Below are 121896 nucleotides of genomic sequence, written 5' to 3' on the forward strand. Positions count from 1 at the left end.
TGAGCAACTTGGAATGTTTTATTTACTCTGTTGTCGCTCTGTTCTACTGTCACAGAACAAACATGGTATTTCAATCAGTAAACACTAATTCAGTGCATCAGCTGGGTACTGAAATGACAGGTGACAGCAGCAGAGAAAGGAATATGTATAAAAGTTTCATAGCAACAAGATGATTGGCTCACAGAGGTCGTGGCAAAATATGATTGGTTAGCATAGAAAGTGTGAATGCCCTCAGGCATCTACTTGATATGGAGCGAAAGGAAAATATATAAAATAAATACCATGAACATGGTCCTGATTGAAGATAAAGGGTAGGTACACAGGGAGAAATTCCATGGGAATATTTTTATTTATAGAGTAACAAGGAAGTACATACAAGAAACAGAGTCCAGGAAATCTTGCAATGCCAAGTGATGCAGAAAACCATGAAAAAATACTAAGGCACTAAATTTTTATAAGAAATAATATAATTCAACCATATAGGTAAGAACACATTGTTTTATAAAAAAATTGATACCATCCATGCATAATAAATCATCAGCCAGTGCTAAAATATGTTAAAACGTTACTTTACATTCCCTTACTGCCTTAAGCACCTGATGTCCCAGGTTTTTTCCAGAAAATCCCCTGCTGCTCAAGAAGCAATGTGTTTCATGTTTGAAGCAACATCAGTATAGCAACAAAGAAGTAAAAGTTTAGTTTGGCTGCATTTGTTGCTTCACTTGAGAAATAAAGCTGCCAGAACAGTTAAACAGCCATTAAATGAATACCAATGAACCAGTTAAGTTTCCCACAACAGTGTTGCAAAGTCATCACTGAAAAGTGAAGCAAAAGTCAAAACACTGACCAACGATTACATGTGGCAAAAATAAAGAAACAAACAAAAAAAAGAATATATAGAAATAGGACAAAAATAAGAACATATGAATTACAATAATTATTATTGCCAGAGTAATTAGGGGCAATTTTCACAGTCTCAATGTGTATTAATCACTGGTGCGACATAGCCACCACGACAGAAATTATACCATTAAAGTCAGACTATTACCATCCTAATACTATAAATAACGTCCAACAGGGAGGAGACCCCAAGCCCCAGAGTGCCTCGAGATCACGCAGGAGGAACTGGAGGAAGTGCCCGTGTACAACAATGTCTGGACTAGTCTGCCACCATTACCTGAACCCGGATAAGGGGTGAAAGATGGATGGATGAGTGAATTATTTAGTGTAGTCCCCATGTACTTATCTGTACCTAATAACAGGTACTTCAGGTGACTGCGGAAGCTTCAACACCTTGTACCTTCAAGGAAAGGCCTGTATTTAGGACCTGATCAGTGGTAAACAAAGAAGTAGAGAAATCAATGCAACAATAAAACCTGCTTCACTCTTTGACCAAATCAATGTTTGTCTGAGATGGTTTTTCATTCCACAATTTATTGAAGCAATTCACCCCCTTATGGGTGAGGAAATGCCCCTGCAGGCCCTCTTCATTGCTCCACACCTCTCCACCTGTATGGCAACTCCTCATTTACTGTACATATTTTTTAGCCTTTATATATCAAGATTATGATGAGCTCACCCCAGTGGACCAACTGTAGCAGTATTACCTGCACAGTAATCTTGAAGCATGGGAGAATAATGTTCATTGTTTTTCATGATTTTCCAGCTGGTTTGACAATTTGAACTGGCAATCGCTTCGTCAAAAGTCATTTTTTTTATGTGTAGACCAAATTGTACCCAAGGGTGGATATTTCATTTCACTGTTGTGGGGGGAAATCAAATTTCTCGAGATAATTCCTGAAGGGGACACCAAAGGCGGGTTATGTAATGCATAATTGCAAGTTTGCACACTGGTTAATATTACAATAGTTAGCAACATTAGCTACCTGCCAGCTGGCTAGCTAACACAAAACAGATTTAACCATAAGATGATGTAGCAAACAAAATGGCGGTAAAATTCGTAAATGTGTTTTATGCTATTGACCAATAGAGGTAAAGAAAAATGTTAGGCAATTCCTTAGCTTTAAGTTAACCTTTGCAAGGAAGCTACTTACTGGAGGTCACTGGCACACCTGTGTGTAGACATTTGACACACCTGGGGCTAAGCCATAAAGAAAGGAAATGATCTGAATGCAGTTTTTATATATATTAAGAGGGACAACTAGTGTTTTTCCTAAGAAGGGGGGGATTGGATGCCCCTGTTCCATTCGTAATTTTCATCCATGACTATACCACATACTGGGAGCATTCTTGTGTTCTTTGTGTCGCATCCTGTTCACTGCTGTCTTTTCATTTTTCCTGCCTCTGTCACTAAGCTCTTGTGTATTATATCCCATTGTAGACACAAAAATGCTGCAAACATCTGTGTAGTATGAATAAATATAAAGTTTGGCACAGCTGCGTGTTGATTTGTTATCCTGGACAGTGCTGACTTGGCACTACTGAGGTTTCAAATATACGCTCACACAAACACACACACACACACACACACACACACACACACACACACACACACACACACACACACAAGCATATTATGCTTTATGCTTTTCTGCCTAAAATAATTACTTTGTGTGTTACAGACCCTATACCAGTAGTTCTCATCCTTTTTGGTGTCAAGGACCCAAATTCATACACATCAGGCCGCAGACCCCTGTTTGATAAGATGTAGTCTCAGGGATCACTGTCTGATAAGATTTAGTTATTCCATAACAGCCTGTGAACTAACAGGCAGATTAACAGTGAAGGATGTGAAACCGACGAATAGTCACATTCTCTCATTCGGATAGCTTCTAGTCAGTGAAATGATAGTGAAATTAAAACATTCCTTAATATTCTGGGGACAACCTCAAGGCCCCAAAAGACCCCTGGGCGTCCCCAGACCCCAGGTTGAGAAACACTGCCCTACACTATTATTTCTAAATTCAATAAAATGACACAGTGTGATGACATTTTTCACAGTAACATTCAGTGGAGGAAGAAGTACTCAGATCTTTCACTTACCAAAACATCAATGTAAACATCCTAAATTAAAAGAAGCCCTGCATTTAAAACCTACTTACTCAAGTAAAAGTACAGGAGTATTATTGTCAACAAAATGTATCAAAAGTGAACTCATTCTGCTGTAATATGCCCCCTGTGACTGAAACACTATTAGATTGTTCATACTGATTCAACAGTGTGTAAGTAGCATTTTGCTGCTGGAGCTGATCAAGGCAGAACTAGGTTATCTTTATATGCAGTTATGTAGTTCAGTGGGTCCTAGGGGTCGGGCGTCTCCTTGGGATCACAGGATTGAATTAATGGTGGTTCAAGGGGAAGAAAAAACAAAGCTCTGATACAAAAATATATTTTTTATTTTACTTTTCTCTTATCTTTGCTTTTTTCTGAAATATTTTGATCTCTTTGGGCCTTGAACAGTTATTAAAATGAAATAATGTGAAAGTATTGGAAGGCATTTTTTTTTAAACGGTCCATTGTCAGGCCAACAACGATAATAATATAACTGATAATATAATATAAGTGTAATGCTAAATTGGTGGAGTATTCTTTCGAGTAAAGTACAAGTGCCTCAAAATTGTAGTTATGTATGTGTATTTAGTTACTTTACACCACAGTAAATATTTGATTGCACTTACAATCCAAAAGCCATAACCATAAAAATATTGTGCTCTGCTTCCTTTAACAACAAAAATGTCTTAGTGGGAGGATGGTAGCATGTTTCCAAACATAAGACATTGTGTAAACTGTTGTACTGCACGGTATAAACTGGCAACATTACTAATATCCAGTTTGCATGTACCAACTGCTACTAATAGCATTAATACCACAGACACATACTGTCCTTACCAACCAATAAGCAGCTTGTAGTTGAACACTGTATTAATGAAAGAAGAAGCTTTGTGTACATTTTGGCCTCTCGGGGATGCTGTAGCTTAACTGTTAATACCCCATTGACATCAGAGTGCAAGAGTGAATGTACCATTGATTGGTGCCATAAGACATCATCTAAAAGCAGAGAGAGTCGGGCATTGCATTATACTTAGAGGTCGTACTGCAAAACTGGGCTTGTTATCACAGTGTAACAGATTTGAATTCCTGGACCACCTGAGAGAGAGTTTTAAAAAAAAAAATGAATACAGCCTCCCCTGCCTGTACATCTGAGGTGCCCTTGATCAAGACGCGAAACATCCCTCTGCTCCAGTGGAGCCGCTGAGTGGCCGACAGTGGAGGACTTCAGGCAACCCCCTTGACATGTTGTTGCTTGAATACATGCAACGTCGTAAATGTGAAGCAGGGAACAGCAGAAAAAGAATATGCATGATCACATGACTTGGATAAAGGTCAAACAGGAGAAGGTGAATAAAGAATTTATTTATTCATGACTGTGTTGTGTGTTATGAAATGATGGCATGAGGTTTTTTAAATGCTCCTTGATGTGGAATTTCTTTCAACATGCTCTATATTGTATACGGCGTTTTAAACTCTGGCTCTTGTCTAAAGACATTTAAAGGTCCACAGAGTAGACTACTTTATGTGAAACTTGGCTTGATGTCAATGATGTATCGTATTTAATGTACAGACAGATGCATGATTTATTTAAGTGCTGAAACATGAATATCTCCCTCTGAACAATTGATCCTCATGTCAATAAAGTGGATTGCATTACCTATTTAACCTTGCCAGCTTGCCATAAGTAAACCTATCGATAAAGGAGCTCAGCAACACACTGATACACATTTGCAGTTAACTCACATTCACTTATTTACATCTGGGAGCTGCATTCATTCAACCACAATCTTACAATGCTGCCACTCAGGAAAAGTTAAGGGGGTTAAAAGCCTTGCCTCAGTGCTCAACGATACATGCTGAGGAAGTGTACCTCACAGTTATAGTCCAGGCATATAAAAAGCAACCTAATAGTCAGTAAAAACAGTAGGGCTGCTCCTGTTCATGTTGAAAATTCTACAAACACAGTTTCCGTTATTTTGAAAATAGGTCTGACTTCTGAGCTCATTATGCAATATTACTGCATAAATCCCAAACTATTCATGGCCAGTGGGGGATTAGTGTTGATATTTTGGATAGTAATATATAACATATGTCAGATAAAGTGCTTTAATCAGACACTGGCGATGCACATAACTCCTCATCTGTCCACGGGGCATTTCTGTCAACAGCATTTATTAGGGATCTGAAGTGAGATAAGATTTGTTCTCCTGATGAAACAAAAATGTAAATTTTGTTTGGGCTTGTGTTTGTGTGTTCATATGAAAGGCTGGTGGAAAGACAGAGGGCTAAAAAGAGAATTGTGCCTTTGTTTGTTGGAAGCCAGTGCTTCATTGATTACCTGACCGGTTTCAAGGTGGCTGAGAATTTTCCTTTTTCCTACATTTTCTCACAGCACTTTCTTCAGGTCTCTGAGTGCACTCCAGTAACCTCATCCATAAATTTGAAACAAACCTGCCTTGCAAGCAAATCGCGGGCTTGCAAGGCAAAACTGCAAACTCCATTCAAATGCAGAGGCGGAGTGTTGTTTTTATGCTGCTGTTGCTCTTAGCAGTAATGAAAATAATAAACATTCATATATACTAATACATAGTGTTCTCTACATAGAATGTGCTTGTTGGAGACTAAAACATTTAATGAAGATCCATCAGTTACACAAAGAGGCTATGCAACTAAATCATGTCTTAGATAAAGATTTAAATTAGGCACAAAATTGATGACAATCACATTACAACTGCATGTGATTAAAAAGCAGCTACAACTGCATGTGATTAAAAAGCAGCTACAAAAAAAAACTTTTTGTTTGCATGAACCAACAATGAAGTAATGATAATAGCTGCCTTAAATAGGCACTGATCCCACAAGGCATAGTGTATACTGCGCTGTATAAATGTATAATGGCACAACAAGAAAATCTTGATATATTTTAAAGGTAAATCCCTTTACTTATGATCTGAGTCAGTTCCTAAAACATTCTGCCAAGGGGCCCTCCTACCTGAGTCATGAGGCATAAACCATTTCCCATTGCCACACAGTCACACCTTACATCCCAGTGCTCCCACTACAATCCTCCCTCCTCAAAACAGTTCGCTCTATCTGTTGGATAGAATAAGTAGAGCTACACAGAACAGAGTAAGGGATAAACAAACAATAATTATTAAATATGACATGTTCTATAGATTCTTAAGATACGTGACATATGTAACATTAACATAAATAAAACACTGTTGAAAACATATGTGTTGCTTAATTTATTTATTTAAATTTTTTAGTTAGTTTAGAAGAAAACTTATTGGGCAAACCAACTATGAATATGATTAACGTAGTCTGAATCAGCCTAAAATTATTTTTGAAATACAATCAGCTGTCAGATGCACTAACATAAGGACGCAACTGTTCATACGCTGTAACTTTCATCATTTGTTTGGATGTGTGGCGAGGATTCATTCTGCCCCATCTGTTTTCTCCAAACCTACAAAAAACCTAAAGCTCTTAAACAGAGATGGGTAAAAAGAATCAAAGCATGCTGACAAACTCAGATGGAGAAGTGCTGTCTTTCCATTTCATCTATTAGGGAGGGAGGTTGTTATGCTGTGAAAAATCGACACTAAAGAGATATTGCTTTCTCAAAACAGATTGATGTGTGTTGGATTTTTCAGATATGGAAAGCAGGCCTGGGGTCACCGAATAGATCATCTAATATATGCAGCAAATGGGTTGCTGAGTTCAGTTCGGAGTCATTTTGCCTGTTTACAGCCCCACTTCCAAACTGCCAGCCGTAGATGATGATATTTTTTTCTTGGACTCTAACCATTTGCCAATGCATACTGATGAACTACATCTACAATTCAGTGGGTAGAAACAACATGATCATGTCCTATATCCCCACCTGAAATCACACCTTTCACTGCTTCTGAACTCTCACAAATAAACCAGTATTTTCTTAGAGAAATGAACATAGACTGCACCATCAAAACACAGCGCGAGGCGAGTATAGTTGCAAGTAAGCACCTATTTGTGTAGTGATGCATAATTCCAGGAAGTGTAGTGTGTGAATCTGAGATGAGACATATATGTGTTTCTGTCCTCATTAAGGATGCAGTGCAAAAAACACGCAAGTCACGTTACCAGAGTTGTGAATGATATGTGAAGAAACATTTTCATAATCAGTGCAGTTAAGAAAACATTTGTCATTCTGAATCATATCCATATACAGATATGTAAAATGAAATGTACATTTTTAATGATTTCATGATAATGTACACCACTGTCATGCACACAAAACAAACAAGAACATACTGTTTTATAAATACTGTATATATTAGTCCGTAGAGCAGTCTGTGCTGAAGCAATATTGACGCAGCTTTTCCAGCCAGACCTCCCTTAGATAGACTTGGACTATAGCAAAGAGGCCTGATTGATCATTTTTTGCTGAATTGTATTTCGCCTTATGTTTGACATCTGTGACTAATAGGTAAGTAAGCATTTTGATCAAACAGTGGCAGTTCACTGTTTCACCAAAAGCAGTCGGTAGCAGTGAGTTAACATGACCATTTAAAAAGGTGTCCTACTCAGAACACTGCGCTATAGCTGTCTGCTACACCAAATACATTCTTGTGGAAGTGCATGGGGATCAACACACAGAGAGAGTGATTCATATTTTATATATCAAAGGTGATATAAGTAGTGTGAGCACCTTCACAGAAACCTCTCAGAGAGAGGGGAAGGGTTAAGTAAATTGTCAATGTAAGATGTCAGTAGGGTTAGAAATGTGAAACTTCCTGTCACATTTTTTCATGGTTTGTTGTGATTTTAGCTTCCTGGACATCCAGTTACAAGAGGAATCTAATTATAGTCCTATCTGCTAATGGACTCAGCAGAGGAACATGGAAACCTGGCACAATTCTCACATACTCAGTTTTTTCGGGTCAAATACCTGCAGGAGTTTTAGCATGTGTGCACTGTATGTTCTCCTACTTAAGACTGTTGTATGTGCCCAAATGTGCACCGTCAAAACATATTGAGTAACAACAACAATAACTTACAGTTCACCTGTGATGCGAAACATTTTTAGAATAAGTGTGAATGTAGTGGAGAAAATGAAAACTATGCAGGCAGTTCGATAAGTAGCTTAATCAGTGATAGGTGCAGGAGATAGCCCAAATGTTACAACTAAACCTCCATAAACAATGCTTGCATGACTTAAACCCCTAAAGCAACACACAAAGTGGCAACATGTGACACATTTTCCTTTCCTGCCACTGTATGCATTAATAACCTCTGGCCAGCATGTGGTTTTCACATTTCTAAAAATTCAAAATAAGAATAAATACAATTTTATAAGTTACTGTCCAAAATTATTATTGTTAAAATTCCACTTGTCTCTAGGAAGAGTGAACTAAAAATGTCCATTACCTTTTCTATTTACAGTTATTAACATTACAAGTCACTTCAATAAGACACTGCTCCTACTATTACACCAGTCATTGGAAGTCTATTTTATATTCACAAATTTGTTGGTCAAGAGTAGAACTTACTGAACTTGTCATCACCTATCAAGCTGAGATGTACTTTCTTTTTCTCTTCTAAGGCTTTTGTCCAAATGTTTACGAAGACAAAACTTCATAAACCCATAATTAGCTCAGATGGATAAAAGCTTTTGCATTCAGAACAAAAGTAACATCCTCATTACTGAGTTAGACTTGTTAGCAACATCATCTCCACCTTCTTTTAGAAGAGTGCTACATACACTATAAATGACTGATTGGGTCTGATTTATCAAAGTTAATATCAAACCAATGAGAACACCTGCTGTGAAGCTTGTCAGATAAAGAGGAAAGGGTAAGAGACTGGTAGTAAGTAGGTAGCCTAAATGTTCTTTGGGTTGCATTGTCCAATGTTTTTTTAAGTTGTTTTTTTTTGGCCTTTATGCCTTTATTTGACAGAGACAGCTGAACACAGACAGGAAAGGTGGGTAGAGAGAGAGGGGATGACTTTCTGCTTCTGTTGCAAGGCTCGAGAGACACGAGTTACAACAGTTATTTGCTGTGATATGCAGCTGCAGCTGCAACTACAACACCATACCATAACCAGAACTTGGTAGCAGGTAAGGGCATATCTGCTGTGTACTGTAGGAGTAGGAGTAACAGACACATACAGTGGTTTTATCTAGACCATGTGTCAGGAGCTCAGCCCTCTTACAGATGCAGGAGTGTCAATCTGTGATTTGTAGCTGTCTAAGGATTTGCCCTTGAATCACACGCGTCAGACAGCTGTTTGTTGATCTGTCTGAGTCGCTTGTATGCCAAGGACCCTGTCCAACTGATGGTCTAATTCAATGTAAATACAGTCCCTCCTCAGCCTCCCTGCTGTTGCCAAAGACAGCTGTTCTTCGGGCAGACTTGGCCTCCCGCCACTCCCCTCTGAGCTTTTGAAAACACTGTAAACTGCATTTCTCCCATGAATGAAACCATTAAAGGATGATTCAGGTTATTTTGAACATCAGTCTTATTTTCTAATTTTTTCTCCAATTGAATCAAATTGACTGTGGTCAAAAAGTTATGACTGGAGCTACATGGAGCTCCAGTTTGGCACATGGGCCAACAACCTCCATTGCAAGAGCATTTCATATGTAATATGAACTGCTAGGTTTGTAAAAACAAATAGAATAAATAATTTTTGCTTAATGACGTGATACAGTCTCTTTGGGGTTCAGTTGTTCTTGTTTTTCCTCTGTTTGACACAATTAATAATATTGGAAAAAACTAGTACAGGTCGAGGTAGACACAAGCTGCTTTATTTCTAGGCACCATACATTGTGTTAGCTGAAATTACATCTGCCAATAGCAGGTGTTATCAGCTAGCTAGCTAATTAAGCTAATATTAGTTCCATGGTTGGTCTCAGATAATGAGTTTGGCCAAAGTTGCTGGAGGGTTCATTTTCCCCAAACCCACAGAGAGCAACATTAGCCTAAACTATGATATAGAAGTACACAGGATCACCTCCCACACAGTATGAGAAGATGTGCTAGTCCTGAATGGGGATTAATCTTTAGCCCCATAAAATATTGTAGTATGAAAGGCTCTTGGTCTTGGAAGTAACGCTGGGTTAGGAAATAGTTAAGGTGACCATATTTTCAAACACCCAAACCAGGACCCTAAAGTGCACTGCATGTTCATGCATACGCACATGCGCTTGTGCATGCACCATAGACATCTATGTCTACCATGCAGAAGTTTCATTTCAATTATTTCAGTGCTTAGCTTTTTAGAAAAGAACGACTTTCTCTTCCTGTTTTTATATTGGGTGAGGTACGAATGAGTGGGACAGAACATGATAAATGTGGTAAATTATGATAAAGCGCTGAATACAAGTATTATATTATAATTATTATTTTAATTGTGGTTAAAACGGGGACATTTCAGTGTTTCACAGATATTTGTCGGGACTCATCCATTTCGATGCTCTACCTGCTGTGCCATTTGCTCTGCTGTGACTGGACAATCACTGTTTGAAGGAGAGGTTTAACAAATGATCAATTGGACTGTAGGATTGCAGAATTAATGTCTGCTTTTAAATGGATGATAAAATTAAAATGAATATCAAAAGCATGCCTGACTTTTACCTGTCTTATTTATTTCCTTGCCTTGCAGTCGGACTCTTTTTTTTAATCTTCCTTATGTTTGTATTTACATGCTCCCTATGTAGGTATGTTTGATTGGGTATAGTTATGCATGTACATATTTATATTTAATACCCATATCTATGTTTGTTGTTTGTAAAGCACTTTGGACCTCTGTGTTAAAAAGGTGCTATATAAATAAAGCTTTACTTTACTTACTTACTTACTTACATAGTTACCACTAATGCTATATTTGTTGCTTTTCAACAATGCAGGTAATTATCATATTGTCTTGAGCTTATTGTAAGTCACTCATCTGGATAGGAGCATGCGACAAAAGCCTGACATATAAATGTATGTAAAAATGTTATTATATAATATGTTTTTAACATCTCAGTGACATACTTGGGGGATTTATGTCAGCACAATTATGTGTGCACCCAAAGCTAATGCTGCCAAAGTGACATTTTCATAATCACACACCCATTTGACATAATTTCCTACATAATAGTGAAGTAAATATGACGACAGCCATCCGACTGCCAACAGATGCACTACACCCGTCTGGACACATACTGTCCCCACCCAAGACATTTGTTATATTTTTAATAATCTGCTACTAATGAAACTCAAAACAAAATAGAAGTCAGAGCAGCTATTTCATTTTCAAACGACAATATTTTAGTCAAATGATAAGGTTTACTCTCATTTCCACAGCTGTTCTCCAATGTTGGCTCCGGGAAGACCACTCACTTGTTATCAGGAAACGGGGCCAGTGCACCTTCACTATCCATCAGTCTTGGGGACTACCTGTGGGGGTCACCTGGCAACATACTCACCTCCAAGTAATGATACAGCCCAAGGCCATAGACACAGGGAAGCTATAACACAGGCTGTTATTGGGCCAGCCACCTGCCCATGTATCAGTTTAATGTTCTTTATAACCATCACATACAAGCTAGTGTCATTCATCCACACCAGGGAGAGTTTATTGTAGAGGTGTCTAGTTCAAAGACACATATGAGTCAGACATTTTGGAAAACAGTGACAAGCTGCCACAGTCTGTGTTAACTCGCAGTTTTATTGGTCACAAACATGCCTATTTGCACTCTTTTGTATGCAGCTCGGAGAAATAGCATAATTGTGTCTGACACAGCCCTGACACTACCTTTTTCCATTCTCACTCTGTCGTTCCTCTTCCCTGGTAAGTGTGTGTGCCTCCAGGCCATCCTGCAAGACATGAAAAACACAATTGTGCGAAAGTGTCAAGCACCGTGGACTGAATTTAGAAAGCTTTTGACAACTAAATTTTTACCAAAAAGGAACTCTTAGATGATGATCACTGTTCAGGCACAGCAGGGAGCATTTATCTTCCTCACGCTGAGACATTGGACACTTGAAAGATGTTTCTTTCCAAATTGACATGTATGTTGGCAGTTTTCTTTGGATGTAGTTTGCTTTGCAAGTTAAGTAAAAAGGCAGATAATTGTGGTAAAGTCTCTGATTGCATGTTGAAATATAATGACACATTTAGTTTCAATTCAATGGGTTGTACTGTGCAATATAGGAAAAAACCTACACACTTTAAAGGGGGATTGGTTTGGTCATGTTTGGTATGTAGAGATAATAACACAGTAGCAGAAAAGTGACAAATAAATTGCTGTAGCTGAAATAGTAGGTAACATAAGTCTGTGTGTGGCACTTTGATAACACTCCTTAAATGAAGCGTACTCTATTTCAGCGATGATTATTTATATTTTGAAATTGATTTTTTGTGGATTGGAATAGATGATAACTCCACTTATTATGCACCAAATAAATGCATTTGTGTAACAATTCCCAAAGAGAGTCTAGTTTGCCCAGCAAAGTAGAATTATATTCTCTGGATGCAACTCTGCACTTCAAAGTCTGTCAGACCATTAGCTATCAATGGACCCCCAGTGAAGCCAGTGGGGCCTGCCCACCAGGCCTGGCTCCAGCCCCGGCAGCATATCGGGGCCCCTTCCATCTGTTGCCCTTGTCCTGGATGTGTGTGTGTGTGTGTGTGTGTGTGTGTGTGTGTGTGTGTGTGTGTGCTGGTCTACTCAGCTCCCATCTCTATCATCTGCTGAACTCCAAGTCCTCTCTGTTTCCCTCTTATTAGGCCTGAAAAGACGCACCAGATGGCTTGTGGGAAAAAAATCATACTCGTCCAAAAGGGAAAGAGGCACCGCCCACAGCCAGGGTTGAGCTCTGAAAGATTTAAGACATACATGGCATACTTTAAACACACACACACACACACACACACACACACACACACATTCACACACACACATTCACACACACACACACACACACACACACACACACACACACACACACACACTACATAAAGACTTCATTGGTTCATGCTTGAATTATATAAACAACTTCATGTCCCTAGAATGGATTCACAGCAGCAGATAAATCAGACGATCAAGTCTCAAGATGGATTCTTGATATACTGACCAAACACACACGACCTTGACTCTGTATGTCAGAACAGGCACTGTGTGTGTAATCATGTCCTGTTTGCAAACTGAATAGTCAAGTCAAGTTTATTTATAGTCCTTCACACAAGCATGTTTCAGAGGATTCATATATCAAACACTTGAGCTCAAATTCACACTGATGCATCATTTGGAGTCTCCAGTACACCTAACCTGCAGGAGAGCATGAAAACTTTGCTCAGGACTGCAGCTGAGATTTAATTCCCAGACCTTTTTTGTTATGTGGCGACAGTCTTAAAAGAAACAATTTTTTGGAACATGCTTATTCACTTTATGGCTGAGAGTTAGATGAGATGGTCAACACCACTCTCATGTGTGTCGGTGCAGTAAATATGAGGGTACAGCCAGCAGCTGGTTAGCTTAGCTTAGCACAAAGACTGGAAACAGGGGAAAAAGCTAGCCTGTTCTCTGCCCGAAGGCTAAAAGTCCATCTAACAGCACCTTAAAGCTGTTTGGTTGGTTGGTGCTCAAAAAATATATGTCAACATTTCAAATGCAACTCTCTGATGAACGCTCCCTGGAACCTCAAACAACCCCTTTTTTTCTGTTTTTCTACACATGATGAAGCCACCCTGAAACACTCATCCTTTCCAGTAAATTGTTCTGTCAAGTGTTTTTTGATTCAGCAACTCAAGTCATGAGAGTTCAAGGACTGAAGCTCAAAATACCACATAACACTTTGCAGCGAAATATAGCACGCAGTCACTAGATCATCTGACGGCTTTTCTTCAGGTTATTCAGGCTTAGGGGCACGCACACACCATCACATTAGCGGCTGCGCTCTTCACAACAATTTAGTGATTTCAATTCCCTCTTGGCTGCTACCCGCTCTTCTTCATCATACTGTAAGGGCAAAATGAAAAATAGTCGGGGAGGTTTCATATATCAGATGTAATTAAAACCCAAACGTGCAGAGATGCCTGTTTATGAATTTGTTTATTTTCATGCATGTGATACTGAAATGATGTCCTTTTCTTTGCCTCTCTCCAGCTTGTTTTACACAGTGTAATGTCCAGCACTGTGGTTCCCTTGAGCAGGGCCACCTCTGTGTTCCAGCTCTCCTCTTCCCGTTTTTCTGGCCTGGCTGAGCTCCTTAAGAGAGCCAGGTTTTGGTCTCCAGGCTCAGGGGAGGTGAGCTGGCTGGGGTGATGGTTTTTGATCCTCACACCAGACGCTGTCTCACCTCCACAGCAGACAGGCTTTTTATTCAGTGACGCCTGAAATTAGATGGTGCACTTTTTTTTAGAGGGATGGAAATGTTGTGGTGGAATTGGCATCGGGGTTGTCCCTGCCAATCACTGAAGCTACGGTAGCATCTGGACATAAACACCGTGAACTCCTGACCAAAAATGACTTTTGTCTGTGCATGCAAAATTTTGTTCATTCCACCCAATTTCCGCAATATGTTTCTGCACATGTGCTATTGTGCAGCCAATCATGCATGAGGGAATGCTTTATCTGTGACACAATTGCAGCTCTTCCAGAATTAATTCACCCCTGCCAAAACTAACATATGCTCTTGTCTTGTACAGTGATTCTGCATATGTCCAAGCTGTTGTCTTTAAACGTCTTTATCAGGGATGAAGGATCTGTATAGTGAGGTCATGTGTGCATCTGCAAACTGCAAAGAAAAGACAAAAGGGCAGAGATGTGCAGTTTGTCACTTATTTATGCATACTTAACTGACTGTACAGTTATACACAATGGAACTGGACTCTTTCTTTCTCTCTTTCATTCTTTCTTTCATCACATACTCTCCATCTCCCTCCTCTCTCTATCGCTCTCTTTCTATCCCTCTCTCCTTCTCCCTGAGCGACTCCCCCATCCCTTTTCTCTCTCACCCCTCTCTCCTTTCAGTGCTGCAGCCCACCCTGCTCCGAGCTTTAATGGTACATGCCATTAGAAAGCCCATCTCTGAAAGGGAGGAGGGGAGGGTGGTCTCAATCTCAGCTAAGAGGCTACTTTAGTCCCCCCCCCAACCCCAACATAAGCACATTCACAGATGTCTCTGCGCGCGTAGAGCCGTCTCACCCGCCACGACAGAGCAGCCTGCTCCTGTGTGAAACAACGAGCCGCGCGTAGACAGAGAGAGAGGAGCAGAGAGAGAACCGGGAGAGATACAAAGAGAGGCAGAGTGGAGAAGAGGAGGCAGAGCAAGAGAAAGAAGAGGCGAAGAGCGCATACATCGCTGCCACCCCGACGTTTCCCCTCATGCGCCTGTTTCGGCTGGTGTGAGGAGAGAAAGCAAGGGAGGGATATAAATCCTGGGAGCCCGTGTCCTCTCTTTGCTTTATATTCCCTTCTCTCTCTTTTTTTTTATCTCCATCATCCGAGGGATGAAGGCGGGTGTCAGCTGGCACGGCAGAATAAAAGAAAGGGATGCTTTGAATGCTGCCTCTCTTTCGACAAGGGGCAAGGAAGAGGAAGTGGGGGACAACACACAACAGGGACAAACACGGGATTTCTAGAATCAATGGGAGTCCTTCTGCCGCATGCGTTTGGGAATAGCAGTCTCACACTGAAGTCTCTGAATGAGGTAAAAAATAATGATAGTTTATCTTGCTTTTTATCCTGAGCCTGATTGGCTCACAGGGTCAGATATATATCCCAGAGTAACTTGAAAGCATGCACATGAGCTTGACAGAGATGAGCCAATTTCCATGCAGATCAGGTCTGGAACAGCAGTAGGGGAGATTGCCATCTTTGTCCCCGGGTCGCTGTGTACAGCAGCGGAGTGAGGGGAAATCTATGCATGTTGCATGCTGCAGAGAGGCAGTGTGAGCTGGGGGTAGAAAGAAGAGTCACTGTCGGCCTGATGAAAAGAATTGCTGATAATCCTGATGATCAGCACTTGGGGGCTGAGATAGCAGAGAGGGCATGGAGAGATTTTCTCTCAACTGACCAGCAAAGCTGCTGCTGCACAAGGTCCAATAGAGTCAGTGATTTCATTCATCTGATAGATGCAAATTAAATTCTCTCTTTCATGAAATATGAATTTGGTCTCCTATGGTGCACATAAAAAATCCAGGGAAAGAAATAAAATGTATGAAGACCAAAGAAGACGGCAGTGGTTGAATGATAGACATAAATGCAGTGTGTGTTTTTCTAAAGCAAAGTCTGACAGAACACTTTCAGTCGTGACCCTGGGGAGCCGTACACTACCTTCCAGACAGAAAATAACAACTTGTCCACGGAAGCGAACAGAAAGGGGGCATTGGCTTGAGAAAAGGAAAGCTTGAGTCGAAGTTAAGTGGGATGTACGTTCTCATTTCTGACACCTACCTACTGTAGGAAACCCTGGCTCTCGGTGAAAAGATGCAGTGGTAGTGCTTGTTCTCTGGACCAACACAGGTGTGCACTAGCAACTCTGTAAAGAAGAAACAACAGTGCTTTGTCTCAATCCATGTTGCACTACTGTCCACAAATCATCATTTAATTTCATTTGCATGGCATAATTAGTAATGTGCATGTGAAACATGCTTTGGTAATATCAGTATTGCAGGGTTCGGTGCTTAATTATATGCATTTTGTAGTTAGCAGGGACTCTCAGTAGTCTCAGTGGAAAATCTTGCACAGTGCAGTTACAGTGCCAAAGGTCTGGGCTTGAGTCTGAAGTCCTTACTCATTGAGTCAAGACACATCAACTTGACTCTCCCTGGAAGTTCTGACAGGTCCAGCCACAGCATGCTGACACCCATCATGACATCATGCATATTGGGCAAATATGCTGTCTCTCATGCTCATATTTTTACAGTCAAGCTGCTGTGTCTGAGAAAAAGGGCAGAGCCGATATTGATGCTATCATTTTTTGTGGAATTACTAATATGAAAATACCATTTAATTGATTTATATTCAGTGTGCCATAGAGCTGTGAGCGTGTGTATTTGAGACATTATGTGGGTAAATGAACCCAAATCTCTGATCACTGCAGGGCTGTGTACCTATTAATCCAGACTGGGGAATAAAACACAGAAGGGCATAGAGTCCTCCATAGACAACTGAATTAACTGTTTGTGAGCCTCAATTTCTAAACTCCTGACCTTTTCCACAGTCTGCATACATTATAGCAGCAACACCTGGTGCCCCTTTCTCAGCCTATACAGTATGCTCACAGTGAAGCCGTGCATGTCCCCAGCTGTTTCTTACACGGGTGTAAGCATGCTTCTATAGTGCTGCACTCTCTGACCATGTGTATATTTAGTTTGTGCTCAGTCTGGCAATGTCAGCAAATAGCATCCAGATCTCATTTATGGATGCTTGTCATTTCACTCTGTGTTCATGGTTGCCCCCTCGCCTTGATTGTACAATACACAGAGTGCTGAGGGGACAGAAATACACATACATGATGTGGCTGCAATTCTGCCACGTCCCGTCATGAGTTACAGTATGGAGTAGAATAGATTACAGTGTAATAGAAATAATCTTGGCACTATGTACAAGGCATACTTACAGCATAAAACATAAATTGTAATTGATTTCCTTATCAAATATTTTATTAATGCTTCACCAGGTTATAACAATTATTATTCATAAATAACACATTTTTTTGGTTGAGCAGGTTTCGAGTCCACAGCTGTGATTCGTTTATATGCTTTATTAGAATATCTCACTTTCTAATAGAGCATTCAGTCAATTAGGAAAAGTCATATCTAAATCTTTACTTTCTGGAAGAAGGTCAAAAAACATTGTAACTGCAGTGTGAAGTGGAGCAACCCTTTATTACTGTAATGAAGCTTTTCACTTTTACAAAAAAGCATTGAAATGTGAAGCAATACATGTTAGGAACTCAGAAACACAAGGACAAAGCAAAACACATCGCCACACTCTGCCACTACCTCACAAAAAATATTTTAAAAATGCACTCGAACAGCATATTATTAAGTCTTCATAAATTATGAATTCTCAGAAACACTATGAGTGAAACTATTCATGCTTTACAAAAAATTTGTACTAAATATTAATTTTTTACTCTTCTAGAATATAAAATAGGGGACATACAATATAATACATGTCATCACAATACACATACAGTACAGGTATGGATCATCTTGTAGAAATGCAGGTGTCGCATGTCCACATGTGGAATTCATATGTTCGTCACCGATAACTCAGCAGCATTTCACACATCATTGCACAGTGTAATAAATATGTATGAAGCCCAACAAGACAGAGGGATTAGACTTTGCACAAACGTTTTGCAAGCTATTGACAAGGCTGCGGAGGTTTAGAAACAGAGGGCAGTGTGTGGGTGCATGTAAAGTATGTCTACCTACACTTAGAGCTCACAGATGCAGGTTTCTGAACCCCACTCGACGGGGCAAAATTCATTTATGTTTGATGTCTGTTCAGTGTGTGCTGTAGGTTTCCCTTTGAAGGTAACTGAGCTTCTCTGCAGATTCAGTCATGGAGCTGTCCAGCCTTAGGCAACAGAGGGGCGAAGCAGCAGAATAAAACATTGCCTTTATCACATACAATAGATATCTATATATCTGAACAACCCACAGTATGAAGTGTAGGTACATATAACTAGAATAATTCATACGCACAGGTTTCTCACATCTTGCTACTAAAAAATATAGGCATTAGAAAAACACATTCAAACCCTAAGTGCCACTTTGTGCTTTCATTATAATTATTATATGTAACAGAACACCAATCTACTACAGGCATGGGAATTCAGTAGCAACCCAGGTTGGGAAAACAAGTCGGTGTTAACTTGGGGGAATATTTTCTTCATGATCATGAATACTAACCACTGTGACTGTTTCCCCGAGTGATGCCACAGCAGCCTAATCTTTCTGAGGTTACATCAATAATTTCCCTCCAGTTTGAATCTAAGAGTTTCATGTTGTTAAGTGTTATATATTATAGTTTAGTTCAGTGTGTTACACACTACCTGCTGCAAACATACGCAAAATAGTGGTTTGACATTTTTGTATCTAGAAAAATATGATTATTACTCATGCACAATCAAGTGTAGTTAGGCTGACTCATATCACATTAAAAGTGTGTAATGCAAGTTGAAAAACTGACAATAAAAATAAAGCTCCTGGTTTCAGTTTTACCCATTTTAACTGAGAAATACCACCAAAAGGTCTTCTTGTAAGAAGGGCAACTCACTGTAGAGAATTCCTTTGGTAATAGAAAGTAAAGAGAAACTGTGGTTTAAAAAAAGCATAACTAATCAGCCATTAAAGTCCTATAAATTTGTGAAGTTGATAGATATTATCCACTTCTGCCTGCAAAATGAAAAACCATTATTCCTTTTCAAGATCTACATAAACAACTAATGATTCTAACGGTGGTGTTTTCTTTTTAACAATAACATAAGCAGCTCGGGTTAACAGTGACAAAAACTGAAACAAAATGTATGAAAATCTGTGATGGCATTGACTTTGGCCCCAGGCGGTCCCAAAGGCAGGGGCTTAAAATGCACTGGGCACATGCCCTTTTTTAATGAACAGCTTAGAAGCAAAGTTAGAGCAAAATGAAAACTAAGAACAATCTGTTGGGCCTTGCAGCAATGCTGTTGTACCTCTGTGGATTACACTCCACGGGGCACTTAAAATCTGTCTGGCTGCCCATTAAGACAGCCACTATCCTGGCTCATTAATGTCCTGCAGAGGAATTAGAATAAACTGTGCTCCACAGACTCGCGCTGGCAGAGGCTCTCTGCCTTCTCTCCAGCAGCTTTTCTCCCTCCAGGGACAGCAGTTGTTTGCCCGAGGTACATCAGAGCAGCTTGGAGTGACCAGCAACACAGAATAATTATATGTTCAATTCTTCCAAACTGCCATAACTGTTGAATTCATCTTGACTTGTTACAGCAATTTCAGCAAAGGTTGCCATATATAGTCCCTGTGTGGGACATCACCACTCACCTAAAAGGGAAATTAGGTTAGAAAACTGAGGATCATAAGAAGAAGATGGGACGTAGTACAAGTTGCAATCAAGCGCGTTAAAATCAAATAAAAGTGTGATTAAAGTTGGATTTTCATACAATTTCTGTTTGACATTTTTCCCCATATTGTGCTCTATTCCAGGACATTTTAAGTAAATTTATTCTTCTGTTTCTTCTGCGAGATATGTTTGAATTTGACACTGACCAGTGTACCTTTTATAGTCCTAGTCGAACTGTGGGAGGTACTGTTTTGTGAAAACCTTTACGTTGGAAATGACAGTTCATCACAGTTCACCGCACCAATCACAGTTCATTCAATGGAAAACCAGGTTAAAAACCAGGGCATGCTCTCAAATTTTTTCGTTATATCCAAAGAGTGGAGATCTTTGGGTTTCATTGTTTTTTGTTGCTTTTGTTGATGCTTTAATGCTCCTGTTGTTGGATGTAAATAAATCTGACATTGTCAATTGAAAGTTAAATATTGATTTATATATTTATCATTGTACTGGTTAGACTAAGTGATCCGAATTTAGTTTTTGGACAGAAATCTGCAACACTGATAGTAAATGCCTCTTTCTAACAACTTTCGCTGAACAAGTTGGTGTGAGTGTCAATAAAATGAACAGCATCATGGATTTGCCGGAAAGGCTTGTAATGCTGTTTACTGATTCACTCAGTAACGCTCAAATAAGTTTCCCCGTTTTCTTAATGAATTTTTTTTTGTATAATCTCATTATGTGTATTTGTGGTTGCCCATGGTCTCTCGGGGCAGTACCGCTGTGTTAGAAAAAAGAAGGTATTAAGGACAGCTGGCAGTGTGCTATCAGTTGTGTTCACATTCATCAGGCCTGCTGGAGATTAGAAGACTTAGCAGAGATACGACTGGAGGCGTAGAGTATGTGCAGTCACATAGCGTACTGTACATACAGACACACAGCCCCCCCACAAAGACACATATACACACACACACACAGTCTACAATATCTACAGGCACAGGAACTAAGCAAAGCTCCTGACCCAGCCCTCAAGCTTTACCTCCCCCACTGTCAAACCATATTCTGCCACACACAGTGAAGAATAGAGGAAGAATGGAGTGGAAAACACTTATTTTCTTTCTCTCCTCTCCTATCTTCAGATAGGAGTGTTACAATTACATAACATAAGAGAGTGAACAGGAAGAGCTTCACTCTGTCCTTTATGGCAAAATGATCTTAACCTATAATCAGTGTGTTGGAGAAGGGACAGCTTTTGTCTACGGTGGAGCATGAGGCCCGGTGGGAGGAGGAGTTGCATGGAGTGAAGTGAGGCTATAGTATATGCTCCTGTATGTTATACAGGGTGTCTGAGGTCATGAGGCTGAGATGATCATTTCACATAATAACAGAGGTTGTCCCTTTCCATCACTCTGTCCACACAGCAATGATGTGACCTGACAGTGGGGGTGAACACTGGGTGAGGTGTTTGTTAGTTAACGCAGTTTGCTAAATACATACACAATGTCATGAATCTACATTGACATAAACTATTCTTAACATTCTATGCACCAAGGCTGAACATTAAATGTAGTCATCAGTAATCAGAGGAATGTACACAAAAGTTGCCAAAACTGTCATCCTCAACCTGAAGTTCATTATTTATGCATTCTAGTAGAATCCATTAACAGCTAAGCCCACCAAATTTGAATGATTTTTAGCAGTGATTCTCCCTTATGAGCTTGTATGCTTTTTTTGTTCATGTGATTAACATCCATTTCCTTCTAGGGATCGCTGCTGTAATTACTCACAGATTAGGCAACGATGGCAAACACACAGCACAACAAAATGTCCTGGTTTTGAGACACAAACAAGCTCTCTCAATTACCCTCTTGAGAAAATCCTAGAGGCTTTGCTGTAAGTCCCTCAGCTTTAACGAGAACTATAAGTTTCCGTCCATCTCTGTAGGGGGGGAAGGATAACTTCTGAACATGCTGGGAGATTATTTCAGTAACCTCCCAGAGACAAAAGAGATCACCATTGCCAAGCCTTGCTTAATATGCAGATATGTAAACACCACTCAGTGAAATCTGATAAATGAATCAATGAGTGGACAAACTTCTGCCTGCAATAGCTAGAAAATCACCGAAATTACAGCAGAAACCTCTAAATAAAGAGACCGCATTTTTAAAGAGGTTGTCCTGTAATTCCCCCAAGCAGTAAACAATACAGGAGGTAACATACACAAACAATAAACACAAAGTGGCTGGCATTTATGGGCATCTTAAGACATAACAAACCATATAATTGACAGAATGTATTAGTAGACTCAGTAATGGGAGTAAAGTGTACGGCAGAGGGATGGAACATGGGACATGTTAATATTTTTTCTTGCTTTAGTCTGTAGTCAGCCTTGTTCAGTTACTCCCCACAACATGTGGTTACACTGTAAAAATCACTGCCTCTTCACTCTGTAATGCTGCAGTGTGTTGGTTTGGTCATTTCATCTACTGAGGACTCAGTGCTGTGTTCAACCAGTGTTGGTGGATCATGGTATATGGCCAAAAAGATGGAGAGCTTGTGCAGACATGCTCTATAATGAAGGTGTCAACTTTTGATATTTCACTTTTGTTTAACCTTCAGAGCCACACAGCAGCCCAGACTTGCCATTGCTGTATCGAGCTGCATCTTTGTTTTCATGGTTTATTATGTAAATGTAGATGCAATCTGCAAAAGACACCTTGCTCATTATTAAGCAGAGTCTTGACGCGTATTGAGAATCCATTGTCGGTGATAATGATGCTACCAAGGTAAAAGAATTCATCAACAGACTCAATCTCATTTCTGTTGATCTTGATAGAGGACAGAGGAACTGTTCAGTTGTTATTAACAAATAGGACCTTTGTCAGTCAGATATAAATTATGTCTCTAGGGAGTGCTTAGATGACTACTTGTTATTTTTATGTTCAGTGAAATGTTGAAATGGGGCACATCATATTTCTCTTGAAAGGTCGGATGTTGATTGCTCCAAACAGGTACAAGTAAGGTAATATATATATATATATAATATGCAGATAATAGCACATCCTTGACACCCCATTTCACAGTGATAGGAAGTGGGAGATAGTGTTTCTGTCACTGCACTTTGTATAAAGGCCTTTAATCAACACAAAATGGGCGTTAGCACAATATCCAGTGCAAACTCTAGGCACAAGCTCACATTGGTGTGACCGACTAAGTTGAAATGATCTTCTCCATTGGCAGTCTTTTCTACGGCCTGTCATGATTTTAGGATCTAAACTGATTGAGTGCTTTGATAAAGAGAGATGTAAAGTTGTTTACTGTAGAGTGACAGATCCAAATACAACTGCACACCTTCCAGCCCTGCATCTCAGTCCAGCAGTGTTGGGTAAGCTGCTGCTGTGGACCTCTGCAAACAGCTGATGAGTGCAAAATAAAGAAGAAATACCAGGGTTAGTGCATTATGGCTTCCATTTTCTAAATGATTTTCTAGATCTGAGACCAATCTGATTTACTAATCTACCCCACGGCAACACTATTAAAACCATGACGGGTTTTTTTGTCATCCCTCGATGCTGAATGTGCTGAACTCATTTCTGCCATGGTGCAATCATCCCTGTTACTCAGTATGAAATAGGATTGGCACAGAGAGGGCTGTCTGGGTTTTCCTATTCAGAGTCACTAGAGGTAATGTAGGCAGCAGTTTTGACTGTTTTGACTGAGTGAGATGGATAAACACACATTTGCAGTAGGGAATTACTCTAGATTAAATATTAATAAATGTTTTTTCCTTGTGTGGTATATTTACATTTCCAGACCAACAATACCGACACAGCAGAAAAATCTCAATTGCAAATACAGAGGTGAATGTGTCAGTGCAGGGAGAGGAATTTATTTTTATTCCACATAATTCTTAAATTAGGTCTTGTTAATATTAGCATTTACAAACACCCAGCTTCTGTCAAGGCCATAAATGAATAGGCTTGGAAGTGGGACTGACAGCAGTGAGAGGTAGAGGAACTTGATGTGCATTGTGCAAAGCCTCAACATTTCTGCAGTTCAGAGCTTCTAAATGGTGTAATGCTTCGTGCTGAGAAGTGGGAGATGACAGGCCTTAGATAGCCTGTTGTTATTGTTCGTGTCATGGCATTTCATGTGCAGTAGGCGCCAATTACATCTCACTCACGGTGTTGCATCTCTGAATCACACTGGCACACGGGTAACGAAAGCAGAGTGTCCATGTTTCCCTCGTAAATGCTTCTAAGTTGTGGCTAATATACCATTAATAAATGTGGGTTTAAACCAGTCCAGTGTATTCTGATTTTCCTGGACTTTTATTTACATGAAATAATTTCCCCCCAGCACCAGATGAGGAGAAAGCCTCTTTGATTGTGTTGCTGTCAGAAATCCAACTAATTTTCCTAAATTGATTTAATGTCAGAAGTTTTAAAGAGCAAGGTGACCTGTCAGAGCATCTACCATGCACATTTATCGCCTTTCTGCTTTGGACTTTAATTAATAGTTTTATACGAGCAGTAAGCAGCAAGTCTGACCTGCATTGCACCAGCATTAATTTGCTGAGCTTCTTGGCTATAAGAATTAATTACCGTGAACAAACTGTAAAACACAGATACAAAATAAAGAGCTTAAACTGTTCATGCTCATAATCATTTTCATAATCATTTCATAAGTGACGTGTCTGTGTACCAAAGAAGGCTGGCGAGTTATGAATAAGATGATGATTTTTTAAGGTTTATTGATACATATATTTTGATTTCACAACACTGACAGACACCCACCCACATTCCTCGGTGCTTAATGCTAACCAGCAGTTTTGATATGCAGTTTACATATGCAGTCCTAAGGGCTGAAGCACCATGCCCCTCAGGCAACGTCTACTGAGCTTGTCCGTACCATCTGGCTACAGATATGATGGCTGTGAGTATTATCATTTTGAGAATATGTGGGAATTATTAGAGCAGAAGTTGAGCAATGACTTGTGCATTCATAGTATGGAATCTGTAGTCTGTGCCCCCTCACAGCATGCCCTTCATGTTCATATCCAGGAAAATCCTTTGAGTGCCTAATACGTTGTTCGAGTGTGGGATCCCTTCTTGAAGCATTGTCATGCTGCTTCTGGATGACCATTAAAATGGGCTCAAAATGGACGTTGATGCTGTAAAATGTTAACACTTTTATGGTGCAAATACATTCCACTCATTGATAAAAGATAAAACAGGCCTTTAGGGCATTAATGGTAGATGTAAATTATTATTTACAATAATAAGTGCTCAAGAAAACAAATGAGTTGAATATAATTAACTGTTAAGTTTTATGTAAAACCAGCCAGATGTTTTGCCACCAGTAACAAAATCTATATTTGGACTATGGACCTCTTATATTTGTCTGTTTTTCTTGGTTTGTGCATTAATTTATTGGATCATCCACTCGCCCAGTTGTATAGCATTGTAAGCATTGTTATCATCAGTGTCCCGCAGCATTTTTAGTCTCACACCGAGCTAATCCAACTATCAGTTATTGTCACTGAGTGATTCAAATATGGTCATTTTTGTTAGACAGGTGAGTCCTGAATGGCGTTGTCGAGTTTTTAACAGAGTAACCAAACTTTGCACTGAGGGACTGATTATATTGTCTCCTCTCAAAACTCTATTACAGTCTGAGAATATTTCAGTGAGAGTGAATCCGTGTTGTAGTCATTTTCTTCCCATGAGAGAGTCAAGTAAATGTCTTGTTTATGTTTGCCTCGTCTTTATAAAGTACAGAGGGAACATAGCAAAAGTATGTTGCCAGAGACACCTGTTGCAAATTACTACTGCTGTCGAGAAGATAAAGTGGCAGTTCCATTAAATGCCATCTAGATATCAGACAATGTAATGATTGTTTGCGCTGCCTGGTGACGCATGTATGTGATGGGGTGGTTTGTGGAAAGTACTGTATGATGTTCAAAGTGACTCTGTGAAATTGGTAAAGGCAGCATTTGCTGCTCGGCCTGAGGCGGAGTTCCTGCCACAGCCAGCCACAGTCTGATGCTGTCCACTGCTTTTACATCCACTGTCCTCATATGACTCATGACAGAACAACTTCACATCAAGTTCGGACAAAGTGTGTTTGACTTTAGCATCAACTGTTTTACTCATTAATACCTCCTTTTACTTCAGTTTAAATTCAGTGATCGCGTTGGGTATGACATTTTCTCAAATAGTTGTGGGGAAATTGATATTCCCTCAGCCTTGTGATTTAATGAAAAACAGCAAAAAGAGACATGAAAAACACACCATTTTAGTAGTGCAAACACAGACAGTATGAGCACCTAGTTAATTACTCTTCTGAGACTTGAAGTGGGCAGATTTAAAAGATTCTTTGTAATCTTTGTGCACATGCTTCATGCACATGTGTCTTTTGTCCTTTGCCTGCATGGACACCACATCACCACGCATTAATGAAACAGGATCATTTGAATTAATGCCAAGAGGCTGTGCTCAGTTACATGCAGCTCAATGTAGGAGTCATCGCTAAAGATAACTGTAGACAGAACAATGTTCACACTGAGCATAGGAGTTGAGTTATAATACGCAGTGGGTTGTGGGCCCGAAACAAATGCCCTTGTGTGATTGATTACACGCTACAAGCTAATGAGATAAACAGAGCCTGAATCGATTCAGTCAGGGAGGAATCGTGCCAGAGGGGCATATGCAGCCGTGTGCAATGGCTGTATTGACACGCTCATATTCAAAGATCCAGTGAAAGAGACCAAGCTGCTCTTTTGGCTGAGAACAGAGCTATGTCCTCTTCCGCTGCATGGAGCTGCTTCGCCCACCACTGCAATCAGGGTCAATGCTGCTCAAATCAAATGCTAGCGATGGGATCTGACAAGTTGGGTACTTACTGCTTAACAATCACTGCTAAGAAAACCTTTTTCTACTCAAAGACAAACAAGACAGGGGCTGTGTAGCAGGCAGTCTTCCATTAACAGACAGGCATGGGAAAGCACCTTTAACTTTAGTATCGACAAAGCAAATTACAGTACCAACATGGATGACCATCAGCCTGATTTAGGGACTATCTGCTGAAGCTGCTGCAACCCTTGGCTCATCTGCTGATGACAGACTCACTGATACTCCAAGAGCCGTGGTTCACCAATTAAAATCTTCATGCTTTACCAAGATGGCTCTAAGAGGATAAGCAGGGCTGGACACCATGTGTGATGTTGAGCATGTCAGAGCTGCACGCTGTGACTCAGAATAAATGGAGAGCAGAGGAAGACCTAGGGCTTAGGACAAGTGAATACCTGGTCTTCTTCTCACCACCTGGTACAATTACTGTTTTACTACTTCATTACAATATAACATGCAATTTTTGTTATGTTATTATGCTATGTTGACTATTACATGTGTTCATGTTCTAAATAATATTTTTGTTCTTATGTGTAAGACTCTACACTTGAACCAACTTTTACCCCTAGTAGTTGTTCTCACACCATCTTAAGTCTTAAAAAACAAAATTTAAAAAAAAAATGGATTTTAATCATCACCATGTAGCCTTATTTTTACCATTTTATGAGCCTTAAGCCACTTAAGCCTTTTCATGCTCTCTGGAAATACGAGGACAGGAAAATATGATCAGACTCCTGGAAGGACATTCAGAGGAGGTGTGTTTAATTGATTGCTTTATGATTGTGTCACTCAAGTCTGCACATCAAAAGACACGAGGGGGCGAGTCATCAGTCATGGAAGGGGGGAGGGGGAGATACGGTAGAGGAGAATATGGCAGCATTGACTGTTTTTTACACAGAGGACAGAGGGACAGGGGAATTTGTGGTTTTCACGTGCCACTAAAGGGAAAATACCACATTTCATCAGTGTCCAGCTGCATAAAAAATTATTTGCTGTTGAGTTTGATTACAAGCCTTTGGACAGGAAGGCAACAGGGGATTGACAGGGTCATCGCAATTCCTCCACAGATGAGCACATCACACGGAGAGACTGGCCTCTTTCTCATGTGATTCCAGATGTGCCCTATGAGGGTGACATTTCCTTTTGCTGCAAAGGATTTGTGTGTGAGTGCATGTGCTGTACGTGCCATTAGTTCTAATATTTTGATATGCACCATTTGTAAACTTAGCTTCAGAGACTCTTGTTTAATATAAAAGCGCAGAAAATCTGTATCTTTGTCTGTAAATAAGGCTTAATCAAAGTTAAATATGTAAAATAGTTGACAGTAGTAGTTAGCGAAAACACTTCCACATTTTGCTGCCTTTCATTCATAATGAAATTTCTAATCAGTCCCACAGCACTTGGCCAAGTTATTCATTTGCTAATGAAAAAACCTTAATAGTGAGTTTGTAATTTAGTGATCGTGACACAGTTAATAACATAATCCTTTACTGTTCTCATCATTTAAATTTTATAAGAAGTTCAAAGCCTGGTCCTTTAGTAAATACATTTTGAAACTAACAGTATAAGTAACCCATTTTCTTTCATATGTAATGTATTATGTAAACGTAGTGATAGAACTCTATTTGTTCATCTTTCATCCAAAAGGGCATGGTCTTAGCAGTGAGTAAAAAAAAAAAAATCTGCTAACAAGACAATCAAACAGCCTTTGCTGAAAATGATTTTCAAATAAAACAAAAGTTGTCAATTCTACAGTTCACTGGCCGCACACTGAGTTCACTGCACCAACAAAATTGGTGATAATCACCTTTGATTGATAGATACAGTCCAGTGTGGTTTCTAACATGTTGAATTCAAATAGAGAGAGGGAAACAAGCTTTTACACCCAGTACAAAGCAAGGAAAAGGGATGAAAATCAATATGGCTCCAGCCATGCCATCCTGCAAATGAAAAGCATGCATGCCACGATAATGGATATAGATTTCTGGGTGTGTGGCTCACGTTTTATTCTCATGCAGTGCTGAAATCTTTATATATGGTGCTACAAAAGATGACTGATGAGTGCACAGGGACAGGGATTATATTTCTACATATTGTGACTTCCATTACAAGGTGTTCAATCACTGTGGAAAGGGCAAAGAAATTGCCGCTTTGTATGGTTTAGATGGCCTTTTTTGAGTGGACCATTCCTTTAATCAATGTAAATGTAGTTTCCTCAAGTTTAAAAGGCCACTGTCAGAGCTGGCTGCTGCTACTCTTGTATAATTAGCAGCTGTCAGCTTAGGCCAGCTTTGGTAAAGACAGAATATAGATAAACCTTAGACTTCTGTTTAAACAGTGTGTGAGACGTAGTGAGAAAGCCAAACACTGGGTGGAAAAGGCAGCGAGGAATAAAGAGAGAAAGCGCAACATTACAGTATTTACTGTGCTGAGAGAAGCAGGATAGCAGCCTTGAGATGTCTCACAGTGTTTGTAATCAGTAAGACACCCGCTCTGCATCGGGCTTCCTGGTGTGCCTTTGTGTGTGTGAGCCTTTCATTGCAGTGTGTGTGGTTGTGTGAGGGTCACACTGTTGTATTCCCAATATATTTGTCTGGTGAAAAGGATGTATGAAATTTGTTCCTGCTTATGATGCTGTTACTAGGTGATAGCCTGTGGTTGTCATAGAACAATGTTTCTAGAACTTTTCACACCACATACTACCTCAGAAAATATTAGGCTCACCAAGTACTGCCATTATGACTGACATTAAACTGCAGTAGCGTGGGTGAAGTCTATTCAGCAATGGACAATTCACGCAGGAGGCGGGTTTATTCCTAACAAGAATATTACTTATTATGAATCCTGAAATCCTGGAAAAGGGGTACTAGCTGATCCACATTTCCACATTTTAGCTCGTAATTAGTCATGGCTGCATGTGGGCGCTATGTGCATGAACGTGACTACGTAGTAGGCTCATATTGAAACAATATTTTCTCAGGAAATGCTACATTTGTATAATCTGAACTAGTATTTTGATAGTTTTGTTTGTTTTAAATGTTGTATGTTGTATGTTTTATTATTTACTTAATTTTTTTAGAGACAGCTCGTGTGGTACACGTACCATAGTTTGAGAACCAGTATCATAGGAAACATGTGTGAATATGGTCAGATAAAGAATGGGGCAACTAGGCTACTATGATCATTCTTAATCTTTCACTAGAGCTTTTGATAATCTAAATATGTTTTGGCACTGGTTATTGCATTGCCAAAGTCTCAAAGTTAGACTTAATTTCAAGTTTGTAATAATTTTAATATCTTTATGTCTGATTCATATAGGTAGGCCCTACTTACTGTGTCCCTAGGTCTTCATCATCATTATCGCCTCATAGTGCGGCTGAAATATATTAGACAGCCAGGATACATAATCATCAGTCTGATAGGAGCATATTTATTGGCTGATTGATATTTATGGGACCTTGCAGGCTCTAGATATGGGTCACACCTGCATTTATTTATGGGACTGAAACCTTGATGTTGCTGCTGCTGTGAGCACAACTTTGTCAGTTGACATATAGTATGGAAGTTTGAACTGAACTGAGTCGAACTTAATAAAAAAATAATAACAAGAAATCTTAAGCCTAGTGTATATCCTAGAAAGGAGAAATAATAATTCTTCAACATCCGTAGGCTGTACAGTATACAATAAGTTCTACTAGCAATAGCAACACCAAAATCAGATTCAGTTCAGAATCAGTCAGTGAACTGCTGTCATGGGAAACACTCACCCAGAGACTTGAAGCTTAAATGCTGTCTCCACAAATATGTCAAGAAATTGTTAAATATAACCTTTTGAAAACTATGCACAATAACTGCAGTGTTATTACAGTTTATATTTCCTTACACAGAAAGTGAAGAGACGTTTCAGTTGTAGATTCCCGTCCTTTTCAACTTTGCTCGGGACAAGATTACAGAGTCTGTGGCCACTGCACCTGGTTGAATATGGCCCGTTTCATCACATGCTTTCTAAATCCTCACCTCAGTGGTGTGAGATAAAAATGTGGCATCAGTTTTGCTGCACCAAACCAAATAATTTGAAACGCTGTCCCACAGCTGATTCAAAAATCAAATTCCCTTCTCTCTGCTTTCCAGAGAGAAATTTAAAACCTTAATCTTCCGAAGAATGGCATCACAAAGAGCGTGTGAGTACTTTTTTCACACCACATTTCTCCCTTAGTTCTTTTGAAATGTAAGCCTCAACTGAGAAGTTCCACTTTCAAAATCTCATCAACCTTTACTTTAGTATGAGTACATTTCCCTTCCCTTTGTAAGGCTCTTTAAAAATATTAGCTACATGGAAGAATTTGCTTTGTCCCCACTTTGGCTACAGGGAAAAGACTGCATATTGAAAATGAGCTGTCATGGTCACTGTCTGTCACTCACAATCCATCACTTATTCCATCCATCATTTCCTTCATTATTTGTGTTTTGTACTATATTTTAGTAGAAATAGACTACTTGCAGATTCACTAGGCTCGGGTGTTTATAGAAGAAGAATATAAAAAGGAACCGGTAAAAACTGGGTTGCCTCGTCTTGCAGATATCTTTTTTTTTAGACATTACACATTTCAGACATTATTATGAGACATTGTTGGCCAGATTTGAGGTACAATGTATGAGACATGAGATTTCAGCTGCTTAAATGAAGCAATGCTAACATTTTGGTTGAGTCTTGTGCTTTGGTTTGTCCTGAATGCTGTGTAATGAGAGGTTAGTGATTCTGCACCCAGCAATAGTGACACACTACGTCAGCCAAAGGGCTAAATCTAAGAGGGTTTAAGCCATTTAAATAAAGAGGAAAGGCTATCCTTTAAAGTGTGACTGGTGTTAAGCTCTACACCAATCTGATAAATGCACTATGCGCCCAAAGTAGCTTTGCATAAACTAATCTTATAGCAGCAGGCGGGCGGGCATGCTGTAAAATGCTCCAATATCTTAGAACAGAAGAAAGGAGTGCCAGACATTAAAATACAAAGACAATATTGATCATTAACTTAGTACAACATTACAGAAGCCATTTTAGAGACACCCTGTCATCACTGGAGATATTCAACAAAGCATCCTGCTTTGTTGAGCACCCAATCGATAAAATCCACACTGTTCCTTATTGACAACAGGCAGAGATAAATTAGTTTTTTGAGATCTCCCAGGGATACAACCAACAGAATATGTTTCAGCTGGACTGTAGCTGAGGTAAAAAGTCACAAAGGAAAGGTTAAGATTGTCTCCAAAATGTCATATATCTCCAGTGTGTGTTTACAACTTAAAATAGGATGCAAATGCGTTGTTGTACAAACAGGGATTCGCTTTTGTTTGTGTGACCCCTGTGTCAATGAAATCTTATCAAAATGACAAAATGCATTTTTTTTCTCTGCACATACCCTTTTTTAAATCTCTTTTAGGACCAACAAGTGCCTAAAAAAATACATTTTAGCCTTTCTGGACTTTTAAAAACTACAAATTTAAATCACTGACTGTCAGATTTATATGTCCTATTTTGAGCCTGTAGTTGTTTCTATTTGAAGTAATCAAGTTTGTCCAACCTCTTTATTTCATAATTGTGCAATCATGAGTCACTAACGCCTTCCTAAAAGTGATAAAACAAAAACGTAAGAATTAAATTAATAATTAGTAAACCTTGAAAACTGGTATTTATTCTGTCAGTAGTGACTAAATCCAAACACACTGTGTGAGCAGTGGCAGGAGAGAATACCCCTTTATCAAAAATCCCTGATGCTACGAAGGAAGAAGAAAGACAAAGACTGAACATTTTCCTCCAGCTAGGATTAGCACACACAGCACGTAGCCTACAAAGATACAAACACTGAGTTTTCTCAAAGCCGAATTATGACAGGAAATGTTATCTCAAATCTATTTGCCCAAGGTAACATCTCAAGGTTAAGCGAAGCCATGCATGAGGTCTTTATTCTGTTAAAGAAGACCTGCTTCTTAAGACCACCTGAGCCGTTTCTTTTTCTCCAGGGCAGCAACCTACATCTCCATCCAGCCTTCCAATGAAACCAACAGCCTAAAAGCCGTCTGTATGGGCCTCCGTTCTGCCTGAAGGCTTGAGTCTTGAAGGTTGATTCAAGACACAGTGTCAGCTGTAGAGCCCCACTCGCACTGCTACCGGCTGGAGGTCATTGTGAACACACAGGTGTTTTCTCACATGGTATCACCTTGACACAGGCACCCGTGATACCACTGGGCTGTAATGTAATTGCAACATAGTCTGGTGTTAGGAAGACAGAGGTGAAGCAGGGGATGGGCTGTCAGGATGAACGCACAAGAGGCAATATGCCCAGACTCTATTACTGTTAATTGAAGTGGGAAAAATAGGGGGATGGAGAAGACAGAGATGGAAGAGGGGGATATAGAGAGAGAGAGGGCAAGAGGGAGAGAGGCAGGGAACCTGCTGTAATAGTAACCTTATCTCTACATGAAGCTTTGCTGGTATGTGAGAGGTTAATTCAATGTCGTGCCAGGTTCCATTCCAGTGTCTCATACAGGAGATCGAAGAGAGATTGTATCTCCATCTGGGGACAATGGCAATTTGTGATTTATAGTTAAGTATTTATAGCTAATTGTATGCATGAAATCCAAAAGAAAGCTTATGCATTTCAATTTGAAAATGAAGTGCCATCCACGGTAATCCTCTGTTTTCAGAAGTTTCGAAATAACAAGCTCAAGAAAATTAATATAAATTTCTATTCACAGCTTTTTTTATTAAGGGATTGCCGAGCTGTCTATAGATTACGATGCATTAATCCAAATTACATTTACAGTGCAGGCATTAATTTCCCAAAGGTGTGAGATGCAAGCAACATGAGCCAGTATGCCCAGCATCTCCAGCTCTGAAAGATGGAGAAGAGATGAGAGCTTCATTTGTGCTCCTCTGTTACTGAGAGAATAGACTTCTGATGTGTCTGGATTTCTGCAACTGCTGCAGCCACAAACATACATCTGTGCTCCATTTTTTTATTGAAAGTGCTCTGTCAAAGCTGTGCACCTACAGTGTGTTGTGTTGACTTATCTGTGGATAAGGGGCTGAATGAATGAGCAGGACCACACGCCGGTCCTGCTGAAAAGGATCAAGAGACTAGTAGTCTGCACAGGCCTGAAACGCTGTCTTAAAGTTTCCACCCAAGGACACAAGTTTGACAGATTCTGTAAATGTTTAATCTGAGGGCCTCTATTGCCTTCATAGTTATATTTTTTCCTTGAGAAAATAAATTCCTTAACATATATTTAGAGATGCTACATTTTAAGAAAAGTCAAAATACTTTAATAGTATGGTCTGCTATTGTTCTTGCAACAAGGAGAACATTTCAAAGCTTTCCAGGATGATTGTTGTCCCTTTTTATTCACGATAGTAATCCTTATTACACTGCTTTTCTAACACTCCTTTCCCACAAATATCAATCATCAGTGAGGTTGCACATCATACATAATAGGATAGTACAGCCTGTATTTAGCTTTTTTATCAGTAAAAAACACATGCCCTCCTTGTCGAAGCACACAACCTGTACCTTACTGTGCAGGCCCCACAGTAGATGTATGTACAGATGTGGTCGAAATACACCACATAGCCTGAAGTTTAATCAACCAAAACCAAGCCCTACTCCAGCCAGAACCCATCCTGAATCTTTTAAGAATCACGTCTCGCCAGTCTCGAACTAGGTGTCAGAACTTGCACAGAGTTGCAGTAGCTCCCCAGCAAGAGTTGTTTGTCTTTAATGCTGTACATCCACAGAAGTTGATGGATGGCAGAGAAAGGACAGAAGCCCTTGCTCCATTCATCAAAACCAGACAACCTCTTGGGGCCAGGTGGCACAGGTGACAAATGAGGACTGAAACTCCTGCTGGGGGGTGAGAAGGGTAGGAGCTTTGGAGGAAGTCCCAGCTTGGTCAGAAAGGACAGAGACCACTTATATTTGATCCATATGTGCTCCCCTGGCCGCTTATTATGCCCCGAGTTCACAAAATGCCTCTCAACTTTTTGTCTTGAGCAATGAATTGCATGACAAACTGCTCTCTGTACTTTAAGCTGGATTCAATAAGGCCTCAAATTGGTACTTAAAAGTGTGCTGTGAGGCTGAGACAGATGCAGCTGAAGGAGGCTGTGGAGACTTGTGGAAACGTAAATCACATTTTGCATTTGGAACCTCGAGCAGACAGGCAGCAGGGAGAAGTGATTCTATTTGAAGCCCCGTATCAACTGTAGGCTTCAATGCATATTGTTAGAAGTCTGTTGAAATGGGAGGAGAGTATGCTGGTCGGGGAGGAGAAAAGACACATTAAGTTGAACGTCTCGGCCAAGATACAGGAATAATGCACAATCCTTTCAAAGCCCTGGAAAGTCCTCTGAAAAATGACTGCCTTTCTAAACATCCTAATTCTCCCATTATGTATGCGTACACTGAGCAGTAACAGATTTGTACTAATAGTGGAGCCACTTTAAAACTTTCATTTTTCAAATAATAATTTACCATATATATATATTTTTATATCCTCAGAAGACAGCTTACTGTACTGAATTAGCTGCTAACCTAATAAAACAGTTTATGTAACAGCTTCACATAGCCCATAAATTTGGAAAAAAGGTGATCATTCAGGGGACTTTATGGCATTCTTTTCCTCACGACAAATGTGACTCTGCCCAGAAATTGTGCATATTGTGTAACAGCAGCAGAGCAGCTCTTTCCAGTACAGTAGTGGACACAGGTAGACTTATAGTATGAAGACTGAACTGTACAATGTTCAGTTCAGTTGTCCTTTATGTGGGGACAAGCTAAGAGAGAGGCTTGTTGCTGTTATAGAGACAATATATCATGTTCACTGAAAGCTACATAGTTTGAATCTTGTTGGGCTGTCAATATTTGGATTACGTACTGGGAGATAAAACAGAACAGCAGCATAGCTTATTCAAGGGCACCTTGTCTGTGATTGATGAGGGTCCTGTTTATTTGTCTTCCTCAACATTATTATTACTGCTATTGTAAGAATTGTCATCCGTCTTGTTTTAGTCACTTTTTCTATCCTTCGTGCCTTTTATATTAAAATATTTAAAGTGAGGGATTTTATAGAATGCTCAATGTTCTGTTCATCTCTGTTGGTTGGCAGACCTCCCTATAACTTTGGAATCTTTTTTTATTTTTATTAGTTAGGGACAATTTGACATAGTTCCAATAGACCTTTTTCAGAGAAGCCATTGTGGTAAACACAGGCGTTAACAATGACACTAAATAAGGTTTTGTTTCATTCAGGTCAAACTGAATCAGGGTGCTGCTATTGTGCATGTTGGCTCACTGGAAAGTCTCTGCTAAAGTAAATGGAATTGAACCCTAATTAATATCATTGGTTCAGTATCATAAACCACAACACAATATGGAAATACATACATTTCCCATACCCCAATACACCAATACTCATACCCAGATACATCAATTCACTGTGACAGCTAATGGCTCATCATACACTTTAATTTTACAACTCAAGAAGCTTTGTAGTCTGATTAATTTACTTACTGGGTGGCTTCCGTTGACCTTGGCTAGCCGTAGTTTTCCTAAAGCTGCCAATTTCTGGCATCAGTTGGCCACTATGGGGTATAAAAATGCCAAAACGAGCAGAAAACACACCCACCACTATATCAATAGCAGATGTTTACTTTCTTTTAGCTGTGTTATGGTCTCCTAAGAAAAATGAGTTGGTAATTTGGATACTGCAGCTAGCTGCTAGTTGCTACCTTTGTCTGTCTGATGCAGATAGTCAGAGCAACATCGTTTTTCTGTGTGATTACTGCAGGATGGGAGTTTATTTCACTATTCATTATGTGACTAGGACGGAACAGGAAAAACGTCAACGGGAGTCAGAGGGACAAGAATCATAATACAAATAGCTTTGTTTAAATATAAATATAAACGCTATTTTCATTATTTTGAAGATGCTGGTTGTCTTTGTGTTATCTTTTTTTATTCTCTCATGTCTGCTGGCTGGTTGCCGGTTGGTTGACCATGACATGTAGGCTATTAAATAGCTAGAAACAGAGATGGGGTTGGGAAAGGACAAGAGGGAGTGGGATGGTAGAGGAGTCAAAATCCACTCCTGTGTCACCCGGTTAACATCTTGTCACATTGTCTGACAGGATTGTAAATAATAAATAAATAATGTACAGTATCCTTTAGCCACACAGTGAGTTCAAAACTTAAAAAATGAGACAAAAGAGGCCAACAGCAACCCTTTCACATTACACAGTCATTTTATTCCATGCAAATGTTAAAACTATTGATTAATGCAGGCTTAAAATTTTATGTGAAGGGGAAAACTGATCAGTTTCCCCATTTACACATCTAGAAAGAGAAGCAGCACGCACACATAATTATGTATAACTATGAAATGACTTTGACTCTGACTTTCATTTTGCAGCTTAAACCATTAATGCCCCAAATGCAAAGGAATCCATAAAACTCCCCGGGATAATTCTTATCACCAGTGGCTCTGTGATATGTCTCAGTGTAGGATTTTTTTTCATTTGTTTTATGAAGACCGATTTGCAAATCTTGTTTGGTTTGATGTTTGCACATGTTATTGATTTTTGCTGAGTGCTCAGGGTGGTAAATAATCACAGTGGATATATTGCCTTCAATGCAAGTTTAGCTTTGTTTACCAAGGCAGAGCTGTTTAATTGCACTTTGTGCTTAGTGCTTAAAGCTGTGCTGCTTCATATGGAAATTTATTAGATTTGAAAAATTTGCTTAGTATAATTGAATTTATTTCTTGGCTTTTGTTTGAAAAACATTATTAAGAAACTGCAATATAATTAACAGTGCATTAAAATTATACAACCTCTCCAGCAACAATGATGCTCTTCAGTGTCTCTGTAAACTGAAATCAACAGTGATCATGATTCCCCTTGGAAACAGTTATATATGCTTCAAATTTTAAAATATTTTTTTCTGTGACTGTACACATTTTCAAGTTGCAAACAATACATTGTCGGCACTGTTTAAGTGCAAGCATGCGTAAGTGAAGGAAAAGAAAGCAAAACAAGAGCAGCTTATCTATCTTTGCTTCTTATCTACAGTTAATGTTCCAGTGTGTAGGATTTAGTGGCATCTAGTGGTGAGGTTGCCGCGAAACTCACGGAAAACACACACACACATGCACACACAAAAAAGCCCACAAAAGGCTATAGAGCCAGTATTTTCCCAAACCCTTGGAAACTTGAATTTGATAGAACAGCGCTTCTGCTGCAAGTAAGTGTGTTTGTAATGGGGGAAGCAATATCATGTTATATTTAGAGGAGTGCACTCTCAACCTGCTGATAAATGTTTCTGCTAAATCTAAATGTTTCTGCTAAATCCTAAAAGTGTGCTGCAGGCACAAAAATGTCAGAAATGCAGGCTGTACATCGCAGTTTCCCCTTTGAGATCAGATAAAAGAGTAAGCTTTAGACCTCCATGCCCTCCAATTCAATGTCAGTCACTCACACTGAGGCCAGTTTTTCTGTGGTAACACTGTGGAGAATTCTAGGTCTCACACCCACCGCTGCAGTACATCCTATCAGTCACTTTATAAGGCCTCTTTTTTTCCCTCTTTTTTTGCCTTTAGCGAGTGTTACGCATGGTTGAGTGTCCACAGGGAACCTCAGTGAACATGAAGTCTCGGTGTGACAGGTCAGTTCCCAAATAGAGGTTACTCCAACAATGCTTAACCACTGAAGACATACCTGTGCTATGCTTACTTTAACACAGTAGACTTACAAATGCATATACTACATGTACATTCATTTACTGCAACTCCCACCCATTCAGATGAAGGTAAAGGGTGGAAAACATGGCTCAGTTGCTAAGTAATGGGCTTCTGCAAGAAAATCAAAATCGTAATATCTCCTGCCATTAATTTATTCTGTGAAATATGCAGATCAGAGAACGTATCTTTTCTAACAACGACAGTTTGCAAGTAGATGCTATACCTGTGAAATACGTACAACAAACTTGCAAGCAAGTTTTTTTCTTATCCCAGTCAGCAATTAGACCACACTTACTTAAACTACCTCTGGTGTTTGTAATGTGATCTGCTATGTCGGCTTCCCTCCCTTCATTAGAGTGGCTGTCTCACAAAATACTTGCAATTAGAATGAGGATCTTCTTAATGGCAGAAAAACCCATCTTGCAAGTGAGACGGTGGCAGTTTCTTCCTGTGGACTGAGCTGACATATTGCAGCTCTGCAGCAATTAAGTGGAAGGAACAAAGAAGCCAATGCAGAGTCATTTCCCCATGCAGACTCTGGGAAACTGGCAAAAGGAAAGGCATCTTTAGGACCAAATGATGGTTGTTCTCCTGGGTTTGATCACTTGGAGCCTGGCTGTAATGGCTCGCAGTCCCATCTAACAAAAAACCTTTATGTCAATGCCAAAAGCAAAGGTCTAGAGTGGCAGTCCCAGGAGTGTATCAAATCAATTAACAGAGCTTTCAGCAATCCCCACAGGGTACTTTTTCTTTATTTGTTTAACGAATATATATAATAGAAGGATCATTATGAAATGTTCACATGCATTTGAGAAGATTGCATACTTTTTAAAAGACTTTCAACAAATAGAGCCCAAAGGGGGGCATGAAAAGTGCTGGACTTTGCAAGTTTATTTGGGGGAAATAGGCACTGTAGCCTCTACCAGTCCTATCAAATTAGCTATCAGATAAATGCACTTGTACTGTGCCCTCTAAATCTGTCACTATGGATTCAACTCTGAATGCATACTGACATACTATGATGTTTTCCCTGCTCTTCAGTCAATGGACAGAATATGTTTCCTTCGCCAAGTGACCACACTCCTGTATCAAATCAAGATTAAATGCCACAGTAACTCACAGCAACTTCAGCTCACAACACCCTCTGCAGCCACCAGTGATGGCACTGTGTTGTTGTGACTATAGAGGAAGTATCATAGGAATGCAGAGGTCAAAATCCCCTGATCGAATGTGAAGTAGTGCCTGAAGGAGCACTGAGTGAACCAGACAGTGCTCTGTCAGGCCTGCTGATGGCAGATGGGGGAGGATGCCTCGTCATTTGTCTCTGTTCTGATCAGAGCTGTCAGTGGAGATTCATCTTGTGAGAAAGACACGATCCACACATGCAGTTTCTGTCACAAGTACTCCTTCTGTCTCGAAACTTTGAGTTAATAACAACAATAACATAGATAGATAGATAGATAGATAGATAGATAGATAGATAGATAGATAGATAGATAGATAGATAGATAGATAGATAGATAGATAGATAGATAGATAGATAGATAGATAGATAGATAGATAGATAGATAGATAGATAGATAGATATACATGTGTTATGTTGCTGCTGAACATTACATAAATCCCATTGTTATATTTAAACCTGGTGTAGGAGTCATCATGCTGCTCACACTTCTGCTTGTCAGACGAGGCCGTGAGGGAACTGTTAACCACGTCTTTATCCAAATGTGGCAGGTTGTCCAAGCTATACAGCAGCACTGATCCAACAAGGACATCCATGTTCTTTTTAATGCCTCCCCTTTCACTAAGATTACTTAAGCCCTCAGTTTTATGGCTAGCGGAGCCCTTCAATTTCCCCAAGCCCCTGTAATTATGCAGACTAGGAGTATGAACCATGTGATTGTGTTCTACGGCAGAAGGTATATTACCTTTTTTAGGGTGTCAAGGGGAGTACCTCAGGGAGCAAAATATAATTGCCGCTCGCACAGGATTCAATTGTTAGAGCATGTTAGAGGGATTTTCTTATTGTTTGCTTGACTGCACTGGCAGTCACAGTCGTGCTCAGACTGTCTGTGTGCAACTGTGGCGTGAAACATGTAGGTAATATGATACATGATTAGAGGCCAGCTCTAATGCAGTGGCATTTGCTGCAGCACAGTAACACACTTCACTGCCCCGACAGTAGCCAACATGTATAGGCACTTCAAATGTTTGCCAAAATCACAGGCATTCATGAAGCTCATTAAATGTGGCTACACATTTAAAGTGAAATGCTAGTAAAGTATTACAGTGATTATGGCTCTATGGATGGTAATGTGGCTTGGTTGGTTGGCCATTGGTCCAGGCTGATATATCTCAAAATTATTTATCTGATTAAATTTTGTACAGACATTCAAGGTCACCAGAGGATGAATTCTTCTCATGTGTGATTCCCTGACTTACCCTGTAGCACCACCATAAGGTCACATTTGTGGTTCAGAGAGAAATTTCTTTAAAACTATTGGATAGACTGTCAGGAAAATCCCTACAGATATTGAAGAGGTTAAATTGTAAAGACTATGGTGATTCCCTTGACTTTTTAGTGCCATCATCAGTATAGCGGAACATCATCATTGGTCATCATACTTTGGTTCATGATCAAAGTAATGAAAATGAATGAACCAGGTAAATATTATACCTGCTAAACTGATGTAAAGCTCTTTACAGGACCAAGGCTCTACAATGTATGCTGAGTTCTGAAATCCAGGCTGGCCAAATACACAGATTTGAAAATGACAAACATAACTCCCGGCACAGGGGGTCGTTCCTATGTTCCCCAGTTCTAGGATTAGCGTTAGGGGTTAGGGAATATAGGACCCCGGCAGGTCATATCAGCAGTCACTAATTAACATTAATTCTATAAGTAACTTTAGGTTAGCCAAAACTTTAGATGAGCAATTTGAAATGAATTCATATAATTTCAATATTTCAAACTTTATCATTGTTTGTTTTAATATTGAACTTTGACCTTTTGAATCAGGACAACTCTTTGGATCTCATAGTAGGGATAAGGAGAGGAGATCATTAACAGCATAGATCTTCCTGCCATTTATTGACCTGCAGTCATACAGTTACACTCCTTTTGATGCTTACCAAGTGCTGAGGTCACATCAAGTATGATACAGTGAAAGGACAAACCAGGCGAGATAAAAATATCAAGCAGCATAGGCTTGATGTCTCTTTACAGCGACTACCACCTTTGTGATAATAGCAGCTCATAAACATTCATCACAGGAAGGAGACCAAACTGCAAGCCTGGAGTATGTCATCGCCTCCAAAGTTTCCCCCCAAAGTGCCTGATGGCGCTCGTTGCAGCTCTTACCATTCTGCCAGTGTAATGCCTCGAACCAAACATGAAAGGCAAAGCTGCCAAGTGCAAACAACAGCAGTTACCTACCTACTACCCAAGAGTTAAAATGACCCCCCCCCTTGACTATCTCTCTGGGATCAATTTGAACCCTCACAAGTTGAAAATGACCCTGGTAGGTTGAGCGGCAGCTGTGAGGATGAAAGGCATCTAGTGAAAGGTTGTGGTTGCTTCACTTTGGAAGTGAGTGCGCTATTAGTGTAATGGTACTCAAAACATCAACACCGGCCTGTCATATTGGCCACTCCAAGGGTAACGGACTATAGGGATTCAGTGAAATACATAGCAACTATGAGCCAACCTTTTGAGTAGTTGGTGGTCTGAATATTACACAGACATTTCTTTTAAAAATGTAAAAAAAAATACATAAAGAACTCTTGTATTTCAGAGTTGTGCTGCATTCCAGCAGGACACAACCAGAAGCTATTATCTATTTATACCCCAGAGACCAACTGAGATTCTGGCTGTTTCACCCTGCAGCACCTTCAGGCTGCTGATGTTATTCCTGTACAGCTCTGCAGCTCTGGCTCAGTCTGGAAATTCTTCACGGGGATCAGTGTATTCCAGAAATGGTGTGGGTAGTGTTGTGGTGGTGTGTGTGTGTGGCAGGGGGAAGAGAGGTAATATTATAGGGGGATTGCCTGTAAAGCCACAACCTTCTCCTGTCCTCCATCTCTGTCAGAAGTTCTCCCTGAGGGGGATCAGCAGGTAGCGTCGAGGGGAGGCTGTTCAAAGGTATTTGCCAAACTCTTGGAGCACGAGGGTTGCTCTTAACTCCAACTGCAATGCAAAAAAGTCCATCTGAACAAGTAATTCAATCTTTAACCCAGTCATATATAAATGAAGCTGCCAGAAATGCTGGTTTTATGAAGTTTCACTGTATTTTCAGCTGAAATATAAAAAAAGAAGCAAGTTCACTCCACATTTCATTTATTTAAAGATTCATTTCAAAGTTCATTTTAGTTGTCATTTGTATTGCATGGCCAGGGCTGTGGCACATTGAGGTCATGCAACCTTTGTTTTTGTTTTGTTTTTTGTGAAGGGGTATTACATGCATTTTTTTAATGAACACATGGTATGCAAATTATAGGGTGATTCCAGACTCAACTGATGATTAGATAAATAAAAGATCAGTAAGAATCTCATTCCTGACATTGTGAAAAAGGCTTTGAAGCAGCATTTAGACCATTTTAGGTCAAAATGTAACCATAAAAATACAAAAAATATAGTAAAACAGTAAAGTAAGTGCATCCTAATAATCCTAATAATTAAAACATTTTAGAGACTGTATTTATTTTATTTTCTGACAGTGGGATATGTGTTTGGGAGGAGTTGGACTACCCAGCCAAAACAGTTACATTTTTTTGCTGTGTGATATTTAGCATTGCATTCTTTTGTTGTGACCATAGCTGGGCGGGTTTAATAGCTCTGGCTGTAAGCCAGAACATGGAGGAGTTTGAGCGTGATCAGAGCCACATGAATCGATGCAGCTACAATTTTACTGGTCACAGGGCTGAAACCCTGCAACAAGGCCTGATATTGTCAAAGAAACGGCAGCCAGTGGAGCAATTCATTGATATTCAGCACATTTATGTGTATTATCAGTGGAACTATTGTTGCTTGGTCTGTTGGATTCTACACGGGACTGAAAATTTTCACATGTTGTCATGCTTTTTATGAAGATTTTTTTTCACATGTTGTCACCCTTTTTATTAAGATTTTTAAGTGTATCTCTTCAAAAAGTATAAACAAGAAAGGGTAACAAAGGAAGACAGGATGGAAGGATATCAGCAATAAGAAAGATTTGAGACCAGAACACAAGAAACACAGTATATAGGACACACAGCATCTTGGCCAATTTTATGTAGGGCATCTCAATCTTTCAATTTTTTAGTCTGTGTGTATCGAGAGCATTCCCTCATTTATTCAGCGGAGTCAGTTAAACACAATTGGATAACAGGAATCTTTTATAGTGACTGGTCTTTTTATATTTTGCTTTTGTTGTTGTTGCCAGCAGGTTCTCAACAGAGTCACCAGGTCACTCTGAATATAATAGGTAACATGAGCTAGACAGTGGTAAGGACAAAGACAACAGTGCAAGGTAAATAAATAGTTCTTTTGATTCAACCTGTGCCAAGCTTTTCTAATACGCCATCAGTCCCAGCTGCCATGCATCGCCATAGCAACCGATGGTCAGGCTGAGCTCAGCACAGTACAGTTCGGTCTTGAGAAAACCATAAACAGAGGACAAACAAAGACTGCTCTCCAAATCTGTGATGAGAAAACGCAGCGCGGTATTGACACCAGCCTGTGTATTGTCACAAGTATGCAAATGATCTTGTAAAGTCTCTGCCGCATCCATCATCCACAACGCATGCTATTTCATTGTGTCAGCGCACACGGTGTGCAATTAAATTGTATACTTCACAGAATGTATGAGGGCGTCGGGAGATTATTGCTGTAGAATCTTTCAAATAAATCACCTTGTAGATAATTACATCACATCATCGCTATTAAGCCTCTGACATTTCCTTTATTCTTTAATGTGAGTATAATGAAAGGCTAACATTAAATCCAACGTGCTTCTACCCAGCTGATAATCGACTAAATGGGTAATTATGATTTAACTGGATGGCTATGAGTTCTGGGGGCTCGAGGGTGACCTGCACACTTGATGATTGTTCTTGTAAAAGGACATCCTGTGCTCTGCGGCTTGGCCTTCATTGAGCTGTCAGGAGCTGTGGGGGATGCAGCGCTGTCAGCCTGCCTGCCCACCTCCACCATCCATGGGATCGATCACGCCGCCGCCTCCTACAGAAACCCAACCACCACAGCTCCTCCAATTACTGCAGAATGGGCGTCAGAGCCATACGGCGCCTTTCAGAGCCAGGGACAGGAAGAGAGAATGGATGGAGAGGCAAGCTTGCAGTGGGAAAGAGAGGCAGAGGGAGAAAGAAAGAGTAAGAACCTGGTGACAAGCATGCGCAGCTGGTGAAACCTTCCGTGTTGAACTTTGCCAAGACGGATGCTGAACTTAGACCCGTGTGTGCATTATTAATACTGACCACTTACATGAGAATAAAGACGCATTTACTCACCAACTGACATGCCTGAATTAATCATAGAGCCATACTCAAAGGCATGATGAATTCTCTTTCATGACAAACTTGGCAATTTTCACTGAAATGACAGATGTCTTCAGAATGAAAAAAGGCCACCAGGTCTGTCATTATCTCTGGCATTATCTGATGCACCATCAAAAATTCAGAGGTAGGGCTTTGTTTTTCTTTCTCAGCAGGGCATTTTCCACTCGCCAAAATTATTCAACAGCAGTGATAACACATACCGTAAAAGAAGAATATTACTATCACACACAGAGAGTAAAAGCGATGTGTGAGAGGAGATAATCAGAAATGGGATTATTGTATGTCCTGGGAATTTCTGTAGTGGAGTCGAGCAAAGATCTGACCCTTGAAGGGTGCAAAGATACATATAGAAAGCAGTTTCTATAGTGAATTCTGCAGAAAAATAAGCATGTGGTTCTCCCTTTCCAGAGCACAGTAGTTACCTTCCTTGCCTTGGGCAAGTGAGCCTCTGTGTATACTGTACTGCATATTATTGTGGGTCCATATACTTTAACAGTGTTAGTGTATGTGTGTGTGTGTTTTATACTGATGCCCTGCACATGGCTCCCGGTGGGTCCATCAGGTGGAAGCAGAATTAGAAAGGATTGTCCCTGCAGGGCTCTCACAGCTTCTCCTTCAAACTCTGTTAGATTATAAAATGTGTCAAAAACCGTGCAGCAGTACAGAAACATAAATCAAAACTGCACCCAGGAAGAAGTGTCTACAGTCATTTACTGTATACACTTTTTTATGTTGAGTGCATTTTGTAAGCAAGTTGGATTTCTTCCTGCAAGACAACCTCTGCATGAGGAAGCATCAGTTCCTGGTGATGCATTTCTGTGTGAAAATGAGTGCAAGTCCACCTCTATTCTGATTGGTTACATTAGCAGGGTGGAAGTCAATCAATACCAACACCATCAAGCCTGCTCTCTCTCTCTCTCTCTCTCTCTCTCTCTCTCTCTCTCTCTCTCTCTCTCTCTCTCTCTGCTCCCTGCATCCAATCCTCCGTCTTTATGTTTTGTCCTCCATCCGTCACTGTCAGATACAGACTGGCGTGGTCGCAGTGGTCAGCCCATGTTAGAGCCAGCACAGCCCTCTGCACAGTATGAGCTTGTCTTTGAATGTGCTCCCCCACACATACACTTGTGTGTTTAAGTGTTTGGTGTCTGGTCGTAGAGTAGAACATGACAGAAAGATGGCACTGGGCTGTCTGGGCTTTGTGCTGTGACTCCATCGAGTCCTGAAGGAGTTTCTGATTGCACTGCAGATGTTTATGCATCACTCTTTTTCTGGATAAAAAATTAATAAATCCTATCCAGACATTTCTTACATTTTTTACAATTATGATGTGATGTGTCAACATGAAAAGAAAGATGTTGCAACTGCCAAATCACCATTACAAATTGTATTTATTATGATTACACTAAGGGGTATTAAAGAAAACGTACTGTAAAATAATGAGTCCTTTAATGGTTTCCCTTTTTTATGTGATGAAATAGCATTGTTTGAAGAAGCCAGAGCTGCTGTTAGATGTGATCTCCCTCTGGGAACAAGTAAAGACATTCAATGACCAATTCTTTCTTGGCAAAGTCTGAATTAGGTTTTGATGTTTGAGTAACTTGTAGGAAGTAAGGTTGTTATAATGTTGTCAATATATAAATGTTACAGCCTGTTTTGTTGTACAGTTGGCAGATAGGCAGTGTGGAGGTTTCAGGGTATCTAAACAGATGTATCAGTTGCAAGAAACACCTAAAGGACTTTAATACCGTCAGTATATCTTGAAAACTATCCTTTGCTCTCACCGTATCACACCTCCTATCAGCAGCCAATTTATATTCAGTGTAGTAACCATAGCTACGCATGGCACAAAAGACACATTTTGGGTTAGTGCCTGGTTTTTATCTCTGAGCTTTTAACCCCCGATGAGCAGTGGCACAGCTTGAGACTCCGGCCTCCTTTGGTTGCTCCACAGTCTAAGGTGACGATTATTGCAGTCTAAGCTTTTTCCATCAGTGTCCCTCAGCACTGTGGTGACCTGCTGGGCAACTCTGTGTCCTTTCAAATATTTTTTGAAAGAACAGAAATTTAATGACTTGGACTCTGGTGTTTTTGCATCATACTCTATAGTCTGTGTAGCTGTTTTTATTATTTCATGCAATCTTTTGTTGATTTTTAGTTTTTTCCCCATCATTTTATTCATATTCTATCTATTTAAAGGTGTTACCATTATAGCCTAATATTGCTAGAGTTGTGGGCATGTAATAATGATACTACACAAACAGCACTTGGACCTTGAGTCGCTAAAGGAGACCCGCTTATACTAATCAGCTGTCTGGTGAACCACAACATGAAGCAGCGTTGGTTGTACAATGATATATTGTTCCCTGCCGTGCAGGAGGAGCAGGTTTGGACAGATCTTCAGTCTCCATCATGTCAAAACAGATTACAACAATGTGCGATGGAAGAGGAGTGTGTGTATGTGTGTCTGTGTGTGATGGTAAAAAAATAAGCTCTTATGCCTCTTGTTTTTCCAGGCAGCTACTCAGAAGTACAGAATTTGTACTTAATTAGAAGTTTCACACTTACACTTCAACATTTGAGATGCAGTTTATTCTATTTCAAAATGATTTGAATATGATTTACATACATTTAAAATGCAACATTAGGACATAAAGTGACACTCAATATATCCCATTAAATCCTTTGACAACAGTTATTACTGTACTTGTAGTTGGTAAGACACAAAAGCTACTTTGGTTATATTTCAACTCTAATTGAGTAACTGATAATGACAAAATATGATGTTTTAATAATTCAGTTTAATTTGGTCACATGTAGCACACTCACAACACATTTATTCAATTTAAATGAACATCACTAAAGTATCAAGTACACACAGGTATGATGCATTATATTGTTCCAAAACAATAAATCACAATGTTGTAAGCCTTTTCTTTAAGTACATTTACTAGATGTTAAATGTAGGTTAGCCTAACTCAAATGCAAGTGATGCTTAACTCCGATTTCATCAGTCTGTCTTCATGTCTGAAGTATGCGTAAAGAAAACAGCTGTTTACTACTACAATAGGTGTTTCAGCTTTCAGCATTTCACTGCTGGACAAATTGTAGCGAAATGCATGATACACATCGTAATGACAGACACAAATATAATGCTTGCATGGGAAGCTAGAGAGTTGACCCTGCAGCTTGTTTTTTCCTCACTTAGCTGTGTCCTTGTGCCCAGCTTTTCTCTTTTGTTGTTGTAATTTGGCACCACAGAGCATGTTTTAAATCCTGGGGCTCAAGTGGAGTATCTGTGAGTCAGCTGGATCTACAGAAGGGGGCATTCCCCATGGTTTTTAGATAATTACTTTCTTCCCTTATGACAACCCTATTGAATTTAGATTAGGCCAATAACAAACCTGCGACACTGCATGCCCTCTGCGTTGCCTCTTGTCAATAGGCTGTTAATGTGCCCGACCCTTGTCTCATTTTTCTTCGCGTGGCATCAGCTGGTCCCCTTCTACAACCACAGCGGCTGCCCACAGGCAAGTACAACCAAAACTGTGGCAGATGAGGCCGACAGAGGAAGTCTCATCAATAATGGAGAGCGGTAGCTGGGGGACTCGTGCAGAGGAATTGTGGTGGAGTGAGTGAGAAGTGCAGCTGGTGTGTTTGTCCAAATGGACTTTTTGAAATGACATTCCCCAGAGGGCATGCATGAGAGGAAAAAAGCTATTAATAGCTGATAGGCTGAATAAGTTGTCAAATTGCTGTTTAGATATGTGCCGGGCCAAATTTTAGCATTTATGGATGTTTTCCTTCTCCGTTCTGTCATCCTCTTCCCCAGAGAGTTGGACGGATATACTAATTAATAACACATGAAAATATATAAAAAATGACTTTTTTAATCCAGGCCATAGGCGGTTGTCATACTGTATGAGGGAAATGTGAAATGCCAAAACAATTCAGCTGAAGTTAGCAACATGGGAGTAGTCCTAAAAGGCGCATCCTATGAAGGCAAAAACAAAAATCTCATCAATTTCCTGTCTGTCAAGCAGCTGTAACTGTACCTCATCAGAGTCCTCAGAGGAATAGACACACATAATGATTATCTCTCCTGACAGCTGTCCAGATGCAAACAGAAATCCCGTCACTGAGGCACTGAGAATGACCCGGTGGCTGTTATAGTATGGCAGCGTCTCCTCCCAGCTGCCATCCTACTCATTCCCTTTCTTCAATGCCCCTCATTGTATTAGGAAGAGGAGGCCCATTCTTACTCACATCTCTCGTGCTCTTGTTTCTCCAGGGGCCAGCCCTGAGGACGTGAAACTGTTGGGAGAGTTTGGATGTCACCGGTGACACAGCTTCCACTGCGTCGGACCACCTTCAACTGTACACATCTCTACTCTCCAGACGGCACCAATTAAGGGAGGCTTGAGACAAAGAGTTGTGGCAGTATCCGACAACACCGACGCCAGGAGGAAAGGAATACACTGGAGGAGGGGCCTTTGCTTGCTGCAGACGGGCAGAGGACTGCTTGTGAGTATCTTATTGTTCTCATTGTTGTGGGGGGAACACATTTCCATCCAACTGACCAGGATGATACTTCCCATCCCCTGCATTTGATGTGTTTTCCTGTACAGCAAATAAGAAGTTCATAACCAGACTTTTTTCATGCAAGAATAAATGCAAGGTATTGATGTCTTTGTTAGGAGCAGCATATTTCTATTGGGAGATCCAAATCTATGAGGATTCTTACTGTCTGATGCACAGACAGCCGGGCTGACCTTGACAATCCTTGTTCTTTCTTTTCATTGTCACTTATATGCCACATGAACAAACACACAGCTGTCTTATTTATTTATTTTTCTTCTACCAGGCAGCTAAATTTAAAACTCTCTGAGCATCAAACTCCATGGTTAAAGGCAAAAGGAGGATGCAGGTGATTATATATCCACCCACTGTCTTTCTGTCTCACTCTACCATGGCTGTCTTCCTGCTTTTTGTCTTGCTTCCCGTCCAATAGATGTTCCATTTTCACTTGGAAATCCAGTAGAGGAATTAGGTAGACGACAGAGGCAAAATGATCTGACAGATCCACTTACCTCTGCTGTCTAAGATTCCCCTGGCCTCTGGTATTATTAGAGGTTGATATATATATATATATATATATATATATATATATATATATATAGGCATAGTACATGGGTGCAAAGGAGAGAAGGTTGGGAGGTGAAAAAGCCTAGGAGGGGGGAGGTGTGAGAGCTCAAGAGCCGATTCTGCTGATGACAAAGCTGTGGAAATAATCTTAAGGTGTGGAGGCAGCAAATGATGAGATAGAGAGGTGGGGGAGAGAGAAAGAGCGAGAGGGGTTTGGCTGTTAAATCGCTTGTAGCCTCTGTTCTCTCCTCACTACAAAAGAAAATATCATGATTTCTTATTGGCAAGCCAAGGGTAAGATGAATCTAAACTTTATACTCTCATATTGCCTTTTGCCCGGTGCAAACAAACACTGCTGAAAAAAGACACACATAGATCTATGGGACTTACATAAACCACACTACACTACTGGTCGATAGCAGTGCTTCATACTGCAGCAAATATTAAAACTTCCATGCCATATATATAGGTAGATATTCATTCTAAAAAGAGATATCCACCAGATTCTCTGTTTGTGAAGTAAAAATGGTACTTTTGTTAAAAGGCAGAAATATGTGCTTTGACAAACACTTTTTATGTCATCTTTTAGCTTTGTTTTTTTTTTTACAAGCATTCACAGTTTGCATTTACATTCACTAGCACCATCATCGGGTCTTAAATGACTGAAATCCTGCAAACATTCTGCAGACATTCCATCAGCCTCAGCTGTTGTTAGCATGCTAACATTCGATCTCCTCTGCAGATGTGCGCGCACTGTCTGCAACAATTAATGTGGACAAAGTAGTTCTTAGTTTAAACATTTATTTTGGCTAAATGTCACCATTGTACAACAAGTGCACATATTTTCTACTTACTTTTTTGCTCTTACAGTCTTTATAAATACGCTGGCTATCTTATAACCTTGGGTCGATCAGTCCAAAAATGCACAATAATCAGAAAGGGTGGACAAATTACCAGCAATGCCTCACAGGTTAATGCCAGTACAACAGCCCAAATCTTACGCTTTTAATGTGTAGTTAAGTTTGAGATTTTTTAAAGCCTATTTTTGTTGAGACTGTTGCAAAGAGGTATGGACTCAACTCTGTCCACTACTTGTGTGAGGACACAGTTTGTGATGTTGTTTTATTGGGCTTCATTGCATTGCATTGTTCTTAATGCAATAGCCCCACACAGACAGCCTCTCTTTACGTGGCTGCCAGGCAAACTGTTTGCTCACGTGTGGCTTTAACATGTGAGGAAACGCACAACATCTTTATGATGATCGTTTTACATACAGTCTCTCCACCAAGCTTTGAGAAAATAGCATATGTTATGTAATAATTTAGATAGCACTCTCAACCCCTTTAATTGGTGTGAGCTGAATTAGCACTGACTAATCAACATAGCAGCCTCTCATCATAGATTTATAGACGGCCATGATTGCTGCCAGGGTGAAATTAACTCTTTCAGTCTGCAGGGAAATGTTGAAAGATGTCTGGCTGTAACATGCTCCCCCTCACACACACAGGCACACACACACACACACACACACACACACACACACACACACACACACACTGATACGTATATGCAGATGAGACTTGTCTGTTCCTTCTGGCTGTCTCCGTAGAGCTGTCACACATGCTGCGTCTTGGAGCACCAGGAGACCGGGGTTGACTTGAATTAAACTGAGAGGATGTCCTTTCCAGATCTGCAGAGGGCCACAGAGACACATCCGCCCCCAGAGAGAGCCAGTCAAGAAGACAGAGGGAGAGAAAGAGAGAGAGAGAGAGAGAGAGAGAGAGAGAGAGAGAGAGAGAGAAGATGCATGGAGGAAAAGAAGAAGGAGAAGGGAGGTTGGAGATGGGGTGGAGGGGTGGAGGAAGTTAATAAAAAAAGAGGCAGGGAGAAATTGTCTGTGTGAGAGAAAGGGATGGAAGATGAGGTGGAGAAAGAGGAGGACACTAGAATGAAAGGGAGGGAGGGAAGATCAAATTGTGTGTAGGTGTCTGTGTGTGTGTGTGTGTGTGTGTGTGTGTGTGTGTGTGTGTGTGTGTGTGTGTGTGTGTGTGTGCGTGTGACAGAGAGAGAGGATGAGAGAGAAAGCCCACAGAAGCTAAGGCCACCAGACACACCTCCAATATAATTCCCTCTGTTCTGGCTGACTCTGGCTACTCCGCATACAGATACAGACGATACAGCATGTTAAAAATTAAACTTGAATATCTACGTTATGTTATCAGATAAGTAAGATGTTCAGAACCTGTAATCTAATATCTACAGTGTGTTATCTATGGAGACCCAAAATATTCAAGATTAAGTTAAAAAATGAAACATTATCAAATAAATAATCACACAACTGAATGCAGTCTAATAATACAATTCATGGTGTGACAATGAAATTGTGAAACCATCAAATACAGTATAAAAACTTAAATATTACTTTACGAATATTATAAAATGTTTATTCTTTTATGTGATCATGTGAAACAGAAACAGTCACATACCTGCTCTTCTTGGCATTATGAAATAAAACTGACATTGGGAGAAAATTGTGTTTTGAAATGAAATACTTTTGAAAAAGAAGGTTTTTAAAAATAAAAAGAGAAAATTAACTGGCAACTACTTTGATCATCTCTAACACATATCTGAGTCATTTGGTGGTTGCGGCTTTTTAAATGTAACAGTATGCTGCTTTGTAGAAACTGTTTTTGTAGAAATTACTGCAAATGAAATATATCTTTAATGACATTACATTGGGCTTTAACAGGGGTATTCTTCTATTTTTTTAAATTTTATCTAGACCAAACAATAAATTGATTAGTTGAGATAATTATCGGCAGATAAATCAGACTAATTGTAGGTTGCAGCCCTACTGGAATTAAATAAAAATGGCCTGCAATAATATGTGTTATTGTGAAAGGAAGCTGGGTAAAATATGATTTTATGACACAGAGAACGAAGGACTGTAATATTTTACAAATTTATGGGTATATAATTATAAACACATGGCACAATTTCTGCTTATGGACTTCTCAGTTTCTAAGTATCAGTATTCTGGTAATAAACACTATCGTCAGCAATAGGTAATACAGCACCAGCTGCACATAGAAGAGAGAAAATTCAGTTGTTTTACTCTGTGTTAGATGCCAAAAACAACAACACTGGGTGTACTTTATGTGTTAATCTGCCTCAGCCTTTATCACAGCTGCAGCATTGGGACTAATCTCCTAAACAGTGGCACATGATACCAGTGTCTAAAGAGCTAAGCATATACGGAACAGAGCAGTCTATGTTTAGAATAGATTACAGTAATGTATATCCTGACCTGAGGCTCCAGAGCAGAATTAGAATAGGCCATCATTTTCTATATCTCACCTCCAGGCATTGTTATTAACAGTAAGTGCATTTCCCATTCTGTTCTAGTGTCCTTTGTCTCTGCCTTGCCCTGGATGATAAACACGCCAGAGACCAAGGTTTTTGTAGAACAAGAAATTGGAAAATAAATTATTTAGTGAGAATGCGCCGCCCCCCAAAAAAAAAAACATCCATTGTATTTTCTCCTTATGCCTGCAAACTCTGCAATCCTTGAACCTTCTGCCTAGATTTCAGCTCAGTGATAGGGTGAGCTTGTTGCTCTTAATACAGGGAAGACATTGCTCATCATTGTCACTCCACAAAATCTACCGTGAGCTCTCTGCTGCATTTCTTCTGCCCTTTGTTGCACAAGCTCTTTGTTCTGTAATGACACAAACCAGCTATGCAGAAATACCACAGGCCACGTTCTTTTTCATTTCAATTTGAGGACATTAGCTGCTGAATCATTGTCAGATTAATGATAAAATTCCAGGCATGACGTACAATCATTGTATGTGATTACTTACACATAGGGGGAATGAGCAGTTCAAAGATAATAACACACACATTTTGTGGTTTTAGGAAGCACTTAAATGCATCAATATTTACTTGGTTTTCCCACCTACACTACAATTACATTTGTTCCCTTGGCAGTTTTCTGTAGCATAAATTATACAAGCTTGGCATTTACAAGCCAAGCGAGCATACAAATGGCTGACCTAAAAATTTGTGATAAAAAAGCAGCCACCATGAAAATTCTTTGTGAATTAGTTTTTTGTGCTTTTTAGTTTATCTTATATTTCACCAGTCTTACTAAAATTGTTTTTTAACCTAGGCAGACCCCTTGAACTTGTGATTAAACCACCCACTAATTGATAACTTCTGAAGAAATCCATGACTACTTTTTAAGCATGCAAAACAGAAAATGTGTACAACAGTGTTATTTTAAATATTTCAAATTATAAAAACTGCTCAAAGTAGCCGACTGTGTGCAACACCAGCTTGCAAAAGCTTTGAACTGGGATGCAACATGTAGAGCGTGTGTGCAGGGACACAGGTTTCTCAGACATGGATAATGTCGTATTGTAAGGTTAGAAGGAGTAAAAAGTGTTGTGCCATGATGCAACTGTTTGCAATTTCATTGTTATCATGAGAAATGTCTCTTAACGTTTCCCTCTTGAACAATGAATTATTCAGAGCACAGCAACCTGGTATTGGAGTGTAAACCATTCACAGAGGAGTTGTATGGCACAGTTACTGTAACCAACACAGAATGCCAAATCATGGTGAAAAACAAGTATTTTTTTAGCACACAATAGGCCAAAATGAGCGCAGTAGATCATTGAAAGTTCAGCATTTCAACAACTCCATTCTACCTAAACCAACATGACCCAAATAAGTGGTTCAGTCTTCCAGACATTTTGGGATTTATCCATGAGCCAGCTGGCTGCAAAAAACTGTATGGTACCTGCACACAGTGAGCTCCTGCAAGATTAGATAACTAGGACTGTTCTGAGACTCAGCAAGGTCCTAGGGAATTGTGAAAGTTGGTGTTGAGTTGTCTGATGAAACCCACTCACGCACAAACAACATGAAGCCATATGTGCACACAAAAAAACACAAGCAAAAATATAAACGCATCCACTCACACACATACACAAACTGGGAGATCCTGCAGGCTTTTGAAGAACTTAAATCACCCTGAAGCCCATCAGACCACATCATGTGTGCATGTGTGTGCCCTAGGCCACCTAATATGGCAACATTGTCTCGCCCTGCAGATATACAGCCCCAACAGACCCCTCCAAGGCAATCTTACTGCTCTATTTTCTAGCCCAGCTTATGGCCACAGTGTATGATGTTTAGTGTCTGTGAGAAGAAATAACGTTTTTTTCCCTAGTTTCTAATCATTCATTCTTCATCTATTTCTTAGTAACTACTGAAAATGTTGTGCCCCTTATTGTAAAGTGTTACCAATAGAGCTTTGTGCACTGACTTAGAGTTAGTCTCACACTATGGAAATCTCACCAAGTTAGATTTGGAAAAACACTAAACCTGGTAGGTGGAGGTTGGCCCAGTCAGTGAACTGAGGGGAACAGAGGATGACGCAACACACTGTGACTCAAAGCACCTCATCAATGTAACTATTTAAACAAGACATTATAAAACTGCATGGTGAAAAATGGTCTGCCAGTTAATTGATTTTTGTGGATAATTACGTCAGTGTTGCTGCAGAGTAGAAAATCAGACACAGCAATGACAGAGCCCATCAAGTGGACAAGTCCCCATATGTAAATGACAAAATAGGTAATTAGTCAGTAAAATTTAAAGGGACCCATACATGAGAACTCCCACTGCTCTAAAACTACTTGGTTAGGGTCAGGGAAAGAACACAAATCCTGGGACTGGTTTTACAAAGAGATTGTAGACTAGTGTATGTAGTGTTAGTGTAGTCTTAATTAGATTAAAAATAAGTTAATTAGTCAGACAGTTTCACAAAAACAAAAGCCTTGATTTAGGCCTTTAACAGTTAGCCACTTTAGTTAGAATCTCAGCTCTGCTTTAGCTGAGCCATGTGATACATTTGCTTGGTCAGTCATGTTTTTTAGAGTTGATTTATTTCTTAAGATGGTAAAGAACTAAGAATTCTGAAGTCGGACTATGTAAGCCATAGTCAAAGTCGGTGTCACAGTCAGATGCTAATGACACCTTGTTGTTTTTCTGGTGAGGACCCCCACTGTTAGGAGTGGTAAAGGTTTGTGTCAGTGTCTCAAGTGCACGGAGAGCTCTTCAATCGTCTCTTCTACAGTCAACATAAAATAAACATTGACTATACAAGAACAGACAACAAGTAAGACAGAATTTTTTGGCAGGGTTTGTGATGGTAAATCATAATGACAGTTACTTGATTTGTATTGCAGCCAGCAGTGAGCATGTCATCTACCAGGTGTAGTGCCTCTGGGCCACTCAGCAACACCTTGTTTAGAGCTGTAATGGTGGTGACCCCCCTGCCGGGACCAATCAGTGTAATTTTTAGAAAATGTGCCTGAAACCCACTTGTGAGATGCATCAGTATTATCCAGTTTTCATTCATATTATTAATATTTAATTACTATTTCAGTTTTTGCAAATTATGTGTGGATGCACAAGCAATGAATGAATGGATAGATAGAGACTACCAGTTGTTCATGGATTTTATCACGATCAATGCAGAGATGGTGATAATGAACACTTGAGAAAAACTGTGTCTTGAGACATTTGAATGTTCTGAGCTGGCCAGCAATAACAAGATAAACTGACACGCACTTACTCATCAGGGTTGTGGAGTGGTTGAGCTATAGACACAAACAAACACACACACACACACACACACACACACACACACACACACACACACACACACACACACACACACACACGCCAGACAATATTCCATAATGCAACAGCATTAGAGGGAGAAGGGGTAATTTCTCTGCCCACTAGAATCCTTAAATGCTCAAGTCAAAGTGAACATGAAAAAGGCTGACAGCAGCAGTAAAAAACACAATTTTCATTATTTTGAGTGTTAATGGGTAAGACATTGACAGAATGATCACCAGTGTAAATTAAACTGTTCAGAAAAATATTGACAATATCTAAACTCTTAACATTTAACAAATTCGAATGCACACCGGGTTTGTATAGTGAAGTGGGAAATGGCTGCCAAGACTATGATGAGGCACATAATTCAAGCAAACATTTGACATTATCACATGATCAACGCCAGATGAATGGCTGTGTTAAGCAAATGACCTTTTGTCTTGCCTAATGTTTATACTCCATCCATCCAACTAGTAATATGTTAAAGGTCAAAGGGCCAGAGGGGTCAGTCAAACTTTAGGGATACACTCATCAAACTCATAATGACGTGTCACCACCAAGGGGTCATATGTCAGTTTAATTTGTTAGCGACCGAGTACTTATGATGTGCATTTCAGTGCAGTGCAAGTCATAAATGTTTTGTGAAAGAACAAGGCTTCACTTAAGGCTGAACATTATGATAATTATAATAATCTGCAGGCGAATTGAGGTGAAATGAAATATGCATGCATTGGCATCTGATGTCAAGTAATGGAAGCCAGTGACCGTAAAAAACGTATTACTGTGCTCTAACATGGGAAGCTGTTTGGAGGATTCACTGTGCAATGGTATGGGTCTTTAAACTGGAGGAAAAAATAGCTTTTGATTTGTGCAATCAGCCGACTTTAAGCAGTGCAAGAAGGCACAGGTTAAGAACAGAGTGATTGAATGCAGCTCTGATAACACCTGATTGTAGCTCAGTCCCATCCATAACCTCTCCACTAACTTTGTTATTATCAACCCTCCCTTCCTGTGGACTTTACAGCTGGATGGCCTAATTGGAGCCATTTCCACACATAATGTGGCAGCCCCGAGGGGGCTAATTATAGATACTGGGCCAACCCACCTCAGCTATTCTTCAGCTTCCCCCTCACCAGGATCCTGTGGTTCAATCCAGTGACAGATAGGCTACAGTAGGGTTTCCCTCAGCCTACAGGCTATTGATCAGCCTTAGGATGGAGGAAAGTCATGCTGGCTTTGGTGTGTGACTGTGTTATTTTGTGTGCGTGTGTGTATGCGTGTGCGTGTGTGTGTCATTATGGGCACAGGACTGGGCACTGCAGTAATGACTCACCTCTCATGCGTCAAAACTAAACTAAAGGCAACATCATTATGGCTGTTGCAGCTGTCAGTGGAATATAACAATATAGGATATATGGCTGGGATATATATACAGCTAAAAGTTAATTAATTGAAATAATTCAACATTCTTTTGTCATTTTTTAAAGAAAAAAATCTGAATTCTCACAGTCAATCTAAATATCTTTTTCTGACATTTTATGGACCGAACAACAAATATAGAAAACAAAATAGATGAATCAAGAAAATGATCAACAAAAGAATTGATAATGAAAATAGTAAACGAGCTGCTGAAGCTTTAGAAAAGTACCATACAGACATGAGAGTGGTATCGATCATCACATCAAAATCATAAAAGTAAATAAGCATATTCGACAACAGGTCTATTCCTTTAAAAGCAGCATCCCATTAGCATTCAGCTCAAGTATAGCCTCATTGCACTCTTGCTAGATATAAACATGTCTGTTTTGGTCTTGTAATGAAGTTGTTACATTCAGGATTTGGTTTTGGTGTACGTATTTGAAGTCCTGTCCCTCATTATTATTACCACTATGACACAGTACAGTATATGTCTTCACAGTTGCTTGCACGGCATCCATAAAGCTGAAAATCGCCCATGGATTTGGTGACAGCATTGCTGGGAAGACGTGCCGTCAGTCACCACCGTGCTCTTTATCTCAGCAAAGTCATTGCGCCGTTGAGTCAGTGACACCTCTGTAATGTAGCATCAGCAGACACACAGTCGCTGTGTCAACAGTGTTCTGTTGGTGTCATCTTTCTGTGCCCCCAGGTGCACTTTGAATGCGACATAGCATAGCAGCATGCACGCAAAGTAGAAGGACAAATAATAAGTGATAAGCAATGATTTGAAAGGCCAGTAAAGAGCAGATTATGAAGGCTCGGGGTTGAAATGTCAAAGGTGCCTTGTTTTTACAGTGAGCTAGAAACTGTGCTGACTCGCTACTTCATTAGACCTGCATTCAACATCATCACTTATTTGACATTTTACCAGAGATCGTTAAATGTCAGTGCTTTTATTCCAGAAATACCATTTGTGTGAAAGTGGTGCATGTGCGCATAACTGCTTTTAATATAGAATTTTAAATAATAAGGTGGATTGACTAGCTTGTAAGTGCTGCCAAGAACTATTTCCATATACAGTACAAGGGGATGCCATTGCATTCAGGTCTTTTTTCTTTTGGAAATAGATACTGACGTGTAAACAAACCTAATTTTTAGTTGTCTATTTTATTCAGTGTTTGGACAGCAGCCCTAATGTGTCAACACATGAGTGTAAATACATCATCTGTGACACATAAGGTAATGGGCTTTTAGGATATCATTGTGGTCATAAAATATACTGCATAAAGCATTAGCAAATGGAATGACTCACACGTGCTGTAAGCATGGGAAATAATAATAATAATGATGTATCTACTAATTACCAAAGCTATTAAATGAGTCTCCACCACAAATTAGTTTGTCTCTTGGGGGCTGTGTTTCACTGGCAGGTTCAAAGCTAATGACAGCATGTCATAGAGGGGCATCACATATACCAACACTCTTACTAATTATGTAATTAAGACAACACCAGAGATGGACATGAGCAAACTGGCAGCTGTGTTGATTCCATAATTGTTATGTGCCAAGTTCATCTGCCGCTGCATCAGACATATCCTTATAACCTCTACTTATCCTGGGGAGGGTTTTGCTGTGCACGCATGCTGTCCTCCAGCACTTCCCTGATTCAAATTCACACAAGCTGAATTGCTACACTACTACACACACTTGACACCTCAGAGCCACTAAGTTTTGTCATGTTGGCCAGATAGCTCCACTCCATTTTCCCCACTGGCTTGTCTCTCCTACCTCAGGCTACTGGTGTCCCCATATGTCATTTTTCCTACCATCAGCCTTAACTTTTAAATCTCAGCTTCCCTTCTTCTTGGCGGATGCAGATCAGGACAAGTATTAAATACTGAATATTAATAAAATTCTGTTTGTTTGATTGTGATTTAAATGTACAAATTCCTTCAGATTCTGACCCATTGTCAAACAAACAGTGAGTTATTTAACAAAGACTCTCCTTAAGGAAAGTCTTCTCGTCATTTTTCCTCCTCTATTTACGACAATTATTTCCCAGCCCAAACAAAACTCTTGGCTACTCTGTCACTACATTAGCTCTAATCCCCTAGGTTTAATTAGCGATGATCAGATTCATAATTATATATATTTTCCCTCCACAAGGGCATATAATTGGGGGACTTCAACGCAGGGGAATCTTTCATCGGAGAAATCCATGGTCTAACCCTCATTAAGGAACTCAGAGCTCAGCAGAGCTAGCAGAAGTCTGAGAGCGAGAAGGTGCAGAAAAGAGTCGAACACCTAAACTCCCACTCAGGAAGCAGGCTTTAATTAGCTAATGAATCTGGGAGCTCCCTCTGCCAACCTTTGACCTTATGCTGAGGCATAATAAGCCTGTTCACAGTGCGAGACATGTCACATGAGGTTGAAATCAATGCCCTGTACACCAAAACTGATTTTAATGAGATAAACGCTCTGTTATCCCTTTTATTGTAAGTAATGGTTGAAGTCCTCTTTCATGAATCATTGCTGGAGATTCTCCAACAGTTGTAATGTATTGATTTAGTGTCATTTTCAACAAAAGCTCCTGCTTCATGATTGATATTGCTTGTCATTTTAATGACACAGAAAGGAACGACATTTTCTAATTTACAATATAGACCAAACCTCTAATGGCAGCAGTAAGGTTGCCATCTAAATCTTGAATATGTTATTAATTTCCTTTTTGCCTTAGCTCTGATGACCAGCCCCTGCCTGTAATGTCAAAAAAAGAGTTCACCCTGAAAATTAAAATTTGGTCAGTGTTGTTGAAGAGCATTAATATTCATTCATTATTTCAGTGAGTTTAAAGGAATACATTTGACATTTTATCAAATACAGTTATTTAAGTGTAGAAATGGCAATTTGCTTTACTGGGAGTTTTGTGACTGTTCCTTGGTTGGGATCAGTTGCCAGGCAACAAGCCAAGACATATTTTACTTGCGGTTATAGGCAAATAACCCGACTTAAAACATCAAACTGCTGTTTTTACACCAGTCTTTTTTATAGATTAAATGAAGACGATATGACATGTTAATTAGTGTAATTAATGAGTTATAGAGGTGGTGGTAGGCTGGTTTTATTACCTTTGGATAGAACCAGACTTGCTGTTTCCCTGTTTCCAGTCTTTGTGCTAAACTAAGCCTCAGTGGCTGCTGGCTGTAGCTTCATATTTTCTCTACAGATATAAAAGTGGTATCAATTTTCTCATAACTCTCTGCCAGACAGTATTTCCAGAAATGGCAAAACTGCAGGTTCCAATGGCAAAATTGTAAGTTTGAGATAGTCCTTTGATTTGATGGAGTTGATACTTTTAATAAATCCAATCTATGTGCTTTAGCGTACACCAATGACTGCTATCTCTGTCACACTTATAGTACAGATACAGTTTCTTAATGAGGAGAAACTTTGAAGCAGTGCTGGTATTACTCCGGTCTCTCCCTGTGGTCTCCCCAAGATGACATCTCCTTGACTCTATCCTGATCAGAGCTGAGCTATGCTGACCCAACATGGCAGGTCCAGGTCTCAGTGGCATCCCCTGCAATCCTGGTGGGACGCCTTCAGTCTGCTCAGCCAGCTGTGAGAGAATGCATCATGCTCATTGGAAATGTGCCCTGGGTGAGCCGAACTATAAATTAGTCAGGATAAGTTAAGGGCAGACTGCACTAGGCTATCCCCCGCAGTTATCAGCAGAGAAGAACCTGCCTGAAGGTTGGTGCTCTTAAATCTTTAATCATTGCTGCGCCAGCCTGATCCAGGCGTGGACTGGGGCCATCAATCAGGGCCGATGCTCACAGCTAATGGGTTATTCAAGTTTTCCTGAAAATGAAACACCCATCCTCATCTAAATCAAGCATGAGAAACAGCACTTGCTGCGACAGTATTTTTTGTATCAAACAGCATTTACAGTACTGGGAAAACTGGTCTTGTTCCATGCAAATACTTAAAATCTGGCAGACTAAAGATTGACATGTTTACATCCCATTTTAGAAACTCTTTGATTACTAATTACTGCATAAACTATTACCACTGTCAGCTCAACTAGTAAGTTATAATTCCACTTAGCCTTATTTAAAGTAAACTAACATGATCATAAACAACATAGCTGTCTTTCCTCTCACAGGCAGCCACCGTCTACATAGAGTTGCTTGCCTTCCCTGCATTTCTATTATTAGCTTGACTCAATGCAGTTGTTTCATAAGGAGGGGATCAAATTTTGAAGACACTTGCTCCATGGCAGGTGTAAATTGGATTGATGGGACAAGTAACACAAAACCAGTGTGAAGGCGACCTTTTGTTGAACCTAAACCTAGAATGAATTGTGGCATAGCAAGGCTGACCTAAAAAGATCTTCCCATCTGTATTCATTTTAACAGAGGAAACACTTCCTCCAACACAAGTCACATGAAGATCTGGATTCAGTTTTTTTTTTTTTTTTATGCCTTTTTTAATTCCAAGAACTTTAAACACTCGTTCATATTTTGAAAAGCAAAATAATTGCCAATTCTGCTCAAGATTTCAAATTAAAATTTTACCGTGTGTCATCAGTCCCCCCTCTGCCCACAAATGAGTTTAATTAGTTTGTGAGAAAACGACAGTCAGAAAGATTCAAACTGCCTCAGTGCACCCCAGTCTTTAAAACACAAGATTGTTCTCAAGTACACCAATGAAGCTGCCTCTGATTGTTTTTCCGTCCATTACATTTCACAGTTTGAGAGAGAAACTAATAAATTGAGCCTATAAATAAAATGTAATTAATGAATGTACGGTATTTATACACACTGGAAATCTGGCTTGAAAATGAGAGATTTTACACCTGGGATTCATGCATACAAACTTGCAAAAAATTTGAAGAATGGAGGAAAGCGTGAAGATTTTGGTTGATGTTCAATAATGTCATAAACTTTGCTGATTGGTTCTGAAGGTTTCTGTTTAGTCTTGCTAATTACACACAGATGCAGAACTTATATATATACAATAAGTATATACAAAGGCATGCATGCATTGTTCTTACTGTCCATGACGCATTCAAGTATGTAACATTGTCAGTTTAAAAAACATTTATCGCTGACATCAAGCGCTGTACAACTTTGTAATGATGTTATGATGAATCTGTGCCTTGAAATACAAAACCAGGACAATGTGAGAAGTGAAACGTCAGGGAAAGCCTAGACAGATCACCTGCTCCTGGCTTACTGTACTTCAAAAGCAATTAAGCCTGTTTGAATCAATGCCCTCGGATTCAAAAGAAGATTTTAATGACACCTCTAGGCAAAGCTGTTTTTTGGGGCTGTGACAGTAACATCAATAATGATCTATTGCAGCAACTTGTCTTCTAAGATTCCCCAGATATCTCTAAAAACTGTTCTGGGCTTCACCAAGTTGGTCTGAGACCAATGAATTCAAAAACGAAAACGAACGATTGGACATACCAGGACACAGTTATCTCCCGAGAGCCTCTCTTCCCTGTCGACTGGAGAGTACATCAAAATATTGCCACAAACCAAGCAAGGAAAAGATGATGTTATTATTGGTCCTCAGGAAATAAGAGACGGTTGGGGCCAAGAGAGCTCAGAAGTCAGAAGCAGACTCGATTACAAACTTGGAAACTTGCCCCCGCTTCGTCTTAGAAGATTTGGCTTTACCAATCTGAGGGAGAGGGGGATGAAGAGGGAGAACGTGTGAGCTGACTTGATAGCTTTGATATACTTGTCAGTGTGAGGGACTGAGTAATAAATTATCAAAGTTTACTGTCCGTGCCTTTATATGTTTATAGCCCAAATAACAGGAATGTTTTCAACATATTTCAACATTTTATGTTAAAATATAATACAAATATGTGTTTATAAAGGGAGCACATTAATTTTTTTTTATGTTAATTTTATTTCACATATAAAGTTGTTTATCTGAAGACTGACTGAACACTGCCTAAGACCAAACTTACGGTAATTAAAATGTTTCCAGTCAGAAGAATTTACTTATCTTAAATTAATATCCACCTACTAGCTTTTCCCCCCATGCTTTTAAATCATGTCTTGTGGTCTTCGTCAGCAAATTGAGTTTGCTCAGTTGACAGATGATAACAGTTCAGTATCATGTGAAGTTCCATAATTGACAACCGAGTTATTTCCATGACAATAGAAAAACATTTCCATGAGGTATGGTTGAAAACCTTGGGTAAAAAAGCGATGTAGATCTCAAGTTAAGATCTTTTCTTACCAAAATGTATGTATTTTGGTTACAATATCTTTCAGTGACAGTCACAAAGCATTTCACAATTAAGATTACCAACATACAAAACATGGCACATGCAACATGAATCCATCTTTTCAGTATATGGAATAGATTTGTCCCACAAAAAAAATCACTTGGAGCCTTTTTTGTTCTGACTGCTGCCTGATGAATCCTCAGAAAATTGTTCAAGAAGAAAAGATACTCTTCAAAAGAAATTTAGCTAGATTCAAAGGAAAGTTTAATGAGGCACTCTGCGTTCTCAAGTAATAGCTTGGAGGCGCTATACTACATTGTGTTTTTATTATTTTAAAGATGATGCCAATTGGGTCTAAAATGGTCATATTTTTAAGTAGTAATTTACTTTATAAGTAAGACAGAGGATTTTAGAAGCAAAAGTTATTGAAAGAGCTGCTTTTTTGTTTCAGATTTGTGCAGAGATACTGTTTTGCATTCCCAAAAGTCAGCTCAGTTACAAGGAAGGCTTTGAGGTAAGATCATTAAGAGATCTGAGGAAATAAAACCATATAAGCCGCATATGGTACTAATATAGGAATTTGCTACCCAAGCTGAGTAAAGATGAGTGTATTGGTGCTTATATATTATGCCATAATCATGAAATCATAATAATAAAATCAAGTACGACACACGGTCCTAAAACAAGGGAGAACTTGTAATGCTGTCCAGATCTCCCTTCCTTTTTATTTATTTTTATTTCACCCTGTATCTCTGACAAGAGAGAAACGGACTGTTTGCCCCCCACCCCCAACACAACAATTTGCATACGTGGCATTGTTGCTGTGATTCTTCATTAATCAGTGGCAGGTGTTCTCGTCACAGCTGGTTAACTCATGCTGATGTGAAAGGCTGTCAAGCTTCATTGTCTGCCATTGGCTGCTGCAGTCTGTGGTGTGTATTCGGTGTGCCACATCACACAGTTCAGGTGCCACAGACACAAACAGGCCACCTGGGTGCTCGTGTCAGCCAGAGGCCTTGCTTTACATCTGTTGGTGCTACCTATTTGTTACTATTTTACTCCCTGTTGAGCAGAGATGGAGGAACGTTCTACATTAGTATAACAGAAGAGATTAGAGTGAAATTGATTAGAAGGCAGAAACAATGAGAAATGGAAGCTGGAGTTTTGTTTTATTGTTTCATGTGTATGTGTGCCATGCTGTGCTATGCCTGTAATGTTCACTTTCTAAGCTCTGTACTTAGGCACAACAGTGCTCGAGCTAGATAACATGGGCTAACATGCTCACAATGACAATCCTAACATGTTGATGTTTAGCAGGTACGTTATAGTGTTTACCATCTTCACCTTCTTAGTTTAATGGGTTAGCATCCCAGCATTTACTAATTAATTTGAAATGACATAGATTTGGGTAAAAAAATCAACATATTACCAATTAATATTTGACCTTAAGAGGAGGCTTCAGTCCTGAGGGGGGCATGAATGTCTGGACTGTACCAAATTCCATGACAAACATTTCTGTTGAGTCTCCAACATCCTCCTTGATCCATCCTTTGGGTCCCTTGATGTCTCTACAAATTTTATGGTAATCTGTCCAACAGATGTGGAGATGTTTCAGTCTGGACCAAAGTAAGATTACAGTAAGTAGTTCATAGCATAATTCCAAGTAGAATCTTCCTTTAAAAGTAAATCCTGCATGACTCAATTCTCCTCAAATAAAATAAAAAACAACAACTCTGTGCCAAAAGAGAAATCAAAACTTTTAATGAATGCATTTTCTATTACAAAAGAAGCATTTTTAGCTCTGCACATTCTGTATAACATAACAGCATGACGGGTTCCAGCTCCAGCTGGTAGTGCTTGCCGTGCTGTTTTGTTTTTCCAAACATTTTCTTTCAAAAATGTTTAGCACTGAGACGCTGCAGTGGCCTGTCGGAGGGTCTGAGATTTTGGCAGGTTGTTGTATTACACTGTGTTTTCTTCTGTTTAGCTCCATCACAATGTGTATAAGAGGGGAGTGCTGTAAAGAAATCAGTGCGACAACACTGTCATTGCAACTTGCATGACAGTACCTGGCAGCAACTGTAAAGCCTTTCTATCGCTGCTGTTTAGTTATTTTTTTGTCACTACTGTACTCGCTTGTCACCATCATAAAAAGCAAACGCTGCAGAAGCTGCACTAACCCATGAGGACCGTTGCTCATATTCATCTTTTATTCCTTTTTCCACACAACTGATGTCAACCCTCAGATGCATGATCCTTCAGTTTGAGAAATTGGACAATGCATCAGGGCAATCTGAAAATAGATTGTGTTGAAATTTTGTGCACATCAAGCACAAACACTGTATGACTGGATCACAAGTAATTTGCCTTTTTATACAACAGTGTGCCTCAGTAAAATGATTCAGGGACTCCTGCTGTTCATTCCCCAAAACCTATATGATTCTCTATTACAAAGCCCCTAAAAATACAGTCTTCTGCCATCCAGTTTTGGAGCTGATGCAGCATGCAGACATCACTGCCTGAGTGAAGGATAAGCCTCCATAGAAGCAGCGTTCCCTCAGATGTATTTGAATAAGACATGATGCCAGTTTATTTTTGTAGCATCCTCCACCCCAGACTCTTGGCAAGCAATGGAGTTGTGACTAACCCTCTTCCAGTTTCCACATTAGGTGTAAGAAAAAGAAAAATACTGAGTCTATGTCTATGTGCAGTGGGGCTTATAACTTATCAATATACAGTATTAACCATTTCACACATAAGAGCCAGAAATGCCAGCATAGCAGTGGTATATCACCAGCCCCTGGGGGGAGGGATTCCTCCTGTGAATCTGAATGGTGTGCATCCAAATTAGAGTTCATTACTTTACACTGACACACTTTTCCTCAGCTGCATTTTCAGCCCGTGCTCTTTGATGTTAAATAATGAATAGGCGTCACACAGCCACACTGCTCATGAAGGTGTCTATAGCCAAGAATCTCTGTAAGGCATTTGACTCTTAGGCCCTGTCCAAACTGCTGTGTTTAAACCTGGCTGGCTGTCCTTGAATGTCTCGTGGGGGGCACATGAAGGCACACGCTGTGAAAATACAAAGAGAGAAGCTCTTACAATCTCTCATCACTGAGTCATATTCACTGAAATGTCCTTATTTTGCAGGTCTGGACTCAGTGTTGCCTGTCTGCGCGAGTAGACACGGCAGAGAAAGAGGGAAAGGAGATGGTCGGCTGAGGTGTCATAGAGGATGTCACCACTACAAAGCTCGTCCAGTATGCAGTGTGGTCTTCCCAGCTGCGCATCACCAGTGGTGCCATGATCCAGTTATAACTGTGGGTGAGCATCCAAAGCCTTTTTCATTCACATGGTTGTTTTAATTACACACAAGCAATGGTATTAAAGGGCCATTCCACTTTACACATGAAGGTCAGCTTACTGGTCATAAGGAGTGCTACTCAACCTCTGAAATCAGTTTTGTTTTCTCTGGATGACCTTTGTCAGTTTGAGAAAATAAGCCTGATGATGTCATAGTGATGTCATCAGTGTTATCTTGGCTTTGGATTAGGGACTATAAATGTCTCATTGCAAACTAGAGGTGAGGAGTTTGAAAGATGTGGGCATTTACCAGGCAGCGAGGGTCTATCAAAGGATGCTATCAGGTTGCATTGTGGGAAATGTAGTTTTGGGATCTTGACTTACAATAGGGACTGAAAGGATATCTCAGCTTCTGCTGATTCCATTTTGACCATTCTAATTTTAATCCATCTTTTGCCGTGGTCCAACTTTATGAAAGTGGAATATCCCCGTAAAGTCTATTAAATGCCGTCTGTATTTGCAGAGCGATCCGCCTTGTTGAAATTGGCTTTTTGGATAAAAGAAAACATACTTGGGTAAAGAACTGACTAGATCGAAAAAGGTTTTTCTAGGTTTTCTGGGAGAAAATTCTAGGTTTTCTCCTTTTAAAAAAGCTATCATTTTTCAGCAGCCAGATACTTTCTCCCATTACTAAGTGCATATTTACAAGGTCAAAAAATCCATTCCGCATAAAATGTAAGCAATAGCAATGATGTCTTTTGGGTAGATGTTTGGCATGAATGGGGATTTGTTCTCTGTGAGTGCCTTCCAGATTACATGAACTACTTTTTCTTTTTTTCTTTGGAGATGACTATATTTACTACCTATCAACTAGAAATTGGTTATTACATATTTATAGGCTGTTATGGGTTGTTTGCATTTCTGGCATTTGTAAGCGTCTGTAAAATAGCTGTATTTCACGTTATGATGAGATGGTCTACAAGGCTTATTTTTTCCAACTGTAGCATTAACATGGTCAAACCTTTTTCTTTCAAAAAGCACATTTGGTTTATTTTTGTTTATGGGGTTCTAGAAGATTGTCCATCTGTCCCCCATATCTCCCATCAAAAACATGGCTCAAAGGGATGCAGTCACTGTGCTTATCAGAGTCCCATACCATCAGGACATGGACATGGAAGGGTCTGGGTAATGTCTTTTTCTGTACAACTTCTTATACTTGTACATAAGCGTGCAGAACCATGCACAATAATATTTTCCACTGAGGACTTTGTAAATCACCTTCCCCCTTGAAGTAGAAAAAAAACTGCTTTAAAACAGGAGTACCAATTTCTTTATCAGCAGGAAGCATGTACGTATATGGTGTAGGGTTTGTGTCACAACTATTCATACTTAAGCCATTCTTACCCGATGGCTTGGGCATTAATGGTATATTTATTTACAGAGCTCAATAAACATAATTGGCATGTACAATTATGTTAAGCCTCCATATTCTGCCACCTTCTCAAGCAGTGGGAGCAGGATCACTGTGGGGAATGTGATGACTTGTTTCCTCATGTGTAAAGCTGAAATGAATACAGCAAACACCTGTGCTCACATTATGTCTGCTTTTCTCCTTTGTTTAATTGAGCACATCAGTTAATAACTGCATTTTTCCAGTTAGGGCTCGGCGTAATGCCAGAAGCCTATTAAGGAGGAGGAGAGACAGAGCCTGGGAGAGATGTGGAGGTCTGTCATCCTTAAATTCAATGTAAATGAACTGCATGGCAATGAAGTGCAGTACAGGGAGTGGACGCAATCATAAGAACGTCAGTTATGTTCTCCAGTGTTCATTTGTCCTTTTCATAACAACTTCTGGCAGACTTTTACATAAAAATGCAACTGGAGGAGGGAAAAATTTATCTCATTCATGAAAGATGCAATTTGTTCATAAAATGTTAACAGAGGAAGATGTGTGTTTAAATACAAGCTTTCTTTTACTCTGGGTCTTGAAAGCCCTGGTCTATCTTTTTATTCTACCATAAATTTGAGAATTGTGGAAGTAAGAGGCTTTCAACTTTTTGTAGGGTAGCTCGGAAGTTGGCATCACCCTGGTTCCTTTGACAAAAAGCCAATGGGACTTTACTTTTCCATTGGATTTTGGATTATTGCAGAAAATAAACTCTGTGGCAAAAAAACAAAGGTTTATGATATACATGTTTTTGTCAGCAAGATAATTGTCACAAATTAACATCACCTTTATGAAGTGTAAATACAATCGTCAGAAGTCTTGATCTAAGGCATCAAATCAAAACCCATTAAAAAAACTTGCTGACTTTAAGTTGAGGTAACTATACATATATATATATATATATATATATAACCATATATATTCTTGAATTTCCCTCTGGATAAATAAAGTATCTATCTATCTATCTATCTATCTATCTATCTATCTATCTATCTATCTATCTATCTATCTATCTATCTATCTATCTATCTATCTATCATAAGCGCTAAATTGCCTACTCATTTCTGGGTTTTAGGACTCATTCCTGCAGCACTCCATACAACTCTTTACCCTCCTCCTGTGATCTGAATGTATGTTAACTGGGAAGCCCAAACTTGGAGGCTAAACCTTCTTTGACCTCACAGACTGTACCTTTATTAGAGGAGGCAGTAACAGCTTGGCAGTAACATTGAGAGAGCACAAGAAGATAAGAGGAGTGCAAGTTAAAATAAACAGTGCTGAGATCAAATGATGTCAGTGAGGAAGGCAATGCATTTAATGCATTTAATAAGTTTGTTAGACTGAAGAAAACATTGATATTTTAACCTTTTTAATTAATGTGTATATTACATAAATACAAAGACTTAATCCCATTTCTAATCAAATTGTGAGAAATCATAAATAAATTACATTTTAAGAAGATTATATTCATTTGTGGATGCTATTTAAATGCATTCCCACGTAATGTTTTTCATGCTGTGATTAGAAGGATACAAAGCTGAACCAAGTGATCTGGACTCTGCACATTTGCCAAACAGTCAACCCGCAGTCTGGTGACATTGTTTCCTGCCATTTGGCCGGTAAATATTTTCAGCACTGGGCATGAAGTCACCGCCCGTCCTCAGTGATGGCACCAATGAGCTCATCGGGTTGGCAGAGAGCACGAGCTCCTGCTCCATGGCCTCCTCCAGTGGCTTCCTATGACCTTCGTCTCGTTGGCTGTGACACACTTACAGTTACCATTTCAATATGCAGCCTTTATGTTTTAACTTCTTAGTTTTCTGCGTAGGTTGAACAACTGTCACCTGCTCCATCATCATACTCTTAATGTCTTTAGTGAGGCTGTTATGGTGCTGTGTTTGCTGCAGAATAATATTTTAGAGTAGACTGACAGAACCAAAGTTTTCACTTTCCTCATGAATATCAGTGTCCCCTAGTGCCTAATATTATGTTTCTGAGTCTGTTAATTATAATTAAGGTCCTGTGAATGTGCCCTATTCATTGTCATTTGCTTGAATCTGACGCAGGTTATTTCTCTAAATGTTTGATACGTGCAGTTACGAACACCAATTCAAACATTTCATCATTTTTTCAGGGTTTTCCCAAGTGACTTGACCTGAACTATAAAAGGTGGACTGATAAAACATCCATTTTTTTTTTCCAGGTAATGCCGAGCCAAATAACCAATCCTGGAGATGCCGAAGAGAAGAGATATTCTTGCCATCGTGTTGATCGTGTTACCCTGGACTCTGCTCATCACTGTTTGGCACCAAAGCGCTATAGCTCCACTCCTCGCCATCCGCAAGGGTACGCAGTGCACTGCACTCCACTGACAATATCCAACTTGAAGTGGGTCCTCGAACCTAACACTACACTTCAGAATTAGACAATAGGCCGTTCATTTAGAGGCACTCAGTAACCATGACCATCAGCTTCATCACAGCGCAATAACACTTGTCCAGTCGTTGTAAATCTCATCAGTGTGGATGGTTTATGTGCATGAGGAAGAGTTAGAAGTTACCTTATATGCTCTCATACACATAAGAGTTATTTTTATATTTTTGCTGTATGAGTTGAATAGAATGAATTGTTCAGCTGTTTCTAACATGCAATATTTTTCTTCTGTTGATAATATCTTTCCCAGTACAGTATGCTAATAAACATTTTCCTTTCGCAGTATTCACACAGCCTATCCCCATCCCATCAATCCATATTTTCTTCTTGGTGACGCTCAACCACACACAGCATGTAGCACACGGCAGCATGTCAATCATTCATTTTATCCATTTAGGTTAAATTATTCCCCAGTTTCACACAGTGGACATTCATTCCAGAGTTAGTTTAATCATCAAATTGAAATAATAACTGTCTGCTTGTTCAGCTTCATGGAATATATTGTGTCCACGTGTAATATCACATTTGCACAGCAGGCTGAGTCATTAATACACATACTCCTGGGCGTCCCAATCATCCCCTAGGGACCACAAACCAACGGTGTAAAATGTCAAGTATGCTGCAGAGTAAACAAACCCAAATTAGAGCGACAGCAAATCAATAGCGCTCTTTGCCCTCTTCTTATAATGTCATGAATGCCCATACAGGGGTTAACAAACAAAACAGGTTTACAAAAATGACCCAAGGCAGTCTGGAGTCAACAGAACTTACAAATGATTATATATTTATTAAATCATTTGTTTTTGCAGTTTGCATCTAAACACCTAAATTAGTGTTTGATTAGCTGACAATCATAGAAAATAATGCCAAAAGGCGGCCTTTTATGAAAAAGATGTAAACAATAAACTGCATACAATACTTTTAATATCTTATGCGATATAGTGAAGACACAATGAAGTGTAAAAAATATATTTTTTGCCAGTGCTATCTGACCCAGCTTTACACACTGGCTTCCCTTTGTGTGCTCTTAAAAGAGAAGCTAGGGGGTTTTTGGCAGAGTGCTCGCTGGCAGCCTCTGTTGAACATCTGGCCATCAGCAGATTGTGTTAATCTGTGTGCTGCAGAAAAATCCTCCTCATGTTGGAGGTGCGAATGGAGCTCGGGCAGAACAGTGACAAAGATTGCCATTAGCTGTGGCACAATGAAAAGAAATTAACAACCTTAATGGTTCTATAATCATATTCTATCCATCATGACCAAACTATTGGGCCCAAAACAACACAGCCTCACTGGAGTCAACTCAGTATATGTCAGCTGACTGACTGACCACAGTTTACATGCAAGTTGTGAGTAAGTGGTTACATATTTCTCACTTGAACATTCAAAATTGTAATTACCGTCCCACAGAAGAAATAAACAAGAAAAAAGCTGTGTGCTAGTAGCACAGCAGTCACTGCTGTAGCTGTAATGCCCAACATGACATGTTGAATACCCAGACATTGATTCTCACCTGAAGTTTTGTAGTTGGCTGCACCACCACCCCTATTTCATACAAAAATGAAACCCCCAGTTTCTTGTGAAAGTCTTTTAAGCACTTTATGTGCAGCTGCATTTGCAGCTTTTGTCTTCATGGACCCAAAGAGAATACAGATAAAACACAAACTTTTTTTTTGCATGCGTGTCTCTAGGCAGATCTCCATAAGGACATGTGGAATCTGAAAATTAATACTTAAACCCTTGGAGCCATTTAAGAGACTAAACATATTGGTAGTGGAGTTTGTGATTGTGTTTAGTCCAACAACTAAAAGTGAGGTCCAACAAGTTCCTACTTGATAACAGTACCAATCAAGACTCTGCTCACAGCAATCACAGCCATTTATAGCATTTTGAGATCTCTGTAGCAAAATATATTATTAAATGTGAACACTGAGACTTCCTGATTTCAGAAAAATAACTCATAGCTGTGTTTATTGCAGGGAAGTAACATAGTGGTAGTAAGCTACCCAGAGCATTGGAAGTCTGTGGTGGAGTCTGAACATAAAAAGAGGTCATGTCAACTGGATCCACATACCCACATTTTTTCTTTCTTTATAAAGAAAAGCCCAAAGGCAACGCTGGGGGAATAGCAAGGCTCATCTCTCCCCTCCTTTTCTTTGCGCTGTCTCTCTGTCCATCAGCTGTGTTATCCTCTCACGGTGCCTGCTTTCACTTTTTGCAGCCTGTCACCACCTAGTAAAAGAGATCTTTATCATTCCAGAGAGGCTTGCAGTCCGCCACCACCGGCTCTCAGGTACACTTTACCCCCATTGGGTTTAAGTCACCTGAGGCAAATATACAAAGGGCAGCCCAAGGTTGCACTAATGCCTTACATGTCTTCTTATCCCCAAATCTGCAGATGATGGTGTTGAGGGCAAGAGGGAGGCAGGTGGCCAGGCGCAGGACTCCAAGGAATACTGTGCCTCAGATAAGGACATTGTGGAGGTGGTGAGAACAGAGTATGTGTACACGCGGCCTCCACCCTGGTCCGATGTGCTGCCTACCATACACATCATCACCCCCACATATAGCAGACCAGTACAGAAGGCTGAGCTGACACGGCTGGCAAACACCTTCCTCCACGTTCCCAACCTGCATTGGATCCTGGTGGAGGACTCGCAAAGGAGAACGCCTCTTGTCACGCGGCTCCTCCGGGAAACAGGGCTTAACTACACGCACCTCAATGTAGAGACGCCCAGGAACTATAAGCTGCGGGGTGACACTCGGGACCCCAGAATCCCCAGGGGGACCATGCAGAGGAATCTGGCCCTGCGGTGGCTGAGGGAGACCTTCAACGCCAACAGCAGCCAAGCTGGAATCGTCTACTTTGCTGACGATGACAACACATATAGCTTGGAGCTGTTTGAGGAGGTCAGTGTTGATATATTTCATGTATTTTTATGAAAATGGCGAGGAAGACAAGGGACAATGAGAGTATTGTTTTGATATTTACAAAATGTCTCACAATTCAGTGCTGTGGTGAGTTGATGTTTGCTATGATACATCAGCTGCAAACGATGGCTAGCATGTACATGTAGCTGAATTATTCTTACCATAATCCAATAACCTCCAACCTTAACGTATTAAGTATTCCCAGCTTACATCTTTTAAAGCCCACATCTTTTGTAATCTTACGCTGAAACCTAACCTTAGTTTGTACACACCAAATGTTGCCAACTCCTCACCACTATTGACAATTCTCAAGCTCCATCCACCTTTCAATTGCTGCACCGCTGATGTCCACTTGACTGTCAGAAAAACAAACCGTGTGCAGAGTGCACGGTAAGTAATTCAGGGGGCCTGGGAGATTGAACGATTCCCAGCAAAAACACACAGGCCAGCTGGTTATGCTTTCTTAGATAGCTTGAAATCTCAGCAGCCATTCGGCCAACAGAGGAGCGGCTGGAATTGATCAACAGAGCCAAAAATCAGTGAACCTTCAGCAATATATTATGGTCATGTTGGGCAAAGATCCGGCAAAATAAAACTGCACTTTTAAATATGCTCTAAAATGTTATGTCTAAATGAAAAAAAGTTATATTGTGTGTGAATTTTTAGTGCATGGCAAAAGGAATCTTGTCAATGATATTCTGTACTGTAAGTGTATATTCCTATTGGAATAGTATGGGATAACAAATACGCACAAATGTAAATGTTTTAAAATTGCATTGCTTTCTTTTGGATCTATCTGTGTCATTTTAGTTTAATATAAAGTATATATCAAGTGAAACATATTATATATCATACAGCCGTTCCCAGAGCCATATACTGTGGCATCTGTGGCATGTTATGTAGGGAGGAGTTGGACTATATAAATTCCCAGTTACTTCCCAGCATTTTTTTTTTTAGCTCTTAACAAGCATAGTCAGGGATGTGGAGCTAGTGGAGGAGAGAAGTTTGGGCATGTAATCAGTACATCTCAGGCCATCCATCTTGACATCAGTTGAATTACCTGAGCGGACACAGCCTAGGTCCTCTGAGTATTAGCCTCAAGTCTTGTTAGTAGTGCAGACGGGGTCCGTAGTAAATGGAGCGCTGGGTATTGACGGGGCCTGTCATTACCTTTCTCTGGGAATCAGCTGAAGTGCTCTGTCTCCCTCAGAGGCCCTCCATCACCTCCAACAGGCCTATTTATGAGCCAGAGTAACGGCCCTGAGGGGGAGAGAGAGAGGCGGAGAGGGAGAGACAGAAAAAGAACGAGAGAAAAAGAGAAAGTGACAGCCAGACAGACAGAAGGCAGAGTTGACTGCAACTACAGTATAGTTTGCTGACACCATAGTAAAAATTCAGTAGTTTGCTGACACCATAGTAAATATTCAGAGTGCCTCAACAGCTTGAAAACAGATAGGCGTTTAAGTGACTCCTACAGTGTGGAGACAAGGTTAAAGATTGATGCACGCTGATCCATGTGTTAAAAATAGGCTCATCGTTTTCTCCTGGTTAATCTAAAGTTAACTAATCCTTTGATTTTGAGCAATAACAAAACATTTTTAAATCTAATTGTAAAATAAATGAAAACTAGTTTGAGATTGTTACATGCTGATGAGCTGCCGACATCAAGTAAAACGGTCAAATCGAATAAAACCTCTCTGTTTAAAAACTAAAATTAGGTGAGAGCAGACACAGTTGTAGCCACTCAAAACTGTTTCACTAAGAGCTCATTTGTTATCATTTGAACATAAGTACACAAATGTTCTTTTTTGGGGGGTTTCTTTCTGTAGAAGATGAACTGGTAGTAAAACAAATTTAAAATAAATAATGTCAGAGCCAAATCTGGACGTAGGGACAGTTTAAACATGTGAATAAATGGTTGTTACATGTTTATATGGAATCAAATGAATGTATCTTGTGTTACTGTATATATATGATATTGTACAGAGTATTGAAGACAGGTAGCCAGTGCAAGACTGACTGTAATTGTTGTAACTGTACAAACATCACATCTGTTGCCAGAGAATTTGGTGCTGTAGATTAGTATTGTTTTCCACGTATTCATACCCACTGTGTGAATACAGTCTCAGTCTTTCAGTAGCTCTGGTGCATACAGTCCTCTATTAAATTAATACTTTTTAGGCCATGCCTTAATGAAAACAAACAACAAAAAAACTCATGAAAAATTCATTTCTCACAGTTAAAGTACACCACCCTGTAAAGAACTCCATAAATTATTGAGACTTCATAAGAAAAGTTTATGGTTCCTTCCCAAACCACAAAGTTATTTACAGGCCTGTGCTATTTTGAACCAATGCTCTCAGTTCACAATTTCAGCCTTTAAGAATAATTGTCAACAAATTTAATTCAAAAGAATGACGCAAACCACAAAAGCAGAATTTGTGTTGCAGGGTTGGATGATTTTGACAAAATCTAATATAACATGTCAGGATTGACATATTATGATATTTTGACTAATGGAGCTTTCATATTATATTTACACTCACAAAATTATAATTAGTAAGGAAAACATTATGATTCTGTCATGATTTCAGCTATTTATTTGATATTTTAAAAATAATATATGTTCTACTTTATTGTATGTTGGAATTTACTGGCTCTATTTGTAATGCAAAGTGGGATATCCACCAACTTAATTCTGCATATTTTAAATATACATTTATAATGAATTACATGGAAATTAAAATCTAAATAACTCGCCTATTGTTTGGACAAAGACTTGAATCCTCAGACTCCTCCGATGGAAACAATGAATGACAGTTCTGTTTTTCTGCACCCTTAAGAGCTGATTAATGTACCTGGATGGCTGCCTTCTTTTGTGCCTGAATATATTTTCTTTGTATTGCTTCTTTGACTATTTTGAAACATGGGCACTGTCTCTGAAGACCTCTTTCTGAGTGGAAATAGAGCTTAAACACACACATAGGCATTCAAGTACCAACTGTAGCAACAGTGAACCAAAAAAAAAGCTGAACAAACACACATCATATTTACCAGAATGGGACAAGAGGAACTTTGTTGTGTTTTCATTTGCTTGGGTGCCAGCAGAAGAGGGATTTGTGCTGTTTTACTCTGGCTGATATTCCCACCAGAGGTAGCAGGAGGAACACTCTTTTCCACATTTTCAGTATAGATGGGAAAGTGACAAGCCTCTTGATGTTTCCTGCACAGCGTCTGATTTATGCTTCCCTTTGATTTAAGCTGTGCATATATATATATATATATATGTGTGAGGGAAGCAGGCAGGTGACGTTTGGGCAAAATGGGTCATTGGTTAGATTCAGTTGTGGCCTGGCTACAAAAAACCTGGCAAGACAACCTGTAAGAAGGTTCTTAAAGCAGCTCCTCAGCATTCAAAAGCAGTTTTTGTAAATGGGTAACAGTATGGAAAATGCAGGGTATCACTAACAAACCACATGTAGGGCATATAACAGCAGGAAAAATTACTGTGATCGCATATATAAAATTATAGCAGCGCAGTCACAAGGACTTGATCTCTCTTCAACCATTAACACCCAGAGCTCATTAAGACCAACCATCCTGCCAAATCTTATCTGGATGCCTGGCACAGTCATTTTCCCTATAGCTCAAATCCAGAGATTCCCATAAGCCCCCAGCCTGTTTAACACCCTGCTTCTCACTGATCCCCTGGACTGACCACACAGCAGCCCATCAAGTCACACACCAATCTAACACAGAAGCCCACCATATCACGCACCAGTGCTTGCATGCTCTTATATGCATGCAAGCACTCTAATGTATCTTATACCATAAACACACGTACTAGATACTGTACATGCACTTGCACCTTCGTTTTAAATAGACTGTCCTCCAGAGAGGCACCAGCATCATTATTTCTGCTGCATTGAGTTTGATTAAATGACTCTGTTCCTAAACCTTCCTCTTCCCTCATTGTAAAAACGTATCTTTTATGACTGCAGCAGTTCTTGTCCAAATGGCAAAGACTCACTGAGAGGCAGGCAAAGAAAAGGGCGGCGTGATCGTTTGATGCTGGATGATTAAAGGATAAAAATAAAGGAGGACGGAGGTGCTCTACCTTGAAGTATCTCCTCTGCCAACCAGCGACTAGAGCCACTTGCTCTAATGGCTTGGCTCCTTCAAAGCCTCTTGGCACTGTCCGCTTTTCCTCTCTTTAAAGATGGTTGTGTCTAATTATCTCATTGTAAGGCAGCTGTTGAACAATGTGTGTGATCTGCTTTCATCTAACAGTGTGTCAGCTGCACACGGCACAATGGTTTGGTCAATATTCACCGTCTTTCAGAATGAATAATAGCAGCAGCTCTAAAAACCCTGCGTCCATGCTCTGCTGTAACGCTGGCAGCTGATGCTCAAATACTGTCTCACTGTCATGTACGCTTTTTCAGATGACTAATTCGCTCTCTTCCCTCCTCCATTTCTCTTCTCAACTCTCCCCTCACTAGATGAGATCGACTCGGAAAGTTTCAGTGTGGCCTGTGGCCTTTGTGGGCGGCTTGCGGTATGAGTCCCCCAAAGTCAATGCAGCTGGAAAGGTCTACGGCTGGAAGACGGTGTTCGACCCCCATCGGCCCTTTGCCATCGACATGGCTGGCTTTGCCATCAACCTGAGGCTCATCCTCTTCAAGCCACAGGCGTATTTTAAGCTTCGTGGGGTGAAGGGAGGCTACCAGGAGAGTAGTTTGCTCCGGGAACTTGTCACACTCAACGACCTGGAGCCTAAAGCAGCCAATTGCACTAAGGTAATTTATTTTTCCTTTTCAGCAGCTTGACTTGAGCAGTGAGTAGTTAAGGGATAGCCTGAACTTTTTCTGAGGATGGTACAAACTGCTGTAGCCAGTTGTGGAAGAAGTATATAGATCCTTTACTTAAGTAAAAGTACCTATAGACAAATCAACGTCAAATTTGAGTCCTCGATTAAAAATCCAACTAAAGTAAAAGTACAAATGTCTCATCATAAAAATTGACCTAAAGTATCAAAAGTAAAAGCACTGTTTCTGAGGTTCAATGGATGCTGTAACTGATAGATTATTATATATAACACTGTTATTAATACTGATGCATCAGTGTGTAAACAGCATTTTACTGCTGTAGCTGCTCTAGGTTTTAACTACTTCTGTCTAGTGGTTCCCAACTTAAGGGTCCTCTAAGGGCTTACAAGACAAATCTGAGAGGTTGTGAAAAAAAAAGTTATACAAATCTGTATTCATTTTTCAACTTTTCTCTAATCTTGATTTTCTTGGTGAAATCAAACCATCAAGCGTTATAGAGAAATTCTCTATAATGAAACTGCTAAGAACTTTAGTGCTTTTAGTAAGAGGTCACAAGCCAAACAGGTCGGGGGTTACTGGTTCAATCTTTACCCACACATTGTATTTTATAAGCTTATCATGTATGTTTCTATTGTAAATTTGTAATCTGTAAAGCAATGAGTTACTATAGTTGTACAATGAATACAGTGTAGTAAAAAGTGCATTTTACTTTTAAATGTAGTGGAGTAGAGGTATGAAGCAGTAGAAAATGGAAGGAATTCATTCCTGCACTGACTGTAGCATACCAAAACCACAACCTGCATATCAGGTGACATCACCTTGAAAATGTCTTGTTAAATCTTTTTCTTTACAGTTAAACCATCTGTGTAAGCGTAAAAAAACTATTTAGTTTTTCACAGTTTAAATCAACCAACTGATTGTCACTCTCAGCATCAGATATAATTATTATAGCTAACTTTCTAGCATCATACTACTAACACCATTGCAAGCATGCTGCCTTGATAATGCAATATATGGGACACATACCAAAACACAACAAGGATGTGGAACTGTGACTTCCCATAAACAAATGAATAAAGACACTAGCAGAAACTTCCAACACATGGTTCCCTTATAAAGCCCATAAATTATTTATTAGATATTTCGCAAAATACACTTATTGGCTTTCTTGCCAAACTTTATAGAGATGCTGGTTGGCAGATTCTGTTACCTTTGGACACAGCCAGGCTAGCAGTTTCCAGTCTTAATGGTAAGCTGAGCAAACCGGCTGCTGGCTGTAGCTTCAGATTTAGCTCACAGATATGAGAGTAGCATCGATCTTCCCATCTAACTCTGCAAGAAAGCAAATAAAAGCACATTTCCCAAAATGTCAAAGTATTCCTTTAAAAAAGACCAAATGACATTGAACCACAGCACTTCCCTTATGACAAGGTGAAGCCTGTTATTTAAAATGGTCTTGCAACATTACATGACTATGATGCAAATGAGCATATCATAGGTGTTTGATGCCCCAAAATTACTTGATTAAGCTGCCTGAGCTGAAAAAATAAAAAAAAAATAAATCAACAAACTTGTGAGGCTACTGGTTTGCACATCCTCCCCTATGTTCCTCCTCAACAATATAAATCCATGTATTTCTTGGCAAATAAAATTTATGAAAACATGATGGTCCAACGGTCAGAATGTGAATTAGAGTAAATGTGTTGCTGAAAAGTTGGATGTCATTGTTTATATTTCTAACACTGCCCACATGCACTCTTGCACATACACACACACACACACACACACACACACACACACACACACACACACACACACACACACACACACACACACACACACACACACATGCCCAACACACATTAGAGAAAGGGACTTGAGGTTAGCAGCAGCAGCAGCAGCAACACTCTTCTCCATGCCCACTTCACCATTCCTTCTTACGGCCCTTGGTCTGGGTCACATCGCTAAGTCTCTCTGGGCATAGAGGAGTCAGCCAGAGGGCTTTAGCTTGCCAGTATCCACACTGCAATCACACACACACAAAAAGAGAGAGATAGAGCGAGTGGAAAGGAAGGGAGAGAGAGATACTTTCAGCCAGCTTTTTCTCCTGCTCTCCCCCAGCCATTCAGAGGGGTAAATGAAAAGAGGGGATTCAGGGAATGGCTGAGAGAGCGGAATTGGAGTTAGGGGAGAGGGGGGCGGGAAGGTAGGGACGTCACACTGATTACAGATGAGGGCAGGGACAGAAAGAAGAGCAGGAGGGAAAGAGAAAGAAAAAAAGGGGAATGTCGTGCATGGGCATCTCTCTTCCTTATAATCTACCACTTCAGATGCGAGTGTGAATATTAACCTTCCCCTACACCTGAGGAAAGTGGGAGTGGGCTCCTGGCACATCTCAAACACACCCCATGCATAATTCATGGATGCTGCCATGGTGAGATGAAAGGCAGGAGGGTTCCAACACAGAGGAGAGCAGGGAAAATGAGCTTGCCACTTTTTTTTTTCTTTTCTGGCCCTCTGTTCCCCTTGCCATCCGTTTCCTGGATGTTTGTCCGGTCTCTGGGGCCAAATGAACCCAGTCTGAAGGCTCGGTTGCACAATAGCATACCCAGAAGAACTGTGAGAAGAACTGTGCTACCTACACAGGCAAAAACCTTGTACATAGTGTATCGAAAAATTTTGAGGAGAGTTGAGGACTTTACACAGGGCAAGCTGAGAGGGATGTTTCATATTTGTAAGATAACACACTCGTGTGGTCTCTCTTCACCCCCTTCTAATGCAGGGTTCACACTCAAGTAGCTCTTTACACACACAGACAGGTCCTGTTGGAGCTATAACCGGAATTGACTGTTTTGAAGAACATGAGGCCGAGTGGGAGCTGAAAGGGATAGTACACTGAATGAGTGCATTAGGGGAACAGCATGTTACTAATATTGTTGTTGTTTGTGTTTTTCTCACCAGATACTTGTTTGGCACACGAGAACGGAGAAACCTGTCCTTGTAAACGAGGGGAAAAAGGGATTTACAGACCCCAATGTGGAGATCTGACTGTTTCCTCTCAGACCACGGTAAATAAATAATATTTCATACACCTTGAAATACCTTCCAGTACTCATATAAACAAATTTCCTTCAGAAAGGGAAATGGAAATGTCATGATCATTTTCACATGGGTTCACTTAAACCGGTCAGACTACAGAAGTTTTGGCCTGATTTGTTCCAATTCACGCCCAACAATCAGAGGAGAAATCTGGCTTGGGACCTCGGTCGGGACCAATGGTCAGGCCAAATTATTCGATTTTTAACGTGAGGGGTTTACAGATCCAGTCCTAAACCTTCCAAATTGCTTGCAGACTCTTCGGGGCCTTTGGTATTTAGGAGTGAAGATTTGGATGATTACACCAGTACTTTCTGTGCAGGACCACAATAGCCAATGAGAGCTACAAGTCTACAAGGAGACATTTATGTTAAGGCCGCTACGCATGATCAGCAATTAAACCTCTCTGTGCTGGCTGTGTCATTGTTCTCCTATGGGGAAACGGTTGACTGGGTGCACTGCTCAAAATTGCCACAGTGAGCTTTGCTCAAAGTTCAAGTTATTTCAACTTTGACCTTGGCTGCCGCTGAACTTTAAAACCGCAGCCAATGAGATAACAGCTGTATGTGACATAGTGTAGCAGTGGCACATGCGAGCAGGGGAGGTAGAGAGCAGAGAGTGATGGAATATATTTAACTCTTCTCCAAAATCAACATTATAACACATTAAAAACATACCATAATCTCACCAGGAAAAGTAATGCATGAAAAAACAGCAGTCAAATGGAGCATCTACCAACTTTGTGACTAGGCATATAGTTTAGCTTGCTATAACTACTGCTAAAGTTTGTATTACACTGTATACTGTCAGTGGTTGGTAGCCTATGTATTTTTGCTGACTGCACTGCGCTTTGCCTCTCCAAGCACTTTGCTCTGTGCCCTGCCTTGCTGCAAGCACAGAGCAAATCTCTTATGTGGAGGCAGGTTTAGTCCCGGAGCAGCTGACGGTGTTGCCAAGCAACATTCTAGCCCTTGAGGCTAACGTTAGCTAGCATAGACAACCCATGTTGACTGCGTCTTCCAGACCAGCTTTTGTTTTTTCTCACTGTAAAGCATCACTACAGCAAGTTGTTGCACCATGTCAGTCTCCATTTTGCATCTGCTTCCCCATGAGGTCCAGTGAGATCATGTGAGGTGGTGCACTGCTCCCTCTGGCATGATCATTTTTAATAATATCCTGTAGTGTGGGATGCGCCATTATTTTTCACATCCTGTAGTGTCTGCATGTTTGCAATTAGAAAGAAGAACATCTGTGAAGTTTTGTGGTTCGTGATTGTTTGTCATTCAACCCAATTCCAAAATTGGTTATGATTTTTCAACTCCTGTAGTCTGAGCCCGGAGTACAAAAAGAGCAGGTGTTCCTAATATTTCCTAATACAATGTACATTGATTTTTTAATGTGATTTCTGTTAAGGCACAATTACAGCAGCTGTTATTAAATGTCACCAGTGAAATAAACAGGTTATATTATCTTAAATTAAGGCTTAGGGCTCTTTCTCAGCATATCTTAATCCTTTCTATTGCAGGTGATTGGACCTGCAAAGGAAGAAAGCGGCCGGGTCTCTTGATAAGTGCAACCAGCACTCATGTCTTAATCATCAGAAAAAAGGAAATGGGGAGCCTTTGACAGGGGGTTTAATCCTCTTGACTGAATCTGACATTTTTCAAATATGGATTTAAATAGCATAAATGTATCATATTAAAGCACAGATCAGTAAGAGGTGGCAGGTGTTTGTCAGGTCTACGAATGGAAATCAGAGGAGACGACTTGAAGGACGCCTCACAGGGTCAGTGTGGACAGATGTGACCTGCGCCTTCACGGCCCACTGAGGACAACCTAACAACAAAGAGACAGCACAATATGAAAAGCATACAGCCAGTGGATTCAACCAGACAAGCAGGTTAAAGAACATCCTTCACCTCAAAAATAAAAAACTAAGGAAACACATTGTCTGGATCTGCACATGCTTCTCCTTGGATTTAAAGACACGGCCTGCATCATCAGCCTGGATGAAAACATGACTCCAAGGACAGATATGTCTCATGTGGATTTTCCTTTGAGCAAACACAAACATAGCAAGGGAAGGAATGTTCTTTTGATAACTATGAAATGTTTGCTTTAATTTAATTTAATTGGTTTGGGTGTTTTCAGGCACTTGACTTGCTAGTTCAATTCTGCTGACCCTACATTTACTCTTGGGTTATCATTGTTCATTTTATAGTGTCATTACAGATCATGCATTTAAGCCACCCCCGATCACTTGCAGAGAAACTGCTGTTTGAAATGTTGAAATGCTTGGGAGCGGAAACATACATGTACACGTGAAAATCCTAACACTCTTCTTAGCACTTAAAAAAAATACACAAATGATGTTCCTTTGTGGCAACATGTGTAAATAGTATTTCAACATGAGAACAATCAGAAGATTAGTGACAAATTAGAACAAAAGAATTGTAATTATTGTATTTATAGGTTAAAAAAAATCTCTTCTCTTTCCCCTCTGGTGAATTCGTCACAATAACACACGACAAGGCACAGGTCCACTCTAGGTTCAACACATGGAAAGAGTAATAGCACATCACCAGCTTTATTTGGTAACAGAACCTCATAACACATAGACAAGAACTTCAAATCAGCTACATGGTCGACTCACAAAATGCTGATCAAATGTAAGTCAATGGTCTTTTTTGACGTTGCGGGGTAAACAGTGTCATTTTAGTGAGTTAATATTTTCCCCTTGTCTATGCACGCTCGTATGTACACAAGCCCCCAGTTAACAAAGGTATGCTCATGTGCAAGTATGAAAAAAGAGCAGAATGAAACAGCATCAAAGTCCAAGAATTTGGTTTTACTAGACTTGTCTCTCTCCAAAAAACAAACATTTGGAAGCTCAGGCTGCTGACGTTTAATACTCACATTCAAACAGCTGCTATAAGTAACAAAAACTAAATTTAAATAATGTATGCATGGCCCCAAATATTTTGATTTTTCTATAAAAAACTTTAGCTTCCACTTATGAAATAAGATGATACATGCTACTCCGAATTGACAGCAGGCTAAAGAAAAGCACAACAAAAATAAACCTTATTTTTGCTAATGATTTGGTAGCAACGTTGCGTCATCTTGCGTACAGTGGACTGAAGTGGGTATCTCATGGTTTCTCTTTGTATTAGTTACCCATCTGTTGTACATTAAGTGGATTACAGGGGGGAGTCACCGCACCTGTAACGATAGACATCAGTAGCTATGACGCTGTATGGCTGAACACTGTAACAAAGTTATTCTACACCTCATATAATAGAATCACTCCACGACTTGATAAATCATCCGTCTAGCGCAATACACAGTGGAGGTTCTTATCTAACATTGCCCAGCAGAAGTAGCTGGAGATAATTCAAACACCGAGCCTCTGTACTGTTGCCAGAACATCTTTGTGCACCCCCCCAACACACACAACCCAAAATACACTGCTGCAGTATGAAAACTTCAAGGTGTTACAGCCAGTCATCAGCCAGAGAAAGCGTATTATTACATATTTCACTTGGAATATGATAAGATACACATTCAGACAATGGCTGTATTGTGTCTCTTATCAAACTGGCTGTTTTTTTAGTGACTGCATGATATTACACTGCACAGGGATCGGCCATGGAGATCACAGACTATTTTTGGATTCGTTCTATTCTCCAACTTGCCTCCAATTATTTATTAGTAAAATTTATCAAATTTAATATATTTATTTATGTATTTATTTCAGGTGTGGATGTGCAATTGAATCACAGCAGTGTTTGCCCTTAAATCTGTATTTTCCAGCTGCTCTCTAAAAAAGCATGCGCACATACAGTATACCGTACACAATGGATTATCATATAGATCTATTAGAGTTCAGTGCTACGACAGGCAGACACACACACACCATCTTCTTTGTAGCACTGTTGTTTAGTCTGCTTGAATGGTCATTATCAGCTTTTAATCTAAATGAATGAATCCACCTGAACTCTTTTTAGCAAAGAATTTTTGTCCAAAATGGAAAAATGCCAGCGTGTAAAAGACTTAAGTCAAAGTGTATCTTTAAAAAAAAAAAAAAAAAGCATAACAATTGAATTTTGTGCTAAGAAGTTTTCCTGAAAAGTTGTATATCATCTGTGGTGTGTCCTGAAGCAGCAGATCAAATTGAAAGGGCTCCACCTTGAAACTGATGTTGTTATATCTTTGTCCGACATCCAAACTGAAATTCTTCTGATTCCGCCAACAGATGACGTATTAAGCAATATCTAATCACAAAGAATTAGTCTACTAGAACCACCCTACCTATACATCAGTTTTAGCAGTACAGGTTATTCAGTATTTAATGTCAGTTTATGAGCATTACCCTCTGAGGGCTTCTCTAAGGCACAATACACTTTACACACAAGTCCTACCTTTTCCTCATCTCCACTGTCATCTTCCAGCCTCATGTGATTCACATTTTATGCATGTGACTCTTAAGGTTGTTTATTTGCCACAGCAATTCTGTCTCAGAGAAAGATGTTAGTTGAATCAAGAGAAATAAATAACTGAGAAGAACCTCACCAGTGCTGGAGTATTGTGTCTGTACACTGTGTGTGTTGTACTACCTGTGTTTCTATACTGAGATCCTGGCTGGTGGGCATGCGTGAAGAAGCGGTAGCAACCTCTAAATAAAATGTGAGGAATATGTCACAATTCTACAACAACTTCCTTGATATTTTCTTGAATTCATCAGTGCTTCTAGAAAATACATTATTAAATGTATGTGTCAAATTATTATTCATAACAACCAGGATTTTCAAATTAGTTAGTTTACCGGTTACATCAGGTTGTACCATTAACACTTAGGGAATATCTTCCTTACAATTAAGTAGGTGTAAAAAAGTTGTAAGCCAAGAGTTCAAGGAATAAATAATATATTAAATACATGTGCTAATATTTGTAAATGTTATAACTAATTGCTTTATTATATGCATAAATGGAAATATGTGTGCTTCGGCTATTCATATGGTTTAAAATGGGTGGGAAACATTTGATGATGCTAACCTAACCAACGTCATTTGGGAAAATTTTGTAACAGCTAATTTATATGCAATAACTACTTTACGTTGTGGAGACCATTTTAATTTTGTTATCTGCAAATCTTCATTTAGCACTTTGGTAGATAACTAGGTCAAGTTGGAACTTATATGAACAGCTGGTGCAACCGGCGGGAGGATTTCAGCACCACAGGAAACCTGACTACCTATCAATTATTAGATTTAATTTACACTGGTGTGTTAAAATACACTGCTTAGTCTTCAAATGTGACAACACAGCTTCATGGGGCATCCTTAAAGAATATAATGGTGATGGTTTCCAGGCAGGGCTAACACACAACAGATGAGTTTTGAAAAAATGTATATCTGAACACAGCTTGCGATCTTGCCAGAAGTTAGATTTGAAAAGCGTGTTATATCAAACAGGCTCTTATTGTGCAGGATAAATAAAGCAGTTCACAAGCTTCCTTGACTACTGACACACAAAAATCAGCTTTTATTCACAGTTCTTATGCACAACCTATATTCTATAATAAGCCTGTGAAAGGAAGACATTTTTAAGACTTTATTATAATCAAGAACATTCTGTATCACAGTTCCTTCTCCAGTTATGTAGTAGAGTGCAGATTAGTGTAAACTGAATAAGAAGGACTCAACAATGTCAGAAATACAGTCACTAAATGAAAAACTAGTCTGGAACGCTGCTGTGTTGGCGTCCTCCGATAGAACACAAAATGTCATGTTCACTGATGTGTGACTTTTGAGTGATGCTGGTCATGGCAGGGTGTCGGTGCCTGAGTTGACGAACCTCACGGCAAACGCCTCGGTTGCATCTACGCTCCCATCATCCTCCTCTCCTCATCCACACTGCCCTCTCACCTCCTGTCCTCACTGGACATCAACAGGCATGCCATAGTCAGGGCTGCTGGCAAACTGAATCTTACCATCTGTTTCCTGCTCTTCAAACACTATGACCTGTGATAAAGCAAAAAAATCCAGCTTAGCCGAGGTAATGAAAGTACACTGAGAGTGGGTGGTCAGCATATGCACACTCACAGGAGAGAGAAGTTGGGAAAGGCAAGAAGGAGAAACACAGAGATACATGTAGCTAAGGCTTTTTCCAGAGAATGTTCAACAACATCAAAAGCTAAAGGGGGCTGATCAGTTGTACAATGTAACTGTTGACCTGTGATAGAGTGGAGGTGAGGAATTGTTGTTGTAATATACTCATGCAAAATCTCACTCAGAAAACGTAGATGGACGCAAAAGTCCGTCCACATGGCCTGTTTCTTGCTATATGCGGACTATGCAGTTGCATAGGGACCCTGAAGCCAACAGGGGGCCTTCAAGATGCCATTTTAGCTATAGACATATATTTAGAAATTAAAATGACTGTAGCTCTTGGTAGCCAAGCACCCTTGTGAGTTGAAAGTGCCTATATGCTCAAAAAGAGGGGCATAGGCCCCCAAAATATTCTTATTTAATTTGCATCTAGATCTAGATCTGTATCAAAATACACAGTGATAGACATTCAAATTGAGTTTTTGAGAATACCTTAAACTCTGGAATGTTAGGGCATAGATAATTATGAATGGACTGTACATGGATGAATTGTGCAAAGTTTCAAGTGAATCAGACCACTGAGGTAAGGCCATTTTCATTAGTCATGTTACTAGTGCCACCTGTAGGCAAATTGCCATCCAAATTTGGAGAATCCAGAGTTGAAACATAGCTACATGCAGAGCTGAAATTCTTATTTTAGTCAATTAGTTGATCGTCAGAAAATGTGTGTGTTTTCATAATTGTGATGGGTATTTTTTGTTATTTAATTTCTGACATTTCACATCCACAACTAGTAACTGATTAATGGCGAATCTGAAGATTTATCAATAATGAAAAAGTGGGTTGCTAAATTTGGTTTCTATTTCAAGGACGCCTGAAGGAATTTGGCAACCATTTTTCATGGCCAAAGTTGGTACATGTCACGTACCAATTTTGGCCAAGGATCTCCTGAATGGTAAGCACATGTAGATGTTACAGAGGGAGTTGATACCTGGTTGTCCCCCCTGTGAAGCCAGGGGCCTGGGACATAGAGGGTTTGCTGAGGACCGATGGACCAGTAGCGTCCCAGATTCTTGCCGTTGATAAACACTACTCCTTTGCACCAGCCCTGTGAACACAACCAGTTCAGCCAATTAAATGCTGATGGGTAAAAAAAGAAACATTTTGATGGCTACCAACAAGACATAGTAAGCATTTCCGTCTAATATGATTAGCATCTTTTGCTTAATACATCCCAGGTTGTTTTTAACGATAGTTGTTAGGTTCTCTACCTCTAGCCACATCACTTTGAGTCTCAGCAATGGAGAAATGTGGGGAAAACAAAAGAAATATACAGAATAGTAGGAGGTAAATTATCAGTCAAAACACACAATCGCTCAATTAGTAAATAAAAGTAAATATAAAACTGCATAAATATTGAATAAATAAATCAGTCTTGTTCTACTAAAGTTGTCTGGCCAAGATCAGGTAAAAATAACTTACCACAACAATGTACAGAGCTTGGAAGTGTGTGTCTATGAAAGTATAGGCAGCTTGAGTTCTGTTAAATCTAGAGGAAGAAAACCCCTTGCATTCCTAACTGTTGGGCAAAATAATCCAAACACCAGTAAATAAACTGCAATGCTGTTCAATGATACAGCTGTGCAAAAAAAAAATATTCTTCTGGCAGATTTAGCATTCCATTTATTTTTAATATTCTGTCAAAGAGTTAATAAATAAACTCTAACCAAGTCTCTAATTTGTAGTGCTGCTGTGCTACTGTCTGTCCTACTCACAGGGAGTTTGATGAAGGTGTCTTTAGGAAAACTGTTCACATAGAGTCTGCCCTGGAAAAAACCTGGGAAGGAGGGCCGCTGGCGCATAGACGTCCAGTGGCCTGAACTCTCAAGTCTGTTAAAAAAAAAAGAATACGTTGTACTTTTCATTTTTCTCAAATCCTTACAGATTACGCTTTCACAATACTGCATATTTCATGGCATGAAAGCACAGATATCGGTTCTGTCATGTATTTTTTAAGACACGTTCTGCTGCAATTTCTATCATAAAATTCATCAGTCTTGACTTTTAGCTGGTCAGGCAGCAGTGTACAGTGTATCATGTCATTCATATTTTTATGCCTACAGTAAATGTCAAGTGAAAGTTTGGATATGGATGCCAGGGGAAATATTCAGAATCACTATCTTTGTTTTGGCTGTACAGTAGGTTATATTTTGCCTCTAAGTAAATTCAAAAGGTTGCCATGATGTAAGACCAAAATTTCTTCCTCCGTTATGCATTTTTAGTGTTCATTCACAAAGTGCTTCAGGCCTTGACATTTCCAGGGTGGTGCTGAGGTAAAGAAATTGCAATTTTTTCAATAAATGAGACTGAATAATGTCTTGGAAATATATCTAGATAGTCCACAAAGTACAAATATAGACCTCTGAACAAACTAATCCCAGTGGCCCTGATTATCTGTGCAACTAATATGAGTTGCGTAAAGGGGGTCATCAATATAAAAAAAGAATGAACACATTGTGGAAGTTGTTTGATTTCAATCTGGTGATAATGACACTGATTTTGAATTTAATAAGCAACATACAGGAAGGCATTATAATCTTCTAATATGGGAACATCATGAGGGAAATGTATTTGCACCTTTGGGTGCACTGGGTCCTGCAAAATGACTTCATAATGCTTGGCTGTAGTAGAGAAATTACCAAACATAATGACTATTATGGGATTGGTGCCACATTAAAAAGGTCCCCCACCATGTTTAACAGTTTGCAAAAGACAGCCCATGGCATACAACAAATCTAAACCTGTCTCGATGTAAATCACAAAAATCACTCAAGTTTGCTTGCTTCCAATGCACAGCAGTCTATGTTCTGACCCTTTTAGCTGGTGATGCATTTATATTTACTGGCCCTGAATTCAAGGTTTGTACATACTGTTTTTTATTTCTGTCATTGCATATTTTCATTATTTTATATGTGTGTGTGTGTGTGTGTGTGTGTGTGTGTGTGTGTGTGTGTGTGTGTGTGTGTGTGTGTGTGTGTGTGTGTGTGTGCTGTCTGTTTGCTTGTATTTCAATGCACATGCTAATTTGTGATTGTTAATTGTTAATCTTGTGAATTCGATAATGAATAAATAAATTATAGTATTTAATATCCCCTTAAAGCATCATAAAGCAACATACAAATACAGTTCTTCTATGTTGATGCAGTAAGTTTGGGATAATGTTGTTATGGAGTGCCACATTGAAGACATTTCAGTCTAACACCACTAATATGTATGATATGGCTGTTTGAGCTCTTGGACATGGCAAAATCATTGTTTTGAAATCTGCAAGACACACTTCTAATTGAAACCCAACTAACAGTGAATTGTGTTTGTACCTCCCAGTTTCACGTGGTGTATTCTGCTAGCACTATATATTGTGAACACCTTGTGCTGTCACCCAGCACAATTGATCCCGTTAAGCCTTTTGAACATTGATAACAGTGCAGATCTTAACAGACACCAGCCGGTGCTGCTTATAATTTAACATGAGAGGCTGAATTATAATGCTGTGTTTTGATTTCTGAATTTTGCCATCATGTTTCCATTGTAATTGTGTTAAGCATGAGATAATCAGCTGGATTGAATCAGCAGCAGGCAAGTGTAATGACAGAGAAACACAAACATGAAACTGAATTATAATTGAAAGACACAAACCTGTTTACAAAGCCTGGCTTCATACTCAGACTATGAATAATGAAGTCTCGGAGGACACGCTTGTTTAACTCGATATCTCCAACAAGACCTGAAAGGTGAGTCAAAGCTACTTTAAGTTTGCTTATGGATCTTAAGACACTGTTAATTAGTTCATTTCAAGGTCTCTAGTGAAACAAATCATTTGGCAAGACTTGGGCTGACTGAACATCTACAAAGCTATCAGTTTACGGAACAATTTGTACCTTTGCGCTGCTCATCCAGTGTTTTCCCATAATTCACTCTTCCACAGTTCTCCACCAGTAAACTTAGAGTTCTTTTCCCCTTCAGTGGAAAAATGCATAAAACATGAGTATAAGTATTACTGACACACATCAGTATTCCTCAACGGAAAGAATGAACAAAAAAGAAAACCAGTTGATCTGGTTTTAGTAATTGATCAAGACTAATCTGAGTCTATTGTAGTTGTCTTCAAATTTGTTAAGATAAACAGTTCTTTGATGATTTGCTGTTGGCTCAATACTGGGACCTTGCAGCCAAAAACATCTATCAGCATCCCCCGAAGCTTTCACATGCTGCATGTTGTTAAATATTAACAACTTTATCCTTCTGAAAGAAGCTAAGAGCAGACTAAATCTAAACTACACACAGAAGGACACACACACACACACACACACACACACACACACACACACACACACACACACACACACACACACACACACACACACACACACACACACACACACACACACACACACACACACACACACACACACACACACAAGGTACCTTCCCATCAGGGAGAGCAAGTTCTTGCGTCTTATAATCCAGAACACCAATAAAATGTTTGTCCACAAAAACCTGGGAAGAAAAAGATTCAGTCTTTCAATGCTCCTATAACTGTCATGACTGACATTAATACCAGAGCAACTGGTTGCAGCCCGAGCTTGTAATTGTACTCCACAAGTACACCAATCAGAGGTGTGATTTCTAACAAGAAGATAACAGCTTTCTAAATGTTCTCACAAAGAAAAGCAGAAGTGTGTGTTTACAGAAGCATTATGTCCTCCTGTCTTTACCAGCGCTCTGTCTTTGATGTTGTTCTTTGAGTTGAGGGTTCCTTCACTGGTGATGGTGGTCTCATACAATGTGTAGCCATAAGACTGACCATTTTTATTGTTGACGGGGAGATTCTCCATGTTCACCGGCCTCACTGACTTCATAGGCTAAAAAAATGCAAATGTAGATGAAGAGTTTAAGACAGACACAACGTTTGTTGTTCATACAATGTACCTCTAAAAAATCTATATTTTTAGAGACTTTTTAAAAAAATGGTTACATAATGTTTGCTTTATTTAAAGTGAAAACACTCTATCTCAAAACCAATATCAATGCAGATGAGATCTTGTGATTCCTGCCGCACAATCTCCCACTTGCAAGATGGCTTCACCCAAAGTGATGATTTATCAAACCTAATGAAGTTTTCCTGTCTGGCATTCAGAGCAATTCTTTTATTCAACAACAATATTTTGCATACCCTTGGGAGGTGCATTATGCACTCTTCACAAGACAATAAACACTCCCTGCTATGACACGATTAACCACCTACCTCCAAACACACAGATACAATATCAAAACTCACACATCCCACTCAGCCTCTCTGAAGCTATTGAAGAGAAAACGCTCTTTTTAAACGAGGGCACGTAGCTGGTCAGATGCAAAGTAATTGTCGTCTCAGAGGGAAGCAAATTATTACGACGGGCAGTGAATAATTAATGTTGTAAGCAACTGCCAGACGTGCTACATCTGGTTGGAATATAAATGCCCCTGAAGAGCACGTTGTAAATGGCTAAACTAGACTGGTGGGCATGGAAGTGAACGGACGTAAAGACACCCTCCAAACAGGTTTTTTTACCCAATCTTCTTTTTTTTTCAGTTTGGCAAGAGAGATTTTCTGTTCATACTTTATTTCCACAACAGCCTGCTTTACAGTCAAAAAGCTGTGCACAGTTGATTACTGCTGGCCCTTGAGCAGGCCACTAATGCAGTTAGGAGAAAATGTCTTGCTCAGGGGAACCTCATCAGCAGTTGTTCATTAAGGCAGGAGTGTTACTTCCCTTCTCAGACTTTCTCAATAGGTCCAGGAAAACCAAGTTGGTGATTGACGATAGTTAAAAGCTCACTTGTCTCACTTTTTTCATCAGAAAATAAAATGGTTCTGTTGGAGGTTTCATTTATGTCTTAGAAGAACATATGCCGCTGTATATCTTATGATTTGGTGGCATTTAGATAGATCAAATGACTATGACTGTTATGGCTTTCTTCACATAGGATAACATTAGGGCATTCTGTTCAAAACTTTCTCAACTCAATAGAGATACGGAATAAAAACACCAGAGATAACTCTGAAGAAACAACTAATGTCAACAGGTACAAGAGCACCAGTGACTCCAGCGGTTATTGCCCCATAATGCTTGGGGTTGTTTTTTAACTAGTGCTGTCAGTTAAATGCGTTATTAACGGCGTTAACGCGAGCCCATTTTAACAGCGTCAATTATTTTTTTTGCGAGATTAACGTTCTTAGCATAGTTTGTAGTCTTTTTCACATGCTGTTGCAACAACTAGTAACGTTAGAAAAACTACAACACCACACCGGATCTAGCTAGACCGGAAACAAAACAACAGGCACTTGTTTAAGAGTAGTAGACGTTACGTTTTGAGTGGATGGCGAGTGCGAGACGCCAAAATGGATGCCAATAATATTCTGAATGGAAAGTTTACTTTTAAAAAGTTGCCAAATGGTTCCATTGACAAGACCAAAGTGATCTGTGTGTTTTGTCGTTGTAAACTGAGCTATCATCGCAGCACGTCCAGTCTGAAATACCACTTGATGGCCAAACACACAGCTGATGCGAATTCTCCTCCTCCTCCTCAAAGCTGGGCGACAATGGATGATTTTTCAATAAAAACAACATTTGCACAAAGCAAGCCAATCCACTTTTCCATGTTGATAAGAGCATTAAAATGAGAAAAAATAATGGGACAAACAGAAATCAAGGGACATTTAGAATAGATAAAAATGTGCGATTAATTGCGAGTTAACTATGACATTAATCACGATTAAATATTTTAATCGTTTGACAGCACTATTTCTAACATTTGCTAATATTGATATATTGTATAATAACTAAGTTGAGTAGACAGATGTGATAAGGAGCTTGTGCTACTGTAACTGTGTGTACTGTCAATGCACCTGTCTTCAAGCTAGGGCCGACTCTTTGAGAAGTAAATTAAGGAGGAATACATTTACACAGACTGCAACAGCTGCCTATCGACATAATTAACAGCACATTTTCTTTGAGTTTATTTAATTGGATTTTGTATTACTTATGTATTAAGTATTTTATGCATCAGTGTTGTCTGTCAACAACCTTGCAACTCTGCTTTGAGCAATGCTACACAGATGATGTTTATTATTTTGCCACGAATACTGGCACCCTCTGTGCATCAGTAGCTTACCTTGTCAGAGAAATGCAGACTGTCCCACAGAGACAGGTGCTGCTGGATGACAACAGGCTGGTACGCTCTCCTTTCCCGAAGAGAGGGCAGTTCAGGGAGAGGCTGGGCTGAAAAACAAGGAGGAAAAATGAGGGTAGGCTGCAGTTTGTATGTCTATATTTATCAAATCATTTTCACTTTCTTTATCCTTTATTTACCCAAGGGATGCAAACAAACTGAAGTCCAAACCTTTTAAGGGAATTTTGCAATTATTACAACATGACATATACATTGTTGTACATGTATGTACAATAACCCCACACACAACAAATATACATGAATCTTTATATTTTTAAGTTCATGTGAATTTGGTCAGAGAAGGGAGTTCCAGATGGATATGGAAATCTCCTAAAAATCTGCATATCACATCTGAGAGAAAGACGAGAAGAGAGGGAAGAGGCTGCTTTGTACATTCAAATTATAAACCATGTTCAGTCTACAGCTGGTACAAAAAAAGACTAAATTTGACCATAAAAACAATTCACTATAAAACACAAATAGGCTATTTATTTATATGCTTCTTCTGGGCACTGTCCTATTCTGTATTTCTCTTGTAGGAGTCTTCATATTGTAAAGCCTATGAATCACTCAGTACAAAATAATAAAAGTAACCTGTTTCTTGGAAACTGATTGTAAGGCTCTTTGGGTGAGCCATTTGCCCTCCACAGCAGTATCCAGTTTGTGCTCCATGTTACAAAACAGTCTCTTTACAACAATTAACAGTGGTTGCCCATGCCCTCGAACTGCTTTTAAAGGTGTTAAAGCATGAAGAGACACTAGCGGTCCCTCTGGGAAAGGCTTGACAGCATTTCCTTATCACCAAGTGGTAACAGCTGGATCACTTAAGGAAACCTTTGAGGATAATGGCCAACACCTTCCCCCTAAATGCCTCTCTACAACACTTACAAGCTAGTGCCTTTGGTAGTGTATATAATGTGTCACATCTAAGAGAGGAAGAGAGAGCATTGAAAGGACATTTCTATGAACCTATGTCACAAATTTGGCATTTTTCCTACAACAAAGCCCAAATGAAGCAAAATTATCCATATAATCATGTGCAGAAGAGACCATGGCCATGTGTTATGGGAGAAACATGCTATTAGGGTTCAGATTTGCTCACATTTGAGTTAAGCATTTGACAGATGATGAATACTTAAAATGCTTTAAGATAAACTGTTTTAATACTGTATACTGTATTTTTGCATTTTTTGACAGTTTTGTAATAACAAGAAAACCCCCAAGCATACATGTCACAGGTCTACTTTAAGAGCCATGCTGCTGTCAAAGATCAGTGTTAAGACCTTCGACAGATCAGCCTGAATCCATGGCAAGTTACGCAAAAACAACCCCACAGGGAAAAGAGTAACTGACACAATGCACATGATTTGACAACCAAACAATAATAAAATATCAAGCTGATCTAATTAAAGAATTAGGTCATGTGCTTGTGGTTGTTGAGTAGAACACAAATCCTTCTCAGACTCTCATATCCAGGCCACTGCTTATTGTTCAGCAGACTAAAAAACATAAGTATGAATCACGCAAAGGCAGCCTTTCAAACTATCTTCAATCACTTCAACTCTGGGCAAATTATTACGTCGTTGTGTTGGATTCAATCCCAGACTGCCAAAAGCTACATTTCCAGTCCTGGCCACAACACACTTGAGACCTCTGCCCCTAACCACAAACCCTTGTATTACAAATAGAGAACATTGCATAAGCAATAAACACAATAAAAGGCCTAGTATGTAATTTTCACAATGGGTGGTAATTGAGGGTCTTTGACTTGGGTAGAAATTTCACACACATGCACATGCACAAACACACACAAACCCATATCTAATCCGTGCTTGTAATCATATGCAAAGTTATCCTACTTTAGCCAACAGAGAGCAGGTTCTACAAGGAGAATTAACTTAAGTGGGGAGATGAAAGGGAAAGGAGAGAAAGAGAGACAGAAGATGTGGGGCCCGTCTCAGCAACAACACACAACACTCACTGTGGTAGAGGCTGAATAAATTCCTCAGAAGATGGTACTTGGTGGTGTAATCCCCAGCCTCGGATAATGGAGCATCGTAATCTGAAAGATAATGCGCTATCAGAACAGCAGGCTCGGGAGCCAGAGAGAGGCAGGGATGCCTCTTACCGTGGCAGATGCTTTCACTGTGCTCCCCTATCAAACATCTTGAGACAGCAGCGGGCCGAGACACATTTTGGGTTATCTTGACAGAAAATGGAGCCGTTTGAGGCAAAAAGGTAAAGAGCATTCAGAGGAGTAAACGCAGGTATGAAGCCTGCTGAAGGTCAGAGGTGGTCTGCCCTACTGCGCTTTCAGAATTCTCCTCTTTCTCAATGGCGAGGTCATTACAATGTTGCTATACCCTAGAGGAAGATATAAAAGCCATCGTAGCATCTTTAATTTATATTTCCCATGCATTTTATTAGGCAATGAATTCATTAGTGTGCACTGAATATTCAAATTTCAAAGCAGCCGAAGGTCAGGGGCTCAGGAGTAGGGATAGCGCCATCTACAGACATTTCAAATATCCTAATCATGTTTTAATTTACCTATCCTATTCACAGTCAGAAAGGGTTACTGTAGTAATTAATAATTGTTAGTAATTGTGAATATGTGTCTGGCTATTAAAATGCAGTGTTGTGTTGAATCCTTGTTACAGGAATCCTGGTTCAACCCTGACTAATCAACCCTGTACATACAATTTCTCCTCCAACAGTAACTCACAGGAATTTTTTGCTTATTCCAATGTTACAAAATGCTGGACAAAAGCAGATTCATTGCACATACCGTAGCTTGTTACCATAGGTTTAGGTGCAGGCATTCCAACGGCGAATGCCCCACTCATGAAGCCAAAATTTGTCCCTCCGTGGAACATGTACAGGTTGATGGACATGTCCAGTTTAAGGATCTCTGTGACCACAGGTATGATGTCTGTCAAAGACGAAAGAAACAAACAAATCTGATTGAATAAATAAAGTCTATGATTTAGCTTAATTATTCTGATATAATCAGTAAAGTTATCAGAGCAGGACAAATACAAAGCTAAACATTAAGACCCATGAGCAACAGAGAAAAAAAGACTTTCATATGCATCTTACTTCAGCTTCAACAAGCCAGAGCCCCTGTTTCAATAATCCTATCAAACCTCAATTCCACTTCAATTGAAACATGGACAGACCTCTGCCACACATCCTATTACAGGTTACTATAATTCATTACAGGGCAATGCTCACACCCATGAAAAATTGCCTACCTCCCTGCACAAATTAGCTACCAATATTTTGCAGCGAACACAGCAGAGCAAGTCATTAAGTATTCAAACTGGACTTTAATAGTCAAATTGGACTGACTTTAATGATTTGAATCAAGGGCATGAGCCTCAGTGAATAACAATTGAGCAGGGTGAGTGACAGAACCGGACACGGTTGGTTTCATGGTGGTGGTACTAGCTGTGACCAACTGCTCGGTGTGTTGCAGTCTGCAGAGCACTGAACTGTCAAGGACATGAATCCCTTCTGAATATTCCAGAGTTCATTTCATAGCTGTGTGGTGAGGGTCCCTTTTTTTCACTTTTCCCTTTCTCACTGAGGAGAAAGTACATAAGAAAGCCTTTTTCATTTTCAGAACATTTTTTTGTTAAGATGTGGATGGCTGCTGGGAATGATGTAAAAGGAAGCTTGAGGCTCTGCACTGTGTTTGAAATAAGATGTTTCTGAGAGCACTCAAGATGGTGAGAGCAGGGTGTGTGATTTCCATTCATCTTTGCAATTGTGAAACAGGTCCTATCATTTATGTCACGACTGTTACATTACACTAAAAATATCACCCTCCTGGCTGAAGCATGTAGAGCATGTTATATGGCTGGTATTTGGGACATACTAAGGGCCCAATACCAACATTCAGGACAACCTAAATAGCTTATGGCATATGTGTACAACATGCAGCTGAAACAACTAGTGCATTAACTGAAATAAACACAGGATTGGCAATTCTGAAAATCCATTAATTATTTATTAGTCATCAAGCAAAATTCCAAACATTTCCTGGTTGCAGCTTCTCAAATGCAAATATCTGGTGCATTTCTGTTTTGTTAGCACATGCACAAGGACGCACAAGCATGTGGGCAGTGGTGGAAAGTGCGTATTGTATTTAAGTACAATTTTGAGGTACTTGTGCTTTACTAGTATCTACATTTTATGCTACTTAGTCCTTCTATTCCACTACATATCTGATAGATTATAGTTACTCTACTACTGAAGATATTTTATACAAATACATTTGTTCCCTGTAAAATCTCCTCATCAATCTTTTTTGGCAGAATATGTGATAAGAATATTCCAGCCAGTTTTCAGTGAAGATCCAATTTGTTTTAACTATTTTCTAAAATCAAGGTGTTGTTGTTGTTAATTTTATTTATATTCTAGTGCAACAACACACCTTGTACTTGAAGATGTTCAATTCTTTAGATGGGTTAATTTGAATTAAAATTGGTAAAATACTTTCTGCACTGTTTTTTTGGGGGGGTTTTTTAAAGGATTTTAGGGCCCAAAAGACCCTTTTCACAGCAGACATTTTGACTGGCAACACTGTATTTGTAACATTAATTAATGTAATATTCTATGTATGTGAGCAAGTTGTAATACTCTGGGATTACTGGGACACTGTAAATTGTTAATGTTGTTATTTACACACAAAATTTCTGCTATGAAAAGGATCTATTGGGAGCCAGAATTTTCTCTGAGATTGGTGTTTTTGCTCTGTTAGAGACTGAACTGCCAAACATTAAATAAAGTAATTAAGCTCCACAAGCAGGTACAACAATACAACGTTACTTACCCATTGATGCATCAATAATATTAACCCAATAACATAATGGATACAGTATATAACACTATGAAATGGACCATTCCTAATCCCTCTTCTGCTACTGATCGACTGTAATAAGGAGCAAAACAAATTTAGCAATGAACCAACAAATGCCATGAAGAGGAGGGCTGCTGGCAAGTAATCATCATTTAAACAATGTAGATTTCAATTTCTTCCAAAAATCTACTCTGCAAATGTCATGTGAGGAAAAATGTGTGACAAAAAAGCCCACAAGGACACACACAAACTATGAATGGAAACATAACTTCACAGGATAGTTTTAAGTCCTACGTCACACATGTTTTGTCATGCCTTACTGTATTTTCAGGTGCAGGCAGTTAAAAATAGCAAATATGCAACCTGTGACTTATAAGACATTGTAGTACATAATTAATAGTACAAAGTACTGTATGTTCCCATCAACGGAAATGTAATTTAATATAGCCAAGGGCAGGGCAGTCCTAGTGTGTATCTGTAGCTACGGCACATGTAGGCAAAGAGAAGGTGGGAGAGCATGAGATGAATGTGAGTCCCACAAAGTGAAACATCTCCACCCACAGTACAGTCAGTCAGAATCAGTGGAGAACGTCTTTGAACAATCCTGTACAAGGATGTGTTTGAAAATCTGGCCTCATCAAATTTATGGCCAGGAGAAAAAGTTAAGAGGTCAACACACTGACTCTGGTTTGTGCTACTTGGTTCACAATGCACCATGCATGAAAAGTATCTCTGACAAAGCCACACAACAAGGACGGAATGACCATATGTTACGCTGCACTAAGTGGGCTCTGTGCCTTTTGTGAAGGAACCATGGCATTAGAGAGACTGTCTTACATTCAGTCTGGAGAATTTATCTTACACAAGCCACATAGCACAGAGTTTGTCCTTACTTTGTCTTTCCTCCGGCAAAGAAACTGTTTCATTCTCAGCTAAAAAGGTTTGTCTTAAGCCTCCCTTAGCCTAAGGCACTGAGACTGTGTCTTACCCCCAAGACTGTCGGTTATTTCTGTATTGGCTTGCAGCACAAAACCTGTCTTACCCCAGTCTCGAGATAGCCAGCATTATCGACCTTCTGTACAGAAAGAAACTGTTTCGCCCTCAACAAAGAATCCATCAGCAGAAATCCTGTCTTAGTCTCATGTGAACACCTCTCTTTCTCTGAGCGCTAAAGAGAACCTGTCGACCCATCTTAAGTTTGTCTTACCCTCAGCTGCGTACACATGATGAAGTTCTCCCCAAAGATCAAACCAGCCAGACCAGTACTCCATCACCAACTTAGGCTTCTGAGGCTAGTAGAAGAAAGAAAACGGTTACACAGTTACAGAAGATACAGTTTCTTTCTGTAACTGCCCTTCAATAAATTGTCTTAAAGTTTAAAGAAGTTTTTTTTAGGTCTCCAGGACAGTCTATATATTGGAAAGCACAAGGATAGCTAATGGTGTGTCTGTTTGATGTTTGATTATCAGAAAACTGCTCCAAAACATGAATTAAATAATAATGAACAAGGAAGGCAGTGACACACTCACTTGTATTTCATCTAGATACTTGATGTCATTCGGGTTCAGTTTCTGGAAATTGATGGTTTCTAGTGCTTCAGATGAAAAAAAGGTACAACAATATTGTCAACACATAATAACAAAGATGGAGAACATCAGTTCAAATTAATACCAAACACGCTTTGTTGGCTACTATGATTATTGTTTAGAGCTGTACTTAAACCCTCACATACTTATTCTGTTGTCCTTAAAGAACTAGTAGTCCCACATGGCACCTGTTAGATCCATATAAAGCAAAAGTGTCTTCACATCACAAAGTTAACAGGCATTAAAATGGTCTAATGTAAGCCTCTGCACTAGGATTCAGTCAATGAGGCATCAAACTACAACTGTTCACCTTACTGTATATATAACATGCTAATCTGGAATCGAAATTTAAGAGTTGCATTAAAACATTTTGTGAATTCCCAGAGGGTGGTTTATTATAACAATACCCTGGAAGATCCCGTCCTGTAAATATGATGATGATGAGAATGACGATTCATGGTTTGCAGTGATAATAAAAGCAGAAATACTACCTTATTATGGCTAATGTATGTGCATTAAAATAGCAAGGGTGCAAACAATAGAAAAGAAATAAGATTTTTATTTCCCAGCCTCACAGTGTTTATGCCAGTGTACATGGAAAAGGAACAACTTGCTGGCACAACACAGAATCCTTTGTGTGTAGAATCTGGTTCTGAACTGCAGCTGCCTGACACTTGGCTCAGACCTCTTGTCACACACATCAACAACCATACTGCACATGTGTGTGTATTTGTTTTGGTGTGTGTGTGCTCTGTATTGTTTGTCTTTCAGCCTATCTGACAATACCTCCTTTCACTCCTCCAAGCTTTAGTCCTTCCTTGTTGTCTGAGGTCAGCAGCAGCTCCGTGACGCCCCTTGACAATAACGCCTGGAAAGAAGGGGGATTATGGGGGCAACTAAACAAAAAAGTGGAGGTTCTTTCTGAAATATTACTGATTGATTTTTCTTTTGAAAAGCAAAGTGAGTGGGTAAAGGAAAGCAGATATAACAAGGCAATAAATATTACATTTAGTTTCTTACCTCTTTGATGAAAGGCATGTACTCTTTATCTTTGGCATAGGAGCCATATTCATTCTCCACTTGAACTGCAATAATTGGGCCACCCTTGGAGTACTGGGCATTAATTAGCCAATGAAGAGAGGACATATATTAGGGCTTGGCACCAGTTCTTGATCATTCCTACCCTCAGTACAGCTGAATTTTAAAAACGCTGTGAAATGGAAATCAGAGCTTGTTTAATGATGCGTGCAGCTGATAAAAAGAAAATATGTCAGTTTACAATTTAGGTGTGTATGGTGTGTCGCGTTGCCAATAATGGGTACCACATGGTCAACAGCAGCTGGTTATTGCAGTTTCTTCTTGGAGGTGGTAACAAAAATATTGTATTCAGGCACAAAATATGATGCAAGGGTTCTTTTTAAAGATGATTGACAAGTTTGTATGCATGTAACCATAAAAACTCAAAACATGTAATTGAGAAAGCTTGTCTATTTTGAGTATATATGTATTTTAGTCATATTTGTATTAAATATTTTCTTTCATGTAATTATTCTAGAATATCTTACAGTGTGTCACAAGTGTGTATCAGTCAAACTACTTTTTATTTCAAAAAGCAATTCCTTTGCTCAAATGGAAAGTACCTGATGTGGAACAACTTTCTTAATGAGCTGATTAAAGAAGGAGTTGACGGCGTTGGTGAATCCCGGGTAGGTTGTTCTCAGTTTCATGTTTGGATCCCGTAGTAGCCAACTGAAAAGAAATCACCACAAAACCTTTGAAATGTCCAAAAAAAGTAACATATACGAGTTCTTCAAAGTCCTGTGCTGAACGTTTTTAGCCATCGAAGATAATCGCACCAACCTAAGCATGACTATCATAAAATGTGGTGCAGAGGAAGTCATGCTTCACAGCGTGCCCCTAGAAACACTCTGTTTTGATGATTATCAAATAAATATTACCTCAACCTCACATTCCCTGAAGGCAAAACTACTCCAAAAATACCTACTTCAAGTCTTTTTCCCTCCAATATTCATCATATTATCTGTCCAAATCTGATTACAGAACTAAATGAATTCATCCTTTCAGGGAGATATGCCTGTCAGGTTTAATTATTGTTCTCTATAATACATCACCAAAAGTCAGCTAAATCATCACTGCCTTTCAGTGACATTAGTGGTTAACTTCTGTGATGTATGATGTCCTCCAACCATGTCTTCCACTGTATTTGAAGTCTTGTTGCCTTTGTTGTATTATACATGAGCAACACTGTAAACTGGACTAATCAGACCAAGATGAATTCTGAACACATCTGCTGAAACTGGCCAAACAGATGACAAAGACAGCACACTTGAAATAAATCACATAACTAAACTATGAGTTATTTCCAAGAGTTGAAAGAATTCTGCCTGCAGGAAAGACACTGCTAACAAACAGATTACCTCACTGAACAATTCATTTCCAAGCCAATTTAAGGGATTAATTTAGCCCCCCTCTGGCTATTTTTAAATAATGCATTACAATGTTACTAAGGCTGTAAGGCAGATACAAAATATCAGCAAAGGTAACACTTAATTGTGGCTCTGGGATCTTTACCTGGGGAGTCCTCCTAAATCCCACTCGGCACAGATGTACGGCCCGGGACGCAGAATCACCCAGAGTCCCAGATTGGCAGCAAGGCGGAGGTAGGCGCTGAGAGAAGGATGCAAAAAGGTGCTGTCAGTAGGGTCTATTTATTGTCAATACATTTCAAATGTTTACTGCAGCAGATATAAAGTGGGGTCAGATAATCATTATTATTTATTATTACTTCAAAATGAAGCAGTAGTTCGATAGCAAATGATATGTCATTCATTCTGAAATATTCCATTACATTTATTTTTTCATATTCAGATCTTTTTTTTTTTCTAGCACTAGACTTGACAGCAAACAACCCATCTGATGGGTCTGTGACATCGCAATCAATAAATTATGAATCATTGATGCTGTGCACCACTAATTAATTCATTTCTTAAGGGTAAACTCAGCAGTATCAAATTATTCAGAGCTGTGCAAAGCTAAAAGCCATTCTGCAATGCAACAGTGCCATCTGCAGGAGTTCATCTGCATCTGTAGTCTCATGATGTCTCCCCTTCATCGTTCCTTACTCTAAATCCAGCTGATCCTCAAAGTTGAACACCCCTTGCTCAGGCTCGTGCAGGTTCCACGGCACATACCTGAAAAAAATACATAAGACAGATAATTTTTTGTGTGCTTTCAAAGTTCTTCATAAAACTATGACTAATGAATTCTGTCTACTCTACTTTTTGTCACTCAGATTATATTTGATCTGTGTTTATTCTGGTGCCTTAAAAGAGATTACATTCAGCCAGCAGTGAGTTGTAGAGGGAACCTACGTTGTGAGAGTATTTAGGCCACAGGCTTTCATCTTCAGCAGCCGGTCCTCCCAGTAGGCTCTGGGGACGCGGAAGTAGTGGATGGAGCCCCCCAGGATGCGGAAGGGTTTTCTCTCCAGAGTGAACTGAGACAAGTTGGCCCTCAGACCCTCCACACGGCTCATTTTTCTCACTTCACTGTGATTCCTAGGGGGGCAAAATGCAGTTTACAACTGAAAAAATAACTAGTACAACTGGATCAAAGGCCATGAAGACATTTGAGACATGTTTCTACGATGGGAAGCGAGCTTGTGAATGAATATTTAAGCCCAGTTGAAAGAAATCTCCTTCATGGAATTCATGGTGGCACATCTTATGGTAGGTGTGCACATGAGGGTGTAATGAATGTAACCATAACAGCTCATAAACAGGACAAACTGAGGTCTAATACAGTGACAGGTAACATGTTTCGTGTAGTCATGTTCAATGTCCACAGGCCAACAAGTGAGCCAGGTGAAAGTTCACAGGAATAGAGCTGAGTCCTGAATATAGGTAACAATGTAACCAAGCAAACACACAGAAACATAAGGCAACAACAATGTCTGTTTACTAGTACAGTTTCAGAGGGCGGGCTATTCGTCTTCATGCGTGACTCGTATTAAGAGTTGACAGAAATGTCTCCCTTCAGGTTTATGCTAGCTGCAGAAGTGCTTGCCTTACCTTGTAAACTGATATGCAAGTATCCCTCCGACAGCAACACACAGCAGGAGAAAATATCTTTGTTTTAGGGAGAGACGAAGACCAAACATTGATAATGTTTCCATTGGCAACTTCAACACGACTTGAACAGCTCTAACGTGTATGCGAATTGCGTGTTATACGAGTAAGTTGTAGTCATCTAACGTTAGTATGTTAACCCAGTTTGACAGTAGACAAACAAAAATCACATAATAACGCCAATTAAGTTGAGCTACCCTACCCCATATTCACTTAATCCTGTGATATTCGTAACGTTATTTCCGGGATTAATAACAAAAAAAACGAAGTTTGGTCTACGAAAAACTAAAGTATTTCTAACTATATCCAGTTGTGGAAGCTAATATAACCGGTGTTTGTGACAGACGAAGCTACCGTTTGTTGCCCAAAAGTACACACTAAACCCGCCTGTAGCTACTGCCTGTATAATAGGGATCGTCGCTCAATTACTCTGCTGGAAAAAACGCCGAAAATTAAAACTGTCTAAATGTCCCTAAGTTTGTCTTAGCTAATTACTTCCAACAAGAGTATTATCACTACCAAACAATCCTTATCCTTAAATCCTTCTTCTGACTCTCATGATCATAAGAATATTAAGTTTTTTTTATATATACCTATATATATGTATAGCCTAATATATATATATATATATATATATATATATATATATATATATATATATATATATCTTGCATTTCCCAAGTTGAAAGCGAATATTGTTTTTACATCCATACTTTTAATACCATTGTTCTCCACAGAACAGTCACCACAGTCTCCTTCGGGTGGCAGCCGTCACAGTTGCCAGGATCCTGTCTCAGATTTAATTTAGTCCTGTATGTCCTATTCTCAGCCCTTTGATCAGTCGTTCTTTACACGTAGATAAAACCCTCCTCTCATCCATTTTTCAATTTTATATGTCCTATGCTGACTTGCCATCCCCAAATCCTTGCCCTACAATCTAATTCTGTTTTTAACAATATTAGATTTTTGACCAGTTTATTGGAGTTGCAGTGCGCTGTTTTATATACAGTATTTATGATTACATGGCAACACCCGAATTAGCTTACATCCACAGACTGACTCGTGAAGGCCTCATCAGTTCCTAACAATTTGCAGAATATCCTGTCAACCTCTTGAGAAAGCCAGTCTCAGACAGATTTGACTGAAATCTGATAACATTTTTTGATTAAGGGCAAAACAGTGTCAACCATGTCAAAAAACATAATGTTGAAAGCACTGAAACAACTCTCAAAAGCATAGGCCAAGAGTCCACTCAGCTTTATGATGTAGTACTTGCAAACAGCATTTTTTTGTGTGAGCAGTCATAGTCTTGAATATTTCACTCTGAACACTGCAGAACTATGTCATACATACATATAAATAAATATATCAGAACATTTTGCTTTTAAGAAAACATCTTTTTGGTCTGTAATTTGTAGCAGTGCTCTTTACCCTTTGATTTTGACTTTTTATCTTATCAGTAATCATAAAATGTTGATGTGCTCTGTGAGATAATGTATCAACCATACATTTATGCTACTGCACACTAACTTATGACCACAGTTGCACATGGTCCCTACACGGCATCAGTACATTATGGAAACTAACATTACTGTGTACATTGTAATGCCTCCCTTCTCTCACAGTGCTACAGAGAGAGAGAGAGAGAGAGAGACAGAGCACTATTCTAGTTTTGTTCTGAAACAACAATAGTTTCCCTTATCCACAGTGTTTGAGGCCTCCCAGCACCATCCTCCCTTCAAACACACCCTACCAAGCTCAGCATCAAGGTACAGCTTTGACCATGTTTTTTGTTTAATTGGGATTTTCTGTAATTTTGCATTCTGGACTTTTTCTTGGTAAGTTTATACTTTCGGTGTGCTCATATATCATTTATCACGGATGCATCATTTGAAGTAGCCATGCTGTTTGTAAAGTCTTTATTACAGTAGCACCTATTAAAATGTTTCAAATATTTTTGTATGCCTTTGAATTTTATCATCCCTCACATACAACCTGCTTCAGAAGATGGACTGTTTTCCATTATATTTTATCTAACTGTTTTTCCCCACTAGACATCACCTTGAAGTGAAAAGAATGAGCCGTGTGGAGGGTCTGAGGGCCAATTCGCCTCAGTTTACTCTGGAGGGAAAGCCCTTCCTTGTCCTGGGGGGCTCCATCCACTACTTCCGTGTCCCCAGAGCCTACTGGGAGGACCGGCTGCTGAAGATGAAGGCCTGTGGCCTCAATACTCTCACAACGTAGGCTCCCTCTGCACCTTGACTATGAATCACATTACAGTATTTCCACTGTTCTTTCACCGGAGAAGGTCAAAGACAGATTAGATTAAATCAAATGTGTTTGTATGAAACGCGACAATGAAACATTTCACCTTAAAATGTAATAGAAACAAACCAAATACCAGAATTGTATGAGCCAGTGGACCACAGTACTGCCTATAAGCTACAAAGAATGGCTTTCTTGCTTGCTTTTTCAGATATGTGCCATGGAATCTGCACGAGGCTGAGAGAGGAATATTCAACTTTCAGGATCAGCTGGACCTCAAGTACAGCTTCCATATTATTTGTTCTTCCTCTTTGGTACATATTTCCAAAAGACATGCCAAATGGTTCTTTCATTAATGAAGCAGAAGTTGTCTCTGCCTTTCTTAGGGCCTATGTCAGTTTAGCAGCAGAGATGGGGCTGTGGGTGATCCTGCGTCCTGGACCTTACATCTGCGCTGAATGGGACTTGGGCGGGTTGCCTAGGTAACACCATCTGTCCATTACTGTAAAATATTGCCATATAAGCCACCAATGTTGTCCCTACATTTCTTTCAGCTGGTTGCTACAAGATAAAAACATGCAGTTGAGGACGACTTATCCTGGATTTGTAGATGCTGTCAACCTCTACTTTGACAAGCTTATCTCAGTTATCAAACCACTGATGGTAAATCAAACTTTCAAACTTGTGATAATATTTCATGTCAAACCTTTCCTGAAATAATAATTGGAGGCTTCAGTGTGAAAAAAACATTAATTTCCCCCTTGTTTGTTCTTTTAGTTTGAGGAGGGAGGGCCAATAATTGCAGTTCAAGTTGAGAATGAGTATGGATCATATGCCAAAGATGAGAAATACATGGCATTTATAAAAAATGTGAGTTTATTGATGTTTTTTTTTTTTACTGAAATCTTTACTATACAAATTACAAAATGTATGCAAAACAAAAATATATATTCTTTTCCTGCAGTGTCTCCAGTCCAGAGGGATCAAGGAGCTCCTGCTGACCTCAGACAATTGGGAGGGCTTGAGATATGCAGGGATGGAGGGAGGTAATGAGGATTATTTTACTGTTTTGTAATTTACCCCTTAAAGTGCATTATTTTTGAGGATTTATTTAAAAAAATAGAGTGTGATATAGATTGAAACCCTTAATATATCTGTGGTGAATCAAATTTGTGTGGCTTTACATGATCTACTTATCAACTCTATTTTTCTGTGCACAATAATAATAACACAATATACTTTATGTGTAATTCTTGCTCATTTTAGTTCTAAAAACAATAAACCTCCAGAGACTGTCATTCGGAGCTATCCAGTGCTTAGCTGACATGCAGGTAGGTGTTTGTAGTGTGACTTTAGCACTTACTAATGATTATTTATAAGAGTACAAAAAAAAAAACTGTATTGTGTAAGAGCTTGAACTAAAAGCCCATAAAGATTGTGTTTCTCATTAAAGCTTATTATGGCTCTTAAATTACAGTAGACAGTAAGATATGTATGTAATATAGTCATATGTTTTGTGTAGCCCCAGAAACCTCTAATGGTGATGGAGTATTGGTCTGGGTGGTTTGATGTCTGGGGAGACCATCACCACGTGTTCCATGCTGAGGGTATGGGAAACACTTATCATTTATCTGAGATCAATTTAAGCATCCTTTGCGTTCCATTATGCACTCAGATGCTCCACAATGGCCAGTGCGTGTTTGCTTGTGATTGTATATAGGCTTATGAAGGTAATTCAGAATGTCAGTCCTGAGCTGCTGGGTTCAGGTAACGTTCAAGGACATTTCAACTGACAGAGAAGAGCATTACTCCCATACTTAACAGCTCATTCATTTATTGGCTCATTTTGAGTATTATGAGATCATATATTATCATGTGGTTTGCAGATATGCTGGCTGTTGTGTCAGAGATCCTGGAGAGAGGTGTCTCAATTAATCTGTACATGTTCCATGGGGGAACCAGCTTTGGCTTCATGAATGGAGCGATGGACTTTGGCACCTACAAACCTCAGGTCACCAGTTATGGTTGGTTCAGAGACCAAAGAACAAAGGATGTTTCAGATATTGGATGGATATGATTCCCATTAAGAAATGCATTGCTTCTTACAGTTGTTTGCAAATGTGTTCATTGCAGATTACGACGCTCCGCTATCGGAGGCTGGAGATTGCACCCAAAAATATCAACTCTTGAGGAATTTATTCAGCCAGTACCACTGTAATGTATTTTTAAGCATCCACGTGCATTGGTTGCATTACAAATTTTATGAGAAACTATGTACACCTAATAACTGATTTGAATTTCTTACCTAGAGTAATTGAGTCTGTCATAATTAGCATTAATTAAATGTTTTTACCAACTTGTGTTCCAGCTGAGCCTCTTCCTGAAGTGCCCTCTCCTCAGGAGAGGAGAGCATACGACCCTGTAGTCATCCAGTGGCACCTGTCACTGTGGGACAGCCTGCACCTCACCAACAAGGTAGGCTGCAGATGGCAAGCCCCTGTCTGGTGTTACAGTTGACTATATAATCTACAGAATGCAAAATGTTGTATCCAGACTCCAACTAGACCATATCGTCGGATAGATATAGGGATCATGCTGGGATGAGAGCAAAATGTAAGATGTGGTAAGTTTCAGACAGACAGAAGATCTTTGTTATCAGCTTCAGTGTCTCCGTGTGTGTGTGTAGAAATCTTGCTGCTCATGCTCAAGACAGATGTCTCACTCCAGCAGCTCGAGTTTGCTCAAATACCAAGGTGTCAACACACCTGCTTTTTTTTTTAGAAGTATCTGTCATATGCTGTTTGGTAGACTCCCAAGTGTGTTGCAGTTTCATGCATGCAGACATATCTTGTGATTTCATTCAGTTGGAATGGAACTTCTTAACCCCAGCAGGCCCCTGACTGTAAAACTACACAAATGCAGTTTTCATTTCATTGTGTTTAGAGGTCTAATGTTTACTGTGTTCTGCCAGATTCTTGTATTTAATATGTAAGATTGTTTGACTTTTTTATCCAGCCATACAGGTCAGAGATGCCAGTCAACATGGAGAATCTCCCTGTCAACAATAACAATGGTCAGTCATACGGTTACACACTGTATGAAACCACCATTGCCAGTGGAGGAACCCTCAACTCCAGGAATAATATCAGAGACAGAGCACTGGTGAGGACATGCATATTGATCAACAGACAGGCACACATATGCAATACAATATCGTTTTTTGATATTTTTTGTTGAAGTTATACATAATCTTTTAATTGTGACTTTTTAATGTTCTCTAGGTTTTTGTGGACAGACAATGTGTTGGTAGTTTGGACAATAAGACTCACGAGCTGACACTTCCTGATGGAAAGGTACTGACTGTTTTTGTTTGTGTTAATAGATATCGTATTAATTTAAAAACAATTTTGTTTGTTTTTATTTATCTGCAGGATTATGATCAGCAGCTAACAGTCATTGATGTGAGGTATTGCCTAAATGTTATAATCAATGACTGAAGCCAGTGTAACTACACTGATTTAAATATACATATTAAACATATAATGGGCCAGCTTTTCAGAGGTTTTCTGTAAAGGATTCCTGTTACTGTGCGAACAGGATTTAAAGGAACTTGCAACAATATGTGATTCTGAGAAGCTGTATTCATTGCATGCAGACCCTTTCAGAGTGTTAGTCATTAATTTAATTTGACATAAATAAGCACAGAAATACTCCAGTGCTTCATTGTGGTCATGTTTACTGAACAATTTTCCTAATGACACTCATGTTTTATGCATCAAAGGGAGAAAGAACGTTGGGCTTACTTGTGGAGAACTGTGGAAGAGTGAATTATGGGAAAGCTCTGGATGACCAGCGCAAAGGTATTCAACTGTCTTGTTATGTGCATTGCAAATGTAGGCTGCAGTCAAACCATTATTTATAATTAATTTTAAGGTTGTGGCCCACCACACCCATGCAAAAAGATGGAGATGTCTGTGTATGTTGTTTGGTCTGGTCTATTTTTGCCTTACAGGTATTGTGGGAGACGTTATGTTGAATCACACCCCCCTGAGAGGATTTACCATCTTCTGTTTAGATATGAAGCCAGGCTTTATGAAAAGGTTGGTTAACTGAATTTCATTTTTCATTCTGTGAAAAGGGCCAGACATTTGTTCGTTGTAAATTAAAGGGCAGTTTCACCCTAAAATACTTCACCAGTCTACATATCTGACTCAATTTTGGTGTGATGTGGGTATATATCTAGCTACCTTTATTTACAGTACAGAATATGCCCACTCATGAACTATTGGTTATATAGTCAAATAGTTAATGTGCTTACTTGGATGTTGATGATGAAAAGCATGCTGGAAATTGTGGGAAATCATAATTAAAGTAAACAAGTAACAAGTTAACAAGACAGACAGAGCAAATTAGTATACCAAACTCCAACATTTCATGATATCACAGCACCTATCAAAAAATAACTGTGCAGCAGAGAATCCTTCTTGCCTCATAATGTCCAGATTGATTTTAGTGTTGTGTGATTACAGGGAGTGTTTCAAATGAATGTTTGATCTTGTTTCAGGTTAATGAGTTCTGGTCGGTGGAAGTCTGACCTCAAGACGCCCTCCATTCCAGGGTTTTTCCAGGCCAGACTGTATGTGGACAGTCCTCCCAGAGACACCTTCATCAGACTCCCTGTTAGTAGGAAAGATATTCTATTAGAACTAGGAAATGTTCTACTGATCTACTATTTCAAATGTATATCTTAATTTTTAATACAGTACTTTGCATGCATGTTAAATAACCATATAATGCAGCGCCTTAGTTTTGCGTTACATATATATGTACTCTAATTAAGAATATGTTTGACACAGTCTGATGCCTTATGTTTTTTCCTCTACATTAATGTTTGACATTAATACTTGTCAGACTTCCCACATTGTCATTTTACTGATCATACCAGTGCTTCCATCCACAGGGTTGGGGTAAAGGAGCCGTGTTTGTCAATGGACAGAACCTTGGACGTCATTGGTTCATCGGCCCCCAGCAGTTCCTTTATCTACCAGGAGCTTGGATGAAAAGTGGAGAGAATCAGGTATATTCATAGATTCTAATAAGATAAAACGAGAGTGTTTCACTTTGGTTGAGGGGAAGTTTACCTCTGCTTTCTATTTTTCTATGTAGGCTAACTATAGTATGTTGTGTATTTTTTGTGTTCTCTTTCAGATTATTGTTTTCGAGGAACAAAAGGCGGCTGACAAAGTAGTGTTCGCTGAAAATCCTGATCATGGAAGGACAATTGATGTTTACAAACTCCCCTTTTGCACACTGCTGTGAAAATAATGTACAGCAACAACACACATACTTTTGCACGTGGCAAATATCGTCAATGATTTAAAGCTATTGATTTACTAACTGTGATATTTTAAATTGCTATTGTACAGCACTATGGTTTGTTTCTTCAAAGGTTTAGTGAAGTGTTACATCTTGCCATTGTTTCTGTTGCCATAAACTGAACAATGCAACACCGCCTGATTTGTCTTGTTTTCTTATTTCAGTATGAACCATATATCCTGTCAATGGTATGAGCTTTGCTTTGATGAGAAATAAATAATAGTTTGAACCTTTGACAGCGCGGCACGCCCCCACAAGCTCCTCATTGGACCAAAGGCTTGTCCTTTACATGAGCGACGCTCTCACCTAACTGCACGCAACCATTCAATCAGAAAGAAAGCCTAGTAACCAGAGAGGACGTTGTATATTCCTTCACAATAAAGGGCAAACATTTGTTAGACTGGCCCGCACAGAAAAATGTAGACTAATTACACAAATAATATTGACATAATAATCATCCTTTATTCCCTGTATAAACATGTAATAGGTAACGAACCACAAATTGATTCTGTCATATGTGCATTTTGTCGCTATGAATTTATTTTGAAAACAATAGCCGGAAGTTCTTCATGTAATCCTAGCTAGCTCGACTTGTAACGTTACATGTAGCCGCCTGATATTCCTGTGTAACAGCAATTGCGGAAAGAGCAGTCGGTAGCAGTTGCAGAAGAGTCGACTAACTTACATGCCCTTCACAGCCTTTCTTCACTAACTTTATATTAGCTACTTTTGACCGTGAATGTACGGGTTGAATTACGACTTTAGCAATGGGAGCATAGCACTTGTAGGTGCAGCTCCACAGTATCTTAGCCTAGCCAAGCTGAGCTGCTGAACTGGACCAGTTGAGGGTAGGATATTAAGTTTAGCTAAGTGGAGTTTTTTCTTATAAATAAAGGTTTGCTTCCGCATCCTAGCATGGAGTCATTTGGAGCCATTGGTACAGTTCTTGGGTGCTCTGCGGGCATTGCTCTGGGTGGGCTTGTGTTTGCAGCCTACAAACTTGGCTTGCTCTACCAGTTGTTCCACAAGGTAGGTTGTCACAACTCAACATGGTAATTGTGTCATCTGTGCTTTTCTCTTCCTTTCTCCACATGCATATTACAATAAAGCAGCATTGCACAGATCAGTCATGGCAAACACACCTGCATCATCTGTGCTCACCCTAAGAAAGTCACCTGCATTCAGTAGGCTGTTAAAGGTGAAAGGTAAGATGGACTCCATTCACAGAAAAACTTTGACCGGCCTTGTGGTTTTCTGGTACAAAGGCTATCACAACAACAAGGCTGTTAGTGGGATTGCACAAAGCTCAGAGCCACACCACCACTGCAAGCCAGAACAATATGTGGTTGTTGTGAAATATGAAAGGCCACTGGGGTGAAGAGATAGCGTGACAGGTGACCTTTAAAGTGGCCATCAGCTCACACTGACAGATGTTTATCTATGCCGGAGCTGTATTCTAGTTTACAACGTTGTTTAAATCAGTAATGTCACAGGAATCACTTGAATAGTCTCCTCTCTGACTTAACTTTTATTCTGTCCTCCTACTCACTTCAGACTGAGACAAAGAGCCCACGACATGGCGGCGAGAGTGTGGCAGAGGTGCTCCGCGCCCATGGGGTCAAGTACGTTTTCACCCTTGTCGGTGGACACATCTCCCCCATCCTGGTGGCTTGCGAGAAGGTGGGCATCCGCATTGTGGACACCAGGCACGAGGCCACTGCTGTCTTCGCTGCTGATGCTGTGGCAAGACTCTCAGGTGCAGATTTGCAAGGATAGATCAGCCAAAATGACCCTCAGTCATATCTTGTGTACCGACAGTTGAGGAGAATAAAGGAAATGGGTGTGCTGTTGCATTGCTAAAGGTGTGTCTTGGTTCAGACTGCGGTTGATTTGACTTCTCAAACACAGGTGTAACTAACAGCATTAATATTGCCAGTGTTTTGAGAGAGTGTCTTGCATAGTTAGTTCACCGAGTCAGTTGTGAGTGTTTTTAAGGGCTGGTTGCTACCTTCACTGTCTCTCCCCACCAGGCACTGTTGGTGTAGCAGCAGTGACTGCCGGCCCAGGCCTCACTAACACAGTGACTGCAGTGAAGAATGCACAGATGGCTGAATCTCCATTGCTGCTCATGGGAGGAGCCGCTGGTACACTACTTCAGGTGGAGTCGATTCAAATACATGCAGATATGATGTCAGTAGAATAAAATAACAGAACAAAATAGCCTAATAGAGCAGCGTGTTTTTCTGTTGTATAATGCAGCGTATATATGATAGCCCTTTTAAACATGTTGTATCTTGTCTGCTTCTGTGTCTAACCTCTCCATCAACTGTGTTTGTGGCACAGGGTAGAGGAGCGCTGCAAGATATTGATCAGATGTCTCTCTTCAAGCCACTGTGTAAGTTCTGTGCCTCCATCAGGACTATAAGGGAGATCGTGCCTACTGTCAGGAAAGCCTTGGCCATCGCCCAGTCGGGAACTCCCGGTCCAGTTTTCATAGAGTTCCCCATCGACACACTCTATCCCTACCATCTGGTGTCTAAAGAGTTTGGAGTTAAGAACCCTCCCAAAGGCCTGATGGGAAAAGTTGTCTCATGGTATGTTATCTGTGTTTTTTGTAAACGGTGCACATTATTTTAGTGTATGAAAAATACACAGCAACAATAGAATAAGTCGTGCTAAGAGAAGAAAAGACTGATTGTGAAATTATGTATCCACGACTAAAAGCAACACACACCTTGTAAACTTACCATCTTCGGTTCAAGTCTGACCTGGATATTTTATTTTTTCTCTCCCCACACTTTATGTCACTCTCAACTGTCAAATAAAGGCATGAAATGCCATATTACACATAAAATAATTTCATGTGATGTGATCTCTTGTAAGGTACCTCAATAACCACCTCATGAACCTTTTTGCTGGAGCCTGGGAGACCAGAGATGTGTCTCCACTTCCTGTTGACATCCCACAAGCCACAGACGATCAGGTAACACTTAATGGTTTGATGTTACGTGTATGCTCTCGTATGATTGATGTAACAGTTTTTGTTTAAAAACATTGCGGTCAGTCCCTCTTGAGGCATGCAGTATTAAGATGACTAATCCAGCAGTTTGAATGACTTGCTGTTTTTTTTTTTTCTTTCAATACAAATCAGGTACAGAAGTGCATAGAGCTAGTGAGTCGAGCCAAAAAACCTGTTATTCTGCTGGGTAGCCAAGCAACACTACCCCCAACGCCGGTCAATGATATCAGGTAAAGGATAATATGTTATGCCCCTCTCTTCTCCACTTTTCTGTCCTGTGTCTTATAGTTGTTCTGCTACTGTTCAATATTTGGTTTCTTAAGAATATGCTAAAATATTCAGATTCAGTGGCTTTAATTAGTTTTCTATTTAGCATTCGAACTGCATTGAAGTATTGTTTTGTAATTTAACTTAGTGATGCTCAACTGGTCAAAAATGCTTTGTAGGAAGGCACTGGAGAACCTGGGCATCCCCTGCTTCCTTGGGGGCATGTCCCGTGGCATGCTGGGTAAAGACAGTCCCATCCACATCAGACAGAACAGGCGAGACGCTCTGAAGGAGGCTGACTTGGTCCTCTTAGCAGGTCGGGCATACAGTCTTCTTTTAATCCTATATATTAACATTGCAATAACTTCACTTTTAACAGAAGATTACTAGTTAAAGAGATGGCATGGGGTAATTAATTAACACAGTTATAGAGTTGATACATGCTATTGATTGGATAATAACTGGATCTCTGTGTCATAATTCAGTAATTATTTCAATACTTTTTTAAGGTGTCATTAAGTGACAGCTGTTGCTTGTTTAAATGAATTTTAAACCCAATACTGGATGTTGTTTTTATGTTTGTTATATCAGTTAGAGATTGAAGTGTATTTTCAAAGTAGCCATTATAGCCACAGGCTACCCAGAAGTCCTAGAGAAATGTTGACATTGTGTGTTGTTTTTGCAGGCACTGTATGTGACTTCCGGCTGAGCTACGGCAGAGTTCTTAACAGACGCAGTAAGATCATCGCTGTCAACAGAGATAAGACACAGCTACTGAAAAACTCAGATATGTTCTGGAAACCAACTATAGCAATTCAGGGTATGTTCACAAGCTGCCATCATGACACATGGTCTTAATTAAAGGAACCATGTGTCCTTCTTGATCTCTGATTAATGATTACATTATACAGCATAAAAATAAAAAAAACTCACTGGCTCCAATTTTTAAACTGTATAATATGTATTGTTTCAGCCTTATGACTTCAAATACACACTTTTTACTTTTAAATGTAAATATCTGTCTCTTTTAGGTGATGCTGGTTCATTCTTAATGCGGCTTTCTAAAGGCCTGAAGGGCCATCGCTGTCCTGAGGAATGGCCTCAGAGCCTCAAAGCTGGAGATACGACCAAAGAAAACGCTAACAGGTAAGCAGAGGTGATGCTCCCTGTGTGTGTGTGTGTGTGTGTGTGTGTGTGTGTGCGTGTGCGTGTGCGTGTGCGCACAACTCTGTGACTACAAAATACTTTCTCCCTCACATACACGCTGATATTTTTTATTCCAGGGCTAAAGCTGACGAGAAGACTGAACACCACTTAAATCCCTTGAAAGTCCTCCACCGTGTGGATGAGCTAATGGCAGAGGACAGCATCATTGTTGCCGATGGGGGTGATTTTGTTGGAAGTGCTGCTTACATAATGAGACCGAGAGGACCTATGCGTTGGCTGGATCCAGGTTAGATCTTCTTGATCCAAACAGCAATTTGTAAAACAATGGAGGTTTGATTATTTAAATGCAAGAGTAGAGTGCTGGTAATTTCAGCTAAATGAAATGATTAATAATTTCAAGTCAGTTGATTTGTTAACTTTGGTTGTTTACTGTATGAAGACGAAGATCACACGTTTGGGCTACATAATTACATACATAAGTATGCATTACAGTAATGTATTCATTGATCATTATGCTTTCTTTGTTGTCTTAGTGACATAGCTTTACTGTCATTTGTCCCTACAGGAGCCTTTGGAACGCTGGGAGTTGGAGGAGGATTTGCTTTAGGGGCAAAACTGTGTCGGCCTGAATCTGAGGTATAATATGATTCAGGCATTTCTGAAAGGGATCTATCTGATCTATTGATTGGTGTTCACCTTTTATGAATGAAATGCTACTTTGTGTGCTTTTCAGGTGTGGATAGTGTACGGTGATGGCTCCTTAGGATACAGTGTTGCAGAGTTTGACACATTCACTAGACACAAGGTAAAATCATTCATCACAATGCATAATATGGAAATGTGCAATACTAGAGTAAATATTCCAAACATGACGTGCCACTCAGTCCTCAGTACACCTGGCACTCAGTCCTTGAGACGAGGTCTAATCAGCCAAAATAGTCTAAGGGTGTGTAGGGCTTTTAAAAATCTAGTATCAGTCAGTCAGTGTTGTCACAGCAGCTGTATTCTGTAATTGATCATTACTACAGCCATTGTCTGTTGGAAACAATACATTATTAAAATTCACAGAGGTATGGTCGCTTCAATGCTGAATTGACTTTTAGAACTGAAACTCTATTATAGACTTTAGCAGTTTAATAAATGCATTCTTCTTCTTTGTAGCAAAAACATGTATGCTTGTATATCTTTGTATTTGTTTTTCTTCTGATAATCCACAGTTTACTCTTTTTTTCCCCACCTAGACACCAGTTATAGCTGTGGTGGGAAATGATGCATGTTGGAGTCAGATATCCAGAGAGCAGGTTCCCATACTCGGCAGCAACGTGGCATGTGGCCTTGCATTTTCAGGTACATTTTCTACATGGGATGGTACAGGTTACACCCCAACCTGTGAATAAAATGTATGTATATTTATATATGATGACTGGGTAGTTACTAACTGGCAAATTGTGTTTTCTTTTCCTTTTTTCAGATTATCATATAGTGGCGGATGGTTATGGTGGTAAGGGCTACCTTGTAGGCCGTGAGGATGACGACAGGCTAAGCGACATCATCAGACAGGCTCAGAGGGAGACCCAGGAGGGCAAGGCTGTACTTCTCAACGTTCTGATAGGGAAGACCAACTTCAGAGAGGGCTCCATTTCTGTATAGAGTGTAGAGCCCAGCCCTGACCAGACCTATGCTAATCCTTGGTGCCCTTAAAGCCATATTTCACTTTGGAGAGAGGAAATGACTGAACAGTATGCTGATCTCTTGTAAAAGTTTACTGTCACTTGCAATATCACTTTATTCCCTCTTCAAGAGTCAAAAATCATTCTAGTAATACTTCTGCAAACACCAGAGTGATGACTCTGGATATCATTGGGTGACTGTTCATAAACCTGGAATTATTATTATTATTCATAGCCACTTGATTTATCATCATATTTGTTTGCGTTAGTTCTACTTCAATGAAATACTACAGCTCCAGATCTGCCAGCCTAGAAACTAAAGCTTTTGTTGTGCGTCATGCTACTTTCAGGTTCATGTTGTGCTATTCTAGCTAATTGCTGCATTTTAAGAAGGGAAAGAGTGAAAAGCAAGAAAATCTTGCTTTGTTAAGGGATTTTACCTCTTCAAGTGCTTGGGGTAGATTTTTTTACCTCCAAACAGCCTATTAAAACTTTTATTTCTTGCAAATAAACCAGTGACTGAAAATCATCATTTGTGAGAGCATTGGTTTAAGTTATCAAATACAACCAGTATGCCTTTCCTCCTGTTATCAAATAAACGAGGAGCATTTCTATGAGGAAACATGAAATCTTACAGCTGTAATATTCTTTATTGGTTTATGATTTGGGATAAAAATGTGTTCTGAATGGCAAATGGGATGCCTTTTAATATTTGATTGTGTCTTTGAATACATTGATATGTATAGATTGAAAATCTGTCTGCTGATTCAGTTATGTATTTAAATGATATACAACACTAACTCGTATGCATTGTTGTGGGCTATCATTGAAAATATGCCTATACACAATATGTATTGCACTATAATTATAACTTATTTACTCTCCCGGTGAACAAGTGTGGGTCATCTCAATCCTATATATATATATATATATATATATATATATTGATGTTTTATTTGGTACTTTGAGGGAGGTGTGTCAAACTTTTGATCAGAAAATGTTTGTTTGGATGTTTGATTTGGATAGATTGTCGAATAAATTGCAAAACAAAAGTGACTTAATGAGTGGGTTTTTGAATGATCATATTGTAGCAATCATACTATCTAATCTTAGCTTTAATTCCTTTGTATACCACTGGTTCTACACTCAGTATTTATACTAGACACAAGAGCATTAGCATATTTGTATGTAATAGTTTCTGATACGTTCAACAAAACATACAACCCGGGTTACATGAGACAAAACAAACAATTTGCATTTTAAATCCTTTAAAATTGCACATCTTTTTGTCATG

General features: G+C 39.6%; 4 protein-coding genes across 12 annotated transcripts; 3 read left to right on the forward strand and 1 right to left on the reverse strand.

Moving 5' to 3' along the window:
• Positions 1–15118: 15118 nt before the first annotated feature.
• b3gat1a (beta-1,3-glucuronyltransferase 1 (glucuronosyltransferase P) a) lies at positions 15119–87429 on the forward strand. 4 transcript variants are annotated; one of them, XM_051398353.1, is made up of 9 exons: positions 15119–15698; positions 49601–49833; positions 67973–68142; positions 71776–71918; positions 74224–74295; positions 74401–74912; positions 79436–79732; positions 82724–82830; positions 84384–87429. In XM_051398353.1, exons 4-8 carry the CDS (start codon positions 71807–71809, stop codon positions 82808–82810), a joined length of 1080 nt encoding a protein of 359 aa, XP_051254313.1. In that variant the 5' UTR covers positions 15119–15698; positions 49601–49833; positions 67973–68142; positions 71776–71806; the 3' UTR covers positions 82811–82830; positions 84384–87429. The 4 variants fall into 4 exon arrangements, with proteins under 4 accessions (XP_051254313.1, XP_051254312.1, XP_051254314.1 ...); XM_051398352.1 differs by having other exon boundaries at positions 15120–15698; positions 67973–68146; XM_051398354.1 differs by having other exon boundaries at positions 15120–15698; positions 67973–68146; positions 74263–74295.
• A 945-nt stretch (positions 87430–88374) lies between these two features.
• On the reverse strand, positions 88375–107225 carry LOC127362538 (beta-galactosidase-1-like protein 2). Of its 5 annotated transcripts, XM_051398330.1 has the most exons (20): positions 107041–107225; positions 106782–106838; positions 106083–106268; positions 105834–105902; positions 105283–105378; positions 104331–104439; positions 103711–103803; positions 103477–103558; positions 102634–102698; positions 102312–102396; positions 99029–99172; positions 98222–98302; positions 96184–96290; positions 93717–93890; positions 93454–93525; positions 92907–92988; positions 92665–92752; positions 90744–90858; positions 89960–90076; positions 88375–88881 (listed from the first exon to the last, which is right to left on the reverse strand). In XM_051398330.1, exons 1-20 carry the CDS (start codon positions 107043–107045, stop codon positions 88795–88797), a joined length of 1914 nt encoding a protein of 637 aa, XP_051254290.1. In that variant the 5' UTR covers positions 107046–107225; the 3' UTR covers positions 88375–88794. The 5 variants fall into 5 exon arrangements, with proteins under 5 accessions (XP_051254290.1, XP_051254289.1, XP_051254287.1 ...); XM_051398329.1 differs by having other exon boundaries at positions 92907–92985; positions 93744–93890; positions 106782–107225; XM_051398327.1 differs by having other exon boundaries at positions 93744–93890; positions 106782–107225.
• LOC127362536 (beta-galactosidase-1-like protein 2) lies at positions 106264–114614 on the forward strand. Of its 2 annotated transcripts, XM_051398323.1 has the most exons (20): positions 106264–106439; positions 108547–108607; positions 108893–109078; positions 109315–109383; positions 109490–109585; positions 109658–109766; positions 109881–109973; positions 110068–110149; positions 110370–110434; positions 110626–110710; positions 110990–111127; positions 111237–111317; positions 111472–111578; positions 112119–112265; positions 112385–112456; positions 112885–112963; positions 113116–113203; positions 113668–113782; positions 114064–114180; positions 114312–114614. In XM_051398323.1, the coding sequence occupies exons 1-20, from the start codon at positions 106358–106360 to the stop codon at positions 114420–114422; spliced, it is 1983 nt and encodes a 660-aa protein (XP_051254283.1). In that variant the 5' UTR covers positions 106264–106357; the 3' UTR covers positions 114423–114614. The 2 variants fall into 2 exon arrangements, with proteins under 2 accessions (XP_051254283.1, XP_051254284.1); XM_051398324.1 differs by lacking the exon at positions 106264–106439 and having other exon boundaries at positions 108566–108676.
• A 462-nt stretch (positions 114615–115076) lies between these two features.
• ilvbl (ilvB (bacterial acetolactate synthase)-like) lies at positions 115077–121658 on the forward strand. The gene is made up of 14 exons (XM_051398181.1): positions 115077–115508; positions 116034–116235; positions 116510–116637; positions 116823–117073; positions 117363–117462; positions 117631–117728; positions 117945–118081; positions 118451–118585; positions 118797–118911; positions 119049–119218; positions 119498–119568; positions 119666–119737; positions 120174–120279; positions 120404–121658. Exons 1-14 carry the CDS (start codon positions 115395–115397, stop codon positions 120580–120582), a joined length of 1878 nt encoding a protein of 625 aa, XP_051254141.1. The 5' UTR covers positions 115077–115394; the 3' UTR covers positions 120583–121658.
• The last annotated feature ends 238 nt before the right edge of the window (positions 121659–121896 follow it).

Source organism: Dicentrarchus labrax, unplaced genomic scaffold (genome assembly GCF_905237075.1).
Source record: "Dicentrarchus labrax unplaced genomic scaffold, dlabrax2021, whole genome shotgun sequence".
Lineage (NCBI taxonomy): Eukaryota > Metazoa > Chordata > Actinopteri > Moronidae > Dicentrarchus > Dicentrarchus labrax.

Coding starts and splice junctions, on each gene's coding strand:
- b3gat1a (XM_051398353.1), top strand. CDS start 71,807: ATGCCGAAGAGAAGAGATATTCTTGCCATCGTGTTGATCGTGTTACCC. Junction 71,919..74,223: donor ACTCCTCGCCATCCGCAAGG/GTACGCAGTGCA, acceptor CACTTTTTGCAG/CCTGTCACCACCTAGTAAAA. Junction 74,913..79,435: donor GCTTGGAGCTGTTTGAGGAG/GTCAGTGTTGAT, acceptor TCCCCTCACTAG/ATGAGATCGACTCGGAAAGT.
- LOC127362536 (XM_051398323.1), top strand. CDS start 106,358: ATGGGAAGCGAGCTTGTGAATGAATATTTAAGCCCAGTTGAAAGAAAT. Junction 109,974..110,067: donor ACATGGCATTTATAAAAAAT/GTGAGTTTATTG, acceptor CTTTTCCTGCAG/TGTCTCCAGTCCAGAGGGAT. Junction 110,435..110,625: donor AGTGCTTAGCTGACATGCAG/GTAGGTGTTTGT, acceptor TGTTTTGTGTAG/CCCCAGAAACCTCTAATGGT.
- LOC127362538 (XM_051398325.1), bottom strand. CDS start 106,885: ATGGAAACATTATCAATGTTTGGTCTTCGTCTCTCCCTAAAACAAAGA. Junction 105,903..106,082: donor GGCCTAAATACTCTCACAAC/GTAGGTTCCCTC, acceptor TATTTTTTTCAG/GTATGTGCCGTGGAACCTGC. Junction 102,699..103,476: donor GCTTGGAGGAGTGAAAGGAG/GTATTGTCAGAT, acceptor TTTCATCTGAAG/CACTAGAAACCATCAATTTC.
- ilvbl (XM_051398181.1), top strand. CDS start 115,395: ATGGAGTCATTTGGAGCCATTGGTACAGTTCTTGGGTGCTCTGCGGGC. Junction 116,638..116,822: donor CCGCTGGTACACTACTTCAG/GTGGAGTCGATT, acceptor TTTGTGGCACAG/GGTAGAGGAGCGCTGCAAGA. Junction 119,738..120,173: donor ACACATTCACTAGACACAAG/GTAAAATCATTC, acceptor TTCCCCACCTAG/ACACCAGTTATAGCTGTGGT.